Raw genomic sequence first — 144,179 nt, 5'->3', positions numbered from 1 at the left:
AATTCACAGACAGCTTTTCTGCATATTTCATGCCAATTTTGAGTGTTTTTTCATTGAAAAATAGAACAAACACAACAACAAAATGAGTTTTTAGTCTTTATTCAATAGCATTTTCCATCAAAAACAGTAAGATAATAGAAAATGTTAGGACGTCCTAACAAAATTTGAAACATTCAAAGTAACACCTATTGAAAATCAAAGATATGAAATACCAAAAATGTTGGGACGTCCTAACAAATTAGAAACATTCAAAGTAAAAATGATTGAAAATCAAAAATATGAAATACCAAAATGTTAGGACGTCCTAACAAATTTGAAACATTCAAAGTGGAAACCATTGAAAATCACAAATATGAAATCCCAAAATGTTAGGACGTCCTAACAAATTAAAAATATCCCAAAATGTTAGGACGTCCTAACAAATTTGAAACATTCAAAGTTGAAAATATTGAAAATCAATGATATGAAATCAGAAAATGTCGTCCTAACAAATTTGAAAATTCTTAGTTAAAGTTATTGAAAAATCAAAAATATCCCAAAATGTTAGAACGCCCTAACAAATTTGAAAATTCTTAGTTAAAGGTATTGAAAAATCAAAAATATCCCAAAATGTTAGGACGTCCTAACAAATTTGAAAATTCTAAGTTAAAGGTATTGAAAAATCAAAAATATCCAAAAATGTTAGGACGTCCTAACAAATTTGAAACATTCAAAGTTAAAGATATGGAAAATCAAAGATATGAAATCACAAAATGTTAGGACGTCCTAACAAATTTGAAACATTCATAGTTAAAAGTATTGAAAACTAAAAATATGAAATCCCAAAATGTTAGGACGTCCTAACAAATTTGAACCATTCCAAGTTAAAGATGTTGAAAATCAAAAATATGAAATCACAAAATGTTAGGACGTCCTAACAAATTTAAAACATAAAGTTAAAGTATTGAATATCAAAAGTATGAAATGTTAGGTTGTCCTTACAAATTTCAAAACAATTGCATATCTTAACTATGAATTCTCAAAATGTTAGGATATGTCCTAACAAATTTGAAACCACTAAATTTCAAAACTCTTAAAAATAATCAGTATTCAAATGTAGTAAATGTTTTGCCGTCTGAATAAATTTGAAATAGAAAAAAAATAATTTAAATTTAAAAATGAATAGACAAAATTTTAGGTCAAAGAAAATAATTTGAAGCATTTAATTTAAAGCTATTAACTTTAATCAAAATGTGAATTGCCAAAATGTTAAGTCACCCTAACGAATTTGAAATGGTCAAATTCCATAACAATTACAAACCAAAATAAATGAAATCACAAAATGCTATGTCGTTCTAACAAAACTTATGACTCAATATCAAAAACTATGAATTTTTGTCTTCCCCAACAAATTTGAAATGGTCAAAAATCACAATGTTAAATCACAAAATGGTCGTCCGAGCCAAATTCAAAACGAATGAAGATATATATCCACAAACTGTAAGGTCTTAATATCAAACTTTTTAATATCAGTATTTAAATGTACCAAATATTTTGTTGTCAAAACAAATTTGAAATGAACAAGTTTTAAACTAAAATAACAATGTCATTGCATTACAAATAACATTCAAAACTATTCTTAATCAGTAATTAAATATACTAAATGTTTTGTTGTCCAAACAAATTTAAAATAGACAAAGTTTAAACTTAAATCAAAAGATGAATTCACAAAATTCTTGGTCGTCCAACGACAATGAGAGAATAGAATAAATACTATTGATTTCTTCCTTTCAAAATAGTAATATTTCTTTGCCTTTGATAATTACTACAAATGAATTGATCACTTGTTGTAAAAGTTTCCTTTTGGCATTTCACCCTTGTGGAGTTGTTAGTTGTTTCTTTACATTCGGTTTCACTCACATACTGTGGTTTCACTTACTTTGTCATTATTGCCTGATGTAAAATTTCTAAAAAAAAAATGAAATATATATATACGAGTTTGAGTTTGATTGCAACTGTTTGAAATAAAAAACAAATATTGTATATAATGTAACATTTAGAATTGACTAAGAAACCTAGTTTATGACTCCAAGTTACCCAGTTCCAAACTAATCTAAGATTTCATCAAGGCAAACATTCTGATCAAGTTTCATGAAGATATATGCAAAAAATATAGCCTCTAGAGTGTCCACAAGGTTTTTTTAAGATTTCACTCAGTGATCTCATTTTTGACCCCACATGACCTACTAGTTTCAAACTATTCCAAGATTTCATCGAGGCATTCTGATTTAAGTTTCATGGAAATTAAGCAGATGTATTGCCTCTAGAGTGTTCCCAAGATTTCTGTAAGATATGAGCTAGTGACCTAGTTTTTGACCCATATGACCCAATTTTAAAACACAGTCGAAATTTAACCTAAGAGAACATTCTGGCCATTTTTGAACTTAATCAGACCAAACACCACCATAAAATAGCTTTCGGACAAGAATTTTGAAAGATTTGACCTAGTGACCTAATTTCTTATCACATGTGACCCAGTTTTAAAACAGCTCCAAGAGTTCATCAAGGAAAACATTCTGATCAAGTTTCATGAATAAAAGACCATACATATTGCCTCTAATGTGTGTCAAAGATTTTTCTAAAACTTGACCTAGTGACCTAATTTTTGACCGCATATGCCCCACTTTTACAAGCGGTCCATTTTTCATCAAGGGGTACATCATGACCAAGTTTGAACATAATCCGACCAATCATTTCCATTCCGGACCAAACATTTCTAAGATTTGACCTTGTGACCTAATGTTCGATCATATGTGACCCAGTTTTAAATAAGTCCAAGATTTCATCAAGGAAAACATTCTAATTAAGTTTTATGAATATTTGACCATGTATAATGCCTCTAATATGTTCCTAAGATTTGACCTCCTGACCTAGTTTTTGACCCCATGTGATCCACTTTTTTAAGTGGTCCATATTTCATCAAGGTTAACATCATGACCAATTTTTAACATAACTTGACCAATCATTACCATGATATGATTCCGGACAAGATTTTTCTAAGATTTGACCTAGTGACCTAATTTTTGACCATATGAGGCCCAGTTTTATTTCCGACCAAAGTGTCATCCAGGAAAACATTCTGATTTATTTCATGAATTTTTGACCTTGTATAATGCCTCTAGTATGTTCCAAAGATTTTTCTAAGATTTGACCTACTGACCTAGTTTTTGATCCCATGCGACCCACTTTTAAAAGTGGTCGAGATATGATCAAAGGGAACATTCTGACCAAGTTTGATCATTTTCTGATCAATGCCTACCAAGATATGGTACCGGACGGATGGACGGAAGGACGACGCCAAAACAATATCCCCCTCCCGAAATCTTCGATTCGGCGGGGGATAAAAATATATAGAGAGAAGTAAAAATTATTGAAATAATCATATGGCAATAGCACAAAATAATGTTTCTTGTGCAAACACAGTCTTGATGTGTATGAAGTTTGAAGTCAATACCTCAAAAACATATATATATATATTTCATATTTGTATATATGGAGTTATGGAGAGAAATAGACATGTCCCAGAACAGCCAGACAGGACAAAGTGATACCTACAAACATATCCCCAAAAACCAAGTCAGTGGTTGGGGTATAAAAATTAAAACTCAAAAGACTTTACCAAAAAATATGAATTAGGCAAATATTGTATCTATCTGTTTGTTGCTGAAACAAATATATAAAACTCATTTATTTAATGAATAAATGCAGAGTGGGAGAATGGGGAAAACGTCTGGATGCCCAATCATGTATGTTCAAATGAATGTCCTAGTAATTGCAATCAATACTGCCAATATATTGTTTGTTTTGATGCAAAGAGGGTGTTCGATTCAGGTGTTGCTTGCTCATCTTTGTTGACACTAGTTGTGCTGAAGATTCTTTGTTGACACGAGTTGTGCTGAAGATTCTTTGTTGACACGAGTTGTGCTGAAGATTCTTTGTTGACACGAGTTGTGCTGAAGATTCTTTGTTGACACCAGTTGTTCTGAAGATTCTTTGTTGACAAGAGTTGTGCTGAAGATTCCTCTGGATAGGAAGAACATCATTTTGCTATCTTACTTCCACATTGCTGTCACTCATAGTGACCACACCTGTAGAAGTCTAAGTGCCTCCACTTTTGTCTTCACTATATCCTGTGGGTACCCATTAAGGTAAGTCCGCATAGTTCCACATATATACGATGTACATGTCTTTCATTGACTGAAAGTGGGCTGGCTTGAGGCTCTTGTAGAAATAATTTGTGTAGACAGAGATGATCCTTTCTGGCATGATCTTTTGTCAGTTCGATAACCAACAGCTACATGTATCTGCAAAAAAAAAAGGGGTAAAAATGAACACATCAATACTACTTAAGTTTAAAATTTCATGGCTTAACAGGCCTTAACCCATTCCATCAGGTAGCCAGCAGGACTACCAAATTTAAAACGCTTGTGGTCCAACCAGTTATTTGGTAGCCCTATTTATGGGTTAAACATACAGCATTTTTTGCAACATTATTTAATAAAAAAGTGACTACCAAGAGTTTTAAATTTTCCGAAAATTAAAGATGGGGATTTACCGGATAAAAGTGACAGTCATGAATGTAGTCAACAAATTGATCAGGAATTTTTAATATTGCAAAAATGCTGAGATCAAAACCTGTACTGTACACAAATCACGCAGCAGTTACTTCCCTTCACAATTTTAAGCAAGGGAAGCAAACAATAGGTGGTGTTTTTCACAACACGGCTGAGAATTATACCTAGCTTAAAGCTGCACTCTCACAGATTTACTGTTTTGACAACTTTTTTTTGTCTTGAAATGAGCCAATTTTTGCATGATTTTTTGTCAGTAGTCTTACAACACTGGTTTCCGGAATATTTACACCAAAATTCACAAATTAAAAGACAAAATTAAAAAAAGTTGTTAAAACAGTCAATGTGTGAGAGTCCAGCTTTAATTTAGTTTAACATCAGTATTATTGTTAAAAAATCATAGTTATTTTATAAAACGCTGCTGAAAATTATACCAAAATGTAAGAAATGATTAGTTCTACTGAAAAAATGGTAGCCTCAGGCTACCTTTAAGGTAGAGGCCTGCTTTACTTAATATTGTAACATAATGAGTACAGTACTAAACAGGGTTTCCGCCAGGATTTGCCTAAGGCTTGTCGGAACTGACTTAAAGGGTTGGTTTTGGAGGGGTGTGTCCCCTCCCTAAGTCGAGATTTACCTACAACTGTAGTGCAAATGGTGCCTTTTCCTGCATTATTAGCTAAACTAACCTGATATTCAGTCCAACTAAAAAATGGTTGTTTTTCATATGTTTTTGTATTCCACAAAGTGTTTTTACTGAACAATTTCACATGGTAGTGAGTTGTAATGTTTAACTGATGTACCCGGTGACATGTTTAAAACATGGACACCCTGGACAAACGGGAATTATAAAAATCATGCGATCATACTAAAAGTAATCGTTAAATGCAATAAAGTAATATATCAAGCACTCATTCATTCAGATAGGAGACTACAGTCTACTCAGTAGGAAAAAATGACCTCTAAATTCAATCATATTACAACGACAATATTGCGAGCTTCACCTTCACCCACATGCGCATGTATTTGAACAATGAGATCGGCAGACTTGTAGGAGGCATGAGGAGTTTGCATTTAGACATGTTGAAATTCATAGACGAAATGGTTTGTTATTCAAGTAAAAATGAACTTAAACTTACAATCGAAACCTTATCTTAAATTGGCATTCTTCATTTCTGATACTCAATTGCAATGTCAGGGTGAGGGACAACGTTACTTCAACAGGGTTCTCATATGAGTCACCACGGCCATGACGGGTCAAAACTAATATTAACAAACAAAAAACTGACAATAATTTCTAAACTACTTTTTGACAGAAATGATAAAAAAATATTTCTCAGTCTATAGAAGGCTTTGTCATTTTCTGCTTCTACACAGGGTGAACCATTTTAGATTTGCTTGTATTTTAAAGTTGCAATCCTTGGCCAAAATTTAGACTTGACAGAATTTTGTAAAAAACGATGCAATGTTTTGTGCTGCATGAAATTTTTACATCATTAAATTACAAATGGAGTACCAACATCAATTAACACATCATAGCTTACTTGAAATTGAAGCCCAATAATGCCATTGATTGTAATTGGTTACTTGTATTTAACACCTAATGCCAATTAACTATGCGAGGAGTTGGGGAGAGTCACTAACGAAATTGGATGAAATAATCCCGGCACACCATCAGTCAAACATTACAGTATTTCTTTCAAATAAATGTGTTGTTGACTTTCGTAGGTGTTTGGATTTCAGTTTATGGGATTTAAATTAGGCGAAATAAATAACCATTGATAATTACGGATAAATTAATGTTATGATTAATGAAATGTGTATTGGAACCTGGTAGCTAGCCTGCATGATATACGCAAAGCCTAATCGTAAGAAAAAAAAGAGTTTCATTTTGAACATGGATAAATAACACCCGAACTTCCGTATATCCTAAATATTTTCATCATAAAGGCAGAAAAATGTGTCTCCTGTGATCAATCACATGTTTGGACCATAAACAAGTGTTTACCAAGACATTGGACAGACCGAACTCCGCCATTTTGTTTTCCTGTTGACAAATGTCTCGGTAATACATATCAGGAATGAAAGTTTATTCTCCGGGAACAGAGACAGGGAAACAACGAAAATAACGATGATATATTTAATTTATGATTTATTACTTTAATGCCTAAAAAAGATCTAAGGGTCGGCGAGGAAAAAATAGGGTCCGTCGGGTTACCGGAAATGGAGGTATTTTTATTTGGCCTTAAGGCATAATGTTGCATTTAACGTGTGTTGGTAATTAGCCTCATTAGCCTGAAAGGCAAGATGGACCCAACAAGCCATAAACCCTGGCGAACCCTCCTAAATCTAAGAAATTAACTGACAGAAAATAGAGGTAAATCCATCTGAAAATAGATTTGGGATTTAAAGTTAAACATAGAATATAATTTTATTATTGGAATGAATATTTTGATGTGGAAATGCATAATTAATTTATTTTTAATACCTGTGACACAGTGTTGCACGCTTGTCAACATAAATGTTGAAGTTCCAGCATCAGCGTTGAAAGAGTAGGCAGCCATCAACACTTTCCATGGATTTGAATCTTTCATTCCAGTCATTCTGTACTGTTTTACGTCGAGACGACCATCCACAATTATGCTTTCACAAGGAAAATACTCAGATATGAAAGCTTCTCATATCGCATAATGAGTCAATTTAAACTGTTACTGTCATTCACAATTAAAACGCCCATCGACCCTTGGGCTAGTTGTTCTCTGGATCAGCATTCCATTCTCACATCACTTCACACACAGTGTTCAGGCATGATTTAGTCCTGGAAAATGTTAACATCACCTGAAACTTAGTCAGGATTGGCTGCCAAACATTTTTGATTTGTTTGTCGTTGATCATTTTGATTTTCAAACCGAATCATTAATAGTGTCCGAGTATTCATCTTCAGGCCACGCATTAGCCGATGAATCATTGTCTGTCATTAAATGGAATTGTTTTCATCTGTCTTTACCTTATGAAAGGCGATAATATCACTAATAATTCGATACTTATGCGATTTTTGTACGATATCAGGAAGTAAACACCGCCATTAAACCCGCTAACGTTATATTCTCGCTGAGAACGATATTGCTTGACGTCATCATAGCGGGAAGTTTAAATGCCGGAGTGGCTCTATCGGGGATCGGGGCCAATTGTCCTTTCCGATAACTTGGTTACTTCCCCTGATTTCTAAGGGAGGCTACTCCATTTCCTACTTCCGGGGAATACATTTTGCAAGATGGCCGACGTAGACAATGAGATCACTGGGGCGTGTATGAATAACAATGAGTTGACACCATTTAAGGTCGTCGATTTGAAAAGATACCTTGCGAACCGGAAATTGAATGTATCAGGTCTTAAATGCGAATTGATTGAGAGGATAAAAGGCGCATATAGACTTTCTATAACTGACAAACGCGTGCTGGAGGAGAGAGATCGGGAAGAAAGAGAGAGAAGAGCAACCGAACGCTTTATCCTCCCATGTGGCGAGGGTCTTCCACCGCCATCAACACTGAAGGCATGGAAGTCCACTATTGATCTGTTTCCTGCTGTAGAGGAAAAGGATATATACAACTACATTGTACTGAAAAGAGACTCGAAACGTCAATTGAAGGCGAGGACTTATTATGTGGACGGACATGTACAGAAAGTTGAGGTATGTCAAATAGTGAGTTTATAATAAGTCTGAGGCTGTTTTTTCTGCCATGTTTACTTCATCTAGTTATATAATTAGCTCAAGGGGACTATTTTGACTTGGACATAAAAATAATTTGGTGTGAAAAATGTACTCAACATTTTTATGTAGGCGGGGCTAGCCACAATTAAGGGGGGTGTGGTGGATGCAAGCACATGTATGTGTCGAACCACACTGACTATATACTTATCTTAATTTTAAAAAAAATAATGTATTTTGTACAATTTTCATATGTTCTATGATGTATGTTGTTTATTTATTGTCATTTAAATTAAAATATTATTTATAATTTATTCTTCAGGTCCATCTCATAAGCGAAGAGTGCAGCCACTGTTATGTTCAAGCTTCCGTGCTGCCATCATTTCCAACTGCAGACAAAAGAAAGTCACCAGAGTACCAACCCTGGATCCTTCTGTCGAAAGTGACTGGCTGCATACACTCCGCGTTCTGCAACTGTCCAGCTGGGTAAGTTGAATTAATTTGTGATAAATCAAAGTCTCTGATCTGCATTGATGAAAGGTGTCAAACCCACACACGCTAGGCTATTTTGTCAGTATTATCAAATACTTAAACTTGGGGCATTCTTCAAACTATTTCATATCTTCTTATCAAACTTGGTACACTTGTTACAAGAGACAAAAAAGCACATGTTATAACTGTCATAATTTTGGCTTTCATGGTTAGCTGAGTTTTGCTATTTTTTTCTGAATGAAAGAACAGGCGAGCTTATGTATTGATTCAATGAACTCCCTTCACCGTGTTGGTGTTTACTTATGGCACTGTTTGTGTTTTGTATGTTCATGGCCTACCAGGAAATACTAAGTGTAAAATACTGTGTATTCACCTCCATTTTCAAACTTTAATGTTTTGGAATATACATGTAAGTATAACAAGTAAAAAGGCACACATGTAAATGAATTTTTTTATTTTCATCTAGTGAAGGTGAATGCTGCAACCATATTGGTGCCCTGCTGTATGGACTTGAAGACCTGACGCGTAAAAAAAACCCTTGCTCCAACATCCAAACCCTGTGCCTGGAACAACTTCAGCATGCTGTCTGCACCACGGAAACGTAAGCTGTCGCCTAGGAAATCTGAAGATCTTATGTTCTCAAAGAAGAAACTGTACAACGTGTCAGTACGTAAAGTTTCTGTAAACAAAAACCATGAACTGAACTCTATCAATGGATGCACTGTTAACATTGACAGATTTAGGCAGAAACTGGTTGGTTCGAAGTTGAATGTAGGCTGGTTAAAAAACTTTGAAATTGAAACAACTGAAAATGAACCAGATCTCCCTGTGTTACATTCTGTGCCATTCAACTACCATGATAGTGTAAACTTGAGGGACAGTTCTAGTAAGACAGTGTTTTTGGATCATTTTGACTCTTTGAAGCAAAGCGCTGAAGAAATTCAATTAACTGAAATCTTAACAAGGGGCCAAAAAAGTGGGAAATGGCAAGAGGCCAGAAAAGAACGCCTAACAGCTTCAAACTTTGGCAGCATCTGTCGTAGGAAAGAATCAACTGAACCTGACGGACTCCTGCGGCAGATGTTGTATTCCAATTTCACAAGCAAGTACACAGAATATGGAATTAAACATGAGAAGGCTGCAAAGAGAATGTATGCGAAAGCAATGCAAACTGACCACAAAGGACTAGCAGTTAAAGACAGTGGTCTAGTTGTATGTGCCGACAGACCCTACCTTGGTGCCAGTCCAGATGGGCTTGTGTTCTGTTCACATTGTACAGAAAGTGTTGGTCTGGTTGAGATTAAGTGTCCTGCCTCTAAGAAATGGAGGATGCAAACGCCTGAGGAATGCTGTGAAGACAATGATTTTTTTTGTCAGTTAGAGAATGGCAAGGTGTTACTCAAGGAAACACACAAATATTACTACCAGGTCCAAGGGCAGATGGGAATCACCGGGAGGAAATGGTGTGATTTTGTAGTTTGGACATGTGTAGGTCTTTCTATACAGAGAATTGCATTTTGTGAATCATTTTGGCTGAAAATGTTGTGTCAACTTGACAGATTTTGCCTTGAATCATACATTCCTGAACTGTACGCACAACGTGTTAAAAGGGGAATGAGTCTGTTCAATTGATTTGTACATCGTCTAGTTATGTGTTGTTTATACATGTACATTTGAATGATCAATAATGGCAATTTATGTGAATATCTTGTTTGCTTTCAGTTATTTTCATAACTATATTCAAAATGAAACTCCAAAATGACTGTATTGTTACTATAATTTGAAACCATGAATAAAAAAGTTGTAAATCTAAATTTTGGGCAGTATTTTGAAAGTATGTGTACTTTTGTCAACATATTGTGATTATGCGATGCTGTAAATCTACTTTAATTATTTCCTTGTTTTATGTTTGACCTTTTCTACTTTTCCTTTCCATTTATCTAGTTTTCAGGGATGTATTTCTGAGCTTAATAAATGGACATATGTTTAACCTTTCAAGTGTGTTATTATTGCATTTTGTGTGCAGGATAGTGATAGCGTTTATATTGCCATTGTTTAAAGAAGTAGCTGAGTTTTACTCTAAAACAATTGAAGATGTTCAATTGAATATTGGTTTGCATGTAGCTACTGCACGGCCCATAACTCAAGACTGTCGAGTTGTTCTCCTTTTCTGACTTGCTAATTAAAAACAACAAATGAGTGTTACTTTCTTATGTTTGCAGGGTGCAAAACTTAAAGGGGCTATACACCGTGTGATGAAATATCGAAAAAAAAAAGAAACTTGTCAAAAACTGACATAAACTTGGTATCAATGTGTACAATGCATTGAAACTAACTAACTGAAGTACCACATACCGTAGTATACAATTAATTTATTTTCGCATTATTTTTTCCATATTTCTCCATTAATTTTTTTTTACTGGGTATGTATACCTAGTAGAATTCATTCTTATGCGTGATTTGCTAGTTGATGATATCATGGGATATAACCAAGTAAGGTATATTAGCTTAAGCATTCATATGGTTTCGGATAAGCCTTCGTAGCAAAGTGGATACAACACTGGACAGCTATTTTGGTGACACTAGTTCAATCCATAGCTCAATTTTCTTTTACATTTTGGTATTTCTTTACCATTATCATATCAGAAGAGTAAAACATTTTATTAAATAATTTGTCCTGAGATTTGTTACAGAAAAAAACTTTATTGGTGCCAATCTGGTGTACAGTCCCTTTAAACATTGGGACATATTTAGCATGGGGCTAGTTTTTTTAATCTAATGTATCTTAAAGTTAACATTTGTCGGGCATTTCAGTTTGATCTATGGCACTCTTGCCTATTCTTATTTCCACTTAGTTCAATTATGAAACTGATATGAAAATGGTTCATACTGAAAAATCCTTTAAGCAATTCAATACTAATGATTTGAAGTACGTGGTAGATCAATTACACATGGCAAATAAAAAAAACTCATTTCAGAGCCAAACTTAATAAGTGATCTTTGACTTTTATTCTTAGAAATGTTACAAATAATAAAACCACAAAATACAAAGCAGATGTTTCACAAACAAAAAATTATATCAATAAATTGATCAGTTAATGCATACATGTTTCAAATCAAATCTTGAAATCCATTCACATGAGCATATTTCCTTATCCATTTTTGTCAAACCTGAATCAAATGTGTAATCTCATATGTTATCATATAACTTGCTCGAAAAAATGATTTTAAAACAAAATTGTAATTTCATTGTTCTAGTTAGAAGTATACAAGTTTTTATCCCTAAATCTAATGCTTGATATATACAAACGCTTTCATTGACACATGAGTTATTATTGAACAAGTGGTGGCCATAGATTTGTCAAATATGTGCATATTTTGAACACTTTAGAAATTCTCCTTGACTGTGTTATAGGAATATTGCCATGCAATATTCGAAAGTTCTTGATTCTCTCCATTTGCCTTTCAACATGTATTCGTAAACTTGCAATATCTTTTGTAAGGAGAACCTCACGTTTAGAGAATTGTTTTCCTTTCTGTTTAAATGGTGGAATAATGAGATGAATGCCTCTTGGAGTAGTAAGGTCTGTAATAGTGAAACCCTTATCAACCATTATGGCGTCTCCTTCTTCAAGCAAGTCCAAGAGTCCACATTTTTCTGTGAGTTTCTTGTCACTGGTACAGCCCACCCAACAGTCAGAAACAAAAGTTACAACACCATTTGGGCTTATACCCACCAAAATCTTATGAGTCATGTGAGACTTGTAATCACTGTACATTAAACTTTTCAAAGAAAGAGAACTGGATGTTTCACTGTAAATTTCAGTGCAGTCGATAATAATTCTAGTGTTAGAATATTTCTCTTTAAATTGTTCAGGCATGTTATTTTTCACTACCTCACGAGATGGCCATTGAACAAGAAAGGATAATTGTACATGTAAATAGTTGATCCATCTTTCAACAATGTCACTACATTGTGAAGTGGATATGCAAAACCTAGTACCTAGATCTTCAAATAACAGACCTAGACGTAGGCGCATCAGCACCATGAAAAATTCATCCAGAACACTTAGAGTTCTTGGCCGTCCTCCATCTGAATCTTTATAGTTAAGTTTCCGCCTTGATGTCCGCACTTCAGCTTCATCCTTGATTTCATCAAACAAAGCTTCAAACACAACTCGATTAGGGATTCCGGTGTAAAAACTGACCAAATCGTCATTGTATTTTACGTCATCATATGTGAGCATAGGTAGCTGACATTGTACACCAAAGTCTCTAGTAGAATGTTCTGTTTGTGAACTGAAGTCTGCTGTTTTTCCCAGGAAACTTTCTTCAGTTTGTACTTCCATCACTGCACAGTTGTTCTCAGTCTGTGTGTCACAACATCTGAAACATATACAAATTGATCATGTACCCATTTACCACATCTTACATGTACAGTCTGGTAACCCTAACCAAATGTTTGTTTTTTTGGCCTTAAACATTTACAAACACTTAAATTTTCCTATTTTTGTTAAAGAATGAAGAAAAATGATCAGAAGTAATTAACTTATCAGATCGATTTCATAGCACAAGAAGCAATATATATATATATTGAACAATACCTAAAGGACTGATTCTGTGGCTGTAGTACTGGTCCCATGCAGTAATCATGCAGGTGGACAGAGGTATCAATGGCATGCCCGGAAGGGGATACAAATGACAGTTGTGGCTGTATACTATCATCATTTGACAGTTCTAGGTCTAAATCGTCATTGACCGTATCACCATCATCATCATCACCTACGTCTTCATCAAGGAGCTGAAATTGCAAATGAAACTGTATAAGATAAATGTTTTAGTACAAAATCTGCCAGGCTATATGGTACACATTTTTCCAGGCTGTATTTGAAAACAATTCTTTAATCATTTCTTAAATTACAAAATTTACAAATAAGTGCTGTGACATTGTTTTTAAGCACCGTTGATATAACATAATTCATTTTGAGGTGCATGTAAGGAAGAACTTAAACTAATATAAGAAATAAAAAATACCGTTGGCTGGAAGGTTTTGGTAGCACCAGTCTCAGTTGGAAACATAGATGGAAGTGTATGCTGGAATGAAGGTCCTCTGAAGCCAACAAAATGCTCACTACACAATCGTCTGTGTTCATTCCACTGGAACGATCTCATGACCGTTTTACATCGCTGCACCCACACACGTTTTAAACGTTTGTTCTGAGGAAAACGGTGCAATGACACTTTTCTCCCATCAATAACCTTTCCTCTGTAAATTCCTTTACAAATACAACAGTACTTAGGGGTTTTCCTGCCCGTTTTCTTTATTAGTTTTGAATCTTTACTTTCCATTTTCACTTGTTGCTGTTTACTTCCTGGTTTGTGTAGTCCCCGGAAGTAAATTTCCGCTTTTTGCGCATGCCCACTTGAAGAGTATTCAGGGAAAGATAATCGAGTTATCGGAAAGGACAAATTGTCCTTTCCGATAACTTGGTTACTTCCCCTGATTTCTAAGGGAGGCTACTCCATTTCCTACTTCCGGGGAATACATTTTGCAAGATGGCCGACGTAGACAATGAGATCACTGGGGCGTGTATGAATAACAATGAGTTGACACCATTTAAGGTCGTCGATTTGAAAAGATACCTTGCGAACCGGAAATTGAATGTATCAGGTCTTAAATGCGAATTGATTGAGAGGATAAAAGGCGCATATAGACTTTCTATAACTGACAAACGCGTGCTGGAGGAGAGAGATCGGGAAGAAAGAGAGAGAAGAGCAACCGAACGCTTTATCCTCCCATGTGGCGAGGGTCTTCCACCGCCATCAACACTGAAGGCATGGAAGTCCACTATTGATCTGTTTCCTGCTGTAGAGGAAAAGGATATATACAACTACATTGTACTGAAAAGAGACTCGAAACGTCAATTGAAGGCGAGGACTTATTATGTGGACGGACATGTACAGAAAGTTGAGGTATGTCAAATAGTGAGTTTATAATAAGTCTGAGGCTGTTTTTTCTGCCATGTTTACTTCATCTAGTTATATAATTAGCTCAAGGGGACTATTTTGACTTGGACATAAAAATAATTTGGTGTGAAAAATGTACTCAACATTTTTATGTAGGCGGGGCTAGCCACAATTAAGGGGGGTGTGGTGGATGCAAGCACATGTATGTGTCGAACCACACTGACTATATACTTATCTTAATTTTAAAAAAAATAATGTATTTTGTACAATTTTCATATGTTCTATGATGTATGTTGTTTATTTATTGTCATTTAAATTAAAATATTATTTATAATTTATTCTTCAGGTCCATCTCATAAGCGAAGAGTGCAGCCACTGTTATGTTCAAGCTTCCGTGCTGCCATCATTTCCAACTGCAGACAAAAGAAAGTCACCAGAGTACCAACCCTGGATCCTTCTGTCGAAAGTGACTGGCTGCATACACTCCGCGTTCTGCAACTGTCCAGCTGGGTAAGTTGAATTAATTTGTGATAAATCAAAGTCTCTGATCTGCATTGATGAAAGGTGTCAAACCCACACACGCTAGGCTATTTTGTCAGTATTATCAAATACTTAAACTTGGGGCATTCTTCAAACTATTTCATATCTTCTTATCAAACTTGGTACACTTGTTACAAGAGACAAAAAAGCACATGTTATAACTGTCATAATTTTGGCTTTCATGGTTAGCTGAGTTTTGCTATTTTTTTCTGAATGAAAGAACAGGCGAGCTTATGTATTGATTCAATGAACTCCCTTCACCGTGTTGGTGTTTACTTATGGCACTGTTTGTGTTTTGTATGTTCATGGCCTACCAGGAAATACTAAGTGTAAAATACTGTGTATTCACCTCCATTTTCAAACTTTAATGTTTTGGAATATACATGTAAGTATAACAAGTAAAAAGGCACACATGTAAATGAATTTTTTTATTTTCATCTAGTGAAGGTGAATGCTGCAACCATATTGGTGCCCTGCTGTATGGACTTGAAGACCTGACGCGTAAAAAAAACCTTGCTCCAACATCCAAACCCTGTGCCTGGAACAACTTCAGCATGCTGTCTGCACCACGGAAACGTAAGCTGTCGCCTAGGAAATCTGAAGATCTTATGTTCTCAAAGAAGAAACTGTACAACGTGTCAGTACGTAAAGTTTCTGTAAACAAAAACCATGAACTGAACTCTATCAATGGATGCACTGTTAACATTGACAGATTTAGGCAGAAACTGGTTGGTTCGAAGTTGAATGTAGGCTGGTTAAAAAACTTTGAAATTGAAACAACTGAAAATGAACCAGATCTCCCTGTGTTACATTCTGTGCCATTCAACTACCATGATAGTGTAAACTTGAGGGACAGTTCTAGTAAGACAGTGTTTTTGGATCATTTTGACTCTTTGAAGCAAAGCGCTGAAGAAATTCAATTAACTGAAATCTTAACAAGGGGCCAAAAAAGTGGGAAATGGCAAGAGGCCAGAAAAGAACGCCTAACAGCTTCAAACTTTGGCAGCATCTGTCGTAGGAAAGAATCAACTGAACCTGACGGACTCCTGCGGCAGATGTTGTATTCCAATTTCACAAGCAAGTACACAGAATATGGAATTAAACATGAGAAGGCTGCAAAGAGAATGTATGCGAAAGCAATGCAAACTGACCACAAAGGACTAGCAGTTAAAGACAGTGGTCTAGTTGTATGTGCCGACAGACCCTACCTTGGTGCCAGTCCAGATGGGCTTGTGTTCTGTTCACATTGTACAGAAAGTGTTGGTCTGGTTGAGATTAAGTGTCCTGCCTCTAAGAAATGGAGGATGCAAACGCCTGAGGAATGCTGTGAAGACAATGATTTTTTTTGTCAGTTAGAGAATGGCAAGGTGTTACTCAAGGAAACACACAAATATTACTACCAGGTCCAAGGGCAGATGGGAATCACCGGGAGGAAATGGTGTGATTTTGTAGTTTGGACATGTGTAGGTCTTTCTATACAGAGAATTGCATTTTGTGAATCATTTTGGCTGAAAATGTTGTGTCAACTTGACAGATTTTGCCTTGAATCATACATTCCTGAACTGTACGCACAACGTGTTAAAAGGGGAATGAGTCTGTTCAATTGATTTGTACATCGTCTAGTTATGTGTTGTTTATACATGTACATTTGAATGATCAATAATGGCAATTTATGTGAATATCTTGTTTGCTTTCAGTTATTTTCATAACTATATTCAAAATGAAACTCCAAAATGACTGTATTGTTACTATAATTTGAAACCATGAATAAAAAAGTTGTAAATCTAAATTTTGGGCAGTATTTTGAAAGTATGTGTACTTTTGTCAACATATTGTGATTATGCGATGCTGTAAATCTACTTTAATTATTTCCTTGTTTTATGTTTGACCTTTTCTACTTTTCCTTTCCATTTATCTAGTTTTCAGGGATGTATTTCTGAGCTTAATAAATGGACATATGTTTAACCTTTCAAGTGTGTTATTATTGCATTTTGTGTGCAGGATAGTGATAGCGTTTATATTGCCATTGTTTAAAGAAGTAGCTGAGTTTTACTCTAAAACAATTGAAGATGTTCAATTGAATATTGGTTTGCATGTAGCTACTGCACGGCCCATAACTCAAGACTGTCGAGTTGTTCTCCTTTTCTGACTTGCTAATTAAAAACAACAAATGAGTGTTACTTTCTTATGTTTGCAGGGTGCAAAACTTAAAGGGGCTATACACCGTGTGATGAAATATCGAAAAAAAAAAGAAACTTGTCAAAAACTGACATAAACTTGGTATCAATGTGTACAATGCATTGAAACTAACTAACTGAAGTACCACATACCGTAGTATACAATTAATTTATTTTCGCATTATTTTTTCCATATTTCTCCATTAATTTTTTTTTACTGGGTATGTATACCTAGTAGAATTCATTCTTATGCGTGATTTGCTAGTTGATGATATCATGGGATATAACCAAGTAAGGTATATTAGCTTAAGCATTCATATGGTTTCGGATAAGCCTTCGTAGCAAAGTGGATACAACACTGGACAGCTATTTTGGTGACACTAGTTCAATCCATAGCTCAATTTTCTTTTACATTTTGGTATTTCTTTACCATTATCATATCAGAAGAGTAAAACATTTTATTAAATAATTTGTCCTGAGATTTGTTACAGAAAAAAACTTTATTGGTGCCAATCTGGTGTACAGTCCCTTTAAACATTGGGACATATTTAGCATGGGGCTAGTTTTTTTAATCTAATGTATCTTAAAGTTAACATTTGTCGGGCATTTCAGTTTGATCTATGGCACTCTTGCCTATTCTTATTTCCACTTAGTTCAATTATGAAACTGATATGAAAATGGTTCATACTGAAAAATCCTTTAAGCAATTCAATACTAATGATTTGAAGTACGTGGTAGATCAATTACACATGGCAAATAAAAAAAACTCATTTCAGAGCCAAACTTAATAAGTGATCTTTGACTTTTATTCTTAGAAATGTTACAAATAATAAAACCACAAAATACAAAGCAGATGTTTCACAAACAAAAAATTATATCAATAAATTGATCAGTTAATGCATACATGTTTCAAATCAAATCTTGAAATCCATTCACATGAGCATATTTCCTTATCCATTTTTGTCAAACCTGAATCAAATGTGTAATCTCATATGTTATCATATAACTTGCTCGAAAAAATGATTTTAAAACAAAATTGTAATTTCATTGTTCTAGTTAGAAGTATACAAGTTTTTATCCCTAAATCTAATGCTTGATATATACAAACGCTTTCATTGACACATGAGTTATTATTGAACAAGTGGTGGCCATAGATTTGTCAAATATGTGCATATTTTGAACACTTTAGAAATTCTCCTTGACTGTGTTATAGGAATATTGCCATGCAATATTCGAAAGTTCTTGATTCTCTCCATTTGCCTTTCAACATGTATTCGTAAACTTGCAATATCTTTTGTAAGGAGAACCTCACGTTTAGAGAATTGTTTTCCTTTCTGTTTAAATGGTGGAATAATGAGATGAATGCCTCTTGGAGTAGTAAGGTCTGTAATAGTGAAACCCTTATCAACCATTATGGCGTCTCCTTCTTCAAGCAAGTCCAAGAGTCCACATTTTTCTGTGAGTTTCTTGTCACTGGTACAGCCCACCCAACAGTCAGAAACAAAAGTTACAACACCATTTGGGCTTATACCCACCAAAATCTTATGAGTCATGTGAGACTTGTAATCACTGTACATTAAACTTTTCAAAGAAAGAGAACTGGATGTTTCACTGTAAATTTCAGTGCAGTCGATAATAATTCTAGTGTTAGAATATTTCTCTTTAAATTGTTCAGGCATGTTATTTTTCACTACCTCACGAGATGGCCATTGAACAAGAAAGGATAATTGTACATGTAAATAGTTGATCCATCTTTCAACAATGTCACTACATTGTGAAGTGGATATGCAAAACCTAGTACCTAGATCTTCAAATAACAGACCTAGACGTAGGCGCATCAGCACCATGAAAAATTCATCCAGAACACTTAGAGTTCTTGGCCGTCCTCCATCTGAATCTTTATAGTTAAGTTTCCGCCTTGATGTCCGCACTTCAGCTTCATCCTTGATTTCATCAAACAAAGCTTCAAACACAACTCGATTAGGGATTCCGGTGTAAAAACTGACCAAATCGTCATTGTATTTTACGTCATCATATGTGAGCATAGGTAGCTGACATTGTACACCAAAGTCTCTAGTAGAATGTTCTGTTTGTGAACTGAAGTCTGCTGTTTTTCCCAGGAAACTTTCTTCAGTTTGTACTTCCATCACTGCACAGTTGTTCTCAGTCTGTGTGTCACAACATCTGAAACATATACAAATTGATCATGTACCCATTTACCACATCTTACATGTACAGTCTGGTAACCCTAACCAAATGTTTGTTTTTTTGGCCTTAAACATTTACAAACACTTAAATTTTCCTATTTTTGTTAAAGAATGAAGAAAAATGATCAGAAGTAATTAACTTATCAGATCGATTTCATAGCACAAGAAGCAATATATATATATATTGAACAATACCTAAAGGACTGATTCTGTGGCTGTAGTACTGGTCCCATGCAGTAATCATGCAGGTGGACAGAGGTATCAATGGCATGCCCGGAAGGGGATACAAATGACAGTTGTGGCTGTATACTATCATCATTTGACAGTTCTAGGTCTAAATCGTCATTGACCGTATCACCATCATCATCATCACCTACGTCTTCATCAAGGAGCTGAAATTGCAAATGAAACTGTATAAGATAAATGTTTTAGTACAAAATCTGCCAGGCTATATGGTACACATTTTTCCAGGCTGTATTTGAAAACAATTCTTTAATCATTTCTTAAATTACAAAATTTACAAATAAGTGCTGTGACATTGTTTTTAAGCACCGTTGATATAACATAATTCATTTTGAGGTGCATGTAAGGAAGAACTTAAACTAATATAAGAAATAAAAAATACCGTTGGCTGGAAGGTTTTGGTAGCACCAGTCTCAGTTGGAAACATAGATGGAAGTGTATGCTGGAATGAAGGTCCTCTGAAGCCAACAAAATGCTCACTACACAATCGTCTGTGTTCATTCCACTGGAACGATCTCATGACCGTTTTACATCGCTGCACCCACACACGTTTTAAACGTTTGTTCTGAGGAAAACGGTGCAATGACACTTTTCTCCCATCAATAACCTTTCCTCTGTAAATTCCTTTACAAATACAACAGTACTTAGGGGTTTTCCTGCCCGTTTTCTTTATTAGTTTTGAATCTTTACTTTCCATTTTCACTTGTTGCTGTTTACTTCCTGGTTTGTGTAGTCCCCGGAAGTAAATTTCCGCTTTTTGCGCATGCCCACTTGAAGAGTATTCAGGGAAAGATAATCGAGTTATCGGAAAGGACAATAGTATAAACGCCCACTCAAGTTTACGGACTGAACAAGTTTATTACCGCTAGGATGAAGTATAATGTTCTTTCATAGGCGGAAATAAAGATAACTAATTGGTTTACAATCAGTAAAAACAGTCGTGCAATCTTAACAACGCAATTAAATTCGCAAAATAATATTATTTTTTAATATAATTTCAAACTGAATAAAGGATGACATTTTAAATGTGAAATTGTTTTTAGAGAGTTACTTGTAAGTTAAACAAAATAATCAAGGCTATCATAATGGGAACATAAAGTTGAAAATATATCAACTATGTAAACAAGAAATATGATTTAAAGATTAATTATTTAGTGAAAGAAATATTAATTATAATTATAATCTAATTTTAACTTTAATTGATATAGCATAAGGCTAATAAAATACAGAAAACAAGCTATTAATTTCCGCATATGCGTTAAATGGAGGTCACTTATATTCGCCGTATCAATATTGTCTCGAAGTTGACATTGCTTGGGAGTAACATAGCCAAACTTATGTTAAAACTTTTTCATATTGTTAAATAAAGAACCTGATTTTAATGAAGATGTCTTTTATATGATTTATCAGAAAAAACGTGCGCGTTTCGATCAAAATGGTAGAAATCCCTATTGTGTCAGTTATGTGGTTACGTTAGATGCATTGAATTAGGTGTATAATTTATTTTTTAAGTGTGCGGTGCGGGTGAGTACTTTTAATGCAGTGACACCAGTGTCATAGAAGACAGCTGTATCTATAGGCCAGGAAATATCAATTAAAGGTGATGAACCTACGCAAGTGTAAAGCACTGTCACACATGACCATCATTTAACGTTCTTCCCGGAGAACGAGAAGTATGTTTCAGTGATGCGGCGAGAATTCGACCTGAGACCCCTAGGTAAACAGACAAGTGTGTTACCACTTCAACACGGATCCGACACTAAACATGGTCATATAGACGGGTTTCCATCACGACCGCGAAATACGCTGGGGGCGTGACTACGTACCTTATCCAATCGCTATGTGCTACGGTATTGCCTTCAGCCAATCAGAGAGCAGACGTAAAAAGGAAATCTGCCAGATGGATAGGGGGAGGGGTTTACAAATCTCTGCAATTTACTTAACCTGTGGACATATTTTGTTCAAGTGATGTAATACGGATTTAAATACCTTTTTTTTAATTCAAATATATTGCAGAGATTCAAAATATTCTATGAATTTTGATACCAAACACGTCTCTCTTTTATATAAAACCGCAAATACTGCATTTTATTTCAATTAACAGAAATAAAATCGAAGCAAATCTTGTCAAAAAGTGCATTTAATCATGCATTCATTCAATCACTAAATCAATCAATCACACAATCATCAATAATTCATTCATTCATTCATTCATTCATTCATTCATTCATTCATTCATTCATTCATTCATTCATTCATTCATTCATTCATTCATTCATTCATTCATTCATTCATTCATTAATTCATTAATTAATTAATTAATTAATTAATTCATTCATTCATTCATTCATTCATTCATTCATTCATTCATTCATTCATTCATTCATTCATTCATTCATTCATTCATTCATTCATTCATTCATTCATTCTTTCATTCTTTCATTCATTCATTCATTCATTCATTAAATCATTCAATCATCCATCCATCCATCCATCCATACATCCATCCACCCACCCACCCAAAACCCACCCACCCAAAACCCACCCACCCACCCACCCACCCACCCACTCACTCACTCACTCACTCACTCACTCACTCACTCACTCACTCACTCACTCACTCACTCACTCACTCACTCACTCACTCACTCACTCACTCACTCACTCACTCACTCACTCACTCACTCACTCACTCACTCACTCACTCACTCACTCACTCACTCACTCACTCACTCACTCACTCACTCACTCACTCACTCACTCACTCACTCACTCACTCACTCACTCACTCACTCACTCACTCACTCACTCACTCACTCACTCACTCACTCACTCACTCACTCACTCACTCACTCACTCACTCACTCACTCACTCACTCACTCACTCACTCACTCACTCACTCACTCACTCACTCACTCACTCACTCACTCACTCACTCACTCACTCACTCACTCACTCACTCACTCACTCACTCACTCACTCACTCACTCACTCACTCACTCACTCACTCACTCACTCACTCACTCACTCACTCACTCACTCACTCACTCACTCACTCACTCACTCACTCACTCACTCACTCACTCACTCACTCACTCACTCACTCACTCACTCACTCACTCACTCACTCACTCACTCACTCACTCACTCACTCATTCATTCATTCGTGCATTCAATCATGCATTCAAAATTTTGCATGAATTTTACTTCACTACTACAATAATAAAATCGGTACCGTTTTTCTTTTGTTAATGAAATTTTATGAAAACCTATAGATTAATTAATTATTGTAGGAAAAATATCAAATGATTAAACACATTTGAACTAAATTGAAATTAAATGCATACATCTAATTATGATGCCTTACACAAAGTGCATCAATAACTGTTGTAAGCTGACAATATTAACAGTCGTTGATTTTATAGACTTGGTGACATCTGTAGAATAGTCAACACTGATTGGGGCCATAAATACAGTACACAGCAGACTGCCCAGGGCGATTGATTTTTATTGAATGCCGAGTTGAAAATTTGATATATAAGGCTATAGCACCTCTTTAAATAAGATGCATACCGAATTTGATGAAACCACGATTAAACTAAATAGGTCAGAAGTGTCGACGGCTCTGGTTTCGAAACTTTTTCTTTCTTGGGTGATAATTTCAAAATAAACCGGCGGCCAGTATACCCCACAATTCACAATTTTATTTTTCATAGGAATGGTCCCTCGAATCCTTAAAATTGCGTATAATACCGATATAAGACGCTTGGGGGTATTTTGAGGCTATATGTCGCTAAATGATAAACCCTGAATGTATGGACTGGAATTATAAATACAAAGATGTATGATATATTAATGTTGTTTTTCAATAAATCATGCCGAATTGATTCGAAGAGTAAAGCCCAACAATTAGAAGATCCTTGCACATCTCATCTTGAAACTACAACAACTCCAAATCAACTATTCCGAATGTTTTATTTTTCAATTGACAAATGGTACAGAATCTACATAAAGTACCGTAACAACACCTATGGTACAACGTATTAGTGTTCGTTATAGTTGAAAAGTGTATGTTATGTATAATGATCATATAAATGAAAACGTTTTGCCTTTTCGTTATTTTCCAGAAAGGATGTGTCTTATTTTAAAACCTAGCCGGAATAACAATCTTCCTGTTTTCAACAAAATAATTGAAATAATTTGACTGCCTTCATTTTTAGTATTGGCACGGCAGATTTTCGAACGTTTTAGACATAAAACAACAACCTTTTTTTCGAAATAACACTTATTTCTCATTTATACGTAAAGTTTCTACATAACTCAGATCAGATGCCGTCCTGAAAACTCGTTTTTTTAGTTGGAGCTTTGATTGTTTCATATTACCAATGTAATCGCATAAACCGTTTTCATACAGAGGAAAACTACTCTTTTTTTTCAAAAACACTGTTACATTCTTACTATTTGTGTATGATATACTACATTACCTTTGTGCTAAAAGGCATATCATATGGATTGATGCACGGCTTTAATTTTATTTTTAAAGCATTGTTATCTTTAACTCATTTGACTGTAAGTAGGATTAGGATCCCAGACTTAAATGCTCAAAACAAGAAAACAGACTTAAGTTTTGTGTACAGATACATATTATCCTTCATACACTGAACCACTTTCCTAATTGGTCACATACCAATTTTTAAAAACAATATATAGTAAAATCATGATAATACCCTTTAAATTGTTAGAAATATAGTAACTTTGAACCGGTAACCTACAAGATCAAAAGTCATATTGTGCATTTCAAAATTTGAATAAATTTCAACAGCAATAAAAACTGACCTTGAAAATAAAACATGTAAAGGCATGGAATAGACGGTAGCTAAACATCTCTTTAATTTTTTGAAAAAGGTTGACAATGTTTTTTTAGCTAAAGGCCATAATGCTTAGTTCTTTTTAGTTTTGAAGTTTTAACAGACTCGCATTTTAATCAATGCAAATGCAATGGGAAATTCATGAGCATCCTTGTGTTATAACGCCAAAGTGTATTAAATATAACTGCATAAAACGTATAATATTGGCCAAGGGTAACGTATGGAACGTTGTATGGACATCCACACATGATATTATTTTATGGGCTCAGTTTTCTTTTCTTTTAAATTGAAATGGAGGTAATTTAACATTACGATACGTTGACGTCATGTTTTGTTTAAAATACTCCTGTTTTTTGAATAGACAAAATGTTTATGATAATGAAATAATATTTTGTTCATGAATAAAATCAAATAAAATATCTGTATCGTTTAAGTTGGAAATGTTTATGAAATGAACGAAAATATGTACATAAAAGGTTATGAGTTATGTTTGGTAGAAACGGGTGCCATATTCATCATTGAGTTCGAATTGGTTTTTCTTATATATATCTCCAAATACATTGAAAGCCAAATGAGGAATTGGTGATGTATAAGCTTTTTTTACTCGCACTCTGAATAAATTTATGGGCACTCCGGCATTTAAACTTCCCGCTATGATGACGTCACGCAATCTCGCTGAGAGCGAGAATTTATCATGAACGTGGTAAAATGCGTCGATGCTATTGTCTATCTCAGATTATTATACGACCTCTTAGTGGGCATCACAATTATTAATATACTGTACAGTAATGTAAAGTAGCTCGACTACCGTAAATTGGTCGTTTTAGGTGATACAACATGGCGGCGACCATGCAAAAAAGTTTATTGGAGGCTCTGGATGCGATTCGAACACATGAAATTGAAACGACAACTCGTTTTTTGTCATGGTCTTCGCCTAAAGGATTTGGAAATCTTGGTAATGGTTTTAATATTGCTCTAACTTCGAGGTTATAGACGAAAGTCAACAAAGGAGAAACACATTTTTGGTGTCTATCTTGAAAACAAATTATGAAAATTTTATAGTTGAAGCATAAAAAAGTGGTCTTATTTGTCATATTATCTATCATTCATGATCAACGCAGTTCCTCTTGTCTATCGTAAAATATTATTCTTGAAATGTTGAACTTTAGCTGTTTATCCAGATTTTTTCTTATTATCTATCGTAAAATATGTTGTTGTTTTTTAAATTTATGATAGACAATAAGAATTATTTATATTTTTCTTATTTGTCCTATAATTACATGAAAACACAAGTAGTAAGTTTCTTACAGTCAATCATGGTTTTTGCTTTACTGTAATTATGTATAATTTGTTTTCGTATTGTCTATCATAAAATATATTTATTAAATTTATGATAGACGGTTAGAAAAATATTTCATGATAGATAATAATGAAAATAATTCCTGATAGACAGTAAGAAAAAAATTCATGATAGACAATAAGAAATATTTTAATTTAAACATATGTATTAAAATTTATGATAGACAGAAAAATATTTCATGATAGACAATAATAAAAATTATAATTCATGATAGACCGTAAGAAATATTTTTCATGATAGACAATAAGAAATATTAATTTTTTTTTTATTTATGATAGACAGTTAGAAAAATATTACATGAAAGGCAAAAATAAAAACAATTCTTGATAGACAGTAAGAAATATTTTTCATGATAGACAATAAGAAATATATATTTCATGATAGACAATAAGAATATTTTTTCTTATTTATCATTTACATAAAAAATATTGTCTATCATAAAACATGGTTTTCTTAATTGTCTTTCCTAAACATATATATTTTATTTATTTTCTAACATAAAATGAATCTTTCATACTGGGATTAATATTATCAATAAAAAAAATAGAAATGAACATTACTGTTCATTTAACTTTAACCATTGTTTATCTGCCATCATATGGCTTCAAGATAAGTTTAATGAATTTTATTATAATAATAAGGTAATAAGTGATACTGGTTATGAAAGTTTATCTTAAAAGCAGGGGAGAGTTCAGGAATAGACGTTAGAGAGGGCATACCTAAGGGGCGTACTCCGCTCCCCAAGAAAGGGCATACCTGAGGGGCGTACTCCGCTCCCCAAGAAAGGGCATACCTAAGGGGCGTACTCCGCTCCCCAAGAGAGGACATACCTAAGGGGCGTACCCCTCCCCCCAAGGGTCCGCTAGACGTAAGCAATTTGTGAAGACATCAGAAAGACATACAAGTGAACATAACACATCGGTGGCCTTCAAGTAGTGGTGATATTGACTTCATGGCATATCTTGCACATGTTCAAGGATTGCGTTCTGCTACAAGACTGGAGAAAATAACTTTTTTCTCAGTTTTATGGCATGTATGCTTTTCTTGTTTTCAACAAATATCACACGGATGATGGATACATTTTCACCAGTATTGGAAATTGTTGGAAGACGTGGAAACTGTTGTTTATATACGGATGAAGAAACATCAAGAGGACATAATTAAAGGAAGTTGCGCTGTTTGAATTTGTTGTTTTTATGAGTTCACATCGCCTGCACATGATGGCATTTGAAAGGTGTAGTTTATTAATTTCCACTCCTTTGAGATAGAATGCAAACTTTGAAGACTTGAGTGATGGGGCATGTGCCGGGTGTGCCATCCCCCCTCCCACGGAAGCGTTTGTGTTAACTGTTGGTCATTGCAATTGCTCATTGATCTGTGATAGACTGCAGACTGTGAGCAGAAATTATTGATTGGCAATTGAAGCCAATTCTATTTCTTTCTCACTTACACTTGTTTGATCAATGTACTTTTCTTTATATTATCAAAGAACATATTTGATGCAAAAATTAAAATATATCAATTGATTTTGTTAATATGTACCTTCAAATGTCCATAAAAGAAATGGTATATGATAGGGTTATTTTTGTATGACATACATAAATATCAATTAAAATATTTCTTTGATAGACACTAACAACTTCGTATTAAAAGGTACATAATATTGAGATGCGGACAACAGTTTCATAAACGTGATACTTTTAAGCCTAAAATCTGTTTGCTCAATAGCCTATTTCGTCAAGCTAAATAATCTGTGATAGACAACAGTTTCAACGTATTTATAAACGTTGCATTAAAATAGTTCATGATAGACTCCTAAAAAAGTATGGAATATACTATAATATAGTAATATTGCCATTCCTTTTATAACATAAAAGTAAAAAAAATATCACGACAAAGATGAACGACATTAATAATTCTGATGGCCTCAAGCAGGTCCGATCATAATTTAGGATAGACAACTGGGCCGACCGGTAAAATGGCCGCATTCACTTCCTGAGTTTGAAAGTTAAAAAAAGAAAATCTTATTAAAGCGATAGTTTCGCAAATGTAAAGGTGAGGGCTGATGCAAACTATAACAGCAATGGCAGACAATGGTTCATTGGCTGATGGGTGGCCTGAGGACAAATACTTTGACAATATTAGTGATTTCGATTCGCCAAAAGAAAAAAGATGAGTTTTCTAAGACTTTGTACCTGAAGAGTTTGTGTGGGAGCATGTGTAGTCCAAATAATTGTACATGGATGGATTTGTGTGCAATCGTTAAGCTGGCAAATCCTTAACCTGTCTTGAACGTCTATTTGTTTAAGTCCGGAACATGGATGGCTATCAAGAAATTGTTCTGTGTGATAGTCCCAGGCCAGGGAAGTGCGATACTGTTCAGTGTTTGCAGTGAAGGGTAACCCTGGTAAAAAACAGACATCGGCCGATTTAAAATTGGATGACATCAGCGTTTGGAACGATATAATGGATTACCCACAATAGTGATTGTTCGGGAATACTTTGTAATCATTTTGACATTTGTTATTTATCCCTTTAAAATCTCGGGACTTACCAAGTACTGATATTGTCAAAAGACTAATGTCCATTAAGGTAGACTAAATGATGGTTGTATTGAAATATACATTAAAGAAACCTCAGAGACTCACTTGTTGAAATATGTACAGCAATTAAAAAGGTGACCACACAAACGGAACGCTTCTTCCAGGTACTAACCTTCAATTTAGTATCAACAATGACCAAGGCTGTTCATTGATGGCGGTTCATGTCAGACTCTAAGTCTAATACAATAAGCGAAACCTTCACTAAGTATTTTCGTCATGAGCTATAAAGAGGATGAGTCCATGGTGTTCAAAGGCTGTCTCTTCATAACACAGTACATGGAAGATTAGCTTACATATATATGTGAAAATTTGGATGGCTGCAGACTCCATCACTGTTACAGCTACTGAGCTAGAACTTCTATATATGATGGAAATTGCGCAACACAGGTAGTAAAAAGTATTTTTATTCTGTATTTCCACATTATAATATTCCAAGAATCTCTTTTCAATTTTATTGGGATCAAGACAAATCGGCCCCATACCAAATCGGCCTACTACCAAATCGGCCCCTAAGACGTTTCGGCCCTGCCATTTCGTCCCCTTAATTAAAATGACTCGAGACGTTTCGGCCCCTTAGTGATTTTCAACAGAGACATTTCGGCCCCTTAATTTTGTTTTATTTTTTTATCTTGAGTATAGAGTAAAACATTGTAGGTCGTGTTAAAAGTATAATTAAAATCTAAATAACTATTTTTAATGATTTTTAATATAAAATGTTAGAAAATCTAAGAAAGTTTATTTGTTATAACTGTTAATTATTAATTGATCATTAAAGACTTCAAAGAAAAATTGTCTTTGAACCACGCGTTCTTTGCAAGGCAAACTGTAAGTGTTGTGGGTGTGAAAAAGACATTTAAAAACGTGTGAATGAATAATTGTCTTTAATTTGATAATGTTATTTACAATTGATTAAAGAAGATTTGAGTAATATAAAAAACGTAAGTATATATATTAAATTGTTTCTAAAAGTGGGTACCATTTGTTTTAAACGTGTTGCTGTGCTACTGTTAATTTTCGTGTATTGTATTGGATATTATAAACGCGTTGTTGTGCTACTTTAATTTTATTTTGTAATGAAATGGATTTTTATTAAAAATTATAATGTCTGATTCTGATTTGTGTATTGAGTGTGATAAGGTTGTGAGGCCACTGCAGCATCCATCACCTGCGATGTATGTGACCGTTGGCAGCATCGAGTCTGCGATACAGGTAGGTGCAAGTAATATGTTTTATAGACACAAAAAACGTATAGAAATGTATAACACTTTCCAAGGATGGCTATGTTTACCGCCGAGTACTCCCATAATTCATGTAATTTAGATTAAAATGCACGTACCGCCAAAGGTATATCAAAGCTGTTGTCATTGACACTGGACTGGCTTTCGTGGTTTTTATTTCATTATTCCTTTTGTGTTGTATGTACCGCGCAGCATGAACCTTGCGGTATATAACACCGATATCATTACCTTTTCATATTATACCTGAATAATGTTTGTTTTATGGATATGAATTGCAAACAAGTGACAATTTCTATATATTCTACAACAAATATGCATTTTAAAAAGAGTAAAACAATATGTCTGTAATAAAAGAGTGAAATAATATTCTGTTTGAGGTGCGAAGAGATAATTGGTATTATTCTGTAAGTGTGAGAATTAGCGGTTGGGAAAGTCGGAACAATCCTTGTAGACGTATTTTTAAGCTTGTAAACACAACCAAAAGTGTCACAATTCCAACGCCCGGGCAGAGGGGAGTTCGAACCAGATGAAGGAACTCTTCACGTACGTTGAAGATCAGTGGATGGAGAGCTCCCTCTGGAGCACCACTGAGTGGTCTGTGTACCGACAGACGATACGAACCAACAATGACACCGAAAGTAAATACAAAACTGTTAATTCATTTCCGGTAATAGCATTCACTAAAAATAGAAAATCATGTATGCTTTAATTTTAATTGTATTATGACTGTAATTTCAGAATGGCATCGCCGTTTGAACATTTCTGCCGGTCGGTCAACCCTGCAGTTTTACATTTTGCTTAATCTGCTGCTGAGGAAATCCAAAATGGTGAAGGTAACACATCAACTGGTGCCGGAGGCAGCCCTAGGCCGTCAGCGTCGAGAGCGCTACAGAGACATCGACGCCAGGATCATGGATGAGTGGGACTCATACGATTCCCATGAGGTCACCTGTGAAGAAGTTCCTGAAAAATGTTGGTGCCATCTACGGCGGCCGATAGGTGTTTGGTCAAGACTGATGTTAGACAATGGACATGTCATATTATTAGCAACATAGTTGTGTATAATATTTACAGTATATTTAGTCTATTAAAATAAAAAAATGAAATTACATGATTTTTACTTATACTTAGAAATAAAAAAATAAAATAAAAATAAGGGCCGAAACGTCTCGGTAATCAGGGGCCGAAACGTCTACGTGATGGGGACGATTTGGTAAGGGGCCGAAAAGGTAACCGTTTGAGCTAGGGGCCGATTTGGTAAGGGGCCGATTTGTCTGGTAGCCATTTTATTGACCACAGTTTTGTATGGTTTAGCAGTTATTTGTACTCTAGTCATTTTATAACCTCCAGTTTTCTGTCATTTTGTACCGACCATTAGTCATCACATTATTTTTGGTTTACTATATATACAGGGTTGGCACAGATCTGGAAAAGTCATGGAAAACAAGTTTTGTCTGGAAAAATCAAGGAATCTTGATTATTTGGATTTTATCATTAAAAAATGGAAAGTTGAAGAGTATTCTGGAATAAGTCTGTAATTGCGTAAAAAAATAAATCTGTTAAAATTTAATCTTAAGAATCCAAATTTAAATGACAAATAGTGAAATTAAATCGCTACAGCTATTCTATATTATCAAGTGCGAATCTGCTTGGGTACGAAACGAATAAGTTTACTACTGCACCGGTTCCCTTTTTTATTGTGCTTTTGCGAGATTTCGAAGCTTAAAAAATTAGTCAAAGCAAAGGAATTTGTCGATACAACTCTCAGTGGGACACAAATGAATAACACAAGGACTGGTTGAAGCCATTTAAGTCAGATAACCAAAATGTGTTGTGTACCATGTGTGACAAACTTATTGATCTGTCAAATATGGGTGAAGGTGCTATTAAATCGCATGTAGGATGGAAAACATGTTGGAAATATTACACTCCATAATAAAACAACAAAAGCATGTGCCCCGTTAAAATCTTTTTTCAAACCTGTGTGAACAAATAGTGAGGAAACTGTCCAGTCGGATATGTGTATTCCCCCACCCACTTGTCCCAACCCAAGATCCAATGTCAGTATACCAGTAGAATATGTATATCATTGTCCTGATTTTGAGTTTCGTGTGTTTGGATGGTATCATGGAAAACTGAGCAATATCCTGGAAAAGTCATGGAACTCTGGTCACATTTCGGGTTCGCGAGGGATTGATTCAAAAAGCAAAAAATTCTCATTCTCAGACAAAAAATAAAAAAGTTCTAAAATGGTAAATCTCTGAGAGTGCTTGTTGAACCAAAATACTTGTATTAAATAACTTTTTTTACATTTGGTATGGTACAGAGTGACCAAAGGTAGGGTACAAAATCACCCACCAAAGGGTACAAGATGACTGAAGATAATGCACCAGTCAATTGTAACCACGCCCCCCCCCCCAGGTCCGGGTAATAGCGGGGACTTTGACTTCCGGCCCAGCCAACCCCGACTAAAATCCCTGCCCTGCGGAAATGAACAGATGATAAAATCCCCACCAAATGCCCCCGCACCCCAGGGACCCTAGGTAAGGCCCATTTCCCGCTATATTTATAGCGAAGACAAAACCATCGCATTCACCCAGCACTGCGGGTCCACCTGAAAGGTAAAAACACGGCCCATTTCCCCCGCTATCCCCAGTATACCCCCGGACCTTGGGGAGGCCGTGGTTACAATTGACTGGTGCATAAGAGGTACAAGATGACTAGGTTGCATAGTTCCCTTATGTATTTAACCTATCTTTGCGGGTTTTTTTACAAATTTCTTACATATAACACTAAATTCATCATACAATATTCAAAATTAAGCCATGACATTTTAGATTTGTTTATATTTCTTACTTGAAACAATTATTTTTTGCAGATAAACAAGATCTCCGGACTTCGTGCACAGGTGGTCATCAACTTGATAAAAGATCCTGACGTGAAAAACACTGTCTACCAGAAAATTTCCACACAAGCCCCAAGCTTGCCCACGTTTAGTCAGCAAAAGACATACATGTATATATATAGTGATATGATAATAGTGAAGACAAAAACTGAAGCACATAAGAAGGCAAGTGGCTGCAAAGTGGAAGTAAGATAGCCACATGTTGGAAAGATAACACAATGATACATGTACTTCTTATAAAAATTTGTCATTATTCATCAGGACCTTGTATGATATACATTACATACATGTGCTTAAAGAACATACACTCCTGTGTGAAACAGTTTCACTTATTCCATAATTCAGCCAAGAGAGAAGCCGAGGGAGAAGTAACCCTAGGATGACACCTGTAATAATATCCAAGCAGGATAAAGACTACTATTTGACTAACTAATTCCTTATTATATATATTTGTTGGAGTAACAAACATTTTACATAATTTTAGAATACATACATGATGTATAATAATTAGTAACCATATTTAGCTACCGTAACTTGTACTTTATGGTACATCCAAGTCTGTTGCCGTTAGATTTAGCATTATCAACAATTCTTGTTATGACCTTTTCAAATTTGTTTGGACTACTATCATTTTGTGAAATGTATTTATATTCTGTAGATTTGAACTTTGAGAATTTCAAGTTCATTTGGATGACCAAACATTGTGGGAATTGAAACTTAATTATGCCCCCCCTTTGAAGAAGAGGGGGTATATTGCTTTGCAAATGTCCGTTGGTCTGTCCGTCCGTCAGTAGACCAAAGCTTGTCCGAGTGATAACTCCACAATTCCTGACCCTATTGTCATCAAACTTGACGTGAAGGTCGGGCTTAACCAGTGGATGACTCCTATTGAGTTTAGGGGTCATCGAGGCAAAGGTCAAGGTAACAGTGACCTTTAACGGGAAAATGTCAATGTTTGTATGAGTGCTTACTCAACAATGTCTGGACCTATGGTCATCAAACTTAATATAGAGGCCGGGCCTGACCAGTAGATGATCCCTATTTATTTTAGGGGTCAAAGGTCAAGGTCAGAGTGACCTTGATTGCAAAAAGCTCCGAGCGATAACTGGACAATGCCTGCACCCATGGCCCTCAAACTTGACTTGGAGATTGGGCCTGACCAGTAGATGATTCCTATTTATTTTATGGTCATTGTGTTAAAGGTCTATGTCACAGTGACTTCGAACGCGAAAAGCTTGTCCATGTGATAACTCTACAATGCCTGCACCCATGATATCTACACTTGACATTTACGTTGAGTGTGACCAGTAGATGACCCCTATGGATTTGAGGTCAAAAGTCAAGGTCACAACTCATATTATATTATTAAAATTACATCATATTTCATTATTCCCTGCTGCTAAGAGGATACATGTTATCTGTCATCATCTGAGCAGGATTAAAAAATGTACCAACTATCCTGACACTGAAAATGGTCCTAATCTTAAATCTGCCCCAAAGGCATCTCATGTCATTGACAAATTAGCTGTGATTTCGTTGAATTTATGTATTGATTTTCAATAGATTAAAGATGCATTCTTACTCCCAAATAAGGTTATTACAATTATTTTAATATACTGAAATGGATGAATAAAAATAGAAAAAATAATAGTTCTTATGAAGGATACTGTGTTAAATTTGAAAGAAAGTTGCAGAAAACACAGCAGTTTTACCTTTTAAGTTGATAGTTGATCACAGTAAATCTTTTAGCACTCACCAGTCATTTAATATTTGTGTGTTTTCAGCTACAGAATACACGGTTACAATCTTGTTATCAGTAAATAATATTTTTAATGAATGCATTATTTAGTAAGTAGTTAAATGTTTATCACTGAAAATTTTTGTTTGTTATACATGTGTATGTATTGATTTAAATACTATTATCACTTTAAGTTTGAATTTTTCAAATTTGTTAGGATGACCTAACATTTTGTGTATTCATATTTTGGTCAATAGATTTGAACTTTGACCAATTTAAAATTATTGTGACATCCTAACGTTTCGTGATTTTCAATAATTTCAACTTTGAATGTCTCAAATTTGTTATGAGGTCCTAACATTTTGTAATTTCATATATTTGATTTTCAATGGTTTTAACTTTGAATGTCTCAAATTTGTTAGGACGTGCTAACATTTTGAGAGTTTATATTTTTATTTTCAATACTTTACAGGTGGAATGGTTCAAATTTGTTAGGACGTCCTAACATTTTGAGATTTTCTATTTTCAATACTTTTCACTTGGAATGGTTCAAATTTGTTAGGACGTCCTAACATTTTGAGATTTTCTATTTTCAATACTTTTCACTTGGAATGGTTCAAATTTGTTAGGACGTCCTAACATTTTGAGATTTTCTATTTTCAATACTTTTCACTTGGAATGGTTCAAATTTGTTAGGACATCCTAACATTTTGATATTTTTTATTTTCAATACTTTTTACTTGGGATGGTTCAAATTTGTTAGGACGTCCTAACATTTTGAGATTTTATATTTTCAATACTTTTCACTTGGAATGGTTCAAATTTGTTAGGACGTCCTAACATTTTGAGATTTTCTATTTTCAATACTTTATACTTGGAATGGTTCAAATTTGTTAGGACGTCCTAACATTTTGAGATATTCTATTTTCAATACTTTATACTTAAATTGGTTCAAATTTGTTAGGACGTCCTAACATTTTGAGATTTTTTTATTTTCAATACTTTTCACTTTGAATGGTTCAATTTTGTTAGGACGTCCTAACACTATGTGATTTTATATCTTTGATTTTCAATAGTTGTAACTTTGAATGTTTCAACTTTGTTAGGACGTCCTAACAATTTGTGATTTAATATTTGAGTTTTCAATACTTATAACTATAAATGTTTCAACTTTGTTAGGACGTCCTAACATTTTGTGATTTAATATTTTGGTTTTCAATATTTTAACTTTAAATGTTTCAAAATTGTTAGGACGTCCTAACATTTTGGGTTATTTTTGATTTTCAAATACCTTTAACTAAGAATTTTCAAATTTGTTAGGACGTCCTAACATTTTGGGATCTCACATCTTTAATTTTCAATGGTTTCCTCTTTGAATTTTTCAAATTTGTTAGGACGTCCTAACATTTTGGGATCTCACATCTTTAATTTTCAATGGTCTCCTCTTTGAATTTTTCAAATTTGTTAGGACGTCCTAACATTTTGGGATCTCACATCTTTAATTTTCAATGGTTTCCTCTTTGAATTTTTCAAATTTGTTAGGACGTCCTAACATTTTGGGATCTCACATCTTTAATTTTCAATGGTTTCCTCTTTGAATTTTTCAAATTTGTTAGGACGTCCTAACATTTTGGGATCTCACATCTTTATTTTTCAATGGTCTCCTCTTTGAATTTTTAAAATTTGTTAGGACGTCCTAACATTTTGGGATCTCACATCTTTAATTTTCAATGGTTTCCTCTTTGAATTTTTCAAATTTGTTAGGACGTCCTAACATTTTGGGATCTCACATCTTTAATTTTCAATGGTTTCCTCTTTGAATTTTTCAAATTTGTTAGGACGTCCTAACATTTTGGGATCTCACATCTTTATTTTTCAATGGTTTCCTCTTTGAATTTTTAAAATTTGTTAGGACGTCCTAACATTTTGGGATCTCACATCTTTAATTTTCAATGGTTTCCTCTTTGAATTTTTCAAATTTGTTAGGACGTCCTAACATTTTTGGCTTTCATATCTTTGGTGTTACTTTGAATGTTTCAAATTTTGTTAGGACGTCCTAACATTTTCTATTATCTTACTGTTTTTGATGGGAAATGCTATTGAATAAAGACTAAAAACTCATTTTGTTGTTGTGTTTGTTCTATTTTTCAATGAAAAAACACTCAAAATTGGCATGAAATATGCAGAAAAGCTGTCTGTGAATTGGGATTGATCGGACAATCCCTTTTTAAATTGGACGAGCTTAGATTATTATATTGTTTAAATTTATATGTACTACACTTTTATCTTCTTCGTCCACAGTTTAGTTAGAAGTTATACGTGTAGAGCTTTGCGAGGTAAATTAAAATAAAACCTGACAAACTATGTAATACAAAACAAATGTAATGATGTGCATTTAAATGCGATATACATTATTTGTATAGTGGATACATATTATGTGTCATGTTTTATTTTATTTAAATTTTACAATTTTGATTTGAGAGCGTTGCAAGTATACATTTCAGTCGTATATTATCATTTTATCCAATCGGTCCAATAACAAGGTGCCATGTAGATTTTAGTTTATTCGGACAGTAGACTACGTAATGTTTATCTACAGTCAGTTGGTCGCGTGACCGCAAAAATGGACTTATTTTGTATTCTTAAAATGTCAGAGGAAAAGCGCAAATAATGCCTCAGAATCGTATTAATAGTCCGTCAACAACAACCTCGACATTAGCTATTCCTGCAGGTCCCATCACTATGAATGACAATGACATTGACAACGAAAATTGGTCGTAAAATCTAAATGTTCACTGTCCCAACCCACCAATGCAAAAACCTGCGCAGCACTCAACGATATTAAATTCCATTTATGTGGTGAATGATAAAACTCACTAACAACAGAAATGATTTTTCTTTTTTAAAGCTCTGAATATCCAAACACTTTATCCTTTAATATCAAAACAATTTAAATTCATGTGGCGTGACCTTGAACCATTGACCTAGAGATGTAGGCTGTGACTTGCGGAACATTACAAGATTATATCTGGTAACTGATCCACATTCATTCACTTTCAAAAGCCTTTAAGTTTTGGATTAATATTAACATATCAAAAAATAATTACATTGACTAAAACGTATTGAATGGAATTGAACAGTTTTGAGAACTCATTTCAGGGCACATTTAAATATGGGTACCTTGCGTGCTGATGTCAACAGGGTGAATTGCAGTTGTCCCTATTTCTTTAAAAGGTACTTGACCGTTTTAAGGTAATTGATCGTGTTTTATTAACAAAAGTACAGGATAAATATAATACTAGGTTATTACCGTTGATGTAGAAAGTTTATCTGGCTCGAAATAAAGCTATATTGCTGCATTAGGTTATAAAGTACCTGTTCTTTAAAATGTTCATACATACCGTTTCAAAGTATCAGTATAATATTTTAAATGACGTTACTTACTAAACCGCAGATACATTTAACCTATCGTCGTCTCTTTCTAAAGCATAAGTAATATGAAACATCACTGCTTAACATTTGAAACCTTTCATTCTTTCAAATTCTCTTGCTTGCTAATCTTAAGCCTCAGTTTTATAGACCTTTCCTGCGTGGGGTTCTCAAACCCTCAGTTCTATGAACATGACCTTCGAAACATTCTAAAGCTTTAGTTTTGCGAACAGATTAAAGTTTGTTGAATCAAATCGAACGCGTAAATGGCGTTAACGACATAGAATAAGCGTTAATAGTACGTTTATAACGTAATTTTAATTATGTATATTGTAAAACGCATATCATTGTATAGTTTAACAATTGTGTAAGACAGTGGGGGCTGTATAATGATTCAATACATGAAACTGATATATCCTAGAAAAGTAATTCTTCTTTTTAAAGTGTATTGGTTTGATGCCTTCACTTGATGATGCGAGCTTTGTTGTAGACGCCAATATCTCCAGATTAAGCGCGTTGTATGATTTATTAAAAATCTTCTATGTACAGTATAATGTATATGTTTAACGTTCTGCAGAAACATGAGGAGCCCAAACTGAGGGAACATAATGTTATAAGAAGTAAAAAAAGTAACAATACTCCCGCAGTTTTTATTGTACTATTATTAAACGAAGCTCAATAAGCTACATTCATGAGCCAATAGGTTAAATCCATTAGAGACCCTTTTTTATTGTCGACTTTCAGAAAATACGCTTACTTTCGGTTTACACTCTTGGATTTTTACTGTATATGAACGTTACACTTCGATATACCGGTAACAAATTCGTGAATAATTCATCAAATGTGTGTTACTGAAACAAACATGTATAGTACAGACTATAAGTTATAGTATAACTACCATTACCGTACTATCAAACACTAACAATATTACGAAAAACAAGTCAATATTTACAGAAGGATAGACTAGAAGCAGACAGCACTTTTGTTTACGTATGAGCAATTGTAAATTATCCTTACAGGGAGCTGTTAGATCAATATTTTAGTAGCGTATAACCGGCGTTTCTGCTGTGTGGCAGGTACAAAACGTATAAGCGAGAATCGACAAAAAAATATGAACATAATATGTGTTTTTTACCAAGATTTTATTACCTTTTATTTTCAGAACTAGTCCAATATAGAGTCGAACGTTGCAAACTGGATCAGATGAGGAGAACATTGAATTCAAGGTTAGTGTGTAACATATACATTGGCCTTCCATAGCAATGTGTTGTCCCGACAATCAAATGAGTAATTTAACAAGAATCAAATCTTGATTCAGCTATTCTTGCTATTTTGAAGCTCGAATGCCTGAATTTCAACCTTCAATTTTTCGATTTATAATCCCAAAGAACAGCAGTGTAGGTATATTCGCCAGACACATTTTAAATAATATTCAATTCTACTTTCTTTTATCGGCATGTGCTATTTCTAGTTGCATTCAGTTTCTATTCAGACGTGTTCTCACAAAGCGAAATTGTGCTTACAAGTATCAAAACAGAAATCCTTCAATATAAACAAATGCTACATCTTTAGTTCATGCTTTCTATGATCTATATCTTTAAAACATACATTGAACACACCAACATTACAAATGCAGTTTACTATTCAAAGCTTTTTTTTTAAAATATCTAAAAGCATTCCTATAAAGTTAAGTAGACACTGATTATTTTCTCTTACTAAAACTGTTGACTGCTCCCTTTGCAATTGACCTCAGTTGTTTCGTAAACACTAATGATCATAACATTATTTGCTCAAAGATCATAATGTTTATTAACTGTTGTCTGCAGCTTGAACTCTTAGAAAGGAGGTTAAAAACGACGTTCATGGCTGCTTACAGTGTTGACAATGTTGCGGAAAATCAACTCCAACATTCAGGCATATGAAGATTTCAATACTTTGATTCAAGCATGCTTGCTTTTGCCAATGTTTTAGCCAACCATATGGTGATTTCACTGAAAGATTAGTTCTGGGCGATGAAAAATAGCCTCTACAGTGGTTGAAGAATGTCAAGCTCAATGTTTGAGCTCACCATTTATAATTATTTTGTTGTGACAGACTGTCATTGAGTGATGTTAAAAAAGACTAATGCTTTAGATAACCATATACGTTTTAACAGCATTTAAAAACCCAAATTTATGGTAACTGCCACTCGGAAGAAAATTATTATCACTTAATTGTGATGAGAGTGGGTTTGTTTGCTTGTCTGTATGGGAAGTGTTTTAAAGTACTATGGGAAGGATCTATGCATTATTTGATCAGTCATTTGTAACCACGGTCCCCCCAGGTCTGGGGATAGTCGGGAAATTGGCCGTGTTTTAACTTTTAAGGTAGCTCCGCAGTGCCAAGTGAATGTGTTATGCACCAGTCAGTCGTATCCACAGCCCCACCAGGTCAGGTGGTATACTGGAAATGGGTCGTGTTTTTACTTCTATGTGGCCCCGCAGTGCCGGAGGAATGCAGTGGTTTTGTCTGCGCCATAAAAGGTGGAATTTGGCCTATCCTAGGGTCCCAGGGGTGCGGGGCGTGGGCATTTGGCGGGGATTTCACTGAAGTTAATGATAAAGATAGTTTATATTGAAAGCAACACTATATAATCAAAATGTTTATACAAAATATATATATACATCGAAAAAACTTACTCCCGTAAGAATATAAAGGTGAAGGATTTTGTTGGTTAAAAGTTTTAAATAAACAAATGTAAATGTTACAGATGGGGTCAAGTGCAAACATGCTGATTGATTTTAATTTTATTATTAGTCCTCAAATATCGGCAAATGGTAAATGCAGTGCCAGGGTGAATGCCGTGGTTTTGTCTTCGCGCTAAACATAGTGGCGAATGGGCCTTTAACCTAGTGTCCCCAGGGTTCAGGGCATTTGGCGGGGATTTTACATCAGTTCATCCCCACAGGGCGGGAATTTGCACCCAGGGTTGGCTGGACCGAAAGTCAGTCCCCACTATTCCCCGGACCTGGGGGGCGGCGTGGTTACAATTGACTGATGCATAACATACACTGGGAGTGTGAAGAAACACCTAAAGGAGAATGTCAGGACACTTTGTTTGCCGGGCATAAGTGTGGCCAACAAAAGTTTTTTCTGAACAGCAGAAACATTCGAAACCACCTTCTAAGGGCTAGAAAGAACATGGACCAGTCGCCTAATGATCTGGAGAATGTAGAAACATATGCTAGAAAGAAACTGGAAATGAAATTTGTCAAACAAAGGACAATATATCAATAATAACAAATTTACAAAGAAAATGATAGAATGGAAGGTATAAATAAAAGGTTACAGCTTTGACAGGAATTTTATGTTGATGTCGGTAGTAATCATGTTGGCAGTGAAAATTAGTTTTCCTACCAATTATGTAATGTACTATCTGCATTGATGATTCACCAGACAAGAAACTGTGAAGCTCGATGAAGTGGATGAAGAGGAAAATAACAACAAAGGAATGGAATTAAAGAATATAATTCAAATAGAAGTATTCACACTAGCTTCGTTGTTCAGATGTCCTTGCTACCTTACATGTATGGTATCGTAATCACATATTGTAAGAGGTAAAATGTATTATTAGCCGGATATTTTCCCAACTTCACTCATATGAGGAGCAGGCTCAACAACATTTCTTTGCACACCTTTTATTCATGTTTCAAATTATTGCTTCAACTGTTTGTGATTGTATACTGTTCCCCACATTTAGAATAAGAAAAAAACAAATTTTGAATTTTATAGAAAACAATTTTGGGTAACCGTTTTTTCTATGATCTTCTTTTCATTTGTAATTGATAATGATACATTGGTATGCTTGATTATGCTTCATATCATTTGATACTTTTCAGAAATATTCTGTTTTATAATGATTTGTTTTAAAACCAACATACATACATAATATTGTATTTTCAGATAAATGTTTAACTACTGAGAAATAGCAGCCATCATTTCATTTCACATACATGATACATATTTCTCTTGAATTGTTATTTTGTTGTTGAATAAAGTTAAAATTTCAGAAGCATCAGAAATTCATGTTTCTGATACAAACATAGCAAATGAAGTATCTGCTACATAAGTATGGAAATAAGGTGACCCGGATGGACATTTAACTTGACTATAAAAAAATCTCTAGTTTAAATCCAGATTCTGTTAATATTTCCATTGTCTTTATTTTTCAGAGGTTTTAATCCATACTGACATAGCAATTCAAATTAAAAAGATAAATGTAATAATTGATACTTTTATTGGAACACATTTTTACATATATATGCATATATATATAAATCATTCTTCAGGTTTATTGATTTTCTTTAGGAATTAAATCATGCAGAAAGAGTCTTTTTTATTTCAAAGTATTTCACACAAATAATCAAGTGTTTCTAATGTTCTTTCAGGAGGAGCTATAGCCATGCCCTGGAAGTCCTGATGCTTTCTGGTATCCTGAAACACAAACAAAAGAAGATATAAAGAAAAATACTACAAATTTCCATTAGTTTGGCAGTTTTGGTCCATTCATGTATACTTAAGTATATACTGTCGATTTTGGTTGTTTTTGCATTGCGACATGTAAAATAAAATCTCAATGAGATTTATGTCTAATTTGTTAATGAAAATGTTCTTGAAAAGCACTGTAATTTCTCTATCAAAAAACATTTTTGCTAATTTTTGTTCAAAACTAAATTTTTAATATATATATGCCAATCATGATGTACAATACCTGACTGAAACTATTTTCTGTAATTCAGAAAGTCAACGTCTGCAACTTGCCAATGTGCTCTTATCTGACAATATCATCCGTGAGTTGGAACAAACATTCTGTAAATATAGAGCAGAACATGACTTGCATGTGGCTATATTTCATGCTTGGAAAATAACAACTTTTGTAACTGATCACTTCAAGGTTATTATGCTCATTTATTTTTTGACTGACACTCTTTAAAATGCAAACATTTCTTTCACAAATACATGGATGAATAGTATAAACCTTTGGCCATACTGTAGACGAATGAGCCATTACAGAATGCGATAAGGGCCCTGAATGATTACACATTAATGACTAAGGAAGCACTCAAAAGACATGTCAAAAGTCAAATGAAATGTCAATAATTATTAAAGCTAGTAATATTAATTTTGATAATAGAATCTTTATGGAACATAAATAAAGAAAAAGTTAATGATGCATTAAGGTATTATCAAACAATCAGGTCTTTTTAAAAAGCCAATTGCAATGCTTTAAGGATGAGAGCCATGGTTGCTATAGAAACATGAGAATAGTTAAAGTATTAAATCTTCAAAAATTGTAACAATTATCTCCAACGCCCAAAGTTGCACAATGTCACTTGCACATCTGCATACTATTTTTTTCAAACAGCAACCTAGCAGCCATTTAACATACCTGAGTAAACTAGTTTCTGCACTGCTGAGTCTCCAACTATTTCCCAATACTCAGAACATGACATTGTTGGTGACATCATGAAGTATGATATTGTATAACATCTAGCCATTTCTCATTACTAGGAACTGTACAATCTGTAATAAAATCAAGTAAATCAAATATTGCACTTAAATATATCACCATTCAGAACATAAAATACAGAAAAATAGTATTATTGACCGGCTAATGATCATCACTCAGAACGTAAAATTCATAAATAACAAAAAAACATTATTAATGACTGTCTTTTGTTTATAACTCAGAAAGTTAAAGTAAAAAACGACAAAAAATAGTAATATTGACTGGCTAATGATCATCACTCAGAACGTAAAAGTCAAAAACGACAAAAAATAGTAATATCGACTGGCTAATGATCATCACTCAGAACGTAAAAGTCAAAAACGACAAAAAATAGTAATATCGACTGGCTAATGATCATCACTCAGAACGTAAAAGTCAAAAATGACAAAAAATAGTAATATCGACTGGCCAATGATCATCACTCAGAACGTAAAAGTCAAAAACGACAAAAAATAGTAATATCGACCGGCTAATGATCATCACTCAGAACATAAAAGAAGGAAAAGACAGAAAATAGTAATATTAACTGGCTGTTGATCATCACTCAGAACGTAAAAGTCAAAAACGACAAAAAATAGTAATATTAACCAGCTATTGATCATCATTCAGAATGTTTAAGTCAAAAACGACAAAAAATAGTAATATTAACTGGCTAATGATCATCACTCAGAACGAGAAAGTCAAAAACGACAAAAAATAGTAATATTAACCGGCTATTGATCATCACTCAGAATGTAAAAGTCATAAACGACAAAAAAATAGTAATATTGACCGGCTATTGATCATCACTCAGAACGTAAAAGTAGGAAAAGACAGAAAAATAGTAATATTGACCGGCTATTGATCATCACTCAGAACGTAAAAGAAGGAAACGACAGAAAAATAGTAATATTGACCGGCTATTGATCATCACTCAGAACGTAAAAGAAGGAAAAGACAGAAAAATAGTAATATCGACTGGCTATTGATCATCACTCAGAACGTAAAAGAAGGAAACGACAGAAAAATAGTAATATCGACTGGCTATTGATCATCACTCAGAACGTAAAAGTCAAAAACGACAAAAAATAGTAATATTAACTGGCTAATGATCATCACTCAGAACGAGAAAGTCAAAAACGACAAAAAATAGTAATATTAACTGGCTATTGATCATCACTCAGAATGTAAAAGTCAAAAACGACAAAAAATAGTAATATCGACCGGCTATTGATCATCACTCAGAACGTAAAAGTAGGAAAAGACAGAAAAATAGTAATATTGACCGGCTATTGATCATCACTCAGAACGTAAAAGAAGGAAACGACAGAATAGTAATATCGACTGGCTATTGATCATCACTCAGAACGTAAAAGAAGGAAACGACAGAAAAATAGTAATATCGACTGCTATTGATCATCACTCAGAACGTAAAAGAAGGAAACGACAGAAAAATAGTAATATTAACTAGCTATTGATCATCACTCAGAACGTAAAAGAAGGAAACGACAGAAAAATAGTAATATTAACTGGCTATTGATCATCACTTAGAACGTAAAAGTAGGAAAAGACAGAAAAATAGTGATATCCACTATCCACTCAGAACGTAAAAGTCACTAACGACAAAAAAATACAATTATTGACTAGCGATTGATCATCACTTAGACTGTAGACAAAAAATAGTATAACAGGTGGTAAATTGACTTCTGATCATCACTCAGAACTAGAAAGTAGCTACAGTATTTAATTTAAAAGTCTAGTAATTTCCAATACTTGGTAACCTTGCTGACAAGTTAAAAAACAAAATATGTAATCCAGTTACTCAGTATCTTATTTGTTAAACTTACCTGGTACATAAAAGATTTTCTTGCACATCCAAGGAATGAAAAGAAACATTTTTCGTACATGTTTAGATTTATGGTGGCAGACAACAATTTTAATTGTATTTCCATCTGTATGATCTTTGCTTGTGTCGATTCGGTATTGGTATGATCTTTAGCGCTAACCCAGTTGTTTATATTGATTTGCGTGCATGTTTAAACCCGTAATAATGGTTGAAATAGGTTTTAAAAAGATCATATTTTAGAGTGTGTGCAATGTTTGGATACATGTGTGCTTAAACGATATCAAGTAAGTGTTTTAAGCTATCATTCTATCAAGAAGATCTGACTTAAACAAGGAAGTAATTTACTTCTGAATATAATGCAGGCAGTTTTAGTGATATTATTGGTTTCGGTGAGTAATTTTTAAATTGCTGTGTTTTGGTTTTTTTTTAAGAGTAATTATTTTTTCGATAGGTTATAAAAGGATAATATGTTTGGGTGTGGTCAGTATTCAGATTGGTGTGTTCTAAAGGATGAAATATAAGTGGTTTAAGCCTTAAAAACAGAAAGTAAAATTTTCCACAAGGAAGTTAGTTTCTTTTGAATATAATTCAGGTTGGTTCGTTTTTACCATTATAAGCTCGTTTAATCAGAAAGCTAACAATATATTTTAAACACTCTCAAGTCCGCTTCCTGAGTCAAATTCACTAGTACTGAGTGTAGATGTGCGAGCGAACTGAGGGAGCAAAATGTTATAAGAAGTAAGAGAAGTATCAATTCGCCCTGCAGTTTTCATTGTATTATTAATAAAGGAATCTATATAAACTAAGCCCATTAACAAAAACGTTTAATGTGTTTGTAACCGGGTATACGATGTGTATATAGCGGGGACTTATACTGTCTTGATATAGAGCTAGCTTTTATAGCAACGCGGTAGTGTCTGCCTGCAGAGCGAGAGGTCGTGGGCTCGAACCCCGACAGGTGCGCATAGCAATTTGTGCAATCTGTTACATGTTAAATAAAGAATAACAATAAAAAGAGACCTTTTTGATTCGGACTTTCCGAAAATACGTCTACTTTCGGTTTCCGATTTTTATTATTTGCTATTTGTAAATGAATTCTACTTTCGATATCTCATTAACTGTGTTTTCGCAAAAACAAATTCGTCAAAAATTCATCAACATTGTGTTACTAAAACAAACATATAATACGAGCTATTACTAGCAAACCTAACTTTAAAACAATGGAAATATTACGAAAACGATCTTAAATCAATATTTACATGAAGATAAACTCGAAGCAGACAACACTTCTGCTAACGTATGAGCACTGATCACCTCCCTTTGTGGGTAGCCGTCCGATCCATAAAGTGCATAACTGTCGTTCATGCTGTGTGAAATTAAAAAAATAAACTCATTATTATTTTACCTTGTCATACTTGCAAGTTGATAAATTTGTTAAAAGTATAATGTGCCCGAAATTCATGAAATGCTTCCTATAGTTTAGGGAGTAAGCAAATTGTTGTATGTACATGACTGTTAGACCTTACTTTCGATATTGAAATCACCATCTCTCTCTGTGAGCAAGGAACATTCATTTTGATTTTGTAATGTTTCGAGATACAAGATTGTATCCTCTGCTGTTGAGGTGTCCGCTGCTGTTGAGTCGCCCTTCATCTGACAATTGTGATAGTTTACTTCATGTCCATTGGTGTTGTAACCCGTTGTTTGTCCATACAAAAAACGTGAAAGCGAAAATCAACAGAGAATAAGTATAAATAATATGATGTTATGATGTTTTTATTTTTAGTTTGATTTTATAACAATTGCAAATTATTGTTAAACGTTGCAAACAAAATAAACGAACCATTGACTTCTAAGTAAGTGTGTAACATCTACATTTGCAGCCAATAGCACTTTGTCCCGACAGTTTTTTGAGTTTTGTTACTAAAGATGAAATCGCGATTTAAGTATTCTGGCTATTTTAATTGGAGCTCGATGTCACGGGTTTCATCTTCTGATTTTTGGATTGAATGTCCTCAAAAACTTCATAATTATAACCGACAGTCAGATATTCATCAATATTCGTTTCCACTTCGTTGCATTTGAGCCATTGCTATTTCTTGTACCGTTCTGTTTTCTATAAACGTGTTCCCACAAACAGATTGTGCTTAGGAAAGTATCAACACATGAATCCTTTAATTAAACATATAATACAAGTTTTAATTAATGCATTTCTCTATCTATTTCGAAAACATACAATCTTTATAAGACTTCTGGGTGTGTTCCTTAAATAAATAAATAAATTATCCTTACTACCACAACAGAGATATTTCTTTAATTAAATCTGTTTTTTATCGCAAATGGTAAATAATATTTCTTAAAATATTCCTTAAGTGACATGTAGACAGTGAATATCGTCGTTTAACAAAACTGTTGACTGCTCCCATAGTAAGTAACGTCGGTTGTTTACATTGATATGTCTGTTTGTGTTTATCCCAAATAATTGGTTTAAATAGCTATTTTAAAAAAGAGGACGATTGTTAGTGTGTTCAATATTTGGATAAATGTGTTTTTTAAATGATGACAAATAAATGTTTTAAGCGAAAAAGAACAATAAGGCGATTTAACTTAAACAAGGAAGTAAATTGCATTTGAATACAATGCAGGTTGGTTGACATCGGTTTTCTGTTTTCAAGTTTACGATTTTGAAGTTTAAGCTATTCATTTCATGAATACAATTTGTAAGCGTATTGATTTCATATTTCAAGTTATATTCACTAAACTGTGTGGTTTAAGTTAACAACAGTGCTGTGAATTTAGTAAAAGCTATGTTACATTAAACTAGATCGAGGCATAAGTGTAAGTTTGGACTAACTATTATTGTTATGTTGATGTGCTTCCTCTTGTCTTAGAGTTTTAATTATATCCAATATGTTTAAAATATTTATTTGTTTTAAGTTTAACAAATCTAAAGAGGCGATTGCGTTTAAAAAAAGAAGTTATTTGCTTTATTAATAGAATGAGAGTGAAAATATCAAATTCAAGAACTACTTTGAAAGCAAATGTATTTACGTTCCTTTAACCCAAATGAAAACGGCCCTTTTGAACCTGTAAATTATGACAAATAATATTTGATCGTAAAAATGTTTCAATATGTTCCTAGAAATAAACAAAGCTTATCGCTAATTAGGGAAATGACAAACCTAATTTTTGCTTCATAACGTTTCATTCCGTACAAAAATAAGACGAAAACAATTGTTAGAACATTACATCAATGTTATTCAGAAAAAATAATGAAAAATAATGGATGGAATTTATTTCCTGGTTAAAAAATGCAAATATCTTATTTTTTTAAATAGTGCAATCAGAACTAAGCTCCAAGACATTGTTGATTAGGCAGTTCCGATAAATTTGAATCATAAACATATTATTTTTGTAGGAAGACATTTACGGGAAAACATAAATGCCTTTTGATTGAAAATCTGATAAAATATTATTTCGTTAAATATGCTTAACTCCTAATTACAGCTTTTCATGTTACAACGGATATATGAATCATACGTGTTAAATATTGAACCTTTAACTAAATAGAAATTGATATTTCCAACGTTTAAAATTTTGGTCGTTCAATCGACTTTCGTATCGCTGCCGGCCTTTTGAATTGTTAGTAAACCCGTTAGGTTTTTAATCAGTATCAATTTGATTTGAGCTTGCACTAAAGGACAATATCTTGAGATATAGTGTGTAATACATTCACTCCGACAGAACGGTATACTGTCACGCAAGTAATTTTTACGATCGGCTGATCTCTAGAGATTTCGACATAAAATATGACACGAATGTTTCCAACAGAAATCAATTTACTAAATCAGAAAATGTCAATGTCAATAGAAATTTTGCTGTTAATATGTATAAAGTAATATAATTTAAGGGAAAAAATTTATCATGCATAACGGGCAATCTTGACGCCATTTAATACTTAACGCTGTTATACATATTGCTGTGATCAAATGGTTGTGCGATATATTTTATATTGTACACTGCTCTCAAATCGCTATCGTAAAATCTGCACCCGACTTAATGCCATGTACTCAAGTGTTAACCTAGGTCAAATGCCTTTCAAATTATTAGAGTTTTATCTTTGAATGATAACCGGCTACCAGTAAGCTGGAGCGTAGAGGCTTTCTTTTAGTTATGAGGCGATTACTTTTTACATTGTAGACATTGATCACAATTGTTTGAATTGTATAAAATATCTTCTTTTTTTACAAGTTATGATGATGTACATTCTTACAATACAACTTTAGATGAACTAATTCTAATTGCATTGGACGAACTTAATCTCCTTAGTTTAAAGTTGTTTGGTATGTTCTAAAACCTCAGTTATATGAAACTGTCTTGAATCACTATATAAAGCCTTAGTTTTATAAAACATTTGGAAAATTTCTACAAACATCTCCATCATAACATTCCCAAGCCTCAGTCATATGCAACGGTCACGCTTGACGTTTGAAAGCTACACTTTGATGACAATATCGTGTGTACGGTTCTGAAGTCTCAGTTCAAGGAGTTTCTATCCGTGGCTTACTATCTTGCGTTGCATTTTAAAGCCTCATCCATGTAATGCTTAATCACGTGTGATTATCGTGCATAAGTTATCAAGCGCATATTCTCTCGAAGACTGGTTAACGATGATTTAGAATAAATTCTGGAAGAGTAATACTTCTAGATAAAGTTTATCAGTTTGATGACGACACATTATAGAGCGTACAACGCTGTTGACGCCAATATTTCCAGATACAGCACGTTACATGTTTTTTTTAAGGAGTACATTGTATATATATATATATATATGTGTTTAACGTTCTGCAGAAATAATTAGGATCCCAAAGTGAGGGAACATAATGTTTTAAGACCTAAAGACAAGTAACAATTCTGCCTGAAGTATTCATTGTACTATTTATAAAGGAAGCACATAAAACTAAATCCATGAGCAAATATGTTTATGTGTTAAAATCATGACAATAAAAGGTAATTTTTGTATGTGGACTTTCAGAAAATATACCTACTTTCAATTTATATTATTGGTTATATGCTGTACATAAATTCTTCTTTCGATATCTCGTTAAGCGTGTTTTCGTAACAAATATGTCAAACAAACATCAACGTAGTGCTACCAAACCAAACATATATAGTAGAAGCTATCACTTGCAGACCTTACTTAAAAAAATAACAATATTGCGAAAAACACCTTTAAATCAATATTAACAGCAGGTCAGACTGAAGGCAGACAACAATTGTGTTTACGTAAGAGCACTAGTCGCCTCTCTTTCCGGGTAACTGTTCGTTCAAAAGTGTACTATATCGCACAATAAGAGCGCTTTTATAAGGCTTTCATGCTGTTTGAAATGTTTTAAATTCATGAGTATGTTAAATTGTCGTACTTGCAAGTGTATAAGTTTTGAAGATTTCTAAAATGTCATAGTTTGATGTCATGATGTCATATTTAAGGCGGTAAGTTCATCGTTTTATTTGCTTGGGTTCGCTTACTGAGTCATATTCACTAGTACTGAGTGCCCATGTGAGAGGCCTACAATAACTATCCCATGCAAGGGATCGGATCCGGGACCTCTGTTTGGGAGGCCTTTGAGACCACCCGAGTGCAAGTTGGTTTTCCCCGGTCTTCAGTGAATATACGGTATAAACGATTTGATGATAAAAAAAATCATTCAATTTCCAAAATTTTAGCTTCATTCTTTAATACATATAGTACACTGATATGTGACGACTGGCGTGACTTATGTTTAAGCTTAAACGGTGACTATTCATATTCCTGTTTGTATCTTTCTTAAATGATGGTTATTTTTTATAACTCTATTGTCAAAATGCATATCCGTTTTACACTTTAAATTGATTTTTTCTGTACTTACTATTATTGTATAGGTAAGATGTCTATGGCAATGATTGAATAGTGAATGTTTATAACTATATAAACTATTATATCTATAGCAATAGATACGGTCAAAATGAGCTAAAATTTCTGAACTGGAAATAGCCTTTATCAACAACACAAATACACAAGTTAATGCATATATTGTTGTAATGTTTACACTGCTGAGAACCTTAGACACGTTACTATAGGACAAAACGTATATATATATGAGATTGAATGTGGGACGGTTCTGTTCGCCTCTAGATTCTTATAAATTTTATTCGACTGGGACCTAACTAGGTTGTTTCACTTTACGCCGAAAAGTAATGATTACCTTGTAGGCGTTTTGTACTCGTTGAAAACGATTTAAATATATCGTTAACTAGGTGTAGTAAATATCACTTTTAAATGTATTAACGTAATAATACCATGCAATGTTTATACCGAAACATATACACAATGATATAAATTACAAATTATGTTTTACAGTAAGCACATTAGTTAGCATAAATGCTTCTATTTCTGACCGCGGCGTATGTGCGTCTTGTTTGCGGTCACCAATCCCAACAATTGGGTTTTCATCTTGTACTCCGGATTCAACAGAACACAATATAACTCTGACTTTGCATGACATCGTGCTAACGAAAGAGATCAATAAAATGTTGTAGAATATAATGAAGTTGCCATATAATCAGCTTGCCGTAAATATGATGCGGTGTAAGAAAGGGAAAACGTAATGTTGTTTTAACAACGTTGTATGTTTATTGTTGTTTTTCTGTACTTCGCCATCACTTTTACGCATTAATGATACTCGTCCATCATGCAATTCGCATATGCATCTTTGTTATATCATACACATTGGTGTAGCTTAACATAACACTTTCTCATATACAATAATCGATCGTTAAACATATATTTAAAACGTCTCAGTTCTTGTTACGCCTTAGTGTTAAGGTTTAAAACGATTTCTACGGAGTAAAACTGTTCATAATCTGTACAAACGTGATTTTATTGACAGCTTTACATCCACTTTACTCGATATTATCTCGTTTAAAAACATGAGATTACATTTTAACCCTAAATGAACGATTGATACTAAGTCAAGTTGTTACTTATATGTTTAAACGTAATTTCAGTGACAGCGTTAACTGCACTCAGCTTTATTACACACTCTTTATTATATTGTTATTCTCGTAATCTTGCTAATCATACATGTATTTATGTTTTCAGTGATTCATGTTCTCATATGAAAATATAGGTTTTACAGTGAAATAATTAATAATATTTTACAAATAATCATAACTTTATCCCACAAACCACACTTGCGCATTAAAGAACGTTTTCACTTCATTCCTTTTATCTTAAACTGCATTAGCAAATGACATGGCATCAAAACAGATTCAGTGTGAAATGTGTTGTAATGAAAATGCAGTTGGATATTGCGAAACTTGTGGATACCTTGGAGAATCTTGTATAGATATTCACAAGACAGGAAAGGTGTTTCAAACTCACAATGTCAGTTTGAATGAGGAAAATAGTGTAAACCCAATTGTCGCCAAGCGTGACATCACCGAAGAAAGATGTATGCAGCACCCGACAGAGAGAACGATATTTCTTTGTAAAATTCATGATTCCATGCTTTGTGGCAGATGCTTCCATTCGGAACATCCTTCTTGCCTGAAAGAGGTTATTGACTTGTTGCATGAAGATGTAAGCATTGATTGCAATAAAGTCAACTCGATGAAATCACTGTTCAATGAGCTAAAAGCAGAAATTCTGTTTATGAAAGATGAAGCAGAACACAGTAAGGAGAGCTACAAGAATAATGCTGATAAATGCGTGGAAGAGTGTATGGAATTAGGAAATAAAATTAAACAACAAGTAGATGAATTGACAGGAAACATTAAAAACGGAATAAGAGAGAAATATGAAGAAAATGTGAACACATATTCCTATATTACTAAGACGTGTGATGAGAAAACCAAATGGTGTGACAATGAAGAAAGCAAAATTGATGATTTTGTTGACAATAAAATGGCTGGGCGCTTGTACCTCGTGAGTAGACATTTGGAGAAAGAGATTTCGGACGCAAGATCCCACCTTAAAGAAATCAAACACAAACGCACGTTTAAAGGTATTAACTTTAAAGAAAACAAAGTAGTTCTGAAATGTGTGTTTGAGGACTTGGAGGAAGTTTGTGAACAATACGAAGAAGTCACAGGAAGCGACGATGGACATGCCAACGATGTTGTCGCATTGATCACGGAAATAAACAAGGTATCGCTTACTGTGTTCATTACTATATAGCATTATTACAACTCAATTACAAGTTCACCATCAACAAGAGTGTCGATTGTTCATTCAATGAATTACTCTTCACTATATATTTTACTAAATAAAACTGAAAATTACTGAAATTTGATTTATGATATGGTTTGTCAAGTGTATCTGATTGCATTGTTTTTATTTATAAGTATATCAAATGTGACCACATCTGACCGATGCTATTATCATTTTTATCAAACGTGTATCATATTATGTTCTATGTTTGCACATTGTAGACACGGCGAGAGCTAACTGTCTTGTTGAAAAACGCAAGAAGTGAATTAGACGAATCAGAAAAGGTTTGTACAAGTTTAAACTTTCGATTTAATGTTAATATGAATAATATGCATTATCATAATTTATACTGATCACTTATGTAACGAACTCCATATTTGTTTACAGACAAGACAGTCACTGCGTAATGAGCTGAAACAAGTACAACAAGACCTGGATGATTCAGAAAAGGTGAGATGTTGTACAAAACGTCCATGCATATTTCATTCAATTGTCCATGTAATCCTGACAACATGGCGCTCAGGGAGGGGGTCATAATGTTTGACAAACATCTCTTGTTAATGTACTTATTTGCCTTCATATTTGTTGTAAAAATGTAGTGTGTTGACATGTAATCCAGCCTTAGGCTAGTACAATAAAACATATTGCTTTAAATGTTTATACTCCATTACCCGGTATCCAAATTTAAGGAGTTCGACTGGATGAATGGTTACCCTTTTCTAAAATCCGGTGAAGATTTGGATGAAAACAGTGGAAGGATTTATTTTTTTAGTTTAGAATATGGCTCCCGCTAACGAACAAATATTGCCCGTTGTGTTTGCCCACAGACACCGTTTTCGTACTGTAGGTCTTACTAACGGTGAAACCACTACTATTTAAAATGACCAAATCTGACCGATGCTATAATCATTTGTAAAAACGTGTATCATATTTTGCACTATCTTAGACACGGCGAGAGCTAACTGCGTTTTTGAAAATGCAAAAAATGAATTAGACGAAACAGAAAAGATTTGTTTGAAATTTCGATTTAATGTCAGTATAAAACCTCCGTGAAGTAATTTAAAGCGACAGTCCGCAAATCGGGCAAATTAGCCATGAAAAAAAATAAAATTCATCTATGTGTTGATAAGCATTCCTGACTGACGAATCCAAAATTTTTTTTGGTTCAAATCGACCTAGAAATGAGTTTTTCGTGTCATTTTCAATATCTCTTCTTAACTATCGGCCCCCGAGAGTTAACGGTTATATAAATAGAAAAAACAGTGGGATTCCAAAGTTCTTGCGCATGCGCAGGGCGATACTATTTCCCGGTCTCTCCTCGTAAAATCCGGTCTCATCCGGTCTCATAATTCCCGGTTCATAACTTATGGCCCCAGGCAACGGATTTTGTTGCTGATGTTTATAACACGATTTTGACAATCTTATTTGTTTTTATATGTAACAAAATGGTATAAAATATATAAACATTATGTCTTAATTTATGCAATTTGTTATAGGTATACACTATTTATGCAATTCGTGTTAAAGGTGTAGAGAAAGATGCGATGCAGTACAAATGCTCATGTTTTTTGCATAAAAGATTGTGGACGGAGTATGAAGTAACTTAGAATTGCACCTTTTAAATTATGTTATGTTATGTTATTGTTCTTCCTTTTATGTTTACCCCCCGACATAAAAATTTTTAAGCATAAATGATTACAATTGAAAAATTCCATGTTTGCATATCCGACTCATATCGATACGATACGATATGTTTATTGCGTAAAACATTATACAATGTTCATCGCATGTAAACAAGTAAATCAATGAATGGAGAAAAAGTACACAAACACATTTTCTGGAGCTAAAAGTTGCAATGTTATAACATCCTATTATAGTAATTATGCGTGTGCTTAGACATTAAAGCTACTAGATGAAGAGTGTTTCTTTGAAGTTGTGCCATTCTGAAGTAATCAACACATTATGTCCACATTTTTCGTTTATAATTTTGTGCTATTCGCTAATGCTAGGTTTATATTAGGCCACGATTACCACGATGTCCCCGATTCCAGAGCATCGTGGCGAACGTAACAGAGCGTGGAGTCGAATCGGGGTGATCGTGGGGGAGCGTAACGGAACGTGGTTGAATCGGGGACATCTTGGGCAACATACTTACAACATACTTACAACATACAAGAATCTTTATTTAAAGTCGTCATGATCGGTGGAACTACGATGCTCCTAATTTATAAAAAGTAACAAATCTCAGCTTATAAAAGTTCCACGACTTCTATAACAACCAAATGTACATGCCTGTGGTGTCTTTGCAACTGCTAATGCTGTGGATTTTTGTTTTAAGAATGGCTATGCAAATACAAACGTCAATTTCGTTGTAAGTGAAATGAGGGAACATCTAGTCAGCTGTCTAGAAAATAAAAAAAAAATCCGTTTTATAGAGAAAATGAAAAGTCGCGATCCCTATGAATTTCAAATTAAAAACATTCTGTTCATGTGAAATGCCAGAATTCGTCGATAATAGTTATTTGCGAAAATAGAACATGCAGGAAAAGATTCCACATGAAATGCGTCGGCATAAAAATTAAAATTAGACGATCAGTTGGCAGAAATACATAAGGCAACTGGTCGTGGAAGCGCATCTGCTGCAACAAAATCAATAGTTAAACAAAAGAAGGATAATAGAATTCCTGAAGTACTGAGATAACTTACAAATTTGATTTACATGTAGTCAAGCATTGTTATTTTTTGTATTACTATTATCAATAGTATACTTATAACTGAATTTAATATGAAAAAAACACACACTCAATGTGTTTGTTATTCATGACATTAATTTCAGTACATGTGCATATTTCATGTTTTTATCTTTGCCTAAATTTATTTTATGTTTTATTGATATAAAATTTGAAATAAATAGTGACATAATTATCATCAAATATCTAATGTTTTAATCAACTGTAATATTTTGTAATCCTATTACCCCCCGCGGTCTTTAACACCTTTTTGATCACGCCCGATAGCTATTATAAAACAGAGACCGGAGGAGACCGGGACCGGATGAGACCGGGACCGGGAAATAGTATCGCCCCCAAGAGTAGTCGGAAAAACCGTAGACCTACTTTCTCTTTTGCCGTCTAAAAATAGCAACTTTCGGCAATTTTCAATTTGTTAAATCTAAGTTATTAAAGCGATTTTTTAAAAAATAATTGCGGTTCAGTCGGTCTGAAACAATGTGGAACTTATTAAAAACTTTTGAAATACGGTTACTTTTGCGGACTGTCGCTTCAAAACAGTTTTTGTCTGTCTGTCTTGTTTGGTAAGATGGTTGTCTCCAGTTAAGTGTCTATTTGATATTAGTTTTGTGTCTTTTTACAGGGTGTTCGTGCAAATGTATTGTATTATAAAGCATAAATATATAACACAGTATTTCCTTTCCTTGAAGCATGTAAATCCTCGATAGAAAAAAAATCAGACACTTTTCGGGATATCCAACTTTTTTATTTTACTGTACTGGGGCATCAGTTGTAAAATATGATTGAAGAGCGCAATCGTCAGGACATCGGAATTATATAATATTAATTTGGTCGAAATCATACCATCGGGTTTACCAATCCGGTCAATTTGTAATTATAATGGTCAGACCCTTTGCCATCGTTGCCACAATATATTTACAATGCTGTGTGTATACAGGACCGGTGTTATACTTGTGCATAGGAACACTGTTTAATGTTTTTATAAGTCTGATATTATAACGTGTTGTTTTTAATACGAGCTTGTCAAAGTATCATCTTTGAACGTTTCTGTATAATTTTTTGTTGCATGTATATCCATAAAATTATTTATGCTAAACAGCACCATTGAAATACGCTACTAGTTTCACCCGTTATGTCTCTGACACAAAAGGTGTTCGAAAACAAGTAGCAACAGAGTGGTGATGAATCCGATAAAGTAAAGCAATATTTTATGACAATTGTATGTAAATAAAAACAAATGCTTTTCCTTGCTAAAGTAATTCATGATTTTTCATTTTACTAGATACAATTTTGATAAAAAAATGTGAACATTATGTTAAATATTTGTATGTGGTAGTACACGCTATTAATTTTCAGTTTCATTTTATAACTTATAATTAATAATTTGGCAGACTATGGCGGAAAAAAAATGTTAATAAAAATCAAACTGTAAAAGCAAATACTGTTTTATAAAGTTTGGAATGTGCCGCATTTGTAGTTAACACGCTAATATTAACATTGGCTTTCTAGAAAAAAAATGTATGCAAATTGTTTGGTACTTATTTGTTTTATTTATCATCTACATCGTGCAGAGTTGAGTTGATATTACAAATACTTTAAACGTTAGGATAAACTAAGTGGAAAGTTTGAAATAAGTCAACATCAAAGTTTTTCCAGGCCTGCTACCCCAATTTCACACAAACATAAATCCAAGCAAAGACGTTTTGGAATGCTAGTATCACCGTTCATCTGATAAGAGGATTTCAAGAGGGAAAAATGGCTTATCGTATTATTCGTAGGTGTTTAGTTTTATTTGTATGTATTATGTATTGTCATAATTAATACGGATTACTAACGTAACAAAGCCCCATTCATGTTCACAGACAAGAAAGTCACTGTGTGATGAGCTGACACAAGTGAAACAAGACTTGGATAGATCAGAAAAGGTAAGATGTTGCCCAAAAAAGGATCTGTTCATACGAAAAAAATGGCCTTACTATCATAAAGATTACAGAATGTCAGGTTTCATCTAAAATTAATTATTTGGCGTTAAGAGAGAAAATAATTGTGGGAATCAGATGAGGATTCGTAAAGAACATCAGACATTTTAAGCTTATCGAACATTGAAAGATTCTGCATAATACATTCAAACGTGTGAATACTTATAAGTCACAGAGTCGAGACTATACCTTAAAACTTGATATATTCCTGGCTTTCTGTACCCCAACATAGGTAATCCGATCTTTTGCATTTAGGGTTATAACTATACTTATTGTTATCAATTTGATGGATAGACATGATACCCAGCCTAATGGATATTTAGACAAGATAAAGGAAAGTTGTTAGTTCGCTTTACCTGGGATAGACATGATTACCGAATACACAATTTGATTACATACGTATTGATACAAAACTTCTTTCAGTAATGGCATTTAAACACAGTTATTATTCTGCTTGAGTTTTGACATTGAAATTTTAGGTATCCATCAAAATAATATTATTTGTGTACTAGTTTGACATGATATTATTGTGGCAAAGATTGACGGTCAATCTTACCTTGTAAAATCAACTATGTAGAATTGGATGTATAGTGAACCTTTTCAAAATGTCCCTTCCGGCATATACGTTGATAAAATTAGTTTAAGGGTTCACTTTTATCGTTACTCTCGTAAACAAACGCATACTGTCCGTCCTATTTGGCCACAAACCTCGTTAATGTACGTACTGTAGATAATGCTTATTGAGAAATCACCGCCCGTTAATCTTGGCATGCAAGTATAATACTTGAATCTGTATGAAAAAGACCTTTACAACTATTTCCTAATTGTAATTCAATAATTGGCTTCTTACAGGATTATTTACATCTAAACTGCTACTGTTAACTTAAGGGTGATATAATATCGCCTGTTTTTCTATCCTATTGTATCATGTTAAGTGTACACATAAAGACGCTGTCTGCACTTGTGGCAAGGTGTTTTAATAGATAAGATATTTCAGAAGTGAGTGATTTTTGTAGAAATTTTCAAAATGTAAAAACCAACATCTTTCGGACCTAAACAACCATGTGTTTTAATATATGATGCTTAATTCAACGCTCGGCATAATATTAATTTCATTCAATGTCTTTTCGAAAATTAGCTACCAAACGTTTTGATTAGTCTATATTTCTAGATAGGAATCATGAAATAAGTGGTCATATATTATATACTTCAAGTTGTGTAGACTTGTTCATTTAAGAATTTAGTAAACTACATGAAATTGAAATTGAAATAATTAGTTTGATGATAACTACATCTTCATCGTCTATACAATAGTGTGGCCATGCAGTAGTTGTACAATAGATTTAACATTTGTAGGTAGCATAGGTGTTATCGATGGGACAAAAAGAAACTACATATTACACATAACTACTTAAAATGTGTTGAAATATTTTGAACTTGATGAGTTAAACCTTACCTAACACACTAACTGGGTAAAATGGATTATCGACCTGTGTTAGATTAGTATTATCATAGTGTTTCGGAGAGGAAAACAGCCAAATATATTCATAGGTTTCACATGCGTTGCTGATTAGCCAAATACCACAAAACAATATCAATACGCTCACTACATGCATTGTAGAAATACTGTTCCCTGATATATATTTACTACTTTAATTTTGTTAATAATAAAAATGCATACAAATAGTGATTAGTAAGCCTAATATTAGCACTTTACTTTTAAAGATGTTTGCTATCTATATTGTGACTTCACTTGTTATATGTTCATGACGTCGTTTCCTGTTTAGCACACTAAGTACTGAAAATTTAAAAAAAAACTGTGTAATGGAATCGAGAAGAAGTATCACGTATAAGATAACCACTTCATTCAAATAAAACAAAATAAGTATTAAACGTACGACTTGCTGGATAATGTCCGTTATGCAATAAATAAAATTCCGTTAATAAACCTACTGGAGGATATAAGAGCATTATGAATTACAAATAATGTTCTTCTCCTTCTAAACAGCAAGACATGCACTTTCTCAAAGTAACCCACTCTTTGTTAACGTTAATCGAACATACTGCGAACAATGGATACACATATATTTGGAACGATTAACTTTCAAAGCTTATTACTTTACCGAAAACGAATTGTCCATTGTTGCCCAATCTAATCTTAATACCTTTTTAGAACATTTTAATTTTGCTTTATAACATTGCAGTGTGTTTCTGTTTCTTTAAGGAAAGAGCTGTAGTTCAGGCGATGTTTCCACAAACCAAAGAATACTTCAACTGTAAGTTACCCTTAAATGCCTACGTTCTCTACAAGTACATTGACATCAGTAATTGACAACCGATTGTAACATTTTAATATTTTATGAATGCAAAATGAATACAAAAACATTGCTTTATAATACTTGAAAGTTACAAAAGGTTTTTAGTATAAAACTAAATGTTAGTTGGTATATGTTGTTCATTCAGTCAATAATGATATGATTGTTTAAGCAATAAGACATGCGGTGCCTTTTAGTATGTTGTTGAATGGACATTTTTGCTATTAAAAGAACATTTTCGAAAATATAAAGCGTGTTCAAACTCGTTATTTAGAGGACCGTTTTTTATGCAAATTTGTTTCTAAGGGACTCAACCCACTGGGACAGTTGAGGTCAAAACCAGCACAGAAACATGGCATTTTGGCGAAGAACCTATTATCTTGTTTGTTTTTACCTTCCCGGATGGCATTCAGACGGTAATCATTTTTTTGTAATTTCTTTATTTTATCCTTAATTTTTGTTTCAAGCTGACATATACTTGCAAAACAACAGATTGGCATTCTTACAATGTAGCATCATATAAGTGTGCACGTTCACCAGTGATTTGTGCATTGCATGGAAATCCTGCAATTTACAGACTGATTCTCGTGTCATAAAACGTGCCATGTTTTTAAATAGTTTTCCTATCTAAAATGAAATGTATCTATTTTAGAAAAAAACAAATTAGGTAAAATACTAGTGTTATTAATCGAGGAGATTTACGAAACTCCTATGCAATCGGAAATACAGGCAGTTGGGACAGATCAGATAATATGCCTGGTGTTACATCGTAAGCGGCAAAGAGTACGCTTATTTATGCAAGACAGAGTTACAATATTGTTCCATTTCGATTAAGGTCAGTATATAACGTTTAGAGCCACGGAGATGTTTTCTGTGATAAACAGTATTTCAACCAATATATTTGTGTATTAAATTCACTCATCTCGGACGGTATAAATATTAAGTATAGTAAAACGCAAAACCCCTACTTAAAGTGGGATAGTGCAGTCAGTATTTAACACCGTCACAATAACCATTTAGGATTTTTAAATGATAAAATCTTAACGCAAAGTTTAAACACATTACAGGCCCTTTAAGATTCTAAGTGTTGATACTTCAGTCCGTAAAAGAAAGACATCAGTACAGATAACGGTATTCACAATGTTTTTTTCGTGTAGTATATATATATTTTTTTCAAATCATTAAATGCCTCCAAAAATTATTCTCGTGAACGTAAATATTTGTTTGGGTCAACAAGATTTGTCACGAAAAATCATATCTTACACAAGTCGATGTAAGTTAACTATCGTTTTATGATGTAACGTACATATTTCCTGAAATGTAGTGTAACAGTGATGAGTGTCAGAAATATTTTCCATATGTGTGTCCGATAAGAAATAGTAGAACTACCTGCCTGTTTAACAAATAAGTATCTTAGCTTAATGACTAGCACGCCTAGAAATCTGAATGGAAATGAAGAACGTTGATCGGTTTTTGTCTTGAATTTAATTCTGATGTTATTCAGATAAGATGACGTCATAACTTGAACAAAATATCATGACGTTATTTCCTGTTGCGAAACATGTAGTCCGGGACGTCATTTATACCGTTTGCGTTACGAAAACGTTTCATATGTGTGATCATTGGAAAACATTCAAAATGTGACCAATGGATAATCACGACAAAATAAGGTTATATGAATTATGAAAATTAAAATATGTGAAAAATGTATATGAAAAAATGGCCTAACTAATGTATCCCCCCCTATAAGCAGATATGTTTTCAACATTAATACTATTCCCACCATAAACACTTAAACCTGAGATATAATTGTATGAATGACAAAACGAACATTTACAGTCCTAATAATGTTATTACAATAGTTGCTGATATTTACAGTATATATCGTACTATGCATTCATGGTTTTATTATATGTACGACTGTTGAACAAAATATATAAAACACTTTTTTATGACAAATTATCATTTCTGTAACAAAATAGAGCAAAAGAAACAAAAAATTGTTGTACAGAATTAATATTTATTTAAATATCTATAAAAAGAGTTGTTAATTCATATAATAAAACATTATGATGCACATTGTAAATGTAAAACATAACTTAAGTACAAGGACATATTTTTTAATTTAATTATATATATTTATAATTATTTATGATAACTGAATAATAATATCTCTTATAATAGTAATCATCATCATAAGTGTTGAATACTAAGCACGTAACATATTATACATGTCTATGAATATCATTAATAATAACACTCAAAAAACAACAGTTAATTTAACCAACAAAAAGATCCAACAAGTACTAGCAATGGGAATCCAACCAATACGACCTGACAACCTACAGTAGCAGTTCAATCATCACTTCATTTTGGTCAAATCAGGCACAAGTAGGTATCCATCCATTAAATGCAGTCCAACCAACACTTAATTGTGCTTCCATTAAATATTGTTCAACCAAAACTGGTAAATCAACTGATTATAGCTGTCCAAACATCAATAACTGTCTATCCAACAGTGATTCAAATAACACTAGTTGTCCATCACACATTCTGTCCAACAAGCAGTCCAAACAACACTGGTGGTCCAACCAACACTTCCGGTCCAACCATTTATAATTGTTCAATCAACACGTATGGTCCATCCAATATAGCGGCCCAGTAAGCAATAAATGCCCAACCAACATTAGTGCTTCAACAGGCACTAGCTGTCCATCACGTTGCTACCAATCTAGCAGTCCAACCAATTGTAGTGATGTTCTTCATTGAAAGTAATGATCTCAGAAGATAACATCAGCATATTTGAATAATATCTGTAAAGAAAGGAATGGAACATAAAAGTATATTTTTTATAAAAATAGTAAATAACTCTCAGACTTATTTATGGATGGGGTTTAAGACAATCTGGACAATTTAAGTGCAGGCCTGGGTGTATGTGACTAGTCTTCATGTGGCCATCATAATATTTAAACATAACTAACTAGTAACAACTTATTCAGAAGACTAGACAGGTGACAGCATGACATAAATACTCTTTCTAAGTAAAATGTTTATTACATAGCAATAAAATACACAAAGCATTATAAATATCATACCTTATATTGATGAGGATTTATAAATGTTCATTCATAAGACTATTAGTTATACCTGGTCATGTACATACAGATTCCTTATATTAGATTTTGATGGTCAGATAGTAAAACAGACTAATGTATTATTTGTATTGATTTTCAAGTAAAACAGACTAATGTATTATTTGTATTGATTTTCAAACAAATATTTTAGAATAGATGGGAATTATTTGTTGTTAATAATACTCCAATAAGAATAGTACCGCAGTCTTTTCTGAACCATCTACCCCACCCACCAGAACTAAGTGTCCAGGTAAACAGTCAAGCGATTTATAGCTCAAATAACAAATGTCATTCAAATAGTATCACAATAATGTAATATAAATTCATTAAAATGACAAATCTAATATAAATAAATAAATTATAACAAACCTGGAATGATAATTAGTCCGTATTTATCGCTGTTATTGTACTTCGTTATAACCCGGAAATAAAAAGGAAGCCACCCTGGACCGCAAAGGATTATGGTCTATTGGAAAGTCGAAAATTTTGTCGAAATAATGCGCCAAATAAACTGAAGTGTTGTTTCGTTTATTAAAGGTAAGTTCAAGCAAAGTTAGGGGTATACTTCAATTACATTTATAAGGATCTTTTACGCTAACATTATTGTTTAAAATAACATAGCAACCTTTTAAAGTAATGAGCAAATATGTTTTGTTGTAATACATTTTAGCGACAAACGTACGAAATACGTTTTTGTAGAAACACAGTTAAATGAATGTTTGTGACTAGCGTACAGCAAATACTTCATTGTTATATATTTTAACAGCTATAATATTTGTTACTTAATGTAAGTAGGCTATTTTTGTCTAAAAAAAGAATAAATTGCCATAAATGTCCGGCAGTGATGCAAAAGTGGGTGGGGAAGGTCAAAAACTAAAACGTTTAAAAAGTCCTTATATAGTTTTGAGGAACGATCTTTTAGGGGAGTGAAACATCTATTATTGGCAACATGTTTTGGTGTATTAAGTTATAGTTAAGTATCTGAAATGTTATTTCGTCTATTTTGGCCGGCCTAAGTGAGCTAACAAAGAAATCATCAGTCCACAAAAGAATCAACCAGGGAAGGAGAAAAACATTCAAAGCTGCAAATTGCCAAATCCATCGGTGAGTAGACTATTTTTAAAGCACATGGTAAGATTTCCATGTTGCAATGGATAAATGGGTATGAATCATGCATGCTTGTGAAATATTGAACCTCAAAACTAAGTAGAAATTGATTTTTTTTAACATTTTAAAGTTTGGTCCTTCAATGGGCTTTTGCATCGCTGCTGACCCTTGACCTTTTAAAAAACCACTATGCAAGCAAATTATGGTTTAGTGTCTGAAATGTTGTTTCGTCTATTTAAGCCCGCCTAAAGGAGCTAACAAAAAAATCATCAGTCCACAAAAGAATCAACCAGTGAAGGAGAAAAAACATTCAAAGCTGTAAATTGCCAAATCCATCAGTGAGTAGACTATTTTTCAATTCCCATGGTAAGATTTTCATTCTGATTTTGAAAACAATATGGTGGATGTGTGGCGTGGATTTTATTTGTAACGGACAAACACTTATAAAAATATTTCTTTTAAAATAAGACTCAATAAATTTGAGCACTTTAGTTTGAACAAATACAATAATCTATCATTAATTTATATACCTGCGACATTGAAATCCTAATTCGCACTGATTTGATAACCAACTGGCTGTTAGTTATTGGAAAATTTGGCAGTACAAATAAAAAAAGAAATATTTTTCAGGTTGGAAGATGGATGTCAAAGTCACAGACTAAAGCTTCCAGAGTTAAAGAAAGAACACTTCAACAAAAACAAGCACGAGAAGAATGACTGCAAAAAAGCTTTTCGCAGATTCGTTTCCTCATCAAGTGTATTTAAAGAAAATGGACCTGTCTACAGAGACTAGATGTAAATGTCAAGGACTGCAATGAGCAATTCAATGACTCCTTTCTAATTGTGTCAAGTGTCATAAAAAATAAAACTGTTATAAATGGACGTGTAATAATGATGAAATTATTACCCTGTTGCGAATAACATTAACTATTCATGAACTTAGTTCATGAATGACATTTTGAAAAAAATCATGTTCATGAACTGTCAAGTGGGAGTTCATGAACATGATTTGTCCAAATTGTCATTCATGAATAGTTTATGTTTTTCTTAAAAAGCACACGCCAGGGGCTAGAATAAGGTTAGGTGAATAATTCAGGGTCCTCTTATTTAAACTTCAGATAGGCTTGCACAAGATCGCGAAGTGAATTGTAACGAGCTTATTAAGCTCGTAATATTGCTCATACAAGCTCGTAAAGCTGCCCATGACGAGCTTGTACAAGCTCGCGACGTGAAATGTAACAAGCTTGTCAAGCTCGTAAGGCTGCTCTTGACGAGCTTGTACGATCTTGTTTTTAAGCTTGTACTATCTTAATATTGAGCGTGTACGAGCTTAAACGAACACGTACGAGCTCGTATTTGTTTCAATTACGGCCCATAATAGCTTAAAGCTTGGGCGCGCTTGCTCGCGAACTAGATTGGGAAGTTGATCGTACGATCCCTTGACAAGCTCGTCTTCTAGCTCGCGATATTCATAAGGGATGTTTATGGTGAAAGGTTTATGTTTTATGCAAATTCATTATATAAATAATCTATTTGTTTTCACTTGTCTATACAAAAGCGATGTAATATACGTTTGTACAACTTGATATAGTATGTATACAAGAATTGTGTAAATGATATGTTTTTTATACTTTATTGTTGAGGAGCTTATGGGTAATGAGGCCTAACATCTAGTAGTACAATACACATCCTGTAAATCTGGATGCCAAACGGGTTTCTGAGTTTTTCCCAAGTAGGAGGGTTTTATCTCAGTTTTTTTCTCCGTCATTCGACCAGGTCTGTAAGCTCCATTTTGTCAAGCATGTTGTTATATAGACATACTTTTGTCATGTTGCAAGTTCATGCTGTATGTGTTAATCGGTTGCCAAACTGCTTCTTTGAATCTTCCTAATTAATATCATTGACATAAAAAAATTTTTTTTTATTTCTATAGGAAGTCATAGAATGTCATTCAGGGAAATGATTTTTCGGCTTGTCGATGCCGTTTCAACTGAAATCAACTGAATTCTTGTATCACACGATTGTCCTTAAACCAATTTTATTTTTATCTAACTGAAAAGTAATGCCACTTTTACAGTTTATACATTTATTACTTTATGTTATGAGGTTATGAGGCTACTAGCACATTAATTGTCATCCCATACATGCACTCATAGATGTGATTCAATATATTCAAATGTTGTGTCTAATCTTAATCTTAAACAACACATTTAAACGTGGTATTTTAACAACACACATTTCTAATTGTTGCTTTACAACTACAGAACATTACGGTACACAGATCAGTTTGATAATGTAAACAGTGGATATTTCATGATGTCAGTGTTAGATTGTATCTTATTTCTCAATTTCTAAATACCCCGTTAACCTTTTGCTACACCCGAGGGACGTCTCTCGCCTAAACCTTCAATCGATAATTACGTAGACTGTTATTCCTTCATAAGAAGTCAAATATCCAGTGGTCACTTTTTACTGAAAAAAATGTTTGAAAGGTTATAAGACCAAACCAATCATGATTTGTGTAACATTAGTTTAAAAACCGTTCTACCTGTTGTATAGTTTGTTTCATGATTGAACATGGGTTCATGATACGTAAATGTCTAAAAACAGTCATTTTTAGAGAATATTACAAAAAACGGTGTGTTTTTTTAAAGTTTGTGATTTAATTTTTAAATAATGATGTAGACCTTACAATTCTGAATATTTTGGTACCCATTGTTATAGTTTTGAAATAATAAAATCTTGAGAACATGAATTTGGTGATTTTTCTGATATTTTATGGACTTAGTCTTTTTTCAGAGTTTGTTAAAATTTCTAAGTTCTTAATTATAGCTTGCTCCATATATAATATAATTTGTGGTCCAAGCTCGTGCAAGCTCGTAAAGATAACAAGCTCGCACCAGCTTGCTCTTGTCAAAACCTTGCGCGATCTCATACAAGCTTGTACGAGCAAGCAACAGGGGAAATTAAGATTGTGCAAGGTCGTAACAAGCTTGTCGCGAGCTCGTACGATCTTATTGAAAGAGCGGATTTTCATAAGGGATTTGCTTATAAAATTGAACAAACAATTGAATCGATGTGAACGTATCGGTTCCCCAAAGCTGAATTACTTTACATTCATATGCGCAAGAGATACTCGTTTGTATGAATCACTCGTGCTTATGAAATGCCACCTGTCGGTTATTCCATTATAAACAAGACAAATTAGCTTTCTTCTTATTCGTTTTACTCAAACGTCTTTCCCTGAATAACATTCTATAACCTCCTATAAAAAACAACAAAATCCATACATTTTCAATACTATTATTTTGGTCTCAGAGAAGCACCTGGGAAACCGATGAAATTAAAAGAACGGGAAATCTGATGTTAATAATCAATTATTTTTAATATGATGATCTTTTTCAAAATTTACCCATTGTGGATTGGTAATGACATTTTTAACTTCTGTTTGCAAACTTAATGTCGAAAACAAAGTTTAAAAAAAACTTTACTCATGTCGATTTTGCTAGATTCACTTAAACAAAATCCATGATTTTCGACATTTTGTCCTTAACTCCATCGTTGACAACAGACGTTTCACCAGCAGATCTTTATAAATGATCACTATATTTCTGAATATCGTCAATATGAGGAGCAAGTGTCATAATAAATTCATCTCACATGTTCGTATAAGATTTCAATAAACACCTTATACGAATAATCCCCCAACAGAGCTATTGAAAAAGTGTCTTCGGCTTCTGACGTCTGTACCAGGACACTTTTGAACAAAAAACTCGTAGTGTACTCTGTATAGGTCAGAGTTTATGAAGTATTTTTTTCGCGAACAAGTAACCTAAGGAAGCAGAGCGCAGTGCAGTGAAGCGACCGTAGTTTCTTATTCACGAAGAAATTATTTAATAAATTCTAGCGTTAGCCCCCCCCCCCCCAAAAAAAAAAAAAATAAATAAAAAATAAATAAATAGCTAAAATAAATAAATAGCATCAGCCATAAGTTTAAACCGTGCGCCTGTTTAAAAGACTTGTCAATCGATTCATTATATGCGCCTGTTTAAAAGACTTATCAATCAATTCATTATATTGTTACGTCATTAAATTAGCGTTGACTCTGAAAATACGCCTTTGCATATGCAAACATTAGGTGTGCCTATATGCGCATGCGCAGTTATAGCAATTAATTTAATCCTAAAGGGTCGTCTTCAGAAATAAGTAACGATTTTTTACAAATAAGAAACGAAACATTTTAAAAATCTAGCGCCCCTGATTGGCTGACAATGTAGGGCAAAGACTAATAAAAAATCATGTAGAGACGCTATAAATTTGTATACACTCATCCTTCGTTTTAGATCAATGAATCGTTAGTAAATCTTGACATAACCTCTAAGTTCTAGCTATGATAATCATCGATATGTCTCTATATATGTTAACATTGCTTTCGTTTTATAACTTTGTATCAATAACATAATATTCAAAAGATCTCTACTAAAGCCAGGACAGATGAAACCAGCAAAGTCACTAAACACTTGCTCTTTTAGCACTTCGTATTTATGAAAATAAATATATTGCAAAAGTAAAACCATCAGGAGGCAAAATATCCTTTCTCTCTAAACCGCAAGTTAAATCCAACTTTCTAACGGAAAGAACTACTTCCGTAATGATGAAAAATATTTGTGGCCATCCATTTCTGTAGTAGGTCCGGGAGAAGATCCATTTTGTCCGCCAATCCTTCTGGTAAAGTGTCTTCCTTGTACGTTTGCAAAACTAGGAGTATACACAAAAATGTTTATGCAAAAACATCATTCATAACGTATTCACATAAATCAATGCGGTAAACAATTATGGCTTATGGCGTAGAATTATGACATTCGTATGAAGCAATAAAACGACAATTTTACATTTAAACTAGTACTGGTGATGTCACCGTATACTTTAAAAATTCATCTCAGGCGAATCCGCTATGAATCAGCAATGCCGCTTTTTATAACCTCATAACAATATTTACATATAAATATGATTTATCTATGGCGATTCCGCCATGAATCATCAATGCCGAATTGAATAACTTTATTACAATATTTACATATTAACTAAAACCGTAACTGGTAAAGCCATCGTATATTATGAGGAGACTACAGCCTACGAAACTTATGATAAGCAAACATTACGTGCTAAGCTTAACCATTAAGAATTTCAAAACTTTCGCGCGTGTTTAAAAATCCGCCTTCTTCCACTCATTCAAAACACTCTTTCTGCAACATTGACAATGTGTCAAAAAGTGAGGTTGAAGCTCGAACCGTCCCTTCTTAATCATTGAGAATTTACTTCATATCATCTAAGTATTTCATATTCATCTTTGGCGTTTCCGCCGTTAATCAGCGGTGCCACCCATATGATCTTCAGATTATCTTCCTTAATAATGCGATCATTATATAGTGCAGTAACACTAAGCGTATAATAATTATGTACAACAATATGTACTTTCAATAACACATATTTACAATATCATTAGAAATGATCAGATGCCATCACATTTTTTTCAGAACTAAACACACTCCACAATTCCCAGCATTTCCTAAGGAAAACATATTATAATGGCTTGTCATTCAAGACAGGCAACTCATTTGTCTAGCAATTATAAGCCAAATATTCAATTATATTAAATTAATATTCTTTAAAATACTGATTTTAATTCCATTTTTTTTTCTAAGGAAAACATATTATATAGATTGTCAGCCAAGATTGGCAACTCATCTGTCTAGCAATTACAATGGCAGCCATGCCAAATGTACTTTACACTTATAAAAAAGGATAGAAAAAAATATCTGTATTTGTAAGTGAATACAGAACAAATTACTGAAACTTACACAAAACATTCTTACTTATCTCTCGGTTTCTTAACAACTCAACGTAGAAAATAATTAAATTAGTATTATTTAAAATACGTATTTTAATGCCAACATTCTGAATTTTAAATATTCTAAATACAAAAATCCAGAATTATTCAGCATTGCTTCAGATCTTTCTCGTTCAATCAGTGAATATTAAATTCCATTTATAATACTTATCTTTATATGTTTACTATATGGCCACAGCTACGACTGACGCTAACAGGTAATATTATAACAGAAAACCACAATAGGCGAGAAACCATTTGAGCCCGGCACTTGAACAGGAAGTGACGTCAGCGAAGAACAGCTGCCATAAGCAGATACCCGTCATTGTTTTGCATCGTTCTCCTACGTGTTTTTCTCAAAACAAAATCAAAAAGACACCTATATATTATTTAATAGTATGTCAACAAAACACTCAATTTCTAAATAAAACTAAAAGCACTTCATGTAAAATTTGCGAAAATGAATTCCTCTAACATACATTAATTGATGCCTTTAAAACCAAAGAAACATGTTCTCACTTGTTACAAATTATGTATGAACTGAATTAACTCCTAATTTCTACATGTCCCATACTTCCACTGCATAATCTGAGTCATCATGATAATGCATGTATTCGTCATTTGAAATAAATACAGCACACATATTGTCAATACGATTTACGCTCTGTAATAGTATTTAAAGCATGCTTTGTCCGGTCTCCTCAGTAAACTCGGACTTCAGCCTACTGCCCGGTAAAACCTCAGATTTAACAACCTGGCGGTAATTCTAATATAAACAAGGAAAACTATTTTCTTCTTTTTAGTTTTACTCAAACGTAAAACATTATATAACTTGTTGGCAATATAATTTTTTTTTTCGTTTATTCATTTAATGCATTAAAACATGAAAATATAAATTATGCAGTACACAGAACGCAATCGTACGTATTTTAATGGCTAAACATAAAGAAAAGTGTTTTAAATCATAAGCTTGTATAGTCTTTATCTAATTGTGCTGACACATATACGTAATATATCGTATGGTATTTTTTAAATGATTTACAAAAGCTTTAAAGGTTGTGTGTCGGATAAAGCTCAATGGCGCCTGAGCGCTCCGAAAATAGATTTTTGTAAGAAAAGGTGAATTATGGTTAACAACAATCATTATGATCCTTAAACGAATTTCTATGTTAAGTGTATTGTTGTATGCAGAAAATTAGAATTGATAATGAATGGATTATATTAAAAGCATAAATGTAATAGATGTGTTACAATTAACCAATTCTTATTAAATTGTCATACATCAAAATATTTAGAAAAAAAATGTGGACGATTAAACTAAGAAGACACTAGAAGACACAAACACTAAGAATGGTCTATGTCACCAGCATACGATTTTGCATGGTACGCCATTTTCGTTGATGTCATCATACATGCCAATATTATATTGATATTCATTTTAAGCTTTTGGATGAAATATACATTGACAATTTGACATGCAATACGACTTTTTTTGCCACGGGAAAATTGGCATGCATATAAAGGTCACATATCATGTTGATATCCGCATAAGGATAATTGATAGCATTAATGCCTTTTTACACATAGAATAGAATAAACCAATTGTAATGCGACTCGAAATGCCACACTAGGTTTGCATGTTCTACGATGCACAAAGAGTGCAACTAAATAAATGACATGATTCCTATTCAACTGAACATTTGGATATAGGCGTAGAAAAAAATAAATATTTGTTCCATGCGTTAACTTTATGCATCCATGTTAAATTTAACCAGTAAATGATATGTTTCAGCCATAGTACTAATTAATTAAATGCATTCAGATAGTTGTTTGCTTCTCCACATTTATTCTTTAAAACAAATATTACTGATTGTGAAGATTGATATTGTCAGATTGTACTTGCAAATACATAGAAAAGTTCGTCATAATATTTCATAATGCATGAAAGTGTTCATCCCTAAAACTTAACAAGACAAGCATATCATATTTGATTTGGTAACATGATTGAAATGTAACTTTATAAATGTAACAACAGAAACAATCTACCTCATTATCAGTAAGTACATTTAGCAAATACATACATTACATACATAACAATTAAGGATTGAGGAGATAGCTTATAGCTAATATGTATACCTCTCTCCTAAAGCACACTTCGAACGAACTGTGTCTGCAGCACATTAAATTGTATGATAACTGCTTGCACCACAAGTTTTTAACGTTTTCTAGATTTAATTCCTACACAAATAAAAATTAAATTAAAATAAACACACTCATATACCATTATAACCTTTGACCTGCCCTATAGAGAGGTATGTTTTGAAAAGACGTATACGAAAAGCTTGTATGCCATATGGAAATTTAATGATGTTCAGAGGTCAAATCAATAACACTTATCACAGTATGTACATTAAAACCATTCCTACCATAAAATCCAGACATGTGAAAAAGTGATATGAATAAGAAAAGGAATAGCATTAGTACAATGCTACTAATTTAGTTTCTGATATGCACAGCTAAGTTTATAAAAAACAAATCGCGTATATATATGCATTCCTGGTTGTATTATATGTATACAATAATTGTATCGAGTGGAAAAAAACAACTATAAAAACTGCTTTTTAAATCAGTTGTAGCTGCTTCCGTTTAGTATATATTTCTTTTTAACACTTTAAGTTTGCAAAAATTTAATTTAATTTTAAAAACGATCGCAAACATTTAAATAAGATGTTTTAGAAATAAACTTACCGGGGATAAGGAAAATGACAATCCCATTTTCAAACGTTTTCTTGTAGCAGAATCTTTGAATATTTGTTTCTGAACAAAACATTGGACGAAAATTGTTTTTGTTCGAATATAAATTCGATGCGTTAGTACGTTTTTGCACTGTTTCCAAACTATTTGACTTATTTAACTTGTTAAACGAACTTCAGGGGAAATTAATAAAACAATCAACTAATACTTTTAAATAGCCTCCACACGTCATGTTAACAATGAAGCGTGGTCTTCACCCCATCTCGGAAACGACCCGTGTACAAACGATGAAGAATATTCTCAGAAAATGACTGTACTTTGATATTCACGTATCATATACCGACGTTCTATCATAAAACGAACTATACAACTGGTAGATCGGCTTTTAATCTAATGTTAAACCACTGATGAGTGGTTTCCTCGTTTAACCGTTCAAATATTTATTCAGTAAAAAGTGACCTCTGTTATGTTGTTAACGGGTCCATGATCTTTTTTATACGTGCATAAACATTTCTAAATAGTATTGTACATGCATTAAAAGTGGTTAAATGAATGTTAATGAAGGAATGACAGTCTACGTCATTAGCGATCGAAGGTTTGCGTTTGGGACGTCCCTCGGGTGTAGCAAACGGTTAATCGATAACGAGGTGTTTATAAATGTAAATATAATATAAATAAAACTACAAAAATGCGCATAACAGTATTACAAACAGATTTTGTTCAGTGTAAGTGTGTTTTATTATACACGTGAAAATATGCTTTTCTATGAAACTTGTGAAATAAAATACGATCTAACACTGAAATGACGAAAATTAGAAATGTTTGTTGTTAAAATGCCAGGTCTAAATGTGTCGTTTTATTTTAAAGCATATGTCGATTAGTTTAAAAATTACATTAGACACAACATTAGAATATATTGAATAGTAAATAAATTGACCTCACATGCTCGTACAAGATATCAATAAACAGCTTATACGACTCTACACCCAACAGAGTTATTGAAAAAGTGTCTTCTTCCGGTTTGTAAGCGCACCGCACACGAGCATTGCGAGTAAGCCCACTAGCCGATACATTTTAATTAGAAAGGCCATGATAATAATCTAATGTTTATCTTTCGGAATATATATTTTCTATTTATAAAACTGTATTTATTAATGAAATATGAAGAAAAACTCGTACTGTATATATGTATAGGTTAGAGTTTTTTAAGTTATTTCTTCGCGAATAAGTAACCTATGGAAGCGGATTACTTAATTAATTCTAATCGACTTAGTGTTAGCTTATCCCAAATTGCATCAGCTTTAAAATCAAGCAGTGCGCGTGTGACGTCATTTGAATCAGCGTTGGCACTGAAAATCCACCTTTGCATATACAAACAGTAGGAGTGGCTATATGCGCATGCGCAGTTAAAGCAATTTACTTTATCCTGAAAGTCGTCTTCAGGAATTAGTAGCGATTTTTCACATTTAACAAAAGAACATTTTAAAAATCAAGCCCCCTGATTGGCTGACAATGTAAGGCAAACACTTACATATAATCATATATAGACAATATGAATTTGGATACACTCATCCTTCATTTTAGATCAAAGAATCGTTAGTAAAACTTGACACAACCTGGAAGTTCTAGCTATGATAATAATCGAAATGTCTCTAGGTGTGTAAACATTGTTTTTATTTTATAACTTTGTATCAGTTACATAACATTCAAAACTTCTGTACTAAAGCCAGAGCAGAGAAAACCAGCAAAGTCACTAAACACTTGCCCTTTTAGCACTTCTAATCAACGGAAATAAATATATATTGTAAAAGTAAAAACTTTAGCAGGCACGATATCCTTTCTTCCTTAACTGCAATTTAGATCCAACTGAAAGAGCTATTTCAGTCTTGATGGCCACCCACTTCTGTAGTAGCTCCGGGAGAAGATCCACTTCTACCGCCAATCCATTGGTCTGTTGTCTGGTCACTGTGAGTCTGCAATAATAAACGTTTACACAAAAATGTCTCTACAAAGAACATATTTTATAACGTATTCACATAAATCCATTCGGTTAACACTCATGGCTAATGACTTAGAATTTGAACTAGTACTGGAGACGTAAGCGTAAACTTTAACAAATCACTGAATCTTACACACAACAGTTTTACTTATCTCACAGTTTATTAGCAACTCGGCTTATATGATATTATTAAATTAATAGTCTTTAAACTACTAATTTTAATTCCAACATTCTAAATTTTTAAATCTTCTAAACCAAATACTCCAGAATTATTTCCGCAAGGTGTGTTCACAAGATCACTGTTGTCAAAACAAACCAATCAATTAAATTCACAGCCAATGAATGTAAAAATCCCAATAAATGATCAGATGCATTCATACTGTTTTTCAGAACTAAACACAATCAACAATTCCCATTTTTGTCTAAGGATATCATTTTATAATAACGTGTCAACCAAAATTGGCAACTCGAGGGCTGAGCGCGAAACTGTTCCATCTCCAATTTTGTAAATTGTTCGGGAGAAGCTAAAAACATTTTATTTTACTTATTTAGGCTTTTCTTGTTAATCAACTTAGAAATAAGTTCAAAATGATGTCAGAAATAAATGTATGACTCAAACTTTAACAAATGCCTTTTAAAAATATATATTTATTACAATATGTTATTTAGACCAGTTTCGCAGTCAAAATTCACTAAAACTAAAATCTTGTTTTACTACGAAACTGTTTTATATGATATTTTATTTTTCAAAGTATGGTTAATATTGCATTTATACTTTTAAATGATGCTTTATAATTTTAAACACAAAATAGTTATTAACATTGGTTACTTTTAGAACAAAAGCTGCAAATATACTTTTTGACATAAAAATTACTGCGAAACTGTCCTATTTGCCGATTTCAAATTGCCCTTTATATATCCCGGTATATTAGTTACCAAATGTTTTTACCAGATAAAATGAATATAATATTAGCAACTGTGAACTGAAACCATTTTTAAAATTGAAAACTGAAGTAAATAGTTGAAACATAAGATAAATCTCATTAATTAAGCATGATTTGCAGGAAAAAACATTCATTTCAAGAAATATTTTTTCACAGTTAAATGAATGAATAATACAATATCATCGATATGTTTACAAGCAAGAAACAGGTTTAGACATGGAAAAAAGATTGTATGATATCATTAACTAAAGTCCTTCTTTTTATTGTGAAATTAGCATCTTTTCTGTTTTATTTTAAGATTTAGCCAACTATCTGTACAGTTCTACAAAACAGAACAAACCAAAAGTGTGACAACATAAGTTGAAAAAGTGTGACAACTTCAGTTAAAAAGACTACAAATATTATCGTGCACGTTATATCCGCAGTAATGACCAAATCACTGCAATGTCACATCAGTCAGAGTCGTGAATCGTGTGAAATTGTGTATGGATATCCTGGACTCGATATTTATTCACATAGTCTTCAGCCGATCATGAACAATCATTATAGTCTGTGGTGGCCAGTAATAATTACCCTGTGTATTATCCGAATGCTACAGTGAAATATATCTACTAAATAATTTTAAAAATATTTATTGAAGTAAAAGAACACTTATTTCTCAGTCTATGACAATGCTATATTTTTACTAGCTAGTGCGCATGTAAAACAGCTAGATAAGAAACTGTATTTCACTTATGTATTAACTATATAAAAGTTGGCGATTATTTCCATCAATATGTCTGTCGATTCATTTAATGGAGACATGAGCATAAACACTAAGTTATATTAAGCATGTGGTCACATATCTATGTGCATTTGAGATGAACCTGCCTGGCAGAAACAGGATCTTGACCTTCAACTTCAACATATTTTATCATTTTTATAATTTATTATGAAATATGTGATCATTGTTGTGACTCATATAGCTTGGCTAAAGTCTGATTGAAAATTAGAAGATATCAAGTTGGTTTGTTTTAGTGATTTAAATGCAAATATGGCATTACTATTTTCGTAAACTGAGGCTCCTCTGGTTTTACGAGCATAATTCTGAAAGTCTATTGACATTATTATTAAGTATTTGATAGTGAAAACAGTCTGTTTCTGATATATAAGCCGATTTCAAAATTGAAATGTTGAAATTATATATTATATGAAACTAATTAAATTTATTAGTTCTAATTAATTTCAATAACAACGGTAAAGGGTGCTGTAACTGCTTGTACCATATTGTTATTTTTTGCTTTCAATAAGTACCGGTCGTCAATTGGAGCACCTTGACCATTTTCTTTCGAACCAACATCTGATGTACAAGTATTTTAAAATTTTACCTATACTGCAAGTAGATTGCGTAGTTATTTTTATTTACCCTTGATATAAATCATAATGATTTATAAAATAATACACTTCAGCACTCTATCAACTTATTAACGACAACAAATACGGTTTCAAAAACTAGAATTAGTGTTTTGATGGATACGTTGTGTTCACGTGTGTGTTGTGTGATTTTGGTGAAGGGCGGGCATCCAGTCGGCAACCTCAAAGCTGTTCTAACTTAATTGTCGAAGTTAACTTTTATTTTCAATATCGGAGCAAAATTTAACAAAATGCACTAGTTCAATCTTAAAATAGCCTGAAATAATGCCAAATCCTTCATATCATAATAAACATTGTTGTTTTTATCTGCATGCAACTTATTGCACGGTAGGAACTTTGCCTACTGGAAACTGTTCTGATTCGAGGATTAATGATTGGACAAAAACAAAGAAACCCGTTTCAGATGTTTTCCAATATTTACTTATACCAAGTGCCTTTTTTGTCGGTCATTTGTATAATATGTCGCCTGATTGCAATGCCATGCATTTTGAATAGGAAATGAAATCAATATAAGTCCCATAAGCTTCCCCATTTGAGGATATCTTATGTATAAAACATTTTTGAAAATTTTGAATTACATTATATCATTTAGGTTGGAAATATATTATGGTGTATGGACATTAAGTATGAAGAAAAAAGATTAAGCAGTCAGATTCATACTCCGGTTCTTTATTTCGAAATACAGCACAAGCCACTATATCTTTTGACCACATTGTTGCAGAGTTAAAGCCTTTTTTACATTGAATTTCTCTATATAGTTTTTCCCAGGAATTATAACTTATAATAGTTAAATGAAAACTGCAGCATAGGTCTTAAATGAATTTATATTAGAAGTCATTTGACAAATGGCAAATTTTTATTCAGGCTGACAATATTTCAGATGCTGTCGCATGACTGACTCTTTTCCTAAACATTCTTGATGTTTTGGTTTGTGAAAAAAGAGTTCATTGTTTTTTGATGTACCCTGTCAATCAAAGTCAGAAATACAGACACTTCGTTTATGTTTGTAGTCACATTTTCTAGTCGCAGTTCATTTTTAATTGGGTATGGTTATACAATGCTGATGATTATGATGATGGTGATATCTCTGTGATGGTGATAACGATTATGATGATGCTTCTGAAGCTACTTGTTCTGCAGCTGCTGCTGCTTCTGCTGCTGCTGCTGCTGACGATGATGATACTGATAATAACAATTAGTATTGTTCTATAATTACCTTGTCATGACTACCATTTTTAGTCGCTGTATACTAGTACTAGCACCCAGCATACAGTTACTAGAATTACACAGCATTTTATTCTTTATATAACTTTCATTGGATTTCTGACACTTCCTTTTTATTCATATAGATGTCTTAATAGATATGACGAAAATTAGTAAATGCTCAATGATAGGATTGCCATTATAACCTTGAGATCCATTGGCCTAATGTAGTCACTCCTTTTGTACTTCATATTTTTCTGTAAACAGACATTCTTAAAGCTGCACTCTCATAAATTAAACATTTTGACAACTGTTTTTTTTTTGTCTACGAACAAGTCAATTTATGCAAACGTGCAAGAAAACCAGTGATATACGGTAACTTGGGTAAGACTGCTGACAAAACATCAAATCGCAGATTTCCATATATAAGTTAAATTATTTTTAAAGCATTTTTCTTTAACCGTTAGTAAAGGTTTTAGCCATAAATTAATTTTCGAACGGAAGTATGAAATTCTGCTATGTGATCTTTTGTCAGCAGGCTTATATCACTGGTTTTCAGATATTTACGCAGAAATAGACTTATTCCAAGACAACATATTAAAAAGTTGTAAAAACGGTATATCTGTGAGAGTGCAGCTTTAAAGGGTTTTACTAATGTTTTTGGATTAACATTTTTCTCAGTGTAATGCATCTGAAAACACTAATTTTATAATTATTTCACTCTTCGATAACGAAATTATACCAAAAATAAAATACATGTATAAACAAATTTGATATTAGGTTCAAGTGTGTTTGGAATTAATGCCGGTAGTAAAGAAAGGAATAGACACACGACGCCTGAACATCTATGCCATATTAATAGGATGATACCAATAATATTTAATAAAGGATACTTTTAATAATATTTTTGATAATACATTTATAACAACACGTAAAAATGTAAATCAAATTATCACGCTACAACAAATTAATGATCGTGTTAGTAGCAATAATTAAAATTAATGGTCTTCAAAGATGATATTTGAGCAAATATAAACATTTGCTAAAGGGTTCCAGCTGTCAGTATCTTAGTTTAATAGCACACCTAATGATTTACCACACTTTAATATTTCATAAAGAAGTGTATTTTATAAAACCCTTTGAATATGACTCTACTGAAAATAGTTCAATAAATTTAGCATATCATACTGCAATGTAATCTCCCCTTTTTCACCATTTCCAGTGCTTAAAATCATTTTAAGATAATATGTATTTAAACATTGATCCTTTTAAGGGAAAAAGCCGTGACCTTTAGGAATAAAGCCTTTAAGAAAACAACATTTTTAGCTTTAGCAGAATTTGTCAAGATAAAAAAGAAAGTGAATTTATTAAAGTTGCACTCTCGCAGATATACCATTTTTACAACAGTTTACTGCAAACCAATGATTAGGATTGCTGACAAAACATAGGACCATAGACTTTCATATTTCCATTCTAAAATTAATGTTTTATGGCTTAAATTGTTACTAACGGTTTTAAGAAAAATGCATACACATGATTGTTTTAACTTTAATATATAAGAGTGTGTTCTAATTTTTTGTCTGCAGTCTTATAAAACTAGTTTCCATGTATGTTTTGCAAACATTTGCTTGTTGAAGACAAACAATAAAAAATTGTCAAAACGTTCATCCGAGAGAGTGCAGCTTTAAGGTCCATCAAACTGATTGCTTTTCCCGCCAAACAGGAAGCAAAACTACAGTTATTGATACAAATTTGAACAAATCATGTGCTTTCCAAAGGTATAATGATTTAATTAGAAAATTTTGGGAGTATGTGATACATACCATGTTTGACTTTTGATATAAGAAACAGGTTCGTGACATCTTAAGTAATTATTGTCTAGAACACATTTATTTTCATATTTTGTTAAAAGGTATCAATCTGAAACTTAGGGTATATTTTTCTAAGCTTTTTTATCTTATATTCCGCTCTTCCAAATGCGGAACAAATAAAATTAATTTCATATATTTTTTCTTGATTAAAAATCGGTAAATTCCCAATACATATTTTTGAATTTAGATAAACTGGTCCAATGTGTTAAACAACTTACTCTTTTTCTATGACAAAACATTGAACAATTTGATGCATTCACAGTTCTTACTAATCAACCTCTGATTTATTAATTTAGTGAAACTCATGTTCCTAATTTCTAATCTCTACAATGTGAACATTCCCAATTTTGCAGGTATGGCCTTATTATTAAATGAGACGGCATAAAACCTAATTCCCCTTGAACAAGAATAAGAATTTTGTTGTTTATAGTTTTCACAGGGTCACAACTATTTGAATTCCAGTTGCAGTTAGAAAACTTAGTTTTTTTTTGTTGCATTAATTGAAAATATTAAGTTTGAATCTTCAAATATTTTCATGAATACATTTGTGGACATTTAAGTCACCTTTGTAATTGTAATTGACTTTTTCTACTTGTATTTCTCAATGGGGGAAAACAGGAGTGAAATGATAAAACTTGTTTGTATAACCAGGTTACAAAGTTAATAATTAATTATCTAGAATGAATTAAATTGTTGTTGAATGATTAAACTATATATGTGTGGTCTGATGGACATTTTTAATGTGGCAGTATAAGTATGTAACGTGCGACGTCAAACAAACGCCAACAGCTCCCTTCTGAGAAAAACATGCTCGACCCTGAAGGGGTCCGCTGGTCTTTATATACAGTAAATTCTCAATCCACACAAACCCAGGCTTTTGCTAATCTGCATACTACCAACCAAGTTAACATACGTAATATGAACGTACTTCCGTCACTACGGAATGTTATACTATGAACGCACATCTGCCGCCTACAGCGGACCGTTACAAGTAAAATAGTTAGTCATCCAATACTTAAATGATAAATACAGGTTTAATAATATAGTTATTATAAGTATAATTTTTAGTATTTTATTTTTTATTACAAACTATATAATAACCAAAACTTTTATTTACATTAACATAAAAAATCAATTCAAATCACGTCATGCAGATATGACAATGATGACATTGTATATTTTTAATTTTTTGAATATTTTCTAATTTCAATTGATTTAATGATCATATAGTTATTACAAATTTATATTCTAATGATATTAATTTATCATTGATAAAAAATGTTCCTAATATTGAGAAATTTGCTGCACTTAGAACAGTTTCGCAGTAAAAGTTCTTATATAAGAAAAACAATACTGCGAAACTGTACAATTTGAAAACAGAAGAACTATTTTGATAAAAAAATACATTAAAGCCATATAAGTTTAGATCCATGCTTTTCGTTCATATAAATCAATGAAATGAATGACAAAAAAAACACACTTTAATTCAAATAGAACATTTTCCATTTGAAGAAATTATTTTAAATTTGACTTGGAAACTGTCCTATTTGCTTGCATTCACATGGAACAGTTGCATGGGGGGAAAATGCTTTGCCAGATGGCACTTAAGGACAAATGTTGAATAAAATAATAATTTGTACATATATGAACCTAATATTTTTCTAGGATATGAATCATAATATTATATATATATATATATATAAAATATATATATATATATTTGCCCAAAAATGATTTTCTGAAAATATGTCAAATGGAACAGTTTCGCGATCAGCCTTCGAACTCATCTGTCTAGCAATTATATAATGGCAGCCAAGCCAGATGTACTTAGTCAATTACAAAAACAAGTAAAGAAACAATGTTTGTATTTATTAGCGACCACAGAACAAATCACTGAAACTTACATAAACATTCTTACTTATTTCTCAGTTTGTTAACAACTCAACTTATAATAAACTTAAATAAGTATTTTGAAATTTGTTTTTATTTTAAAGCTGCACAACTTGAACGTTTTGATACTTTTTTTTATTTTGTTTGTCTTGGAACGAGCTAAGTTTTGCGAAAATCGATGGAAACCAGTTATATAAGACTGCTGACAAAAAAATGGATCGCAGATTTGTATATTTAAGTTCAAAAATTGATGTTTTATGCATTTTTCTTAAACCGTTAGTAACCGTTAGTAACGGTTAAGGTCATTAAACATTAATTTTAGAACGTAAATATGATAATCTACGGTCTCATTTTTTTGTCAGTAATCTTATATTATTAGTTTGCAGATATTTATGCAAAAAGTTACCTTTCCAAGACAAAAAATAAAAAAAAGTTGTAAAAATGGTATATCTGTGAGAGTGCAGCTTTAATGCAAACATTCTGAATTAAACCAAAAAATCCAGAATTATTCGGCATTGCTTCAAATCTTTCTCGTTCAATTCAGTGAAGATTAAATTCCATTTATAATACTTATCTTTATGTGTTGACTATATGGCCAATACTACGGCTGACGCTGACAGGTAATATTATACCAGAAAACCACAATAGGCGGGGAACACCATCAGAGCGCGACACTTGAACAGGAAGTGACGGCAACGAAAAACAGCTGCCATGAGGTGAAACAGCTCATCTGTTCACAGCCACGTGGAACCGCGGGATCCGTGTAGCCCCGACCTCATTATGTTGCATTGTTCTCCTACGTGTTTCTCCCCGCAAAAAATAAAAAAGTCACCTAAATATTCTTTAATAGTATATTTACTAAACACTCACTTTCTATGTAAAATTAGAAGCACTTGATATTAAAATGGCGAAAAAAATCCTCTAACACATATTTATTGATGCCTTCAAAAACAGATGTAACAAATTTTCCCTGGTTACAAATTCTGTATAAACTGAATTAACTCATAATTTCTACATGTCCCATATTTCCACTGCATAATCTGAATCTTAATGTTGTACATGTACGCGTCGTTTCAAATACATACAACAAACATATTTTTAATACGACTTACCCTCTGTAAGATGATTAAAATCATGCCTTGTCCGGTCACTGCAATATACACGGACTTCTGCCTTCTGCCTGGTACGACCTCAAATTTAACAATCAATTTTATCGTTTTGAACGTATCGGTACCCCAAAGCTGATTGCCTTTATATCCATATGCGCACGAAATACTCGTGCGTATGAAACACTCGTGCTTATAAAGCGCCACCTGGAGGTTATTCCCTTATAACAAGAGAAACTAATTGTCTTCTAATTCATTTTACTCAAACGTAGACAATTATATAACGTGTTTGCAATATCGTTATTAAATGTTTGTTTCTTTCCATTTAAAACATTAAGTGCATTCAAACATGAATATAAACATTATACAATACACTGAACGCAAAATAACGTTTTTCAATGGCTAAACATACAGAAAAAGTGTTTTAAATCATAAGCTAAAACAGGTATATCTTTTATCTTAATGTGATGACACGCAAACATCATACATCGTATTTTTTTTTGAAATGGCTAATGTTAAAGCGCTTTATGTCGAGTATGGAGTCGGAGCCTTCCGAAAATATTTGATGATGGGGAATTATAAATACAAACAATCATTATGATCCTCAAACGAATTTCTATCTATGTAAGTGTATTGCTGTGTTATACAGAAAATTTCATTAGCATAATATTAAATGGATTTTATGTTAATATTGAAAGCATAAAGGGAATAGATGTGGTACAATTAACTAATTTTATTGAATAATCATAAATCAAGTTATTTAGGAAAGTGTGGAAGATTACACTAAGAAGACAATAGAAGACACAACACACTAAGCATAATCTATGTCACAAGTATACGATTTTGCCTCGTACGTCATATTTGTTGATGTCATCGGGAATGCCAGTATTTTATTGCTATGCATTTAAAGCTTTTAGGGGAAATATACATTGATAAAATCGACCTGCAATACAACTGTTTTGCCTCGGGAAAATAACGATGCACAAACTGACTGAATCAAATTGTTCTTTTCTAGTAGAACATTTGGATATATTGTAGAAAAAAGGAATCTTTGTCCCAAGCGTGATAATGCGCAATCGAGTTTATTTTTTAAATACACATGATCATGTATTACAGTCCAATCTATTGTTGTATAGATGTAACTCGAGATATGTTCTATTTTGCTTAAAAATAAATTAAACACCAGCATACTTATTACATCACCGAAATTGTATTTTCTAACTTTAGTAAGAATATATTATTAAGTCGGGAATAAATCATTTCATTTCTCCGTAGAACCAAATAATAAGCTACGATCACAGAATGGGTATTTCACTCTACGCATCTATCATATACACGAATTAGCTTTGTAATTCATAATGGCAATTTTCTTTGTTTTCGGTAATTGAAATAAATTAGTGTAACCTATATGCAGTAACGTTATATGATTGTTTTGCGTTTACTTTTCTTAAAACTCTTTAACCTGTAGATATCGTAATTTATTCCACATACGCAAACTATATTTTAATGTATCTAACAATGCCCGTACTTTTGCTTTTAATGTCATTATTTATATTTTTCCTTTTATCCTCCCGTATTATTTGTACACTTTAGGGATTATTACATGCCGAAAAGCATACTTTTAGAACAGAAATATCATGGATGCTTATATTAAAATCAGAATTGTTCCGTTGTTTCTGGCAATATATTTTCCTGTCGAATTAAGTTTCAAGTTCAATGCATCCTATGGCAAATGTGTTCTTAGAAGTTAAATCCATTCCATCACGTCTAACACAACGTTTGTCTTCCCTTCTCACAGGCGCACCATCCGTCCCCGGGAAGCTCGTATAAAGGCGACACGTTCAGAGGATACTTGAGTACCGGCACTGAGGGCGAGCTGCTATGTAGGATGTTAAAGGCGGCGTTCAGGAGAGGGCTGATGTTCAACTTGGGAAAGGAAGGAAAGGTTGTCCTGGATGGCATTTCATTGTATGAAGGATCAGTGTATGACCTGTAAGAAAAATAAATTTTATAATATGTAAAATAAGAGTCAATTAAGAGCGTTCAGGAAGGCATAGGTGTTAACTGTTTTAATGCAGGAGAACTATGTTCTGAGTGCCATCTCGTTAAAAGAGCCAATGTAGGACTAAAGGGACCCATGTAGGACTAAAGGGGCCCATGTATGAACGTTTTGGGCTAGTATTACTTTTTTTTAAAAAGTACAATTATATACATCACATGTACAAAGCATGTTGTAAGTGGTAGTAAGGTTAAGCCATTTTAATAGCATATAACGTTTCAATAGGTCAGTGGTGGAGTTCAAAATAGGTAAAGTTAGTTATGTTTACATGACGTATAACTAAAGCAGCGTATGAATGCTATTTTCATGTTTTTCAATAAACTAAGGAGTTTTATTAGTGTAATAACCACAGTTAAAATATAAATTTGATATTGAACTTCAAACTAAGGGGTGAAATTATCAACTTCAGAACTTTTTTAAAGCAATTGCATTCACTTCCCTTTCACCTGAATAAATTCGGCACTTTAGAATCTGTAAATGATGACAAATAATAATTGATCGTAAAGACAGTTGCTTATGTTTCACTGAAGATGTTTTTAGAAATAAACACAACTGATCGCTCATTAGGGAAGTGTCAATTCTCAATTTTCGAACGTATTTGTTTCAAAACATTTCCTTCCGTACACAACATTACTTCAATGGTATAGCATGTATACACTCAATATATTATCAATGGTGCAGAATGTAAAATAAGGATTCCGAAACATGCAATATAGTTCTTTGGTAGAATACAGCGTTTAGAAGTCTTGATAACATATTGCTCATTACGGGAATAAAATTGGTTCATACCAAAAAAATATTAGCTACGGCTCTTATTAAAATGACGGACTGAATAATTTCTTATGTAATATTCAGTATTAGGCATAGATATATAATTATGAATACAATATTCATACAATATAATTATTTTTATCGAAAAACATATCGCAAATGATCTTGTAATTGAATGCAATGTTTTTTTTTTCAACATGTTTTGTTTATAATGTAATCTATAGTATACAAAATCAATGTACGAGGCTCACGGAGCACGACGTCACCGTCCATGAGGTTTAAAAAGAATGTAGACTTCGTTTAAAATGAAGACCATATTCGTAACGTAACATTCAGTGTGTAACGTCAGTTAAAGAATCATTTCCTGATTTTCCTGCATTAACAATCTGGACGTGTTTTCCACCCATTTCATAGTAATGACGCGAAACGAATCAGTGAGAGAAGCAAACCCATTTCATCAAATGATTTTATTTTTGTAATTAATTTATTGTTTCAGTCAGTCAACTCCTATAATTAAAAGGCACACGGAAAGCTCGGAAATGATGACGTCATACAACTGACGCCATAGATTCTTAAGTGTGTTTGCAGTCAAATCCTAAATATAAAGATATGAGCTTTAAATGAAATTCTTATATAATCATACAAAATTGTTTCTTTAGTAGCAGTTGGTAATATACAATGCGTTATAATAGAATATTGCGTAAATGACGAATTTTGCATGCGCCGTGGGAGATCTTAAATCCCAGTTTAATTGCAAAAACCGTTGGTCAAATTTTACAACTCTGATTCCAATTAACCCTGTCAGAAATAATTTAATTATTTAAAATTTAAAAACAAACTCACAGGGTTACTTTCTACAATCAAGTGCAGAATCTGATAATATTACATATTTGCGAACATTTAAAAATTTGTTTTTTAAAGAAAGAAGACCTGTTGATAAAAAATATCACTTTCAATTCTACACTCATTATATGAAACTTTAAATATGTGTTTTGTTTCATGCGAAATATTAAGATTGAGTTAAATGCATATTTTATCGTTAGTCTTAATATCAAAACCGTAGATATTATGAGCACAAAAATCTGTACACTTACTCACATAAAGATTCTTAACTTGGGTTAGAAGTCCATTCATCACATAGCGTTTAAGTTATGCCCTCTGATATAGTGAACACAAACGGGCGGGCGTTGAGCATCCCATCATGGTACTCTTGTTAAATGTTTATATTGCTTGGATACCGTCCGTATGTCTACGACTTATATCATGTGTGTTTAATGATCAGCTGGATATGTTTTTAAAATAGCAGAAATTATGGCATTGCATCTTTTTAAAATATTTGAATTATGGGCTGTCTTCACGCAAGATATTCAAGGAGTGAAATATCATAATGCAAATACAATACGGTCAAGTCACCAAATCATTAAGAAAGCTCTATTCATTAAAACGGAGGCGAATAATTTCATATTTAACATACATTATGTCTGAAGAAAATGCGGATTAACATACTTAATGTTATGCCTCTCGATGAAATACGGAGTTTTATCATTGAAAAAAATTGCAAAATTAGGATTCAAAATATCAATTTTTAAAACTTCTATAAAATTACATTTTAGGTACTTGCTCTTTAACAAAACTAATTACGTCAGCTTCGAACCACAAAATATTGCCAAAACAATTTAAGATTTGGAAGAGGTTGCATAAGTTTAAATAAAGATATATTTGGAAATAAACAACTTACCGTTTATTAGAAAAATGGTAACTATGTTTTTCAAACTTTTTCATAAACTATCAAGCTGAATGTGCGAACATTTGCTTGCATTAAAACCGACAAAAACAACAGCTCGAACATAAATAGGATGTTGTATCAATGTTACCAAATATCAAAAATGTTAAAAACGACCTTTTAAATGTTAGCTCAATAATTGGCCGCCTAGTAATTTGGTTATGTACTAATGCCCTGTCTAATTTAAAACTGTTTTCGTTATTATTTGATGCATAAATAAACGTTCAATAGTTAGTTTCATAAAAAAATAGCACAAACAAAATAGACTGAATTATAAACTATAAAAAAGTGCGTTAAGTGCGTTTATCCCGTCCGTTAGGTAGCGGCGGGGAAAAATCGTTTTTGAAATGAATTTTTAGAAAAATAAATACTAATTTAACTCTGAAAAGAAACTTTTTATTTCATTTTATTGTAACATGTTATTTAATTTTACCCTTGATCAAAGAAATACTATAGTTTTACTCGTGGATTCGCCATTCGTAAAGATATGTTTTTCCATGAAGCTCATGAAATAAATTACGATCTTATACTGAAACGAACAAATATCCTGTATGTCACTGTCACAGTTGCCGTGAAATTTAACATTGTTGAACACTGCAGCACTGAATTCAAGAATTTTCAAAAAATAAATAAACTGCAATACAGCTCTTTTGTTTAAATGCCTCAAATCATTTCCCCAGTACTCGAGCTAAACAAGTTACTGATTAATACTGTTTAATTTAACTTTTTGATTACACACTATAATTGAAATGTATTCCTGTATATAAAGTAGAATGTAGAGATATTTAAAGGGGTCAGGACCAACTATATGTGTACAGATGAACCAGTTTGCATCTGTTTTTATGTATACGTTGCATTTGAGACAAAGTTCAAATTATCATATAATACGTTGTTAGTATGAGTTACATGTGTTTGTATATTATTAACGTTACTATCCAACTAATGTGACTCGCGAGTCCTTCCTACATGAGTGTGACCTCAGATGTTACCTATAAAATAAACATTGTCTGTATAGATATAGTTTCCCGTGAATCTTTCGAAGTTGCGGATCACCTTCGCATTACGTTGAACACATGTATATATGACGTTACATTCTATTTCAGGATGTTGTTATCACCGGGTTACAGTAGGTACGAACATACATTGAAAGCGGAGCTGTCAGCCAAAGGTATCACAGAGGCGAATATAGACCAGACGGAGGAGCTTTACGAGACCGTGACTGTTGGCGGTCGGTAACTTGCATTAGTGTTGTGTTGTCGAACTACCCACTCCAAATGATTAAGTCATATATTCAAAACAATGCATGTGGGTATTGTATATAGAATGTATGTAACATGGCATGCCAATCTGGAATCTTTCTCCCTACCATCGAGTTCGTGTTTGTGACTTTCTTGAACTTAGTTTTGAAATGATCGTATATTAATGGTTAAACTGAAATCTTCGTAACGACATTGGGTTGTTTCAATACAAACCATGAATTACTTTGTCCAGTTTACGTAGGATAGTTTTATTATCTTGAGATCATTATAAATATTAATTACTTTATCAAAATGGGATTCTTTATGGAACATAATCATGTGTATTATAAAAATTATATAATATTCTAGATATTGAATAAATATATGTATTGTGTTTTTTGCAATTTGCATGTAAATTGTTTCTTTATAAAGTGTATGAAAACTATTAGATCTGGATACATTTTTTTGTCATTGATAATTTTGTATAAAAAGTTTTATCGTTAAAATTCAAAGTCACAATATTGATGTAGTAGCTTGGTTTACAAAAAATTCTGCAGTTTTCAATGTGCTATTCATTGTCATGATCGGTATTGTGCATATACTTTTGTTTTAATTTGGTAAATGTAGTTCATTAAATACGATTTGTAACTTCAGGACTACGCTTTCTCGAAGCTTCGCCGAGTTCTTAAATAAGATGTTAGCGAATTTGTAGACATGGTCAAAACAGAGACGAATGTAGAACATTTATTATCGTCAATCTGTTGTTCGTGGTCGTCTGTTATGGATATCATTTTTCTCAAAGATTTCCTGTTGAAATAATTAAGCGTGTTGTAAAGGATGTTTTAATGAGATGTGCCACTCATACTTGGAACATAAAATGTTGTTGTTACCGAGCTTACAAATTACTACGTTTGATGATTGTTTTATTTGTAGGTACAACACGCTAAGCGTTTAAATTTTCCATACGAAGACCAATAGAAGCAGTATTCTGAAGTGTTTTGCTGGATAAAGTAGAACATAAATTAACTGTGCATACGATGTTAATCATATTACATCAGCAATTTCGACGACATTTTGTTCATACAATAGTTTTATAAGTTTGAATGTGGTATGTCAAGCTAATAAATTTTAATGAAATGTTGATGCACTATGTGTGAAACATGATTTGAATTGTTTCTTAAATACCTATAATTATAAATATGTGGAAAAACTGATAGCTCATATCCGTACATTTCACTAAAAACCTCGGGCGATTTTGCTTACTGACATCATGACTTTGCGTACTAATTTCAGATCTAGTTGATGTAAAATAATTCCTCAAAAAGTGCTTTTGTGGCGATTGTTTTTATTTTCATTTTAAGTTAATGTCTTGAGTACTTATGTATCTAATTGTGCCTTATAAAATACATTTTGTGATTTAATCAACTAAACAATATCATAAATAAGAAGTGGCGCGTTGTAGCGCTTGACTTTTTTGGAAGGGGGTACAAAATCAACTGTTTCCAGCATGGTAAATTCACCGTAAATGCCTTTCCAGTGTGCACGAATTCGTTTTTAAGTTGTTCACTGAACATTTGTTTCCATTTTAGTATGTGTACCACAATACATTATGTTAATAAACAATCTCGCCTCCATGATAAGTAATATGTTTGGTGGTAATTCTGGTTTTTTTTTATTGTTTTGTTCGCTAATAGTTCGTCTTTGATAAACCCTATATAATTCGTATGCAAATAACATGTAAAAATTGTCTATGGGCTATGTGCCTGTTTATTGCAATATTTTCATTTTAATATTTATTCATGCTTACAATCATGAAAAACAATACTATGATATATTTACCAGTGTATAAGATTTGAATACGCACAACATCACATGAATGTATGAAATGCCATGTTTACATATACTGGTTAGCGACCACTTTTCGGCCGGAAATGGAGATTTTACCTTCGTTACTTTTGACACAAGATAGATATTACGATAAAATTTTACACTCAGACAGGTTGGCTCTTCAGCCAAAACTGTGTATTTTGTTTTAAAAAAAGGGATTCCGAATATTCCAACGTTCAAAGTACCCCTATAATTTCGCTAAAATAAACACCCTACTGTACCAATTATTCGCCCACCCCATAAATTCGCTGTTCTTACGATGCTTTTCGTATATTTCTTTCTTAACTATATCTTCAAACATTTTTATATTATTTTACCAGTCTAGCGACCGTTTAAAACGACAATTGGTCAATAAATATAATATGTTAACTATTACATACTGTGTATGTATGTTTAAAATGATTAACAATTACTCGGTAAGCCACCTCTTCAGAAAATTTGAAAAGCTATCGGGATTCCTTCTTAAAACATGACTTACATTATGTATGCTTATGTATGCTTATCTTTAGACTTCCGAAGAGGGACAACGCATGTCCGTACAAGAATGTAATGATTAATTCAGATTTAAGTTGCTTCCCTTAGACGAAAAATTTGGCAATTACTTAACCGTTTTCAGGTTTTACCATTTGCTTTTTCGAAAATTGAACGTAAAATACAGCAATTTTTGTTATTTGTATAATTCAACACCGGTTTTATAATTTATAATGACAAATTCATAATGTCGTCTGATAGTGCAAGGTATAATACAAATTAAAAAATCCTTACAGGGCCTCATGCAAATGAGCGCGCGCGTGATGACGTCATCCCCGCGTGCAACTTACAAGGTCAAGTGTAAACAATGTTTATTTGGGTCGAATTCCACATGCTTCTAACATTTGAACGCAAAAAAAACAGCTGATATCTATAAAAATGATACCGCAACGAAATGCCAGACTGATTTGTGTAACATATTTCGTTTTGACTGGTTTTAACTTGATGGGCGAAAAAGTGGTACGGGCGAATAATAGGTCGCTAACCAGTATATCATAGTGTAAGCATCTTTTTTATGCTCGGTGAGAGCAAGAGGTGACTTTGTGTTTTGGCCAAATTTTTAATCCTAGACCACAAAGATCTCGAACGTCTTTTGTTAGTTTGCTTTATTAACGGTAGTACTCCTGTGTAGAAGGTGCCGCTTCAATGCCCGACCGAGTCATCCAAATTATGTTAACGTATTTGGCACCTTAACTCCTTTTACAAAATATGTATCATTGGGATAGAGTTTTTGTGAGGCTTTGCGTGTATAAAAAAGGCTTACAAGCGCAGTGATCTCGTATTTAACTATCAGTTCCAATTTGGTTACCCCAACATGTATTAATACAGCTTTTAATGCATATATCGTCAAACTGTGTTGTATGTACGTGCTGGGTAATCATATGGTGTATTTTGGGCCCTAACTGTTCGCCTCTTAAGACTGTTATTGATTAACTGTATGACTACTGGGCTTGACCCTAGAGTTTTCATTATATTGTTACAATTGTCACAAAGGCGATTTGTGTTTGATGCAATTAATCCAGTACATGCACATTTTGTAAGGTTACAACTGAGCTAAGAGCGATATTAGTAGAGGAAGTTATTGAACAATTTGTTTATCTGTTTCAGAAATGCATGTATTATAAAATGCAATGCAGTTTTAAACAGGTTTGACACTTTTAACTACGACAATGGATAGTTCTACGCCATTATTACATATACAAAAAGTGGTGTAATGTTAAATTCATTTCACTTTATTAGGTTCATCTTTATAAAATTTATGTGATTGTGCTACCATAAACGAATACGTTAGACAGCACATACAAGTGAATCATTTCAAGGTAAATGTAAATGAAACGGGACTAGTAATGCTTTTCAAAACGTTCTGATTTACAGTCTAATATGATAGAAATTCACGAGAAAAAACTTAAGTTCATACAATTATTTTTCACAAGTAAGCCATTGAATATGATTTTATAATAAGTCGCTCACTGGCCAATTAGTTTGGTTTTTGTGCGACCATTTTATTTGTTAAATGCCAACTTAACTTACGCCTTGTATTTAATCCAATTTAATTAATGTATGGTGACGTATGCTTCCATCATAATAATCTTACATCAAACGAACCTAAAACACATTGAATGTATTTGTTAATGATAGTTATTTTTCAAGATCAGGATTAATATAAACTCCTAACTAATATTTATTTTGCTTCGTTAGTGGCTGTGACCAATGACAGACTGTTCTTTTATATTTCATATACTAAATTACAGTAACCTGTTTTGGCATGTACACTTTTGCTTTGGAAGCCATGATATTCAATATATTTTAGCTGTTTTATATAACAATTCCTGAATTGGCATACTTTGTTTGCGAAAACAAATGATGTGAAGTATGCCTTGTAATACACGATAGCATGTCTGTAATGTTATTTAACATATTAATCGGAAAATAAAGTCGTACATACAAAATGCGCACTATAATTGTTTTAATTACACTTAATGGTCTTATCTGAATGATCTGTGACTGTTTGACAAGAAAGCACCTTGTTTTTTTAATATACACATGTTCATGTCATAACAACCGCCCAAATACGTATGTCATAAGGCTTTCTATACTGGTGGTCTAGATTATAAATCCTGATAAAAACGGATCATAACAACGTCAGTATAAAACTCTTTAGGTTGCACTAATCTTTGTGTCGATGCCAACTAGTAAAACCAACTAAGTACTGGTAAGGAATCGAGCAATGTATGGATTTCTATATAGTATTCAAGTTATTAAATTTAATTTTCAATTGGAGCCGATAATCTGCCGAATATTGTTATATCTAGTGCACTATCCCTGCTGTTATGCACATGATATAGTTGAAGCCAGTTGGACAGTAAGTTTTCAACTAAAGAAACGAAAATATTTGATTTCAAGAATTTTCAGTTCAACTAAGACGATAATGTTACAGTACATATTTTAATACTGATGATAGGTAGTAAAATTTCTAAGTATAATTACTAGTTGATTTCAAGTGCGTTGTAGTTTTCGAGTACACTCTTTTTTATTAATTAGGAGACAAGGATTCCCATACGTATGTAATAAATAAACGGACTTGGTTTAATAAAACATCGCCTGGGAAACATAAACAAACAAATTGGAAATTAAAGTACGACATTAGGTTTTACATATTGTGCTTGTATGTTAACATCATGTCAAAGTATTACATCAAGAAAAGAAGGTCGATAGTAAATTTGTTTTTAAAAGCAATAATCCGATGTTAATATATTTTATAAGATTGTAAGAGATTGTATCTCAAACGTGGGATTGATACGTCGGTGCAAGAGAATGAAACATCTTGTGGAATTAGGAAAGATTATGATTTATGCCTTCTTTTTTTTAATTCAAGTTCCGTTTCAGTGTACAAGTTTGATAAGCAGACAAGTCGTGGTGCCTCGGAGGAGATAATTCAGGCCGCCTCTTGTTGTACTTTTTCTAGGTCTTCGTCGTCAGCTCGAGTGAGATAACCCAGACAGCATATGATAACATAGTTTGCTTGAAGAAGATACGCTGCTAAGCCTTCTGTTTGATGGGTTCGACATGCTCTTGCAACGAGCAGTTACTATAAAGTGTGACACCAAACTGTGCATATTATCTGCAATTTGAACGGATGGAAGAGAGTACAATTTAATCTGTCTGTATAGTTCTTTTTGCGTTAATTGCGAGCATGAGACATGGGGCTAACTATAGTGAAACAAAATTTAAAACAAAACGATATCATATCGCAGTAACCAGTTTCATTGCATGTATGTTTATTTATTACGGGTAGGCTCAATTAAGATACACTTTATTAAGTAAAGAAGTTAGAAATAATATCAGTAGATGACAGTAAAACAATTATTGATCTGTTTCTAGATGTTTGTAGTACAATGATACAATACCCGCATGCCGAAATAATTCCGTTTTAGAAAGACATTCACATTTATCGTAAACAACCCCGGATGTATGCCGGAACATCACTAGCAATAGGTCGTTTATATTTGAATTATATTATTAATTTAGATGTAGTGTTTAGGAATGTATTTGTAGATCTAACTTTAAATTGATTGTCAATGGTTTGTAGTATTGTAAACATAATTAAAACTCACAAGAGTCAAGTCGTTCAGTTTAACTGCTACAATAAAAATTACTACGCGATCTACTTGCAGCGTAATTAAAGTGCACCGATTTCTGACAATATAAACCGTATATATAAATCCGAGGTTATTTTCGATAAAAATAGCCTCGGAGCTCCGATTGGCATTGACAAAGTTAACCTATGTTTTAAAACATTGTTGGCGTGGAAGTACGGAATGGTGTAGTAACAGATTAAAAATAATTAGTGTTTGGTGCTAAAGCTATATTTTTAGAATAAGGAGTGGAGTGGCTGTTTAATAGCAGAAGTGTTTAAATGAAGATATATACACTAATCTGCTCATAAGTTTATCAGACAGTCGTACATAGTATATAATACCTTTACTAATATATTGTTATGACAAATTGATTTATATGTATGTATATTGACTAAGAAGTGACCATTATTGTACAATATAAAACAACAACAACGGTTTGAACTTAATAAATGTGGCATACAATTCTTAAGGGACTACCACGAGTATCAAACATCAGTGCCATGGTTAATTCGGTTCTTCAATGACATGAACACATTTTTGTTCAACGTTTTCAAAAGGTTTATTTTGTTTTAAACTTTGGTTAAGAACGTTTTTCGTAACGTTCTAAAGCCTCACTTAAGTAAAATGACCTTACGTTATCTTCTAAAGCCTCCGTTATATGAAACTGTCCAGTGAAACTATAACGCATAGTTTCGCAAAGTTCTAAAACCTCAGATCTACGATATTTTATCCTAAATTCGTGTCTACCAGATCCAGCCGAAAAACGATTTTCGTGTCGATTTGTTTATCTAATTGCTTTTTAAAAGTGCTCCAAACTACTTTAAGCGTTACCCCAGTATGGTGACCTGCATGGTGGTAGTTATAGGTAGTTGTAGGTGTCCCCCTACTATACCTTCTTGGTGGTACAACACCCGTCTTCGTTTGTGAGTACCAGACCCAGGTTTTTGTGTCGTTTTGGGTGAATTTTGGCATGCCTTAAACGAGTTAAAGAGTTTTCCTACTAGATATTGATCTTTATGTGGTGGAAGGTGTAGGTGCTCCCTTCCATACCTTCTCGGTGGTACTCTACCTTAACATAAATACTAGACCAAGCAGTAAATCGGGTTGAGTGTTATTCTGGGCATACTTTAAAAGTGCTTAAAACAAGATAACGAGTTTTTCAAGTATGGTGAATTATTTGGATGTGTAAATGTACGTGTCCCATTTTATACCTACTTGGCTGTTTTAATGTCAGTTTACTTGCGCAATGCTCTTTTAAACTATCTTTAATCAGTAACTTATCTTAAATGGAATGGGATTAAACCTAAATATTGACAGGATACCTGCGTAACCTGAACCTCCTTTATATTTATGCATCTTTGTGGGCGCCTCTATAAATGCTTCGCAAATGAGGTTTGTTTTTGTACAGCACTGCTTTTAAATCATGGATCAGACATAAAAAGTAACCCGAAACCAGTCGTTAAATTTCACAATTGCGCAGTTTACTTACATATATAAAATCTAACCATTTACATCATGCGGTGTATTTGTCAAGCTCAATACCATCGACCCCCTTTTTATCATCCGCCGAAAGGCGAAGGGGACATAGTTAGGTATATAGCTGAAATTTTCCCGTTTAGCGTAAGCCTCCGTACCATAGTGGATACAACACTGAACTGCAATTATGTTTTAAATTTTCAGAGTTGCTTTATTATTATATTATAAGATAATTGCAGACATTATTTAGATTGTCTTTTTATTCTTTATGTTAAATATAGAGAAATGCACTCATTTTAACAGTTTTTATTATCTGCCTTCCGGTGGTTCATAGAGATATATAAGTGAAATATACAATTTCAAACAGAGAAACATTAAAAAAATAAATTTCATTGATTGGGGGGACTCAATATGGTTTGACGTTTTGACACAGAAAGCTACTCGGAAGCGGGGATAGTGGATGCTGCACAATGTGTTGCATAACGGCACAGAAAATTACTCGGAGAAGGGAAGGGGCTCAAATTGTGATGCGTTCTGACACGGAAAAACTATAGTTATAAATAGTTAAAAACTTGGCGACCAGATTTTTGTTGAAAACTGTAATTGTGTCAATTAACGTGATTGTGAACAATTCATTGATAATGCAAATGCAGTTATCTTTACGAATAATATAACTCAATGAACAATATCTACACTTACACAGGTACAGATTACTTTATAAACCTTTTTTGAAATATATCAAAGTATGCAACAAAAGTTTGCTTATTATATAGTCAGGACTATTTTGGCATTTAATCATACTGCTGTTCAAAAAGTTTTCCGTTTAAAGATATACGGAATTTCAAACTTTTCTTTCAGACCTTTGATGTTTTGTTTTTGTTCTTTTCATGTTTGTTAAATTCATGTCGACACATTATACAATTTAATTCTATTCGTTCAACAATCCGTATTTCCACGCGAATAATGTTTTGAAGGATGCTCCAAAAAAGAACTATGTAGGCATGCGATGATTACCTCACTCGTCTGGAAACACGGATTGTTGAACGAACATATTTAAATTGTATAATGTGTGGTGCTAAAGGTATGTGGCTATAAATGAAATGGACGGATATAAAACAAAAGATGCACAAAAAATGCCTTTTGGTAATACCATGATCTTAAGTTGATAAGATTAGGAGTGGAATTGTATTAGCAGACGGGTATAAGTGTAGAATGATTTAAACAACCATTTGCTCAATTTCTTATCAAACAATTTTTCATGGAATACTATACCTCTGCTCATAATATGTTATGACCTATTGATATATATATTAACCAAGGGGTAACCATCATTGTACAATTAACGCATCTGAATATTTATATTAAACCAACAACAATTGATATATGTCGAATCATTACTTATCAAATATTCGAGAAGGGATTTTCACGAGTTTCAATCGTCCTCCAATAATTTTCCGTTCATTTTTCCCTTTTCCTTTTATTGCATGTTTTGAGTTACTCCTGATAACATTTGCAAAAAAAAATCATTTTTGTTAAATTATATTTACATTTCTGGCTTAACATACACTTTGAAACATTTGAAATTAAACAACTTATATTTTTGTTTCATAAAACTGGTCAATTATATGTCTTTCTTTCTTAACTATTGCAAAATTACAAGACATTTCTCTCATTGTTTGTTTGTGCTCAAATATTTATCAGGAGCGTGACCTTGAGGCTTTGGATGTGCAAATTTTACTATTTGGTTCAGGAAGATTTTATGGTATGACCGATTTTGAAGTACTGCAGACGTACCTTAAGCTGAAGTATCATATCTTCGCGTTTATGGTATGTGTCGTCTTAACTATAAACAAAGTTTAAACGCTACCTAGAGTTAAAATAAATGGAAATAAATAAATACTTTACAACAGGTTTACAAATAATGCAGATATCAAAATATATGGGTTTCAATTTCAAACTGTCCAAGTCTTGATATATCTTTATATTCGAGTTGTAAATGCAAAAAAGAAAACATATTTAAGATTACGATGTTAAAAATAACAAAACTTATTCTGTTAACCAAATAACACCTGATCCATACAAACGTATATCTTATATAAAAAGATTTAGTTTAATGACATGTTCATTAAGTAAACCTTGCCTGGGGTATCTGAGATTGGTGTGAGGGAGTCAATGCTTATTTACCCTCACAGTTATTATGATATCTTCACTACTACCCAGCTTGCTTTCATATATATAAACATTGAAACGTTAATATAAAGTGTATTGAAACTTATGTAAGAGAAAACTATAATGTTGATATTTCCGAGCATCAGTAATTAAGCATTAAGGGTTGGTATTTACTAGTATCCTAAATCTATTCTGAAAGCGTGAGATAGATAACAGACCAATACAGCAAATGAGATCTTTGATTGTTATTCGTTACACTTGGCATAAGATACACATTAAATACCAAGTATGGAAAACAACTTCCTACGCATGTAAAAGAGAATAAGCAAAACAATAAGCCCAGATAAATAAAATACCAAACAGTTTTATTGTTTTTATTTTGTTTAAATATGAAAACGAAAAATAAGTTTCCAATGTTTCAACCAAAATGTCCTTTTGGATGCTAATGCATTACAATATAAGCATTCTATACTTTTATATGTTTCGAATAGATGAAATCAAAGTTCTTTTGATAGAAATTACCTTCCGAGTTCATGCCGTATCGGATGGGATTAGCAATGAGCATATATATATATATAAGTTAAATGGCATTTAAAAAAATAGCCAGTCTTGGTGGTTATAAATATTTCGTTCATGCTTTACGATGAAATATGGGGTTTTAACAGTGAAATAACAAGAGTGAAAATATCAATTTGATATTTTCACTGCAAAATAAGGAGTGAAAATATAAACTTTCAGAACTACTTTTAATTTCCTTTGTTGTAACATGTACTTGCCTTGATCAAAACAGAACACTGGACATCAGTAAATTATGTCAAAAAATGTTAAAAAAATAAAGAAATATTTTATAAATTTCAATAAATATATGATTGGAAATTAACAAAAAATACCGTTTATTACCGGTTATCCCGTTTATCAAACATTTTACTGATCTTTGAAGCTGAATATGTTCGAACATTTGCTTTCATACCAAACAAATTACAGACAAAAACAACTGTTCGAACATAAATAAAATCTTATATCATCGTTCAAATGTATTTTGAACTGTTAACCGTTGTAGTACGTAAAATGAGCTTCCTGGAGAATTCACACAACAATTTACAGATAGATCCGATATTTTTTACCCCACCCACACCTCAAAACGTGTCAACAAACTAGCGTGGCATTTACTCTTTATCTGGAAAACAAATATTTTAAAGCGAAACAGACTGGTCTCTGACAGTAAGATGACTGAATATTAAGTTACTATAAAAACACGCGTACATGCAGTCTTAAACTACGAAGAATGGTTAAAATCCAATGAGTATCCACATTTGTTTTGCTAACACATTTGACTTTCCAAATTTTCATTCTTGAAATAGCGGCGTAGTAATTTGGTTATGTATTCATGTCCATCTTAAAATTAAAAGTGTTTTTATTATTTTTGGAACATATGGGCACTCATAATACTTCGTTGTTTACTGTTCATAAAAGCTTTGCAATAAAAAACGAGCGAATATTAAGCTATAAGAATTAATAGCAGAGAACCATTTCTCAGCAAACGGAAAGTAGAAAAGTTCACAGCTATAATTATGCATGAGTGGCGCCCATCGGGTAGCGGCGTAAAGCCCACCCTTTACAAATAGGGGGTAATTCAGAAATAAATAAGAAAAAACAAATAAAACTCCGAAAATAGGCATAAAAGAAACAGAATTTTTTTTTTTTTAGTTTAAGATCGTATTTAATTTCACTCGTGATCATAAAAAAACTACATTTTCACTCGTGGCTTCGCCCCTCGTGAAAATATGTTTTTCTATGACACTTGTGAAATGAAATACGATCTTACACTAAAATAAACAACTATCCTCTATATATATCCTAAATATAACTGCTATTCATTATATCCCATCAGTTCAATATCAGTTATTCTAGCACACCGGATAGGCATTTCTGGTGAATTCAGCCATGCTGGAAAACTCCATCTGGCATCCCCCCATGCCAGATGAGTCACGCGCTGTGACGTAATACTTTCAATTTCTTTTATTAAACACTTATTGTAACCATAGTTATGAGATTTCAATAGGTGAGTTCCGTTAACATTAACTTTACAAAAAATATTCCTTTAAAACAAAAGAAAGTAACCCTTAAAAGACGTGATATCGAAGGAACTTATTGACGTATGCAGTGGATACAAATTACTGCGCGTAATGACGTCAGTAAACATCATCGCACGCGCTTTTTGGTAAAATGTACATAAAGGCTCCTTCTTATGTATTTTCTTCACAAAAAAATGTAATCTAAGGTATGCTAGAAAAATATATATCATGTGTGTCCATTCCGGATAGAAAAATCCGACCCTCGGGCACGCTGCGTAGCCGGTAACTCGGCAAGCCTCGTTATCAGGCAACGCAGGTGCCCTCGGGTCGGATTTTTCTATCCGGAACGGGAACACATGACAGATATTATCAATCCACCCTAGTTATTTTGTATAAAAGGATACGCTGTTCTCAACGATAAACATGTGTTTTATTCACATCAGAAAATGAACCACTTTCACCTCACGAAAACGGTTATTCTGATAATACTCGAATGTGAGAACATGGTAGATAACTCAAGATATCCATTTTATTACATACATTCTAGTTTCCTCCCGTGAGCTTATTTCTTACCATTGTATATTATGACGAGCCTGTATAGGTCCCTTACGTGACTTATGAGTTTTACGTTCAAATGTGTATTAATGTAATATCTCGTGAAAATTTTAATCTTAAATGTAATACTTTATGCTAGAAATCGCCCATTTCAAATGGTTTTGTAAACAGGAGCAAACTTTTAGGTTATTTAAATTATTTTCAGGATTTATGAGCATCAGCATCGACAAGTGTCTACGTGTACACCCTTGACAAGTTGTATCAGTTACATTGATAAACTGTCGTACTAATTCAACAATAGTTTTACAATTATGAGTCCATTAAAGCATTATTGTGAGTATATATAAACTTTTGCAAAGGCTGTAGCATGATATTTTGATTGTAATTGTATTGTGATGCTACCAATATTTTTAACAAATAAATTGGATAAAACTTCTTTTCTGTACTGTACTGCCGTGGATTCGCTCCAAACTCTAACCAGGAATTTATTCTTAAAAAATGTTTTTCTATAATTTTGGTATCACAGAGTCAAATGATCATAAAATAAATGTTTCCAGATGCATTACGGGGAAAATAATTTTAGTTGCCAAAACAGAAGCGAGTCCCTTTAAATGGCTAGGTTTTGGCAGATACTCAGTCGATCACAAACTTTAAATCAGAGCTTAAAACGTTGTATACAGAGTACGTTTAAATTTTACACGAAAACGCATATTTCCATGTCTGGAATCGTATTACAAGTACCAGGGGCGGATCAAGGAATGGACGTTAGAGAGTGCGTAACTTTTGCAAAGGCTGTCGAATGATTTGTTGATTAACCTTATAACGTGATGCTACCAATATTATCAATGAATATATATGATCTATTATCTTAGTATGAGTCCATGTGGGCGATTGAATATTATATCGGTTTTCTAACGTTTTCCCAACTGTACCAACGTCGATTCACTGTCACCAGGATTGTACTCTAAATTTTGTTTGTTGGTTTTCTACAATTTTGGTATCAAAGAGTCAAATAATTATAATATATGTGTTTTCAGATGCATTACGGGGTAAATAATTTTAGTTGCGAGTCAGAAACGGCAAAGTTTTGGCAGATACACAGTTGATCATAACTTTTTAAATCTGAGCTTTAAAACGTTGTATACAGAGTACGTTTAAATATGACACTAAACTGTTTATTTTGATGATTGATACCGTATAATTAGGCAAATATGACTCAAAAATCGTATTACAAGTACCAGGGGTGGAGCCAGGAATGGACGTTAGAGGGTGCGTAACGTAGGGACAAAACCTTTTGACAGTATACCCGACCTCAGAACCAAAACTAATAAATGGTTTAAAATGTTGGCAGGGTTACTCAGCTTTGGATTTCTAACAATTTACAGTCCGAAATGATGCATTCTTAGCTTATTTTAATACCCTTTTGTCCAAATTTGACAATATAATTAAAAATGGATGATTTTAGGGGTGGGAGTGGAGCGCAATGGGTGCACCCCCACCGAATCCGCTAGCGAGGACATGCATTACTATCCTCGCTTTGGTCTAGTAATTAAACGTTAAAACCGTCCGTCTACGGAGCGGTGGGGGACGGTTCGCATTTGCAAATCGCAAAACAAGGTAAGGGCGACTTCATGGAATGACGTTTCAGGGGCGTATCTTAGGGGCATAACATATTTTACATTGTTCCTCACTCCGAACCGAAATTAAAAATTGTATAAAGTATTGGCAAGGATGTTTGGGTTTTACAATTTCTAGTCCGAAATTATGAATTTTGATCACGTTTCATAGTTTTTCTCTGACGTTTAATAAAGTTGGACGATTTTAGGTATTTTGCGTGCCAGGGTGCACTCCCCCCCCCCCGGCCTTGGATCCGCTAGTGCAAAGGACCCTGTCAGAAATCAGTGCCAGTACTGTCATGGTTTGTATTCAACGTGCACTATTTACTTTGTCCTTACTTTGCGCCATTTTTTAAGTTGTTAAATAATATATTGAATATTAATAAACAACTCTATACTTTAACATTAAACTGCAAATTTGAAATGGAAACTCGCGTGACTTGCCTAGCGTGAGGCATTGATTTATGACACAAGAGTAAGACGCAGAAGTTATATTTAACAAGATTATACATAGCACTAAAAAGGTTACATAAATTAAAGAAATATAAAGGCCAAACACATTCAGACTTAGTTTTATAAAATTAGCTCTCAACTTTGCAGAACAGTTCTATGGTTATTTACTTTATAAAGAGGACAATGACATAGCGATATTAGGTATATCCAAATCAAGAAAACACATAATTCTTTGTGTTTCATGAGGTGTATTTAGTTTCGGAAAGATCGGCCCACGTTATTTTGATTATAGAAAACTAACTCGGTCGTATGGTGATACCATGATTGCATGTTCGTGTATGACAAAGGAGATCAGGTGACATTTAATGCGTTTAAGCATTTCAGCAGGTTGGACAGATTTTAAATATCCTCCCCCCCCCCCCTAGCTTATTTACATGTTCAAGGAGAATGATCGGATACCATGACCATGACATTATCGTCTGCACATTGCGACAAAACGTGTTTAGTTAAGTAAATATGACATTAAAACAGTTCAATTAAACGTACCATAACATATTACAACTTATGTTCTTCTAAAATAACTTTAATGCACAGCATCTCATATTGCGCTTGCACATAAACTGCGCATGCAGACTATGAATGTGAATTATTAAACATAACTCTCTCTACCATACATAATAAAGGACCTACTACGTACACTCCTCGATACTACCCGAAACTAAAACATTTTCAAGTCGATTTTGTTCGTTTTAATTTCTAAAATATATCTTTGATTGCTAAAAAGGGATCAAATATTAATCTTCTTGAACTTTAATAAAGATTTTTAATGGAGTTCCCAACCCTCAACGTGGTCGTACGCAGATCAATTCATTAGTACTCAGACGTAAACCCTTAATAAATACATTTTTTGTAATAAGTGATGATCTTATTTTCTATTGAAAGAGGGTAAGAACATTTCCTAGAATTTTCGTCGGCGGTGGTTCAGACTACGTTATTAAAGGAACCTAGATTTAAAGTGTGTACTAAACACGACAAAACATATCAAGGCCATTTGCTCGCCGAGAGGCGATGGTAAATAATCTTACCCCTACCCGCACCCCGTAGACCATAAACAAAAGAATCAATGTGTCCGCTAAAGCCTGTAATATTTTGATGATCACTTTTAAACTTCATAATAAAGTTTAAAATAACTTTAATAACGGCCAAGAGTAGCATACATTACATCATTTAAAATGCGTAAGTCTATTTACAATTTCATGATAACCGTAGGTAATCAAGTACCAATACGTGTTTTTGGTTCAGTGTAGTTGAGTATCAAAGCTTGACGGTAACCATTGTAAATTTGTAAGACACCCGAATGGTTTTGTTAAGTTTACAGCAAACATATTAAACAAGTATAATAACAATACATCAAAAAGAAAGTGCGTTCTAAAAGCCAAGCAGTGAACTTCTGCTGCGTTTTGGTTTCCGTGTGCTTTGTTTAATATGGCTCAAAATAAAATATCCAAACGACACTTCATACATACTGGGTAAGTTAGCATTGAAAAAGTGTTGTTTTTTTCGAACTCTTGACATGGAAACTTCAAGACGGGTAATGAAGCAAATATTACATCTTGCGTTATGACATGTACATATGGCCTTCTGACTTGTACGTTTTGCCTTCTTAACAGTACATATTGCGTTATGACTTGTACATATTGCGTTCTGAGTTGTACATATTGCGTTCTTACTTGTATAAATTGCGTTGTGACTCGCACAACTTGCGTTATGACTCGTAATATCGCGCCCGACTTGTACATATTGCGCCCGACTTGTACATTTTGCGTTATGACTTGTACATATCGCGTTCTTACTCGTGCATATTGCGTCCTAACTTGTACAGGTTGCGTTCTTACTGGTACATCTTGCGTTCTGTCATGTCATTGCGTTATGATTAGTATATCTTGCCTTCTGACTAGTGCATATTGCGTTCTTACTTGTACATATTTACGTTCTTACTAGTACATATTGGGTTTTGACTGGTATATATTGCTTTCATACTTGTACATCGTGCCTTCTGATCTGTGCATCTTGAGTTCCGACTCGCACATATTGCGTTCTGACGTGCTGTCTTTTTCTTGTACAGCTTGCATACTGACTAGTGCATCTTGTGTTCCAACTCTTATATAATGCGTTCTGAATTGTACATATTGCGTTTGACGTTTTTATATTGAGTTCTGACTTGTACATATTGCGTTCTGAGTTGTACATATTGCGTTCTGAGTTGTACATATTGCGTTCTGAGTTGTACATATTGCGTTCTGAGTTGTACATATTGAGTTCTGACTTGTACGTATTGCGTTCTGAGTTGTACATATTGCGTTTTAACTTCTACATGTTGCGTTCCGACTTGTACATCTTGTATTCTGACTTTAACGTATTGCGTTCTGACGTTTACATCTTGCGGTCTGACTTGTACATATTGCGTTCTGACTTTAACATATTGCGTTCTGATTTGTAAATATTGCGTTCTGACTCGTACATATTGCGTTCTGACATGTACATATTGCGTTCTGACTTGTACATCTTGCGTTCTGACTCGTACATATTGCGTTCTGACTTGTACATATTGCGTTCTGACTTGTACATCTTGCGTTCTGACTCGTACATATTGCGTTCTGACTTGTACATATTGCGTTCTGACTTGTACATTTTGTGTTCTGACTTGTACATATTGCGTTCTGACTTGTACATATTGCGTTCTGACTTGCACATTTTGTGTTCAGACTTGCACATATTGCGCTCTGACTTGAACATATTGCGTTCTGACTTGTACATCTTACGTTCTGACTTGTACATATTGCGTTCAGACTTGTACATCTTTCGTTCTGACTTGTACATCTTTCGTTCTGACTTGTACATATTGCGTTCTTACTCGTACATATTGCGTTCTGACTTAAACATATTGCGTTCTGACATGTACATATTGCGTTCAGACTTGTACATCTTGCGTTCTGACTCGTACATATTGCGTTCTGACTTGTACATATTGCGTTCTGACTTGTACATTTTGCGTTTTGACTCGTACATATTGCGTTCTGACTTGTACATATTACGTTCTGACTTGTACGTATTACGTTCTAACTTGTACATATTGCGTTCTGACTTGTACATATTGCGTTCTGACATGTACATATTGCGTTCTGACTTGTACATATTGCGTTCTTATTTCTACATCTTGCGTTCTGACTTGTACATATTGCGTTCTGACTGGTACATATTGCGTTCTGACTCGTACATATTGCGTTCTGACTTGTACATATTGCGTTCTGACTTGTACATATGACTTGTACATCATGCGTTCTGACTTGTACATTTTGTATTCTGACTTGTACATATTGCGTTCTGACTTGTTCATATTGCGTTTTGATTTGTACATTTTACGTTCTGACTTGTACATATTGCCTTCTGACTTGTACATATTGCTTTGTACATATTGCGTTCTGACTTGTACATATTGCGTTCTGACTTGTACATATTGCGTTCTGACTTGTACATATTGCGTTCTGACTTGTACATATTGCGTTCTGACTTGTACATATTGCGTTCTGACTTGTACATATTGCGTTCTGACTCGTACATATTGCGTTCTGACTTGTACATATTGCGTTCTGACTTGTACATATTGCGTTCTGACTCGTACATATTGCGTTCTGACTTGTACATATTGCGTTCTGACTTGTACATATTGCGTTCTGACTTGTACATATTGCGTTCTGACTAGTACATCTTGCGTTCTGACTCGTAGATATTGCGTTCTGACTTGTACATATTGCGTTATGACTAGTGCATCTTGCGTTCTGACTCGTACATATTGCGTTCTGACTTGTACATATTGCGTTTTGACTTGGACATTTTGTGTTTTGACTTGTACATATTGCGTTCTGATTTGTACATATTGCGTTCTGACTTGTACATCTTACGTTCTGACATGTACATATTGCGTTCTGACTTGTACATATTGCGTTCTGACTCGTACATATTGCGTTCTGACTTGTACATCTTACGTTCTGACTTGTACATATTGCGTTCTGACTTGTACATATTGCGTTCTGACTCGTACATATTGCGTTCTGACTTGTACATATTGCGTTCTGACTCGTACATATTGCGTTCTGACTTGTACATATTGCGTTCTGACTTGTACATATTGCGTTCTGACTTGTACATATTGCGTTCAGCCTTGTACATATTGCGTTCTGACTTGTACATATTGCGTTCTGACTTGTACATCTTGCGTTCTGACTCGTACATATTGCGTTCTGACTTGTACATATTGCGTTCTGACTTGTACATATTGCGTTCTGACTTGTACATCTTGCGTTCTGACTCGTACATATTGCGTTCTGACTCGTACATATTGCGTTCTGACTCGTACATATTGCGTTCTGACTTGTACATCTTGCGTTCTGACTCGTACATATTGCGTTCTGACTTGTACATATTGCGTTCTGACTCGTACATCTTGCGTTCTGACTTGTACATATTGCGTTCTGACTTGTACATATTGCGTTCTGACTTGTACATATTGCGTTCTGACTTGTACATCTTGCGTTCTGACTCGTACATATTGCGTTCTGACTTGTACATATTGCGTTCTGACTTGTACATATTGCGTTCTGACTTGTACATATTGCGTTCTGACTCGTACATATTGCGTTCTGACTCGTACATATTGCGTTCTGACTCGTACATATTGCGTTCTGACTTGTACATATTGCGTTCTGACTTGTTCATATTGCGTTCTGACTCGTACATATTGCGTTCTGACTTGTACATCATTCGTTCTGACCCGTATATATTGCGTTCTGACTTGTACATCTTGCGTTCTGACTCGTACATATTGCGTTCTGACTCGTACATATTGCGTTCTGACTTGTACATATTGCGTTCTGACTTGTACATCTTACGTTCTGACTTGTACATATTGCGTTCTGACTTGTACATATTGCGTTCTGACTTGTACATCTTGCGTTCTGACTTGTACATATTGCGTTCTGACTTGTACATATTGCGTTCTGACTTGTACATATTGCGTTCTGACTTGTACATATTGCGTTCTGACTTGTAAATATTGCGTTCTGACTTGTATATCATGCGTTCTGACTCGTACATCATGCGTTCTGGCTTGTAAATCTTGCGTTCTGACATGTAAAGTTTGCGTTCTGACTCGTACATATTGCGTTCTAATTAGTATATCTTGCCTTCTGACTAGTACATATTGCGTTCTTACATGTACATATTTACGTTTTTACTAGTACATATTGCGTTCTGACTCGTACATATTGCGTTCTGACTTGTACATATTGCTTCCTGACTTGTACATTTTGCGTTTTGACTTGTACATTCTGTGTTCTGACTTGTACATATTGCGTTCTGACTCATACATATTGCGTTCTGACTTGTACATATTACGTTCTGACTCGTACATATTGCGTTCTGACTCGTACATATTGCGTTCTGACTTGTACTTCATGCGTTCTGACTCGTACATATTGCGCTCTTACTTGTACACCATGCGTTCTGACTCGTACATAATGCGTTCTGACTTGTACATATTGCGTTCTGACTTGTACAATTTGCGTTCTAACTTGTCTAGTGACATTGATTTTTTTACTTTGTTTACTTTTTTTTACATTGTTTGAAAATTAACACATGTATCAAATAATTTCATTCCTCAATACTGCAGCTTTTAGCATTCAAAGCTGCACTCTCACAGATATACCATCTTTACAACTTATGTTATTGATTGTCTTGAAAGGAGCAAATATTTGCGTAAATATCGGCAAACCAATGATAAATAATTGCGGAAAAATGATCAGATCGCAGTTTTCATATTTTCGTTCAAAAGTTAATGTTTTATGGCTTAAACCGTTACTAAGGGTTTAAGAGAAATGCATAAAACATTAACTTAAATATAAAAATGTGCATTCTATTTTTTGTCAACAGACTTATATAACTGGTTGCATGCATTTTCGCGAAAATCGGCTCGTTCCAAGACAAAAAATAAAAAAGGTGTCAAAACGTTCAATCAGTGAGAATGCAGCTTTAAACTAATGCAACTTGATATTGTTAGCGATATAAAATGGCTTAAAACGCATATTTGTGTGGGTATTCAACTGCTGAAAACAAGATAAATAATAATAAAAAAAAACAGTACCAGGATGTCCCAGTCCAATGAAAAAAGAAATTTAAATGCGCACTCTAGTTACCCTCATTATAAAACAAACCAAGGTTGCCAACAGGGGCTTTTTAATTTGATATATGAAGTTATGGTCTGATTTTTTTTTTACATAATTCAAATACTTTAAATGGAGACGGGTGTCTATAAGAGATTTGATATTAGTATTTCATCATCATCAGCACCATCATCATTATCATCATCATCAGGAGTAGCAGCAGCAGCAGCAGCAGGATCATCATCATCATCATCATCATCATCATCATCATCATCATCATAATCATCATCATCATCATCATCATCATCATCATCATCATCATCATCATCATCATCATTATCATCATCATCATCAACAACAACATCATCATCAGCAGCAGCAACATTAGCATCAACATCATTAGCATCATCATCGCCACAGCCACAACTACCACAACTACCACCATCACCTTTCCTCTTTAAGCCTCATTAAATATGGGTGTAGCGGGCCACTCATGGTTATACCTGCATATTGCCTGCATATTTCAAATAAACTAAATGCAATGGGTTTATACTTTGCATCCAGACTATTTATGGATGGGTTACCAAAACAACTTTATCATATTATATCATCTCGTTTATGAATGTTTTGCAAATGATATATAATGTTATTTTTGTATACCACTGCATTCAAAATCATGCATACGACAGAGCTATTGTCGCTTATTCAGGCATTGAATTTCACTATTAAACAGTTTACATAAATAAATTTACATAGCGTTTATAAGTGGACAAAATCCCAACCGAATTAAGAACAGTATCAATGTCGTTTAACGTAAAAGGATGACATTGAAAATTCACACAAGGCATTACCTAAACAAATATTGCACCCAGAGTCAGTGTTTCTGTGCAGGGCACTTCCCCTAAATGAGATATTTCTAAATATGAACTTTGAAGTCAAAATCTGAAAGACTTTTCCAGTCATGCTGAAGACAAACAATAAGTATGATAATTAACAGAGTGATAACTTAAAAACAAAATTTACTTAAAGTTATGGTACCTGTGCACTGCACTTCTCCTGTATGAGATATATCTGTATTTGAAGTTTAAAGGTAAAACCTCAAATAATATCTAAGTAATACTCAAGACAAAAAATGAACAGTTATAAAAGGATACAATTTGAAATTACTACACCCAGAGTTATGACTCTTGTGTATAGGACTTTTCCTTATTAAAACATGTATGTATATGAAGTTTGAGGTCAATGCATCAAAGACGTTTCAAATTATGCTCCAGAAAGTACAAAGTACAAAAAAATTAAAATGGGCATAACTAAAAACACTGCACCAAGAGTTATGGTTCCCCTGTACTGCACTTCTCCTCTATGATATATTTATGTATATAAAGTCTGAAGTCAAGTACGCAAAAACTTTGCATGATAGTTTCTGGACAAAACACACACACTCACGCACGCACACACGCACGCACGCACGCACGCACGCAAACACACACACACACACACACACACACACACACACACAAACACACACACACGCACGCACGCACGCACGCACGCACACACACACACAAACATACAAACACACGCGCGCGCGCGCACTAGTGCGAGCGCACACACACATACGTCTACCATGACTATGTTTCCTTCGCCTATATGCGTAAGTAAACTGCGCGATTGTGAAATTTAACGCCTGGTTTCGGGTTACTTTTTTATGTCTGATCCATGGTTTTCAAAGCAGTGCTGTACAAAAACCTACATCATTTGCAATGCATTTATAGACGCGCCCATGAAGATGCACACATATAAAGGATATTCAGGTTACTCAGGTATCCTTCCCATATTTAAGTTTAAACACATTCCATTTAAGATAATATACTGATTAAAGCTAATTCAAGAAAGTATACTGACATAAAAACAACGAAGTAGGTATAAAATGGGACACGTACATTTAAACACCCAAATAACTCACCATACTTGAAAAACTCGTTAACTTGTTTTAAGCACTTTTAAGGTATACCCAAATTAACACTAGAACCCATTTACTGCTTGGTCTAGTACTCATGTTAAGGAAGAGTTCCACCGAGAAGGTATGGAAGGGAACACCTACACTTTCCACCTCAAAAAGGTCGCTATACTAGGTAAACTGTTCAACTCGTTTAAGGCACTCGTATGCCAAAATTTACCCAAAACAACAAAAAAAGCGAAGACTGACGTTGTATCCCCGAGAAGGTATAGTAGGGGGACACCTACACCTACCTTTGGAGCACTATCAAAAAGCAATTAGATAAAACAAATCGACACGAAAATCGTTTTCCTAATAATTCTGGTAGACACTAGAAAGGTTTAGGTGGAGTAACACCTAGAAGGTGTCATAGGGGATTACTACACTTACCGACCTATACAGATCATCAAACAACGTAACTCGTGCTGCGCATTTTCAAAATACGCCGAATTCAACAAAATCGATACAAAAAAACTATTTCTAGCTGGGTCTGGTACTCATTGAAAAGGTTCACGCGGAGAATCAACTAGTAGGTGGTGTAAGTAATAGGTACACCTACCAACCCATATACGTTACTTAACAGGGAACACTCGTCAACTGGTTTCAAGCACATTCAGAAAACGCCAAAATTCAACCAAAATCGTCACGAAAACCACTTTCCCGCTCGGTCGGGTACTTATTAGTGCAATTAAGATAGATTATTGCCTTGTAGGCATTTTCGGGGATATGAACGCCTACCAACCGCTATAGGTCACCATACTTGGAAAACTCAACAACTTGTTGAAAGCATTGTCAAAGTGCACCAAAACCCAATAAAAATCGATAAAAAACGGTTTCTGCCTGGATCTGGTACTCATGAGATAACTTTAGGCGAAGTACATGGTAATAGATTTTTAAGAAGACACGAACGCCTACCATCCCATATAAGTCACCAAATTGAGAAAACTCGTTAACTCGCTTAAAACCGTTTTACACTACGAAAAAAATCAACAAAAATCGACACATTATTGATATCTATAATTTTGTGTTGACGATGAAGATAACATACTCAACTGTGTGTTGACGACAACGACAACTGTTCGTCGAAGAAAACAACAAACTCCCATAACTGTTATTTGTCGACGATAACTACACAATCAGTTGTGTGTTAACGAAAACGGCAACTAGAGTTCCCCTGTCACACAATTTCTGTATATCTTTTTAGATTCAATCTCTTAACCAGCGTTTTGATAGTTGAAAGGTGTTTCCATCCTTTATCTTAGTCAAAACATCTCACTCAGCCATGGTTGTGGCTAACATACCATCTTTTCAGTGACAATATCTCACTCAGGCATAGCGAATTCGTAGCTGGTCAACCGCATGTCATAAGTTTATGAAATTGTTACTTCCATTTTATGATTAACTGAACAGTGTTTTTTACAAAATAATCATACCTGTTACATGTACGTGACTTGCTCTGCTATGTGTACCGGTGTAATCCATAGTCGTAATTAATTCGGTAATCCAACAGGAATTCATATCGATCAACAATTGTCAAACATTTAAATAGTACCGAAATTGTAAAATCTATAATGACGACTACTGGAGAATGAACTGTCAGAATATTGACCTTCGTTTAGAATGGTAACCAATGCGTATGAATATATGTAATAAACAAGTGAAAACAAAATATATAGCTACAACAATCTATAGATATATGATTTATTTGTCTTTGTGTGTTTACCAAAATTATTCATAGGAATTGTTTATACGCATACTTTGAACTATTTTGATAACTAGAGGGGCGCTATTTGACATCGCATAGTTTCAATTTTCTTGGGACTGTTTTCGTTCGGTGTCGTCACCGATGTTACCTATATAATAAACAGTGTCTGCAAAGTTATAGTTTATCGTAAATCTTTCAAAGTTGCGGATCACTTTTGCATTACGTTGAATACATGTATACGTGCAGTGTAATTATATTATAGGGGGTGGACAACACCGGATTACGGTAGATACAAACAGAAATTGAAAGCGGAGCTGTCAGCCAAAGGTTTCACAGAGACGTATATAGATAAAACGGAGGAGCTGTACGAGACCTTGACTGTCAAAGGTCAGTAACCTGCATTACTGTTATGTTGTCGAAATACCCACTCCAAATGATAATGTTATATATTCAAAACAAAACTAGCATGCTGGTATTGTATATAGAATGTATATAACATGGCATGCCAATCTTAAATCTTTCTCAATACCATTGACTTCGTTTTTGGGACTTTCTTGAACTTAGTTTTGAAATCATCGTATAATAATGGTTAAACCAAACTCTTCAAAACGACATTGGGTTGTTTTAATACAAACAAGCATTACTTTGTCCACTTTACATAGGATAGTTTTAGTATCTTGATTTTATTATAAATAATAATTACTTTACTGACATGTGATTCTTTATGAAAACATAATCATGTGTATTAAATATATATCTTTTTAGATATTGAATAAATATATGTATTGTGTTTTGCAACTTGCATGCCAATTATTCCTTTATAAAGAGTATTAAAAATATTAGATTTGGATACAATTTTTTGTCATTGTTAATTTTGTTTAAAAAGTATTATCGTTTAAATTTAAAATCACAATATTTATGTAGTAGCTTAATAAAGATATAATTCTACAGTTCTCAATGTGCTATTCAGTATCATGATGGGTATTGTGTATATACTTATGTTTTAATTTGGTAAATATACTTCATTAACAGTCACACACACACACACACACACACACACACACACACACACACACACACACACACACACACACACACACACACACACACACACACACACACACACACACACACACACACACCCCCACACACACACACCCCCCCCCCACACACACACACATTGTTAATGTTTGTTCATTTAATTTCTAGCAAATAGCCCCTTGTGAAATAAGTATTTATTTGTACCATATCACGTATCCCCATCAGATGTACATTCGTCTTGAGTAAATAAATATAAAATAAGCTAGTCATTTAGTTTATGCTAACACTATATGTCTTACAATAAAATGAAACAGGATAGTAAAAACACACAAGCTTTCTTTAATTTACATGTCAGTATACCTGCAACTGATACATTATTTACAGACCATCCAACTTCCTAGATTAAGAAATAAAAGTTACAAATTTTTACAAGTTCGTCTGTGTTTGCCAGCATTACTATCATTTATTTGTCTATCTTATATGCATTTGGTGTCTATAGAAGTTTGGTTAAAGAAACTGATAACGTACGGTATCTAACAGGTCAATCAAGTAGTGAAATTCGTCACCTACTTTACATACTAATCGCCAATTCAATCGGCATCCTGTGAAGTTATGTTCTAAATTTTAATGAATGGATAATGCCGACGTCGGAGTAGAACATCCTAGCAATTCCATATATAGTCGGTTAAGAAATCGGCTGTACATATTAGCTTGTATTAAGTAATTAGCGATACTGTTACATGATGGTGCCCGGTAACTCAATATAGTTTTGTATACTTTGAAAGGTCAAGGATGAATGATCACTGATATGTTAAGTAACCGACAGAAAACGAAACAACACTGAAATAATATTTTAATTTGTACGTTTAGTCTTTATGTAAACTGAAGTCGAATATGAATTTTGACAGTCAAGGTCAGACAATGCCTCTATGAACTTTTACTATTTCTCTACATATTTATTTATTTTAAATGGTAGTGATATAAAATGGTTGACCATACATCCAAAATTCACATCATTAGTTTGCGCAAATGATCCATTCTTTAGACATTATTAACTTATAATATACATTAATCAGATCGTAAGTGATGTACAAAAATAACGAGATGAAATTTATAGTATCCTAAAGCAGGTTTTAAGAGCCCATGTTGAGAGTGTGTTCTTTGTTTCTGTCTAATCATTTTCTCACATGACGGAAAGGTTACACAAACTATATGCTTAACTACAACTTCAATTATTTACAGCTTTAAAACCAAGACTGCTGAGAACATAACTAGCACGCTCGATTGAGGTTGTGAGGGAGACCAACAGGAAAGTCTTTACAAAATGCATTTATGATATCGTAGAAAACTACTTTATTCCAAAATTATTTTAAAGAGCTTAATTTAAGAAAACATACGGTTGGCATTTTAAAGACCGCTCAGACAAAAAGATATAAGAAAAAAAGAATATCTCAACATAGTTTAAATTCCAATAGATCCGGTTTAGGGATATAACTTTAAACAAAATAATGCATTAGAAAAAAATGAGGATAACGGTAAAACCTAGCAGACGATTAATGCATCAGAATGTGAGTTTCCGAATGACTAAACCATGAATTGGGACCTAAATTTCAACGAATAACACATGGCAATAATATATCAATATAAATGTTTGACCATTTTGAAAAAGATATTTAATCATTGCTTTGAAACAAATTGGTATCATTGGAGTGCAGGATTCGAAGCACAAACCTAGAGTAGGGATTAGATATCTATTATTTTGGCAACCGACTCATCACATGAAACAAGCTCGATTCATGTATCAATCGAAAGTAAAACTCGAAACACTTATGCCATAAATAGATATTACAGCACACAAAAAATGCAAAATGATTATGGGTGCCGTGTAAATGCCAAATACTAGGTTAGTACCGTTGATGGAGAAGGTTTATTACGCAAGGCGTGGGAATTTATCATCCGTTATTTTATTTTCGAGCCAGATAATATTGCTTCATCCAAGCCACTTACCTTGTATTTTAATAATCTTATTACTTTGTTTAATATACAAAACACATACATTACCTTTAAATAAACAAAAAGGGGGACAATCGTTATTTTCGCTATCGAATTCAAGACACAACTCATGCAGTGCTTAAGTGTGCCAAAAAGTACCCCATACATTCAAATGTATTCAATACATTTATAGTCAAAGTATTAGCATTTCAGTAATTCAATATCAATTCAAAACAGAAAAGCTCTTAAAGTGCCTAAATCTGGATCGGTCACCAAACACTAATCTAATCATATAACAATTTCACTTGTCATAGTTCAAGATCACGAATGTGTTATTGATCGCCATATATTTAATGGATGAAACTCATGGTGATTTTAAAGAATTAAATGTGAGCTGTTTAGAACTGCACTAGGAAATTAATCATTTATTTCTGTTGTAAGTGAGATGTTGCCATTCATCACAAAAATAGAATAAACTGTTGTTAAATGCTTCATATTTTCTTCAGCATAAATGAGTGGGGTTAAGGTAAATGTAAACTTCCTGTCCGATTTTTCTGCCAGTGTCAGTATCATAAAATACTGTGTAATGAAACTTCCTGAGCAAACGATTGTTGAGGCCATTTGTTGGCGGAATATTAATATGACTCTGGAGCAATGCTTGTTCTTTTCCTCTGACAGGATACTATACTCTTTCAGAATTAACGACCTGTCCGATATCTTGGTCACAATACCAACTTACTGTAGATAATAAACCACGTGGTCAAATAACGTAATAAGCAATATTTACAAGGCACCTTGTAACTGGATCGATTTGTATGCAAGTGACAGGAGTTATCCTTATTTACGAATCGAAAACCAACTACTTTATAGTAAAACGACATTTAAAATTGTATTATAACGAACTAACTATGATAAGTATTTCAAGTTTGACAAGAAACATGATTCAGACACATTTGATGTTTTTGCTTGAAGGTAAAAAAGTGCACGATCTATTAACTTTGGATTGAAATACTGTTTAATTCTTTACAGGGTTTCGGACTATAGTTATAACATATATGTCGTACATAGTATGGACATTTCGAAAAAAACAACAACATAATAACTTACCCTTACACAAGTCTTAAAGTAGTAACGTATTTCAATTAAAATGCCGTAGTTAAACTAAGCACATCAAAAAGTACCCAAAATGTATATTCAACCAATCACACTGTGTACCAAATGTTATAAGATGCCAAGAAAAGGTTGGTCACGCAAGACATATATATATATGAATATCAAAGTTAGACGTTAAGATGTTAGTGACTAAACGACTAATGTACGACTTCAAGTACTCTATATTCCAATATGGACATTGCGCATTCGCTAGTGCCTTCTTTCCAAGGAATGCCGTTTTAGCGCCGGTTTTATGCGTTATAATTAGCCCGAGTAACTCATAACGGCCCGATAAGTTGTAAAGTATTCAGAACAATGTCTCATGTTGGTTGCGTGAAAAGCGCTGTGTGTTTGTTGGAAACCTGTAGCAATGTCGTTTTATGTCAAAATGTTAAGCACACACTGGAACATCTCCCTTACCATAGCGTTCCACGCTTGCTTAAACATTGAACTACTAATGAAATAGAATATAAAGTTAAAAGTGAATTTGCAGTTCACTAGCATCACTAACACCGAAGTCCATAGGTCCTTACTTGCAAATTGCTTTTGGTGAAGACGTATCCAAGCGATATCTGAGCACACCGTATACAGTGAATGGTAGGGTAGTTAAGACGAAAAATCCGCTTACGAAGAAAAGTAACCTAGTCAACGAAATTATCCTACGTCGTGATGTTCGTTCATTCTCATTCGGTATTGAGCTGGCATTCTTGGGATACGTCCGACGTAGTTTCCTTTTTTGAACAAATAATGAAACAATAATTATAACATTTCCGGAAACTTAACAACATTGAGATTACGGTTAGAACCATCAGTATCAGTGCTCTCCATTGTATCAAATAAAATTCGTCAAATCCCTTAGAGGCGAAAGAACAGTTCATGACAGTGGTATGCAGTTTTTCGTTCATAACCAACAGTGTACCAGGCAAGGAATAAGAAGCATAACACCAGCAAAATCATCGATGCAATCACAGCATTCTTTTGTGTGAGTTTCGTTTTAGCGCAAACTGGGCATCTGATCATTAAGTCTTTTCGTCGTTGACAAGACCAGTAACCAGACGGAATAGCCTGCAGCTACTTAGGTTATCCATGACACTGTCTTACAAAACACCGTATGCAGGTTTTTCACTCGGATTGTAGTTCTGTAGTCAATCATGTTGGTGAAAACAGACGACCATAAAAAAGTTAGGTCAGAAAACGAAAGACAGATTAAATAGACGCTGGTCGAAAACTTACTGATATAGGGCCGTTTAAGGACCATGATATCGACGATATTTCCACAAATTCCAGTGATAAGAAGTAAAACCGGTACAGTTTTCCACAGCCAATATCTCGAATGGCATTCAGGGAAGGTTTCCGAAGAACATCTATCCATTTTGATTTTTTTAAACACCTTATGTAATTGTCGTATACACTTTGGTTTATTTGTTGAACCTTAAGCAATGACTGAATGATTCAATATATTTACCGTTGCCAAAAATATCAATCTCACCTTCATTTTGATAATTTAATATTCATAAATCACACTTATCAAGGAACGTGTGTATCCCAGTATGAGCTATAAATGTATCAGGAAATTTCTCACCGTTCTATCACGGTATTTCAATTTGGTTGCTCTGGTCACAATAAATAACTGATTAGAATTATATTGCAATTAAAGGAAACTGCAGTTAATTGACCAATTTTTTAATACATATTTAATAAATAAAAATTCATTTAAAGCACGTGCTTATGTTATATCCAGGTCGTGGTTAACGTCTTCAAATAATTCATTTGTGAATAATTGTTATGCTTTCATATTATCGTCACTCAAATATTTGTCACGTTGAACTATGTTTCCTGACTACGGGGATACTTTCCTTTTTTGTAATACATATATAAAACACATCGTTTTCATCTTGGGTACACTGACATCAACAGTGTCCGAATTATTTTTTTTGTCAAAAAATCTTGATATGTGTATTATTGCCGTCATCTTTTCCTATGTTAGCATGACATGATATGTATTATATGTTAAAATAAAGAGGTTTTTCAGTCGATTGATTTATAAATAGCGTTATCTGGCACAAAACTGTTTATACTTGTATATCGCTGCGTTTGGACATAGTTCAATAACGTATATTGGTGCGAACCATGTCCTTCGTTAATGTAACGAAATAGATTCCATATTTCTTGTTTACACTTTCGTTCTGTACATCTTAACAGTTAGAAAGTATATTCAGTAGAACATCGCTATTTCGAACACCAATAAACCGAATTAATCGGTATTTCGGTCCCGATTTTATTAAACATCGCTTAACATAATGCAAAAATACAATGGTATAATGCAGCCATTTGAAATTACACGACACAAATAATTTGTGACGCCGGTAGAGTAGAATTCGGATGCGCCTGATTTCGGAGACAATCGTTGGTGGAACTTTTTATCTCAATGTTTATTTCGAATAATCGTTATTTCGAAGAATTTAGCTGGGTCCCGACGACTTCGAAATAGCAATGTTCTACTGTAGTAAAGTGAGTAAATTTATGATAGTGCAACGAAGTAAATTCCTTTTTACCTTTAAACTTTACTTTTCCAGCACATCAGTGGCATCGCGCTATATTCATGTGAAAAATGTTTATATATCTCAGTTGGTAACACGATTTTTTATCAAGTTTTGTTCTGCTGTTGTCATGACATCCAATTGCGATTTAATTATATTCGCTATTTTTCCCAGTCAGCCACTCCAACTCATCTCGGGGATGAGAAAATAAGTCACAAAACGGCCTGCTTCCAACAACTTCTTAAAAATAAAATTAAACTGTTCCCCAGAATAAAAACAATAAAACTAAACCATTTTGCTCCAAGGTTCCTGGAGTCAATTACATGAAATAAATAAATGCAAATCATCTTATCGCATTTTGCAGGTGTAAGTTCTGATGACGTGTTATAAAACAGCTCGTCATTCGAACATTTGTCTTGACATATTGGAGAAATGTATTATTCACCACCTAGTGCAAATTTGTAAGGTCGCGAATTTATAACCAAGCGATAAGTTTTTTAACGATGCATTTAAACCTTCATTTATTGGCTAAGTTAACTATAACCTTCGTGCAAATACTAATATTTACACCTCAACTTCCATTCCTTAAATGAACTGCCTTCCGGCAATTGCGTTCAACAATTGATGAACGCATCATCTTCGGATATGTTCGGATCGTAATTCACTGCATAACAATGTACATGAAAGCTATTGATATTGTCATTGGTTGTATTGTGTCTGCAGGTCCCGTAAAATATAGATCAACATTTTTAAAAGTGTTAGTTTATTATATTTTAAATATATTGGTACCAGAAGTGTTTCAATTTAACGTTTCAAAATGATTTTAAGTGGTTGATCTTTTCCCGCGTTATTGTGACGTCATTTGAAAAAAAATGTTTCCGGTTATAGTCGGGTCGTTCTATTTACAGAATGGGTAAGAACGATAAAGAACATTACAATGTTTTAAAGCTGAGTTTATCAATGACAATAACACTGAAAATTAACTTACATTTCTCGAAGTAATACTTAACATACAATACCGGGTTGACGAAAAGGCACGTGTAAAGTAGTGTCGTGATACTAATGATACTTTTTGGTACAAGATTCAAAATAATTATTCAAGTTAAATAAAACAGTTCGTTAATGAATTGACCCTTACAATAAATCGATTTTTTTACAATCTGAATAAAATTCAATTGGTCCACAAATAAGTGCATGCACTTGGTAACGGTAAGTTACAATACAACTTGTATAATATTCTATAGATTCAAAATTCAAAAGTGCAAGCATGAAATTGATCAGGGGAAATATTCAATTTTCAACGCTTAACTCAATCGTATCGTCATACATGACATACTCATTCACGATATAGTTTACTAATTACTACAGCGCAATCCGGACCAGTATCATTGGGGATCACCGTTCACATGGTAAAGTTGCCCATATGAGATATCGTAAGATTTTTGTTGCAAATAATCGAAGTTTGTCACCATGAATAATAAGTATAGCATTAAAAAGACATCTAGGTATACATACCGCAACACAACTGTGGTTCTTGGCTTAAACCATAAGACACCTGGTGTTTAAACCATGACCCACAGTAATACAAGTGAGTTGTCGCTCATGAACAGGATTTAATACAGTTATTTAATACTAAAGCTTGTAAATGTCAAAAACTAAATTCTGAATCGAGGAGTTTATTTGTCAGTCATTTTAAGAATTTGTATACACATCTGAGATGCGCTTGTTTTATTCGTTTAAAACAGGGGAGGCCATTGGTTATGGAATCCAAGAAAATCCTGTATGCCAAACGTGACTTATTTGCATTCCATTTGAGCCACAAAGCTATTGCTATTAGAGCTCTTTTTCTTTAATTTGAAGAAATTATTTTTAATGCTGAAAAGTTTCGTCATACACTTATAACTATAACTATTACACAACAAGTATACAAATATCCACAGATCACTAATTGTTAGTACAGATAAACTGCTTTACCTTGTACACAAAACTACTATATCCAGTTCATGTAATGTGAACATATCACAGCTGTATCCTAATAATGAGAAATTTTCACAGAAAAAATATGAGATGAACCTTTCTTTTGATAATATGAATTATTCGTACTGTTTAATTCAGACACATGCAAGTCCAATTGAAACACTTATTAATGCTAATTTTTTGATATAATCTACCACTATTAAGATCAGATACATTTCTGTCCATTTTTTAATATTTAACCTACAATACATTATCCTACACTGTGCTCAATTCGTTCACAAAGGCTTTTAAGCTTTATTTTTATCTGAAATTCCATCTGATATAACATTACTTATTATTAAATATATTACGCGCATCAGTACATTGGCAATATTATTACGCACTCTATGACTTTGCATCTCGTCTCTTCTAAAAGAGTCAGAGCAAAGCATTGGAACCTGAAGAAAAATAAAGTTTTGTAATTATCATCATAACTATTTATAAGATATATGTATGATTTAGTTAAGACCTTCTGATACGTTTATTACGAAATAAATGAAATATTTAACCACAGTATTTGATACATTTATTTTGTTGGGTAGACTACTGAATTGTTCACATGTTCTCGTAATCTTATATTATCTAATTTAGAAAAAACAAAGAATTGCCAGGTGTATGTTTATATCAGAGTTTTGCATGTGTATTTAATACTTGTTTGACAGTCCTAACATCATAACAGCCTTGACAATGCTGATGGCACAGACGGTGTAAAGGTTTGACAGTGATGTTACGTGTATACGTTCCGATCCGTTATCCAGTATGTCTCAGTTGTTAAGCCAAGTTATTGTTGTTTTACATTAAGTAAATATACGTTAAGCCGCAAGACACGCCATTAGTTATTGCTAATTGCATATGGTCCTATTATACTTGTAAAATATATTATATCAATTTGATTGGTTTAAGTTAATATCGTACTAATTATCATTTTCTTACTATTGTGCAATAGTTTATTTCTAGTATGATGATTATTCACTTAATTTAACTTGTTAACCCCATGAGTTGGCACAGCCTCAAAACATACTTTTATAAAGTCAGAGTAATGGTTGTTGTACTCAATCATAGTTAACATTTTGCCCTTATTTGTTCGACAATGAAATCGCTGAATTGCGTTTGAATTTTGAAAGAAATTATGTTTCTCATGAAATTGGTATGGAAAATAAGTCAGATATATCTCCCTTATTCACTCTAAATGATCTAGCTCTAATTGCGTACGAGACAAAATAGGTGATTTGAAAATGCTTTTTTGGTTGCAAATCGCCAAATATTATTTCGTAATATTCAGTCAACTCTTAATTCCTATTTAGAAGAACAAAATGTAGTCGTTTGTAATGTGACTAAGTTTCAGTGAAAAAAATCCATATCAAGGCAAATCCTTTTCGTTCACATTATTCGGTTGAATGAAACAGCTATCGAAATCAGTATTACACACACACAACTCGCATGTTGTTAATAAATAAGAAAGATTATTGGTGTCCGAAGCAATCAAAATAAGTTGGTTATTGTGTTCTTCTCGCAAAGTCGTCATTATATACACATCAGTGTAGTTTTCAAATCAATATCGGTGTCCTACAAAGTTCAATACTTAAGAACACTGTTGGAAACTATAAAGGATGTGCTGTTTCCTACCCCATGCCGTTTGAATATGTTTATGTGAGTTTAAAGTAATGAATGTATGAATTATGCTTCAGTTTGTAGTTCTATCTATTTGGATGTTCAAAGAGAAAGCCTGTATAAATAGAAGTATAACACCATCGTTCAGGTATAAACTTAGATGAACAACATGCTTGCTAACTCCATTCACTTTCTGCAAGTGGGGTGGCCTTAAACGTATGACATACATGTGACAGTTTGCTTTACTAACTTTTCATTTTTAAAGATGTGCTGCTTGTGGAAGGAATTGTTGTTTTTAGATAAGGTGTAAAGAACGGTCAATAATCACTCTACAAGCACCTTCTTATTATAATCATTTAGTTATTCTGAAAGTGTAAGTATGCGCATGAGTATCCGAATAAGTAAAATAAGTAAGTATTAAATGTCGCATAGTCCAACTCATGGTTCGTTTACCACGCAAGACTCAATTTCGTCAACTCCTGGAACGTCGATTGTCTTTGACCTGACTTATACTTTGCTACTCGTTGGCACGATGTTGCGCGAGAGTGTGGTTTTGTAGTGTGGGGGAAACCGGAGTGCCCGAACAAACCCACTTGTCCGGCTTGGTGACCACCAACCAAACTCACATGCGCCCAGACCGGGTGAATTCTGGTTAACGTGGTGAGAAGCGAGTGCGCTAACCACTACGCTAACCAGAAAACCTGATTGTGTTTGTGTTCATGGTTATACTTCTCTTTGTATTTCTGATATGTAGCATATAGATATGGAATTATTGTTTGTTTCCATGTTATTTTGATTTGATTCTATCAATTAATTATTTAATTAAACAAGCCCCAACGAAGAAAAACTTTCATAAAAGGAGCGATATTCAATACTCATATTATATGTATCCACTAATAAACATAAATAAATATAGTATCATTGAACATGAGACGTGTGTTTTCGGCTCCTGTATATTTTCCGAATTCGGTAAATATACCTGAGGTTGCTGTTTTCCCTTTTTTAAGTTAGGAGATATATTTTCCCAATAAAGGTCGTTTTGAAAACTTTGAACTAAATCTAGCATTAAGTTCACTTTAATTCGAACATGTGTATAGCGATGTGAGTTGGCAGTAATTAGACCTATTTTCTATGAACAATCTGATATTACAATGGTTATATAAATACACAAATACATAGAACAACTTGAGAATATCTTTCCTCACTGAATTTTATTTATTATATTCAATTAATTTGATCAATCTGATATTACAATGGTGTGTATGATGTGATCAAGCGATTTAATCCACACCATTGTTGCTATTTCCGTTTGTCGAAGTGTAGCAAATTGTCTCATAAGGATGTATTAGCAAAAGTTGTGACTAAATTAAGTGAAAGTTCTTCAGATATACTGTGTCATCATTATCCAGACTAATCATTGTCGTTCCCATTCTTCGGTTAAACGGAAACTCTCATATATAAACACAAACTGCAGTATCCTATACATTGTTACGCAAGGCCCATAAGCTAGGGAATTAAATACCAAAATATATATACTGTTTAGATAATAAACAAGCATGAATGTTATAAATGAAATAAGCTCTAACAAATAACAAAGAAAAAATGGATAAAAAGGAGATAAAAAAGTTTCGATCCAGAGCAAGATTTGACATCATTGCAGCTTAAGTTCTCAAAAAACATAAAGGATCTGTCACGTGTCGTCACATAATTTATTCAACACACAGAGTTCAGAAATGTATCAGAAGGCGAGCCTTTGCTTAAAGCTGCATATAATGTTGTCATCATACATAAATGATCTACCACGTGTCGTCAACTATTTTATTCAACACACATAATTCAGAAATATATCAGAAGGCGAGCCCATGTTTTACAGATGAAGAACACAATTTTTCCTCACACTTTATAGAAGTATAAGTATGTTTACTGTTCCTTCTGAGGTAGTGATGTTAGTCATGATATGGAATTTCTGTCTCTAGATGTCAGGGCGTTGACATACGATCAGCTTGCTGTAAATCTGATGCAATGTATGTAAGGGAACACCTTATGTTTACATAACAACGTTGTATGTTAATGCGGTGTTTCTGTACCTATCGATCAAACATATAGGTATAATATATACTCTTCTTCATTCTACTATCTTTAACATTGATGTAGATATACATTAAAACACTCAAAAAAAAAAAATCGATCGTTAAATATCCAATATCAAAAACGCAGAAATTCATATAAAGATATAGCTATTTGCGATTGAAACAAAGATCGATACGGAGTTAGACTGTTAATTATCTGTTTAAACGTAATTTAATCACAACTTAACATGCCTCTAGCTTTTTATACACTTTATTTTCTTGTTATCCTCGTGATCTTGCTCATTATATATGTATTGATATTTTAAGTGATAAATGTGATCATATGACAAATATGATGTTTTATGATGATATGGTGCACTTTTTATTAAAACACCCGCATGTGTTACCCACGTTTCTAAACAATTTGGAAATTCTGAATTTTGTCAAAATTAAGTAACCATTCTTAATATTTTATCTTTAGTTTTGTTATGGCTCTGACTTGTCATTCTAAATTCGGTTGGTTAAATTTAAGTTATCGAAAGAAAAAGTTACATTGAACCTTTCACATTAGGCTAAACCTAACCTAACTTATCGCGTAACAGTTGAAGTGTTGCGCAAGCAACAACACTATGAAATTCATTAACACTTATAATGGTATAATTATGATATACTGACACAATCGTAAGCTGTATAGGTTTAAACACAAATCACGGTCCAAAGGGATTGAGGTTAAAACGTTTAGGAAAGCCAATTATATCAAGTTACCCAGCATGACCCGCTTATGTCTACAACTCAACAAAAAACATCTCTGTTGTGTCTATAACAACAACAGTACCAAAACAGCTTATTGTTGCCTTATCTGTCGGTTGATAGAAAATTTAAGCTGATGTTTAATTCAAGTAGCTTTTTTTTCTTTAGATAAGAACTTATAACAGGTTAAAGACGAGCATACCTGGCCCAACATTTGGTACGCAGCCGACATCCTTTCTTCGAGTATAAAACATGTCAAAAAGGCAAGTTGTTTATTGTATATTGACGGGCACAGTAGGCGAGCCTTGTATTACGGTGTTTAAGCGTAATGATTAGATATTGGTAGTTATGATAAGGTATCAAACATGTTCGAATCGGTACGAAAAAAATATTGTCATAAAAACTTATCATAACTATACTCATTTATAGACCGGAACAAGATTTGGATACCTGCCACACCAGTATGAACAATTGAACTCTGACAAAGTGATCTTCATTGAAAAGTATTTAAATACAACGGGAAAACAACGGCAAATCAGGGGGGTGTGGTGTTTACTATTAGCTAATGTCTCGATTAAAGATCAAGCCTATCGTGCATGTAAAACAACATATATTTAATTGATTGCAAGTACATCTCACTATCTTCCATTATATTTAATTAAATGAAACGTAATGTACAATATACTTTACAAAGTAGCAAAAGGACGTAAAATAAAGTGGGGTTTAACGTAAAGTGTAGGTCTCATCTCCTAACCCAACTGTTAATAGTACTCAGTCTTCCCTCTAGTGAGACGTTGAATAAGCCGGAGATCGATTGCAACGTGTTTATTGAGTAGTGATCTCTTTTTGTGGTAGTGATCCTTCACAACATAACCCAGGTGGAACTCTACCTTTATATCTAAATAAGAACCAGATGTTACCGGGAAACGGTTGTGCGGCGATTCATTGCCAGCTTAACAATTGGTTCAACAAGTTAGCAAATTGTTCACTATTGGTGAACAAATATGCGTGTCCCCTGGTTCATATTCCAGACTGTAATTTGCCTGTTTCATTCAATTTAGTAGCAGACCCAGACGTTTTTTTGCAAATGTTTGCCACTTAAGCAAGTGCTTCCCAAACTGTAAACCTATATGCGATGCGGTAGGCAGACGTATCTCGTAAACACCAAGTAGGTGGTTATCGCTAACTTTATCCGATTGAGTACCAAACCGAACTTACCATGAAATATAATCATTTTTGCAAGTCCTTTTAACTATTTACGAGTTTTCTCAAATTGGTGGTTTATATGGTTTGGTAGGAGTGCCTCACACCATAAAAACAGCTAATTGTAGACGTTAATCTGCCTCCTCCACGATAATGTACCGGGGAATGGATCGTGTTGCAATTTTTTTACCGTCTCTGCGTGTTATTTAAACGAGTTGACGAGTTTAGCTGAAGGGGGATATAGTGTGGTAAGTTGATGTGTCGTTCTGGGTGGTAATCTGAACCAGTTTAATTCGTTAAGTGAGAAATTATTCCCGTGGTTTGACTATACCAAATAAGAAAACTATATTTTTAAAACAAATCATTCTTTTTTAATAACAGATCGATCCCTCAATTTTCTAAAATAAGTAATCATATTTTTACCATTTTGCATTTATTGTCTTTCGTGGTAGTATAAAATACAGGCTTCAGTTACTTTAGTTGAGAAGCTCCTTCAAACGCTTCAACTTCAAAAGGGATTTATGGATATATGAAGTAGATGCTTAATTGACAATGACCTTAACTAATGAAATTTATTAAAACGGAAATACAAACAATTGTATAATTTGAAACGCTTAATCTTGATGTTATTCATAGCGGATCCTGCAAAAAGCCGGTATGAGAATCTAACAGATTCTTAGAACATCGTAAAACAATCACTTCGAAATTTAACAATGTAAGGAAGTTTATGCTTAAGTTGTTCCATGTATTTGCGAATTTATAGAAAATCTATTTATGAGATATTCGTTCGTATGTTGTCAAATCAATACATGTATATTTATAGCAAAGGGGTGTAGATAAAGGCATTACAAAATAGACACACATATAAATGTTAGATTGAACGCTAAGGATGAATTCAAAGCATTTGGTTTGATAAGGGTCTATCACGACCTGCAGAATATTTTACAAATTGGGGTTTATTTTGGCATTATAGTTTTAAACCCATGAATCACTAAGCATTAAAGTTAAGATGAATTCATCAGGTTATGTACTCCGCCTGCTTAATTCTAGTATGTATCAGACCCAGTCGTATCGATTGTTTTCCAGATTGGTAACCTTTAGCATTTCACCTACTTTCCACTTGTGATATATTACTTCAAAACATTTAAAAAATTGTATTTTTTGATAATAAAGAACATCTTCCTAGCTTGATTTACAGTTTATATTTAAACTGAATATATATTTTTGAATTTCTTTATTTTGCAATTTCCGGGTTTAATTTTTTAGTGATCAGTGATTAAAAATGGAATTGTTCATACAGGAGAAAAAAATAATAAATAAGAATAATGCAATACAATAATCATTTGTATACTGTTTTATTTCAAAAACTTAATGCGTTTTTTATTGCAATAAAACATCAGTTAACAATTCTGTATAGTGACGTTAAGAAACAGAGGTCGTTAACATATTCATTAGCGTCATAAGCATACGCAACTGCTGCGTCTGAGTCCAATGAAGTCGGTTTTATGTTGAGTTTTGGTCGATCAAAATGTAGCTTGCATTTTTATTATTCATGTTTACAGATGAAGAAGTCCAACAACTCCGACAGCGGATAAGCCAGCCTCTTTGATTTCCTTATACTCCTTTACTTCTTCCCAAATCCTGCGTTTCAAATTATTATGATAAAAAGAGTATGCGCGGTACTCGGAAACAGTTAAAAATATTTGGTTTGCAGTTTCGAAATTCAGTTTGATATCATTTTTGCACAGGATTCGAGAAGAATAAAATCAAGTACTCGGTACGCAATAGGGGGTGGGGAGGAACACTTTACACACACAATCCAATTTAAATTGTCAATATTAATGATGGATGGTAGCTTTTTATGCCATAAACGAAACGTTATTATTTTGTGATACAATTGTATTTACATGTAAAGGATCTTTAATTACATCAACGTTTAATCATGACAGAAGGTTATAGCATTCGAATATCATGTTTACTATCTTATCCTTGGCAGATATACAATTGTCCCTTTTGTCAATAGTTGTGACAATTGAAATAAACATCGAAAACATATTCTACAAAAGGAATGTGCAAATTAACAAAATTCTTACGTGAAATCTTAACAAGTTAAGACAAAGGAAAATCTTCACCTGATACGAACTCGTCACAGGTTAGATATTTTCATGTGTTTTTATATAAATATATACACACATATTATATTGTTAGAACACTAACTATAAAAACATATTCATATAATGGCAAAAGAAAATGCAAGTTAATTTTACAACATTTATCGCATATTAATAGAAAAATGGTAAAATTATTTACAGATAACCAAAATAGTCAATCGAAAGAATACGTTCACCCTGTAGAGCAACGGAATATCCAAATCCGAAACCGACTAAATTTTGTCGTGATGTTTTGTTCAAAATGTCAACAAGACATCACGACAATATTTTACCGTTTCGAAGTTAAGAATATGTTATACAAAATATAACACTGCAAAACACGTACTTTTGAACGATGTTCATGTAATAGCACAAGAAAATGAAAATGAATTTCAGAGCACGTATTGTGTTTAAATATACATACAAAAAACTATTTATCGATACACATCAAAGGATTTCAACGAGTGCTTTTACCTTTGAGAGCAACGAAATATTTTGCGTTTCAAAAAACGCCTAAAGTCCGCATTAAAATATCCAATTATGTAAGGGTTGATACTTGTACTTGTACAACATTTGTTGTAATCAATAGAGTTAAGCAGGGAACGTACGATACAACATTTGTTGTAATCAATAGAGTTAAGCAGGGAACGTACGATACAACATTTGTTGTAATCAATGAAGTTAAGCAGGGAACGTACGATACAACATTTGTTGTAATCAATAGAGTAAAGCAAGGAACGTACGATACAACATTTGTTGTAATCAATGGAGTAAAGCAAGGAACGTACGATACAACTGAGGCGACAGTTATCCAACACATCATTTTTGTAAACATCAGTTGAATGTTCCTGTTCTTGTTCATTATTTCTTCCACTTTGTTGTCGCTTTTTTGAGATGGTAGCTCATCTGTGGTCTGTTTGTTCATGTCCAGAGTGGTTGTGTTGGTTGGCAAGAGTTTGATAAAACAATAAGTGACATTTGCATAGCATATATATTTAGCATATACACAAATATACAACCTCGAAATGTTCAGCGTTGATGAATGCTGAAAATACAATTATTAACTCAATGATTAGAGTAAGAAAACTTAGTGATATGCGATTGTTTTCTGCCTGTCTAATTTAAAACTGTTTTCGTTATTATTTGATGCATAAATAAACGTTCAATAGTTAGTTTCATAAAAAAATAGCACAAACAAAATAGACTGAATTATAAACTATAAAAAAGTGCGTTAAGTGCGTTTATCCCGTCCGTTAGGTAGCGGCGGGGAAAAATCGTTTTTGAAATGAATTTTTAGAAAAATAAATACTAATTTAACTCTGAAAAGAAACTTTTTATTTCATTTTATTGTAACATGTTATTTAATTTTACCCTTGATCAAAGAAATACTATAGTTTTACTCGTGGATTCGCCATTCGTAAAGATATGTTTTTCCATGAAGCTCATGAAATAAATTACGATCTTATACTGAAACGGACAAATATCCTGTATGTCACTGTCACAGTTGCCGTGAAATTTAACATTGTTGAACACTGCAGCACTGAATTCAAGAATTTTCAAAAAATAAATAAACTGCAATACAGCTCTTTTGTTTAAATGCCTCAAATCATTTCCCCAGTACTCGAGCTAAACAAGTTACTGATTAATACTGTTTAATTTAACTTTTTGATTACACACTATAATTGAAATGTATTCCTGTATATAAAGTAGAATGTAGAGATATTTAAAGGGGTCAGGACCAACTATATGTGTACAGATGAACCAGTTTGCATCTGTTTTTATGTATACGTTGCATTTGAGACAAAGTTCAAATTATCATATAATACGTTGTTAGTATGAGTTACATGTGTTTGTATATTATTAACGTTACTATCCAACTAATGTGACTCGCGAGTCCTTCCTACATGAGTGTGACCTCAGATGTTACCTATAAAATAAACATTGTCTGTATAGATATAGTTTCCCGTGAATCTTTCAAAGTTGCGGATCACCTTCGCATTACGTTGAATACATGTATATATGACGTTACATTCTATTTCAGGATGTTGTTATCACCGGATTACAGAAGGTACGAACATACATTGAAAGCGGAGCTGTCAGCCAAAGGTATCACAGAGGCGAATATAGACCAGACGGAGGAGCTTTACGAGACCGTGACTGTTGGCGGTCGGTAACTTGCATTAGTGTTGTGTTGTCGAACTACCCACTCCAAATGATTAAGTCATATATTCAAAACAATGCATGTGGGTATTGTATATAGAATGTATGTAACATGGCATGCCAATCTGGAATCTTTCTCCCTACCATCGAGTTCGTGTTTGTGACTTTCTTGAACTTAGTTTTGAAATGATCGTATATTAATGGTTAAACTGAAATCTTCGTAACGACATTGGGTTGTTTCAATACAAACCATGAATTACTTTGTCCAGTTTACGTAGGATAGTTTTATTATCTTGAAATCATTATAAATATTAATTACTTTATCGAAATGGAATTCTTTATGGAACATAATCATGTGTATTATAAAAATTATATAATATTCTAGATATTGAATAAATATATGTATTGTGTTTTTTGCAATTTGCATGTAAATTGTTTCTTTATAAAGTGTATGAAAACTATTAGATCTGGATACATTTTTTTGTCATTGATAATTTTGTATAAAAAGTTTTATCGTTAAAATTCAAAGTCACAATATTGATGTAGTAGCTTGGTTTACAAAAAATTCTGCAGTTTTCAATGTGCTATTCATTGTCATGATCGGTATTGTGCATATACTTTTGTTTTAATTTGGTAAATGTAGTTCATTAAATACGATTTGTAACTTCAGGACTACGCTTTCTCGAAGCTTCGCCGAGTTCTTAAATAAGATGTTAGCGAATTTGTAGACATGGTCAAAACAGAGACGAATGTAGAACATTTATTATCGTCAATCTGTTGTTCGTGGTCGTCTGTTATGGATATCATTTTTCTCAAAGATTTCCTGTTGAAATAATTAAGCGTGTTGTAAAGGATGTTTTAATGAGATATTTTACTCATACTTGGAACATAAAATGTTGTTGTTACCGAGCTTACAAATTACTACGTTTGATGATTGTTTTATTTGTAGGTACAACACGCTAAGCGTTTAAATTTTCCATACGAAGACCAATAGAAGCAGTATTCTGAAGTGTTTTGCTGGATAAAGTAGAACATAAATTAACTGTGCATACGATGTTAATCATATTACATCAGCAATTTCGACGACATTTTGTTCATACAATAGTTTTATAAGTTTGAATGTGGTATGTCAAGCTAATAAATTTTAATGAAATGTTGATGCACTATGTGTGAAACATGATTTGAATTGTTTCTTAAATACCTATAATTATAAATATGTGGAAAAACTGATAGCTCATATCCGTACATTTCACTAAAAACCTCGGGCGATTTTGCTTACTGACATCATGACTTTGCGTACTAATTTCAGATCTAGTTGATGTAAAATAATTCCTCAAAAAGTGCTTTTGTGGCGATTGTTTTTATTTTCATTTTAAGTTAATGTCTTGAGTACTTATGTATCTAATTGTGCCTTATAAAATACATTTTGTGATTTAATCAACTAAACAATATCATAAATAAGAAGTGGCGCGTTGTAGCGCTTGACTTTTTTGGAAGGGGGTACAAAATCAACTGTTTCCAGCATGGTAAATTCACCGTAAATGCCTTTCCAGTGTGCACGAATTCGTTTTTAAGTTGTTCACTGAACATTTGTTTCCATTTTAGTATGTGTACCACAATACATTATGTTAATAAACAATCTCGCCTCCATGATAAGTAATATGTTTGGTGGTAATTCTGGTTTTTTTTTATTGTTTTGTTCGCTAATAGTTCGTCTTTGATAAACCCTATATAATTCGTATGCAAATAACATGTAAAAATTGTCTATGGGCTATGTGCCTGTTTATTGCAATATTTTCATTTTAATATTTATTCATGCTTACAATCATGAAAAACAATACTATGATATATTTACCAGTGTATAAGATTTGAATACGCACAACATCACATGAATGTATGAAATGCCATGTTTACATATACTGGTTAGCGACCACTTTTCGGCCGGAAATGGAGATTTTACCTTCGTTACTTTTGACACAAGATAGATATTACGATAAAATTTTACACTCAGACAGGTTGGCTCTTCAGCCAAAACTGTGTATTTTGTTTTAAAAAAAGGGATTCCGAATATTCCAACGTTCAAAGTACCCCTATAATTTCGCTAAAATAAACACCCTACTGTACCAATTATTCGCCCACCCCATAAATTCGCTGTTCTTACGATGCTTTTCGTATATTTCTTTCTTAACTATATCTTCAAACATTTTTATATTATTTTACCAGTCTAGCGACCGTTTAAAACGACAATTGGTCAATAAATATAATATGTTAACTATTACATACTGTGTATGTATGTTTAAAATGATTAACAATTACTCGGTAAGCCACCTCTTCAGAAAATTTGAAAAGCTATCGGGATTCCTTCTTAAAACATGACTTACATTATGTATGCTTATGTATGCTTATCTTTAGACTTCCGAAGAGGGACAACGCATGTCCGTACAAGAATGTAATGATTAATTCAGATTTAAGTTGCTTCCCTTAGACGAAAAATTTGGCAATTACTTAACCGTTTTCAGGTTTTACCATTTGCTTTTTCGAAAATTGAACGTAAAATACAGCAATTTTTGTTATTTGTATAATTCAACACCGGTTTTATAATTTATAATGACAAATTCATAATGTCGTCTGATAGTGCAAGGTATAATACAAATTAAAAAATCCTTACAGGGCCTCATGCAAATGAGCGCGCGCGTGATGACGTCATCCCCGCGTGCAACTTACAAGGTCAAGTGTAAACAATGTTTATTTGGGTCGAATTCCACATGCTTCTAACATTTGAACGCAAAAAAAACAGCTGATATCTATAAAAATGATACCGCAACGAAATGCCAGACTGATTTGTGTAACATATTTCGTTTTGACTGGTTTTAACTTGATGGGCGAAAAAGTGGTACGGGCGAATAATAGGTCGCTAACCAGTATATCATAGTGTAAGCATCTTTTTTATGCTCGGTGAGAGCAAGAGGTGACTTTGTGTTTTGGCCAAATTTTTAATCCTAGACCACAAAGATCTCGAACGTCTTTTGTTAGTTTGCTTTATTAACGGTAGTACTCCTGTGTAGAAGGTGCCGCTTCAATGCCCGACCGAGTCATCCAAATTATGTTAACGTATTTGGCACCTTAACTCCTTTTACAAAATATGTATCATTGGGATAGAGTTTTTGTGAGGCTTTGCGTGTATAAAAAAGGCTTACAAGCGCAGTGATCTCGTATTTAACTATCAGTTCCAATTTGGTTACCCCAACATGTATTAATACAGCTTTTAATGCATATATCGTCAAACTGTGTTGTATGTACGTGCTGGGTAATCATATGGTGTATTTTGGGCCCTAACTGTTCGCCTCTTAAGACTGTTATTGATTAACTGTATGACTACTGGGCTTGACCCTAGAGTTTTCATTATATTGTTACAATTGTCACAAAGGCGATTTGTGTTTGATGCAATTAATCCAGTACATGCACATTTTGTAAGGTTACAACTGAGCTAAGAGCGATATTAGTAGAGGAAGTTATTGAACAATTTGTTTATCTGTTTCAGAAATGCATGTATTATAAAATGCAATGCAGTTTTAAACAGGTTTGACACTTTTAACTACGACAATGGATAGTTCTACGCCATTATTACATATACAAAAAGTGGTGTAATGTTAAATTCATTTCACTTTATTAGGTTCATCTTTATAAAATTTATGTGATTGTGCTACCATAAACGAATACGTTAGACAGCACATACAAGTGAATCATTTCAAGGTAAATGTAAATGAAACGGGACTAGTAATGCTTTTCAAAACGTTCTGATTTACAGTCTAATATGATAGAAATTCACGAGAAAAAACTTAAGTTCATACAATTATTTTTCACAAGTAAGCCATTGAATATGATTTTATAATAAGTCGCTCACTGGCCAATTAGTTTGGTTTTTGTGCGACCATTTTATTTGTTAAATGCCAACTTAACTTACGCCTTGTATTTAATCCAATTTAATTAATGTATGGTGACGTATGCTTCCATCATAATAATCTTACATCAAACGAACCTAAAACACATTGAATGTATTTGTTAATGATAGTTATTTTTCAAGATCAGGATTAATATAAACTCCTAACTAATATTTATTTTGCTTCGTTAGTGGCTGTGACCAATGACAGACTGTTCTTTTATATTTCATATACTAAATTACAGTAACCTGTTTTGGCATGTACACTTTTGCTTTGGAAGCCATGATATTCAATATATTTTAGCTGTTTTATATAACAATTCCTGAATTGGCATACTTTGTTTGCGAAAACAAATGATGTGAAGTATGCCTTGTAATACACGATAGCATGTCTGTAATGTTATTTAACATATTAATCGGAAAATAAAGTCGTACATACAAAATGCGCACTATAATTGTTTTAATTACACTTAATGGTCTTATCTGAATGATCTGTGACTGTTTGACAAGAAAGCACCTTGTTTTTTTAATATACACATGTTCATGTCATAACAACCGCCCAAATACGTATGTCATAAGGCTTCCTATACAGGTGGTCTAGATTATAAATCCTGATAAAAACGGATCATAACAACGTCAGTATAAAACTCTTTAGGTTGCACTAATCTTTGTGTCGATGCCAACTAGTAAAACCAACTAAGTACTGGTAAGGAATCGAGCAATGTATGGATTTCTATATAGTATTCAAGTTATTAAATTTAATTTTCAATTGGAGCCGATAATCTGCCGAATATTGTTATATCTAGTGCACTATCCCTGCTGTTATGCACATGATATAGTTGAAGCCAGTTGGACAGTAAGTTTTCAACTAAAGAAACGAAAATATTTGATTTCAAGAATTTTCAGTTCAACTAAGACGATAATGTTACAGTACATATTTTAATACTGATGATAGGTAGTAAAATTTCTAAGTATAATTACTAGTTGATTTCAAGTGCGTTGTAGTTTTCGAGTACACTCTTTTTTATTAATTAGGAGACAAGGATTCCCATACGTATGTAATAAATAAACGGACTTGGTTTAATAAAACATCGCCTGGGAAACATAAACAAACAAATTGGAAATTAAAGTACGACATTAGGTTTTACATATTGTGCTTGTATGTTAACATCATGTCAAAGTATTACATCAAGAAAAGAAGGTCGATAGTAAATTTGTTTTTAAAAGCAATAATCCGATGTTAATATATTTTATAAGATTGTAAGAGATTGTATCTCAAACGTGGGATTGATACGTCGGTGCAAGAGAATGAAACATCTTGTGGAATTAGGAAAGATTATGATTTATGCCTTCTTTTTTTTAATTCAAGTTCCGTTTCAGTGTACAAGTTTGATAAGCAGACAAGTCGTGGTGCCTCGGAGGAGATAATTCAGGCCGCCTCTTGTTGTACTTTTTCTAGGTCTTCGTCGTCAGCTCGAGTGAGATAACCCAGACAGCATATGATAACATAGTTTGCTTGAAGAAGATACGCTGCTAAGCCTTCTGTTTGATGGGTTCGACATGCTCTTGCAACGAGCAGTTACTATAAAGTGTGACACCAAACTGTGCATATTATCTGCAATTTGAACGGATGGAAGAGAGTACAATTTAATCTGTCTGTATAGTTCTTTTTGCGTTAATTGCGAGCATGAGACATGGGGCTAACTATAGTGAAACAAAATTTAAAACAAAACGATATCATATCGCAGTAACCAGTTTCATTGCATGTATGTTTATTTATTACGGGTAGGCTCAATTAAGATACACTTTATTAAGTAAAGAAGTTAGAAATAATATCAGTAGATGACAGTAAAACAATTATTGATCTGTTTCTAGATGTTTGTAGTACAATGATACAATACCCGCATGCCGAAATAATTCCGTTTTAGAAAGACATTCACATTTATCGTAAACAACCCCGGATGTATGCCGGAACATCACTAGCAATAGGTCGTTTATATTTGAATTATATTATTAATTTAGATGTAGTGTTTAGGAATGTATTTGTAGATCTAAGTTTAAATTGATTGTCAATGGTTTGTAGTATTGTAAACATAATTAAAACTCACAAGAGTCAAGTCGTTCAGTTTAACTGCTACATTAAAAATTACTACGCGATCTACTTGCAGCGTAATTAAAGTGCACCGATTTCTGACAATATAAACCGTATATATAAATCCGAGGTTATTTTCGATAAAAATAGCCTCGGAGCTCCGATTGGCATTGACAAAGTTAACCTATGTTTTAAAACATTGTTGGCGTGGAAGTACGGAATGGTGTAGTAACAGATTAAAAATAATTAGTGTTTGGTGCTAAAGCTATATTTTTAGAATAAGGAGTGGAGTGGCTGTTTAATAGCAGAAGTGTTTAAATGAAGATATATACACTAATCTGCTCATAAGTTTATCAGACAGTCGTACATAGTATATAATACCTTTACTAATATATTGTTATGACAAATTGATTTATATGTATGTATATTGACTAAGAAGTGACCATTATTGTACAATATAAAACAACAACAACGGTTTGAACTTAATAAATGTGGCATACAATTCTTAAGGGACTACCACGAGTATCAAACATCAGTGCCATGGTTAATTCGGTTCTTCAATGACATGAACACATTTTTGTTCAACGTTTTCAAAAGGTTTATTTTGTTTTAAACTTTGGTTAAAAACGTTTTTCGTAACGTTCTAAAGCCTCACTTAAGTAAAATGACCTTACGTTATCTTCTAAAGCCTCCGTTATATGAAACTGTCCAGTGAAACTATAACGCATAGTTTCGCAAAGTTCTAAAACCTCAGATCTACGATATTTTATCCTAAATTCGTGTCTACCAGATCCAGCCGAAAAACGATTTTCGTGTCGATTTGTTTATCTAATTGCTTTTTAAAAGTGCTCCAAACTACTTTAAGCGTTACCCCAGTATGGTGACCTGCATGGTGGTAGTTATAGGTAGTTGTAGGTGTCCCCCTACTATACCTTCTTGGTGGTACAACACCCGTCTTCGTTTGTGAGTACCAGACCCAGGTTTTTGTGTCGTTTTGGGTGAATTTTGGCATGCCTTAAACGAGTTAAAGAGTTTTCCTACTAGATATTGATCTTTATGTGGTGGAAGGTGTAGGTGCTCCCTTCCATACCTTCTCGGTGGTACTCTACCTTAACATAAATACTAGACCAAGCAGTAAATCGGGTTGAGTGTTATTCTGGGCATACTTTAAAAGTGCTTAAAACAAGATAACGAGTTTTTCAAGTATGGTGAATTATTTGGATGTGTAAATGTACGTGTCCCATTTTATACCTACTTGGCTGTTTTAATGTCAGTTTACTTGCGCAATGCTCTTTTAAACTATCTTTAATCAGTAACTTATCTTAAATGGAATGGGATTAAACCTAAATATTGACAGGATACCTGCGTAACCTGAACCTCCTTTATATTTATGCATCTTTGTGGGCGCCTCTATAAATGCTTCGCAAATGAGGTTTGTTTTTGTACAGCACTGCTTTTAAATCATGGATCAGACATAAAAAGTAACCCGAAACCAGTCGTTAAATTTCACAATTGCGCAGTTTACTTACATATATAAAATCTAACCATTTACATCATGCGGTGTATTTGTCAAGCTCAATACCATCGACCCCCTTTTTATCATCCGCCGAAAGGCGAAGGGGACATAGTTAGGTATATAGCTGAAATTTTCCCGTTTAGCGTAAGCCTCCGTACCATAGTGGATACAACACTGAACTGCAATTATGTTTCAAATTTTCAGAAATGCTTTATTATTATATTATAAGATAATTGCAGACATTATTTAGATTTTCTTTTTATTCTTTATGTTAAATATAGAGAAATGCAATCATTTTAACAGTTTTTATTATCTGCCTTCCGGTGGTTCATAGAGATATATAAGTGAAATATACAATTTCAAACAGAGAAACATTAAAAAAAATCAATTTCATTGAATGGGGGGACTCAATATGGTTTGACGTTTTGACACAGAAAGCTACTCGGAAGCGGGGATAGTGGATGCTGCACAATGTGTTGCATAACGGCACAGAAAATTACTCGGAGAAGGGAAGGGGCTCAAATTGTGATGCGTTCTGACACGGAAAAACTATAGTTATAAATAGTTAAAAACTTGGCGACCAGATTTTTGTTAAAAACTGTAATTGTGTCAATTAACGTGATTGTGAACAATTCATTGATAATGCAAATGCAGTTATCTTTACGAATAATATAACTCAATGAACACTATCTACACTTACACAGGTACAGATTACTTCATAAACCTTTTTTGAAATATATCAAAGTATGCAACAAAAGTTTGCTTATTATATAGTCAGGACTATTTTGGCATTTAATCATACTGCTGTTCAAAAAGTTTTCCGTTTAAAGATATACGGAATTTCAAACTTTTCTTTCAGACCTTTGATGTTTTGTTTTTGTTCTTTTCATGTTTGTTAAATTCATGTCGACACATTATACAATTTAATTCTATTCGTTCAACAATCCGTATTTCCACGCGAATAATGTTTTGAAGCATGCTCCAAAAAGGAACTATGTAGGCATGCGATGATTATCTCACTCGTCTGGAAATACGGATTGTTGAACAAACATATTTAAATTGTATAATGTGTGGTGCTAAAGGTATGTGGCTATAAATGAAATGGACGGATATAAAACAAAAGATGCACAAAAAATGCCTTTTGGTAATACCATGATCTTAAGTTGATAAGATTAGGAGTGGAATTGTATTAGCAGACGGGTATAAGTGTAGAATGATTTAAACAACCATTTGCTCAATTTCTTATCAAACAATTTTTCATGGAATACTATACCTCTGCTCATAATATGTTATGACCTATTGATATATATATTAACCAAGGGGTAACCATCATTGTACAATTAACGCATCTGAATATTTATATTAAACCAACAACAATTGATATATGTCGAATCATTACTTATCAAATATTCGAGAAGGGATTTTCACGAGTTTCAATCGTCCTCCAATAATTTTCCGTTCATTTTTCCCTTTTCCTTTTATTGCATGTTTTGAGTTACTCCTGATAACATTTGCAAAAAAAAATCATTTTTGTTAAATTATATTTACATTTCTGGCTTAACATACACTTTGAAACATTTGAAATTAAACAACTTATATTTTTGTTTCATAAAACTGGTCAATTATATGTCTTTCTTTCTTAACTATTGCAAAATTACAAGACATTTCTCTCATTGTTTGTTTGTGCTCAAATATTTATCAGGAGCGTGACCTTGAGGCTTTGGATGTGCAAATTTTACTATTTGGTTCAGGAAGATTTTATGGTATGACCGATTTTGAAGTACTGCAGACGTACCTTAAGCTGAAGTATCATATCTTCGCGTTTATGGTATGTGTCGTCTTAACTATAAACAAAGTTTAAACGCTACCTAGAGTTAAAATAAATGGAAATAAATAAATACTTTACAACAGGTTTACAAATAATGCAGATATCAAAATATATGGGTTTCAATTTCAAACTGTCCAAGTCTTGATATATCTTTATATTCGAGTTGTAAATGCAAAAAAGAAAACATATTTAAGATTACGATGTTAAAAATAACAAAACTTATTCTGTTAACCAAATAACACCTGATCCATACAAACGTATATCTTATATAAAAAGATCTAGTTTAATGACATGTTCATTAAGTAAACCTTGCCTGGGGTATCAGAGATTGGTGTGAGGGAGTCAATGCTTATTTACCCTCACAGTTATAATGATATCTTCACTACTACCCAGCTTGCTTTCATATATATAAACATTGAAACGTTAATATAAAGTGTATTGAAACTTATGTAAGAGAAAACTATAATGTTGATATTTCCGAGCATCAGTAATTAAGCATTAAGGGTTGGTATTTACTAGTATCCTAAATCTATTCTGAAAGCGTGAGATAGATAACAGACCAATACAGCAAATGAGATCTTTGATTGTTATTCGTTACACTTGGCATAAGATACACATTAAATACCAAGTATGGAAAACAACTTCCTACGCATGTAAAAGAGAATAAGCAAAACAATAAGCCCAGATAAATAAAATACCAAACAGTTTTATTGTTTTTATTTTGTTTAAATATGAAAACGAAAAATAAGTTTCCAATGTTTCAACCAAAATGTCCTTTTGGATGCTAATGCATTACAATATAAGCATTCTATACTTTTATATGTTTCGAATAGATGAAATCAAAGTTCTTTTGATAGAAATTACCTTCCGAGTTCATGCCGTATCGGATGGGATTAGCAATGAGCATATATATATATATAAGTTAAATGGCATTTAAAAAAATAGCCAGTCTTGGTGGTTATAAATATTTCGTTCATGCTTTACGATGAAATATGGGGTTTTAACAGTGAAATAACAAGAGTGAAAATATCAATTTGATATTTTCACTGCAAAATAAGGAGTGAAAATATAAACTTTCAGAACTACTTTTAATTTCCTTTGTTGTAACATGTACTTGCCTTGATCAAAACAGAACACTGGACATCAGTAAATTATGTCAAAAAATGTTAAAAAAATAAAGAAATATTTTATAAATTTCAATAAATATATGATTGGAAATTAACAAAAAATACCGTTTATTACCGGTTATCCCGTTTATCAAACATTTTACTGATCTTTGAAGCTGAATATGTTCGAACATTTGCTTTCATACCAAACAAATTACAGACAAAAACAACTGTTCGAACATAAATAAAATCTTATATCATCGTTCAAATGTATTTTGAACTGTTAACCGTTGTAGTACGTAAAATGAGCTTCCTGGAGAATTCACACAACAATTTACAGATAGATCCGATATTTTTTACCCCACCCACACCTCAAAACGTGTCAACAAACTAGCGTGGCATTTACTCTTTATCTGGAAAACAAATATTTTAAAGCGAAACAGACTGGTCTCTGACAGTAAGATGACTGAATATTAAGTTACTATAAAAACACGCGTACATGCAGTCTTAAACTACGAAGAATGGTTAAAATCCAATGAGTATCCACATTTGTTTTGCTAACACATTTGACTTTCCAAATTTTCATTCTTGAAATAGCGGCGTAGTAATTTGGTTATGTATTCATGTCCATCTTAAAATTAAAAGTGTTTTTATTATTTTTGGAACATATGGGCACTCATAATACTTCGTTGTTTACTGTTCATAAAAGCTTTGCAATAAAAAACGAGCGAATATTAAGCTATAAGAATTAATAGCAGAGAACCATTTCTCAGC

General features: G+C 33.3%; 3 protein-coding genes and 5 long non-coding RNA genes across 8 annotated transcripts; 5 read left to right on the top strand and 3 right to left on the bottom strand.

Moving 5' to 3' along the window:
• Nucleotides 1–8,261: 8,261 nt before the first annotated feature.
• On the top strand, nt 8,262–9,506 carry LOC128240215 (uncharacterized). The gene is made up of 3 exons (XR_008262095.1): nt 8,262–8,301; nt 8,642–8,805; nt 9,278–9,506. It is a non-coding gene; the product is annotated as an uncharacterized LOC128240215 (long non-coding RNA).
• Nucleotides 9,507–11,972: 2,466 nt separating this feature from the next.
• Nucleotides 11,973–14,166, bottom strand: LOC128239896 (uncharacterized). The gene is made up of 3 exons (XM_052956340.1): nt 13,846–14,166; nt 13,416–13,612; nt 11,973–13,197 (listed from the first exon to the last, which is right to left on the bottom strand). The coding sequence occupies exons 1-3, from the start codon at nt 14,158–14,160 to the stop codon at nt 12,144–12,146; spliced, it is 1,566 nt and encodes a 521-aa protein (XP_052812300.1). The 5' UTR covers nt 14,161–14,166; the 3' UTR covers nt 11,973–12,143.
• Nucleotides 14,167–18,454: 4,288 nt separating this feature from the next.
• Nucleotides 18,455–20,760, bottom strand: LOC128239877 (uncharacterized). The gene is made up of 3 exons (XM_052956317.1): nt 20,328–20,760; nt 19,898–20,094; nt 18,455–19,679 (listed from the first exon to the last, which is right to left on the bottom strand). Exons 1-3 carry the CDS (start codon nt 20,640–20,642, stop codon nt 18,626–18,628), a joined length of 1,566 nt encoding a protein of 521 aa, XP_052812277.1. The 5' UTR covers nt 20,643–20,760; the 3' UTR covers nt 18,455–18,625.
• Nucleotides 20,761–29,132: 8,372 nt separating this feature from the next.
• Nucleotides 29,133–36,779, top strand: LOC128240010 (uncharacterized). Its single transcript, XR_008261999.1, has 2 exons — nt 29,133–29,164; nt 32,894–36,779. It is a non-coding gene; the product is annotated as an uncharacterized LOC128240010 (long non-coding RNA).
• A 5,594-nt stretch (nt 36,780–42,373) lies between these two features.
• On the bottom strand, nt 42,374–45,608 carry LOC128241490 (uncharacterized). Its single transcript, XR_008262377.1, has 4 exons — nt 45,462–45,608; nt 43,516–43,649; nt 42,838–42,935; nt 42,374–42,560 (listed from the first exon to the last, which is right to left on the bottom strand). It is a non-coding gene; the product is annotated as an uncharacterized LOC128241490 (long non-coding RNA).
• Nucleotides 45,609–45,626: 18 nt separating this feature from the next.
• LOC128241480 (uncharacterized) lies at nt 45,627–86,329 on the top strand. The gene is made up of 8 exons (XM_052958439.1): nt 45,627–45,744; nt 52,602–53,648; nt 53,933–53,995; nt 54,099–54,161; nt 58,324–58,386; nt 60,665–60,716; nt 61,062–61,171; nt 85,865–86,329. The coding sequence occupies exons 2-8, from the start codon at nt 52,755–52,757 to the stop codon at nt 86,060–86,062; spliced, it is 1,443 nt and encodes a 480-aa protein (XP_052814399.1). The 5' UTR covers nt 45,627–45,744; nt 52,602–52,754; the 3' UTR covers nt 86,063–86,329.
• Nucleotides 86,330–89,781: 3,452 nt separating this feature from the next.
• On the top strand, nt 89,782–94,288 carry LOC128241486 (uncharacterized). Its single transcript, XR_008262373.1, has 2 exons — nt 89,782–89,907; nt 90,851–94,288. It is a non-coding gene; the product is annotated as an uncharacterized LOC128241486 (long non-coding RNA).
• Nucleotides 94,289–132,803: 38,515 nt separating this feature from the next.
• LOC128241487 (uncharacterized) lies at nt 132,804–137,310 on the top strand. Its single transcript, XR_008262374.1, has 2 exons — nt 132,804–132,929; nt 133,873–137,310. It is a non-coding gene; the product is annotated as an uncharacterized LOC128241487 (long non-coding RNA).
• The last annotated feature ends 6,869 nt before the right edge of the window (nt 137,311–144,179 follow it).

Source organism: Mya arenaria, chromosome 7 (genome assembly GCF_026914265.1).
Source record: "Mya arenaria isolate MELC-2E11 chromosome 7, ASM2691426v1".
Lineage (NCBI taxonomy): Eukaryota > Metazoa > Mollusca > Bivalvia > Myida > Myidae > Mya > Mya arenaria.
The sequence above is the reverse complement of the archived record's forward strand: the minus strand, read 5'-3'. Positions and strand labels throughout refer to the sequence as shown.

Coding starts and splice junctions, on each gene's coding strand:
- LOC128241480 (XM_052958439.1), top strand. CDS start 52,755: ATGGCATCAAAACAGATTCAGTGTGAAATGTGTTGTAATGAAAATGCA. Junction 53,649..53,932: donor TGATCACGGAAATAAACAAG/GTATCGCTTACT, acceptor TGCACATTGTAG/ACACGGCGAGAGCTAACTGT. Junction 53,996..54,098: donor AATTAGACGAATCAGAAAAG/GTTTGTACAAGT, acceptor ATTTGTTTACAG/ACAAGACAGTCACTGCGTAA.
- LOC128239877 (XM_052956317.1), bottom strand. CDS start 20,642: ATGGAAAGTAAAGATTCAAAACTAATAAAGAAAACGGGCAGGAAAACC. Junction 20,095..20,327: donor CCAAAACCTTCCAGCCAACG/GTATTTTTTATT, acceptor TTGCAATTTCAG/CTCCTTGATGAAGACGTAGG. Junction 19,680..19,897: donor CCACAGAATCAGTCCTTTAG/GTATTGTTCAAT, acceptor TATATGTTTCAG/ATGTTGTGACACACAGACTG.
- LOC128239896 (XM_052956340.1), bottom strand. CDS start 14,160: ATGGAAAGTAAAGATTCAAAACTAATAAAGAAAACGGGCAGGAAAACC. Junction 13,613..13,845: donor CCAAAACCTTCCAGCCAACG/GTATTTTTTATT, acceptor TTGCAATTTCAG/CTCCTTGATGAAGACGTAGG. Junction 13,198..13,415: donor CCACAGAATCAGTCCTTTAG/GTATTGTTCAAT, acceptor TATATGTTTCAG/ATGTTGTGACACACAGACTG.